The sequence below is a fragment of the Anolis carolinensis genome, chromosome 3 (genome assembly GCF_035594765.1).
Source record: "Anolis carolinensis isolate JA03-04 chromosome 3, rAnoCar3.1.pri, whole genome shotgun sequence".
NCBI lineage: Eukaryota > Metazoa > Chordata > Lepidosauria > Squamata > Dactyloidae > Anolis > Anolis carolinensis.
In genome coordinates this window covers 247678618-247813458 of record NC_085843.1, presented here as the reverse complement: position 1 = coordinate 247813458, position 134841 = coordinate 247678618, and the positions used below count along the sequence as shown (strand labels likewise).

The 134841-nt window shown below is 39.1% G+C and overlaps 1 protein-coding gene, 1 long non-coding RNA gene and 8 pseudogenes across 3 annotated transcripts; 9 read left to right on the top strand and 1 right to left on the bottom strand.

The window, feature by feature from the left end:
• The first annotated feature begins 20580 nt into the window (after nt 1–20580).
• LOC134298104 (5S ribosomal RNA) lies at nt 20581–20699 on the top strand (annotated as a pseudogene).
• A 2866-nt stretch (nt 20700–23565) lies between these two features.
• LOC134298107 (5S ribosomal RNA) lies at nt 23566–23684 on the top strand (annotated as a pseudogene).
• Nucleotides 23685–33158: 9474 nt separating this feature from the next.
• On the top strand, nt 33159–33277 carry LOC134298109 (5S ribosomal RNA; annotated as a pseudogene).
• A 2157-nt stretch (nt 33278–35434) lies between these two features.
• Nucleotides 35435–35553, top strand: LOC134298108 (5S ribosomal RNA; annotated as a pseudogene).
• Nucleotides 35554–38811: 3258 nt separating this feature from the next.
• Nucleotides 38812–38930, top strand: LOC134298111 (5S ribosomal RNA; annotated as a pseudogene).
• Nucleotides 38931–41484: 2554 nt separating this feature from the next.
• Nucleotides 41485–41603, top strand: LOC134298110 (5S ribosomal RNA; annotated as a pseudogene).
• Nucleotides 41604–43689: 2086 nt separating this feature from the next.
• On the top strand, nt 43690–43808 carry LOC134298105 (5S ribosomal RNA; annotated as a pseudogene).
• A 1874-nt stretch (nt 43809–45682) lies between these two features.
• On the top strand, nt 45683–45800 carry LOC134298113 (5S ribosomal RNA; annotated as a pseudogene).
• An 18231-nt stretch (nt 45801–64031) lies between these two features.
• On the top strand, nt 64032–109970 carry slc25a36 (solute carrier family 25 member 36). 2 transcript variants are annotated; one of them, XM_003226713.4, is made up of 7 exons: nt 64032–64187; nt 80806–80976; nt 86201–86278; nt 93627–93727; nt 102278–102344; nt 103621–103910; nt 104866–109970. In XM_003226713.4, the coding sequence occupies exons 1-7, from the start codon at nt 64147–64149 to the stop codon at nt 105057–105059; spliced, it is 942 nt and encodes a 313-aa protein (XP_003226761.2). In that variant the 5' UTR covers nt 64032–64146; the 3' UTR covers nt 105060–109970. The 2 variants fall into 2 exon arrangements, with proteins under 2 accessions (XP_003226761.2, XP_008117849.2); XM_008119642.3 differs by lacking the exon at nt 64032–64187 and adding an exon at nt 66121–66424.
• An 8733-nt stretch (nt 109971–118703) lies between these two features.
• LOC134297829 (uncharacterized) lies at nt 118704–128122 on the bottom strand. Its single transcript, XR_010004712.1, has 4 exons — nt 127951–128122; nt 126412–126555; nt 120582–120635; nt 118704–120480 (listed from the first exon to the last, which is right to left on the bottom strand). It is a non-coding gene; the product is annotated as an uncharacterized LOC134297829 (long non-coding RNA).
• Between the last annotated feature and the right edge of the window lie 6719 nt (nt 128123–134841).

Sequence of the window (134841 nt, the reverse complement as noted above, 5' to 3'; positions counted from 1 at the left end):
ATACTCTCATTGGAAATGAGGAAAGTTTTGGGTGGCTTTTTAATAGGCACTAAAGCATATCACAGTAGGTTCCTAATGAGGTTCCCCCCCCCCAAAAAAAAACACCATAAAAGTTTATCACAGTATTACTATGCATATTGTTATTGTGTGCCTTCAAGTTATTTCCAACTTATGGCAACCCTAAGGCAAACCTATCATGTTTTTGTTTTTTTCCTGGTGGTAAGGGTATGTGAGTCACCCATCATCACCCAGAGGGTCTTCATGGCAAAGCAGGGAATCAAACCCTGGTTTCCAAAGTCATTGTCCAATGCTCAAACCACAACACTGCCCTTCTGCAATACACATCTATCATAATTACCTGACCTGAAACCATGCTGTCATTTCCCTTTCTTCAGTGCCCAAAGCTTATATTTTCCCTCTCTCTCTCTCTCTCTCTCTCTCTCTCTCTCTCTCACACACACACACACACACACACACACACATTTAGTTACACTGTGCCAACAGTTTCCCTCCTGAGAAGAATCTTTGTTGAAATGTTGTATATACCTTCCAATGGATCAGCAGTAAAGAGGGCAATTGACAAACCATGGGTGACAAATGGGACTTGGAGTTTCCTGATGTAGCTCACCATGCATCCCCATTGCTACTGTCTCTCCCAAAAATCTTCACATACTATTATTACTGCAACTGCCACAATTGTGAAAAACATGAGCCTATGCTCTCTCCTAGTCATTTTCCCCAGACCTATCAAGACAGATATTTCAGTGGTCCCTGGAGCAAAAAAGGTTGTCCGTCCCTGATCTTGGATTAGTAAAAATCAGCGAAGTCCTAAGTTAGACAGAATAGATCATGGCCAACTGACTATTGCTAGCTTGTTTAACAAACTCATTCTTGGGCTTTTAGTATTCTGATTTTGAGCTGGCTGTTATCAATTCTCTTGTGACAGGTCTTCCATGTCAGTAGGGTGGTGAATGGCCTCTGGATTTATGTTCAGTTATAAAAGAGGTGTCTATACGTCCCTCTTCTCTCAAACTGGCCACTGACCATAATAAAGTGAACTTGAACTTGAGGTGTCTATACTGCTGAACCCTTTTGGGGGGTATGATTCAGCACCTTGGATAGCTTCTTTAACATATGGAGTCAAATCCAAAGGAGATTTAAGTTTGCAGTGCAGTGTTCCCTCACTTATTGCTGGGGGTTCGGTTCCAGGACCACCCGCAATAAGTGAAAATCCACGAAGTAGAGACGCTATATTTATTTTAATATTTATACATTATTTTAGTAGTTATACACTATTTTAAGTCTTTATCAACTAATTGTGTGTTGATAAATTGCCGCTTGGGTTCCCTTTCTCTCCCTTTGGCTTCTCCTTCCTCCCTTCCTTAGGCTGTAAATTGTAATTTTTTATGATTTATAATAGTCTTTTAGAGTTTATTGAAAAACTGCAAAACAGCGAATCTGCGAAAAGTGAACCACAAAGTAGTGAGAGAACACTGTAATATGGAAAATCCATGTGCCATTTAATTATTGTTACCTATCTAAAGTAATACAGTTGAGTATTTCTTATCTAAAATACTTGGGGCCAGAAATGTTTTGGATTTCAGATTTTGGCATAACTGTGAATACATAGATGTCTTGGTGATGGGACTCAAATTTAAGCAAGAAATGTATTAAAATCTCATATACACTTTATGCACATAGCCTGATTTTATATACAATATTTTAATAATTTTGTGCATTAAATAATATTTGTGTACATTAAACCATCAGAATACAAAAATGTCATTATCTCAGCCATCCATTTAGACAATTTTGGATTATGGAACATATTTGGACTTTAGATTACCAGATAAGGGATACTCAAGCTGGACTGTTTCTTTTAAATTCTTAGACTTGAAAACTCTCTATTGACAAATCTGGCTCAAAATGCTTTTAGTTTCCCAGAGCCTTTCATTTTAGATAGAACAAGCAATCATATACACACTCTCAAAGTTACCACCCACCCTTTCTTTTTCTTTCAAGCAATGTGTTTGTGGCTTCAGGAGCTAGCTATAATGTGGAATGAAATTCAACTAGTTGACTTGCTTCTCCGTGCTGATATAAGCTTCACCTGTAGATTCGTTCTTTCTCAGGCAACTGTTAAAAAGATATAGAAGCACTGAGGGTGGTAAATTTTAATGTAATGGGATTGATTGCTTTTTAAATAAAAAAACCCCTTACATTCCTAAACTGTGATTTCCTGTTGGAGATTCCTGTTAATGTAAGCAGTCTTCAATTGCTTTATTGGTTTTTACAATTTCCTGGAAAAGGTTAAAGCATTACAAGGCTTCTTTGGAAAAGCATCTAATTTAAAGAATTCTGCTGTATTCAGGTTTTTAAAAAAATCCTTAGAGTGCCTTTTGAAGTTAGAGAGTTTTCTTTAAAAAATCCCATCTCTTAGGCAGTAGAATGAGCACTATTGTATATTTAGATTAGAATATTTTACAATTATATTTTTTCTACATGAAACCTATTGTTAGGAAATTCCAAATAGACAAAAGAGTGGAATGCACTGAAGTATGCACTTTATGTAGTGGCCGTAGCTCTCTAGCTTAGATAGCTTCAAAGGGAAGTTGGACAACTTTCCCCTTTTTTTGCTGAAACCATCATGACAGAAAATATTTCTTCTGTTGTACTAACTTCCATCTACATGGCCACTGAAATTTGTTAGAATCTGGTATCTGGGTGGTTTTCCTTTTTCTTCATCACTTCCCCTGTGTATTTGCAAATTTGTGGACCAGAACTGGATTATTTCTGGTCTTTGTAAAACACCTTAGGCAGCTTTTGGATAGAAAAGCTGGGTATAAATGCTTTAAATCTTCCTTCTCCTTGTTGGTATCCTCCAGAAGTGCTGGACCACAGCTCCCAAACTCCCCAAACAACACACTTCCTGTGATGGCTGTGGGTGGTTGAGCTTATTAACGGACTCATCCTGAAAGTGTCAGTCTGGGAAAAAACTGCTTCAGATAAATTAGTCTCTTGAGGGCTATTAGTCAGAGTGGGTATATAAGGAGCAATAGTAGGAGACTGATATTGCTAATGTACCCTGTTTGTAGGCTTCCTGGAGACATCTGTATAGACACGGTAGATAAGACTTTTGGTGTGATCTAGCAGGGATCCCTCCCTCATCTTTTCACCTGATATCGGAATCAACAAAATATCTTTTTTGTGGACCTCCAAGATCCCCTTCCTCAAAGCTTCCCAAGACCCTGAGCAGCACATAAAACCACCACTGCATTTCAAGGGAGAGCAGAGATTACTTCCAGTGAGTGGGGAATTGGTCTCCCTCCCACAAACATGCACACACAAATATGAAGCCCCACACCATGCTCTTAGTGTTGAAATGGGGGATTTGAAGTTCATATACTCCCCTCGTCAGTCTGTCCAAATACAGGCAGTCCCCTAGTTACAAACATCTGACTTACAAATGAGTCTTAGTTAAAAATGGGAGTGACACAACAGGACGTGAGAGAATTTCCCCCATTTTCACCAGGAGCAGGTCTTTCACAAAGCTGATAGGTCTTGGCAATAGAAGATCAAACAAGCTCAAACCCCTTTGACAACAAGAATGACTTATTACAATGCAATGTTGCTGGAAAACTCCATTGCTCTTCCAACTACTGAGAGTATTGTGCAGACTGAACAAAGAGGTCTAAGTGTGGCAATTGCTGAAGTCATCGTCCCTGCAATTCAGAATGTTTCAACACTAAGACCTTGTGGGTCTTGGTTTCACAGAATTCTTTCCTCAGAAGAAGAGAAGAAACCACTGCTACAAAATTGATCTCAGCAATGACAATGTCTGCCTGCCATCATATCACAACATTTTCCTATCCTCCATATATTGTACGTAGCTGTCTTTGTTTTTCAATTGGTTATCAGATATTGCTAATGTGCCCTCTTTGTAGGCTTTGTTTCCAAGTGTGAAAGCTGGGGTAAACATTTCTAAGATCATCCCATTGTTGAAGGGAAAACAGGTTAATCGAGGAGAATAAACATGCTTTTTTCATGGTATCAGATAGCATCTAATCTTGTGCAATACATTCTGTGCTTGTCAAAAGAAATATAGAACCAAAAGAACAAAGATCCTTAACTTTGAAAATACATAACCTACAACCAAAACTTTCCTATATGTGGACATAACTGCATGAATCTTAAGTTTTTGAGAAAACCATAAGTAATAATTTTCCTTCTTCTAATTCTCTCTTTTCTCCCTGGGCCTTTCCACACAGTCGTATAATCCAGAATATCAAGGCAGGTAATCCACAACATATGCTTTGAACTGAGAGCCCTTCTAGACAGACCCTATATCCCAGGATCTGATCCCAGGTTTTCTGTTTATCCCAGATTATCTGGCTGTACAGACTCATTTAATCCAGTTTAAAGCAGAAAACCTGGGATCAGATCCTGGGATATAGGGCCTGTCTGGAAGGGTTCTGAGTTATCTGAGTCCACACTACCATATAATCAAGTTCAATGTGGATTATACAGCTGTGTGGAAGGGGCCTCTCTCTTCCACCAAACTGTGATGCCAAACGGGAAGGATTAACAAAACCTACATGCAGTCTTTCGGTCACATTTAATGAAAAGAACACAGGCTCCCTCTGGCAGCAAAGAGAAGTATTGCAAGAGGTTACGATTTCCTCTCAGAAAGTTGAGGAACCTGTGTGTTGCTTATGCCATCTGAAATATCTGTGAAAAGTTCAGGGACTTTCCAAAGATAGTCCTTTGTGCTGAGAAAATTATGGTGACTTATGTATGCACAAAATATTTCTTATGGAAACATACATTCCTATTTTGTACCTGGGTGACACCATATAGTCAATAGTTTCACAAGAGTTATGCACGTGATTGCATACATGAATAACAGCAGGCATGGCATAATCATTTCAGAAGTCTAAGTCTAACATTGAAATCTCCGCCAAGTTTCTGGTTTTTGCTTAGTGATATTGGACTAGGACTTTGGAGATACAGGTTCTGACTCTCACCGAGACATGAAGCTCAGTGGTTGACCATGGACTCATCATTCGCAGCCTGTCCCAACCCACACAAGTGGTGTAAGGATATAAAGTGGAGGAGAAAAGACATGGGAAGTGTCTTGATATCATTAGAGGAAAGGTAGAATAGAAATGCAATAAAGGTAAAGGTTTTCCCTTGACATTAAATCTGGTCATGTCCGACTCTGGGGGTTGGTGCTCATCTCCATTTCTAAGCCAAAGAGTTGACGTTGTCTGTAGACACGCCCAAGGTCATGTGGCCCGCATTACTACATGGAGCGCCGTTATCTTCCTGCTGGAGCGGTACCTATTGATCTACTCACATTTGCATGTTATTGAACTGCTAGGCTGGCAGAAGCTGGGGCTAACAGCGAGAGCTCTCCCCATGCCCCGGATTCAAACACTGACCTTTCAGTCAGAAAGTTCAGCAGCTCAGCGGTCTAACCTGCTGAGCCATCGGGGGCTCCAATAGAAATGAATAGAAATGCAATAAAAGTGAACAAATAAAGCATAAAACCAAAAATAAAATCATAAACTAAAAATCACTATCAATACAGCAGAAACTATAAAATGATTTGCAAAACTTAACAGGTCAAGCTAATACCTTGCTAATTTGCTAACCAAATTTAATGTCTGCTATGGAGGTCATAACATTAAAAGGTAGTGGAGACTGATAGTTCCCAGATGCCACTCAGAAATACAAATATACTAAGTGTTCAACTTTTTAAAAAATGTTCAAAGTTAAAACTTTTTTCACTATTGCAATGTCAAGATTTGATAGACAATTCAGTGTCATGACAGAAAATGCACAATGTGCTCTGCCATCCACTCACCCCACCCTAGATCCTGGTACCTTCCAAATCCATGGAAGTTGGCCATCCATTGCTTTGGAGATGGAAATATCTGTCATTTCTTTACAGGGTAAGACCACTTGTTTTGTAACTATGGTCTTCTGCAATTGGCAATATGATCACTGGTCACGGCAATTACTGACTTTTGAAATTTTAAACATGAAACATTACATTTGAAGGAGAAAAAGAAGTTGCTTAATGGTGAACTGATTAAAAGTTGCAGTAATAGCAAAGATAAAGGTATAAATGATTCACTTAATTCAAAATATTAGATGTGACTATTTCTGCAAGATTTTTTTATTTTTAAATGGCCAAGAAAACTATGAAGGGCTGGATTGAATGAGTCACCCAAAGAGAATTATATTCAATTTTATCTTCAATTTGAATTAGAATCATACCTTATAAAAATAATAATGGGTGAAACATCAGGAGAGAATGCTTCTGGAACATAGCCATACAGCCCGGAAAACTCAGAGCAACCCAATAATAATTTGAGATTGTTATTTATTCTTTGTAGACTGGGAGAAACGTGTTTTGTCTTAAAGCTGAAAAATGTTAATGGTGTGGTTTCTGTGATGTACTTTCATCCAGTCTAGACTGAAATAGCTTTGTAAGTAGCAGGCTGCAAATAACTATGACGCAGTACCATTACAATTTCAGCAGAGAACTAAAATTAAAAATAGCAGTGAATTCATCAGGAATGTCTTTACCAAAATTTTATTCCAATGACTGCACTGTTGTGAAGAAACTATTAATTATCCTAATATGCTTCCTCGTGTAATGTCAAACCACAAGCACTAGTGATCATGGGACACATGGCTCTGATAGGTTGGCATTTTATCTCCCCAATCTGATGCCTTCTAGAAGTAATGAACTACAAATCCCACTATTCCCAGTCTACATGGACAAAGCTATTTTAGAAGTCCACACAGAAGAAGGATACAACCCAATTTCATCTCAATCCTAATTTAGATTGACTAAAGAAGCTAACAGATGGAAATTTTCATCTCCCACCAAAGAGTCACAGTTGGCTGTGTGGGAGACTTGATTTTTTCCCCATGAGCTTCCATCTATTTTAATTTAAACATGCCTTAAAACCTAAATCAATAACTGGAATATTCTGTATAAAGGAACTGTGATTACATTGAATTACATCACATCACAGAATGAAGGGGGGAGGGGAAGATCTCATAATACTGCTAAAGAGAGAAACTAGAGAGACTGTAGTGGGCCCCATGCAGATTTTTTATTCTTATTCTGTACCATAAAATGAAGATGTGGGCAGACCAATGACCAACATGGTAAGAGATTTTTAAAGAATTGGTTTCTATCCAGTGAAGCCAACTGGAGAGAATTACCTAATGCCAGCTCTTGTTTGGTGTAAGGGGTTGCCCTTGAAGAGGTACAGAAGAACTACATTGTTCCTCAAAACTACCCACTTCTGTAGCCCACAACTGCTGTGGGATAATAATACAGTTGTATAGCATACAAAATGTAGGGAAATGGTAATCACAATACATTGACAGAAACAAATTTCTTGCTTGCTTCTTCCTTTCTAAGCGTTCTGGAAGGTTACATGTATATTTCTGAGGTGCACAAATATTTCTCAGCAAGCAGAGGGCAGGCTTCTACAATATAATTAGATACAGTTTTCTCCACAAAATGAGTCAAGATCGTTTGGAAGTTCCTTTGGGATAAATTTGGATGCATGAAAATCAAAGAATCAGGATAGCATTACTGACATGGAAATTAAGTCCAAGGCATCTATTTGGTTTATTCATTGAGATACCATTCTCCAGATGAAGAACATAATTACTAAAAATGTCCGTTCTAAATAAAAATTCAAATGGACAAACTAATATTTATTTACAAATTAGTCTCCTCCTTAGGTAAAGGTAAAGGTTTTCCCATGACATTGTCTAGTCATGTCCGACTCTGGGGGTTGGTCTAAGCCGAAGAGCTGGCGTTGTCTGTAGACACCTCCAAGGTCATGTGGCTGGCATGATTGCATGGAGTGCCTTTACTTTCCCCCAGAGCGGTACCTATTGATCTACTATTGATTTGCATGTTTACGAACTGCTAGGTTGATAGAGGGGCCCCTGGTGGCACAGTGTGATAAAGCGCTAAGCTGCTGAACTTGCAGACCAAAAGGTCCCAGGTTCAAATCCCGGGAGCAGAATGAGCGACCGCTCTTAGCCCCAGCTCCTGCCAACTTAGCAGTTCGAAAAAATGCAAATGTGAGTAGATCAATAGATACTGCTCCGGCGGGAAGGTAATGGTGCTCCATGCAGTCATGCCGGCCACATGACCTTGGAGGTGTCTATGGACAACGCCGGGTCTTCGGCTTAGAAATGGAGATGACCACCAACCCCCAGAGTCGGTCACGACTGGACTTAGCGTCAGGGGAAACCTTTACCTTTACCTAGGTTGATAGGAGCTGGGGCTAACAGCAAGAGCTCATCCCGCTCTCCAGATTCGAACCTTTGACTTTTTGGTTAGCGATTTCAGCAGCTCAGCGGTTTAACCCGCTGCCTTAGAAGAGGGTAAAAGGCAGGCAGGAGTATAGCAGCATCTTTAAGATGAATATGTGTATTTTTAATGTGAGTTTTCATGAAGTTCAATCTACTTAGTCAAATGCATTGAGGGATTTTGTATTAAAGTAATGATCACTGATAACATGGCCAGGAAGATTAAAATATCCTGCCACTAGTTTTGGAGTACTGCTATTTGCAATATCAAATTTGTCTCCGTTTATCCTCTTGTGTAGAGTCTCAATCTTATCACATTAACATTAAGAAACATTAAATCTGTCTGCATTTCAAGGGCTGGATGCATACTTTATTCACATGGGTTTCTACCTTTTACACCTGGTTTCCTACCTTTTTAAAAAATACTGCGCTTTGAGACATCCCTACATCACTTTTTAAAAATTGTCTTTAATATTGTGCTGTGACATAGCCTGGAAGTCTCAAACTATCATTACCATGAGATTTAAGACGATCTTATGTGTCAAGGACAGAACGCCACAAGATAAGATATAACAAAGTTTATTGGAGTTACAGAACCAAAAATGCCCGTAAAAGACAAGGGCTAGGCAAACATTGGCCTTAAAAGTAAAAAGAAACAAGGAAAACGTTCAAAAGATAAACAGGATTAAACCGGAGTTTAATCCGGGTTAAACCAAAAAGGCTTACTTCAGCCTGGGACTAAAACAAACAAAAGCTGGTGAACAAAAGGTTCAAAGGAATACAAAAAACTGGCAGCAGATGCTTCTCTGCTGCCAAAAGCTATGTTTGAGTAACTAAGAGGTTACTCCTCCACACAGCAAGCAATTTCCAGATACAAACGCAGCATTCAAGGGCAGAAGCGGTCAGCGAAGTTCCAATCCGGTCCGAAGGTCGTAAGGCAGGTACAGACGTTTGTAGTTCACCAGGTCCAACGATAATCACAGAAAGGAGAGTCCGAGGCCGTAGTCAGTCAGTCAGTCAGTCCAGAATAAACAGATGGCGTCCGTCAAGAAGACGACGGAGGTCCAAGGTAGTCAGCAAACGAATCACACCCGTCTTCAGGAATTTCCCACACAGAGCCCAAGCGTTCGTCCAGATTACCTTGCCCAACGCAATTAGCCATTGCTTCCAAACCCCATTTTATGCCAGTTTACAGCTCCTCATCACTATCAGCTGTTACCCTAATTCCAGGCGTTTCCTCATCACTTTCCTCATCAGAACTGAAACACCTTTGACTACGCCCCACAGCATCCCCAGCTGTGGATCCCGTCCCATCCCTCCAGCTTGTCCACGGGTCTAATCCTGAAGGTCCCCAATCGCCTTCCATACTATCATTGCCAGTGGCACCCAAATCCTCCCTCACACGAGTCCATTCCATGTCATCCTCCTCTGAGCTAACCATCTCTTCCTCCATTCTCTCAGTAAAACCCTCAAAGGAATCCTCGTCAGATGGTTCTGCAAAGATATCCCACAGCCGCTTCCTTTCTCGCTCCTCGAGAGTATCTGACTCCCGAGGAGTCTTACGACCACGTCTCCCAGTATCGGAGCCATAAGGCTCAACCATAACATTATGTCTGTGCAGTAGTAGGCTTGACTGATTGGTACCCTTTAGTGTGAATAGGCAAATCCAATGGAGGGAAAAAATTACACAGATTTCAGTAAAAAAAAAAGAGAAGATAAACATAAAAGGAAAATCATCTATTTCTGATTTGATAATTTCAGAAGTTTTTTTCCCAGCAACCACTGAAGGTAAAATGGTGACTGATTCCCTCACAAAAACTTCCAGAATGAGCAGAATCTTCCCTCACACACACCTCTCTAAAGGAGATGTCATATCACAACTGACAGAATGCATACAATCAAGCAGAAAAGCAGCCGCTCAGAATCGTCATTTTAAAAAACATGATTTGAATCATGTGTTCATTTACTCCGTTTCTGAGATCTTTTCCTGATGGATTTAAATGGGTTGCTGACAAAAAGGAATAAACATCATATGATCACTGAGAACCATGTGCAAAGGAGCTCAGAAATGGAGTATATCCCAATGTACTAAGGTCTTCTGTCCTGTTTGTGCAGTGTAGAACAGCATTGCTAAGAGAAGGTGGATTACATCACATTTTAAGCTGAGAAACTGAAAGCACCTCTGAAGTTGTGGGTGGTGTTATTAAGACTGTGGATTTGCTGTAGGTGACCAGTTGTTTTAGGCTGGAAGGCTGTCAGTAAGCAAATAAGGTCTGTTAGGTGATGGGTTCACATATTGGGGTAAGAAGGGTATGAATGTGTTAAAAGTGATAATTGTACAGTTATTAAAAGTTATTGTATGATTTGCATTTGATTGCTGTGTTTTGTTTTGTTAAACATTTTCTATTTCTTTTTCCCTTATAGCCAATACAGAGCTGATGTAGGAAAGCTGCTGTAACTAGCAACCTTTATGAGCCCCAGCAGCTGGAATTAATTGTAGAAAAACCAGCCCAACTAAAAGAAAGGACTGAAGTGCAGTAAAGAGTGGAAAGTTACTTAAAGGACACTAGAGCCTCCCATTTCACCCCAGAACTTACTCAAGGGGCCTGCAAGTAGCACAGGCCCCTCTCTACAATTCTCATGACGTGAGAAATTGATTGATTCGGGATGTCATATAGCCACCCCTTCCAGGAAAGCCCAGGGTTTGGGTTTGTGACTAAAATCCAAGGGGAAGTGGGATGTTTTCGCCTGCTTCCTCTCAGGTTTTAGCATAGTGTAGAAGATCCCTGAGATTGAGAGATTGTGACTTGCCAAAGGGCACCCAGTGGGTTTCTATGACCGTGTGGGGACTAAAATCCTGGTCACCAGAACTATAGTCTCACATTCAAATAACTAAACCATAATAGTGGAAATTAAAAAAAAATCATTCCTTTGTAAAGCAGATATTTAAAAAAATGAATTCATAATATGATGTGCATATGTGCAAACTCTATGTGATATCTCCTTGCTTCCCACATTCTATCTGGAAAGGACTATCCTTTGCCATTTTGTCTTCACTAGGTAGTGAGTCAGTCAGAAGAGCAGGCGGAACAGCACTACTAATGCATGCCTTTGTATTATTGAACAAAATATTTTTTGTTTAGTGAACTTTTGATTGAAACATGGGTTTCATCACAAGATACACCACAAGTATGTCACACTCATGCCCTGCTCAATTTAAAAACATAGCTTAGAATCTAAAACTCATGTAACCTTTTGACTTTGAGTCACCTGTTTACCTTGGCTTTAGGCAACATTTTCTTTTCTGCTTTTGTTCCCCAAAAACCATTGTTAAAATTGAATTAGTCACCTCTTCACTGTATATCACAAGTTTGCATTTTATTGCTATTTATACATGCACCCTGCTCATTCACAGCTATAAAGGTCTGCTTCTAGGCACTTCACTCCATGCATCTAGTGAAGCAGACATTGCTCATTGTGAAAATCACTAGATGGTTTTGGGTGACCAGCATCTCTTTCCCCCTACCCATTTCCCATGCATATTCACTCCTTTCAAATTTGTTTTAGAGATTACAGAGAAATAAAAGCATGGGTTTACTTAAATACTTGCATATGATGTGGGATGCAGAACCTGAGAGCAACCTATGCCAATTAATACATTTTGTTTGCTCTCATGATCCATTTTATCATATTTTTCCCCTTGCATGGCCTCTATGCTTTTAGTGGATATGAAATGTTGATACTCAACAAGATAGGAGCCCCTGGTGGAGCAGTGGGTTAAACCCTTGTGCCGGCAGGACTGCTGCCTTGGAGGTTGGGTTGCTGACCTGAAGGTTGCTGGTTCAAATCTGAGGAGAGCGTGGATGGGCTCCCTCTGTCAGCTCCATTTCCCCATGTGGGGACATGAAAGAAGCCTCCCAAAAGGATGGTAAAACCTCAAGCATCCAGGCATTCCCTGGGCAACTTCCTTGCAGATTACCAATTCTCTCATACCAGAGTTTCTCAAGTCACTCCTCTCTCACACTCATACACAAAACAAATAGATAAATAGATAAATGTCGTTTCTCCATCTCAGTTGACAGCATTGCAGCCTTGGAGTTGCAAACACTTATAACAGATGAGAGAAAGCTTCCAGATTAAAATTGATGTAAGATGCACTAGGGAGAAACAGAACAATGTACAAGCAGATCAGAGAAGCGTTGGAGAACATTTCAAAGTGAATGATGTAATATATATTACATCTAAAGCACTGAGCATATTTTGAGGATGATTCTTCATGCATAATCAGGATTATGGAGATGATGTTAATTCTATACATTTTATTTTTGCATCAGAATGGTGATTCGTTTAATATTTGTCTCCATAATACAAGGTTAATCAACTTTACTCAGAAGACAGACCTGTTCATTCAGTGGGATCCGAAGATCTTTATGGATAAAATGTTTTGAACTCACGAGTCTCCCATTCATTTATTACATTCAGTCATCTCCAGATTCTTGAAGCTTAACTTTTCAAATGGCACCAGATATATATCCTAATTATAATTATATGGGAGAAGCAATGAAACTTTAAATAGACTTTTGAACACATATGCTTGGCTTTTTTTTCAGCCCTTCTCAACAAGAGCTATATTTCAGAGGTAATTTGAGGACAAAGATCTGACCTACTTAACCATTTCCAAAAATTAAAATTCCTGGCAGCTCTGGTAGAAAATTGTTTCCTTGAACATGTATGTATGTCTGGAAGAAATTCAGCAGGAAAACTTTTCCAAGATGATTGCCTTTAGATAATACATTGCTGTTAAAAACACAAGAATAACTTCCAGAAAAAAATAGATACCCAACGGCAGCTCTAGTATATTTGCAGTGCCCACCCCATGTTTTTGACCTACTTGGCAAACCATGAAAATCCAGGATGGAATCCTGTTGGGGTGTTATGGTTGAGCCTTATGGCTCCAATACTGGGAGACGTGGTCGTAAGACTCCTCGAGAGTCAGACTCTATTGAGGAGCGAGAGAGGAAACGGCTGCGGGACATATTTGCAGAATCAACTGACGAAGACTCCTTTGAGGGTTTTACTGAGAGAATGGAGGAAGAGGTGGTTAGCTCAGAGGAGGATGACATGGAATGGACTCGTGTGAGGGAGGACTTGGGTGTTCCTGGTAATGATAGCATGGGAAGCGACTGGCGGGTTGCAGGATCGGACCCGTGGACGAGTTGGAGGGATGGGACGGGATCCACAGCTGGGGATGCTGTGGGGCGTAGTCAAAGATGTTTTAGCTCTGATGAGGATGATGATGATGAGGCACCTGGAATTAGGGTAACACCTGATAGCGATGAGGAGTTGTAACTGGCATAAAATGGGGTCTTGAATCCAGGGCTAATTGCGTTGGGCAAGGTAATCTGGACGAACGCTTGGGCTCTTGTTGGGAATTTCCTGAAGACGGGTGTGTTTCGTTTGCTGACTACCTTGGACCTCCGTCGTCTTCTTGATGGACATTATTTACCTACTCGGAATTGACGCTGGACTGGCTGACTGACTGACTGACTGACTGACTGGCTGACTACAACCTTGGACTACCCACTCTTTGGCTATCGGAGGATTTCGTGGAACCTAAGACGCCTGCACTTGGCCTTCGACCTCGGACCGGATTGGGACCCCGCTGACCGCTGCAACCCTGATTGATGTGTTTGGACCCGGAGTTCGCCCGCTGCACGGAGGAGTAACAACTTAGTTGCTCAACCACAGCTGTTGAGTAGCAGAGAGGAATCTGCTGCCAGTATTTATGTTCTATTGAATCTTTATTTACCAGCTTTTGTTTGTTTAAAGTCCCAGGCTGAAGTAAGCATTTTTGGTTTAACCCGGATTAAACTCCTGTTTAATCCGGTTTAGCTTTTGAACCGTTTTTGAGTGACTTTTCATATTGAAGGCGAGTGTTTGCCTAGCTCTTTGTTCTTTACGAGCATTTTTGGTTCTGTATCTTTAATAAACTGTGTTGAATCTTATCTGGTGGCGTTCTGTCCTTGACATGGGGTGTCCAGACTGGTATGAAATCTTTTCTGTGAGGGTCCTTCCACACAGCCATATAACCCAGGATATCAAGGCAGATAATTCACAATATCTGCCTTTAACTGGGTTATCTGATTCCACACTGCCCTATAATCCAGTTCAATGTGGATTTTATACAGCTGTGTGAAATGGGCCTTAGGCAGCTGGGCTGTGGTGCAGCTTGTTAGTAACCAGCTGCAATAAATCACTACTGACCGAGTGGTCATGAGTTTGACGCAGAGTGCGTGCCAGAAGATAAGGAAGTACTCCATCAAGGACTCGGCATCACAGTGGATGATGAAGCAACAGCTCCTCCTATGGCCGGAATCAAGCATACCCTCATAAAAGCCAGAAACTGGAAATGTTAAATAGACTCTGTGTGCCGTATGTCTGTGGCATTTAATGTTTGTCATGTATATGTACATTGTGATCTTCCCTGAGTCCCCTCCGGGTGAGAAGGGAAATTAGAGAGCATATTCCATGACTGCTGTCTATGAAAATAACCAACTGCCTCAATGTATGCTGATTTTAAAACATGTACAGGCATGTAATTTCAGAAAATGTTTCCTGCCTAACCCATGTCATAAGGTTGCAATCAATTGCGTTCATTAGATAAAGCTGAATAAAATATGTGTGTCAGAAAGCAGTATTGTCAGTATATGCCCCCAATAGCATTTTGTATTTCATCCCTGAAATGGAAAACATATAACTGCTAATCTTTCTTTAAATGCTAAATGAAGTTGTGCTACCCCTATATTCTGCCTTGGTCAGACCACCCCTGGAATACTGTGTCCAATTCTGAGCACCACAATTGAAGGGAGATGTTGACAAGAGGAGGGTAACTAAAATGATCAAGGGTCTGGAGAACAGATGTTATTTTCACTTTGCAGTTATTTGCTTAGATGTGCTTCCTATGTCTGTAATGGGAAGAAACAGAAAGAAATGTAGTATTTAAATTCACAATTGTGGGACAGGCCAAAAGAAAAATATAGTCAAACATGGACCTTGAGTTCTAGGAAATATTATCTTTTCAAGCTCACGGGAATTTTGTGTATAATTTTTTGACTAGAGATGCTAAAGAAAAAGAAACTAGCAAGGTTAGGAGTTTGTGAAAGATTGCAAAATCACAAATAATTCAATGGAAAAAGAAAAACGAGGAACACCTGAAAAAGCCAATGTGGCTGCACAGCAAACTGAGTAATGAAAATAAAAAAGAACATGTACTGCACTGTATAAGAATAGAAGAATGAGTCACCAAGGAAGAGCATGCATATTTAGACCAAGCTTGTCAGAATAGCATCAGAAAAGCTAAAGCTCAAAATCAGTTGAATCTCACTATTTAAGTATTTGTGTATGTCCTCCCCCTCCAAAGGACTATTTGCTTCCATACTTCACCATAGACCTTGGCACGGGATCCAGTTTATAAATCAAGACTGAAAAGAAGTAGTCAGAAGTCTCTCAGGGCCAGAAAAAGACCAGAAACCCTGAAGTGGGCCAGAAGTCTCTCCTGGCCATCTACATGATGTCCAGAAACTTCCAGCTCCTAAAGCGGGGTAAAGCCAGTTAATGTGGTTTTTTTCCCCATGTTTAAAAAAGTTAGCATAGTTAATGTGGTTTTGCCCCATGTTGGAAAACATTAAGGAAATGGTCCAGAACTTATTTGAAGCTCCAGAGGTACTCTGCTTTTTGGGATGGTGTGGACAGTTGGGCCAATTCTAGTTTGAAACAGCTCAGTTGTTCACACAACCAGCCCAATTTCCTTCACAGGGAATTACATTTACTCTTTTTCTCTCTCTTTATTTTTTCTTGTTGTCCTTCATTGCTATGGTGTTCCAAAGCTGTCGCCAGGCACCTTTGTTGATGTCATCCCAGCTGCTCCATGGCTGCTGCCATGGAGACAAAAAACAACAAATAGAGATGGCAGTTGGGCAGTTGGAACTCCACCATTTTGCTGCAGTGGGGTGGAGATGGGCACTATAGCCAATCCTGGGGTCAGCCCACATTGTAGCCAATGTAGATGGGCTCCTAGTTAGTTTAAATAAGTTAAAATCTGCAGAAGCAGATGGGCTGCATCCCAGTGTATTGATGCAGGTTGTTGATGTATACTCTCAATTGCTTGCTGCCATTTTGGAGAAATTTTGGAGAAGAGGTGAGGTGCTACCATTTCCCCTCTGAAAAGGGCAAAAAATATCTGGATTATTATATATCAGTCAGTGTGACCTCAATACCAGGAAAAATATTATAAAGAAGTCAGTTTTCAAGTGTCTAGAAGACAATGCAGGGGTACATAAAAAAGCCAATATGGATTTATAAAGAAAAAAAATCCTAGCAATCTAATTTGATGTCGTCTTTAAATCAGGTCACTAGTTCAATAGGTGAAGGGAATGTTGTAGATATCACTGATCTGGATTTCAGCAAAGCATATTTTGATTAGCAAACTGATTAAAATGAAAAGACATGGAAACACTATCAGGTCCATATTTGGTTGGAAAACTGTTCAAACTGTTAAAACCTATGCCTCTTCTATGCAGATGAAATGGAAATGAATCAGAGGTAAATTGCAAGCAGAGTGCCATAGGGTTCTAGCCTATGATGATGATGATGATGATGATGATGATGATGATGATGATGATGATGATGATGACAACGACAACGACAACAACAACATGTATACCTCGCTTTTTTCTACCAAGGGAGATTCAAAGCATCCCAGAAAGGTTATATTGAATGTCTTTTTTTTTTTGCTGCTTGACTTTAGGAGCTGCCCCTCCAATGCCCCCATGCTATTACGAAAGAAGAGTACCTCTGAGCATGTTCAGATGAATGTCTGCAAACCAACTAACTCTGACTCTCTCCATTCATGGCCATATACTTCTTATATTAAGAAGTTTAATTGGTGAGCTCTGAATTTTATGAAACACTCCCATAGAAAGATAATCACCTGCCACAATCTTATTTTGATACACAGATGGATTTATTAATATAAAATACAATTTCTGTCTCTTTCTCCCCCTCTTTTTATTTCTGTAATGATTAATTCTAGGGTTATTTTTCAAATGTTCATTTAGTTCTAAACATCTGTGTATGATGCTGAGTACAAAATATTATGGTACCTTACATTTCTCTATTTTTTATAGTTTGCATATAAAAAAAGAATAAGCTGTTGTTTAAAACAAACAAACGATGACTGCAAAAAAGAAAAATCAAACCTGGTGGTGATTTTCCATTGCTATTCATCTTAGTGCCTAAACAAAAGAGACCTCAGCATTTTCCCACAAACTCAGCTTCATAGTATTTACCTCAGCTCAGGTAAAACCAAAGATAAAAATTGTATAGGAATGAACTTGAGTAAAATGGTTGGGATTTGAACTGGTGCATTTGTGATTCAAAGGGGATTTATCTCTTAAGTACAAAGCTCCAGAAATTGTAATTCTGGAGTTATTGGAGGGGTTAGGTGTATTTGGGTGGGATGGTGGTAATCGTTTCGCCCAGCTTTCCATCAGTTTTATAAAGGCACAGAAGTGTCTTTGATTCGGAGGGTGCACTTAACTTGAAGAAAGAGAAAGTGGGTAGGCCCTACTTTCCTCAAGATGCCCAATCTTGTTTGATCTTGGAAGCTAAGCAGGGTCAGGTCTGGTTATTACTAGAATGGGGAACTGCCTGGGAATATTTGAACCTATTAGCTGCTTTGTGGTTCTGAGTTCCTTTAGAGCCTGTTCAACCAAGTGGCCAAGCTCACCCCCTTTTCTCCTGCCAGACCTTAGCTCCTGGCTCTCAAACTCAACCTCTGCAATTTAAAGAAAAAGTGCCTTCTCAGCATGTGTTGACAGCTGGCCTGCAGGCCCTGCCTGAATATCTGTCCATGGCCATTTATTTCTTGTATTAAGAGATCTGACTAAAGAACTCTGAATTTTATGCAACATTCCCATAAAATGAGACCAACAATCTCTTTTTAATAGTATTTATTAATAGAAAATAGAATACCTCTTTCTCCTTTTTCGCAAGTATTAATTTCTGCAGTTGTTATGAATATTTCCTTTAATTCTAAAAGTTTGTGCATGGTGTTGTGTGCCTATTAGTACTTTTCATTTTTCTCCATTTCAAAGTCATAAAGTGTTCAAAAGAAATTAACCTCTCATTTAAAGGAGAAAAAAAATACCCCCCAAAAAAGAAATGAAGCCTATGAGTTTTGTTGGTATATTTTCTTGAGTGCCTAGAAAGAAGAGATGCCAGGACTTCCACACCAACTTGATCTTGTTACATCAGTTCTGGAAAAACTGAAGAGAAACCTGTGCAGAAATTAACATGGATAACTTTGGGGGTGAGAACGTATGAATCTATTGGACTAAGGTAATTTGTCCTAGAGGTCAAAGTTCTAGTAATTGGCATTTATGAAGTATTATAGGGCTTAGTGTGGGGTTTTGTTTGTTTTTCTTTAGCTGCTCAGCCTTTCACATAAGATAGGGCTAGAAGTGGGATTCAGTCAATTTGTAGAAAGAGAAAACAAATAGAATGGCCCCCTTATGGGTATGCGTCTTGAACACATCCAATTTTGGAAGCTTAGGAGGGAATGCCTGGTTCACACATATCTGCCTTCCCTCAGTGCTTCTAAAACATGTAGCTTTAGTATACTGAGAAATTGGAGTTTTGTCTCTTTTGTAGGAAGCCTATTCCTTTTTGTGCATTCCCTTATTTCAAGAGAATGGGAGAAAACAAAGGGGATACTGGGTGCTGCTGAACGCTTATTGGTTCTTCAGGCATTTGGTCTCCCTATCTCTTAAAGACAGAAAAAGTAACTTCAAGCTGATTATTTATTGGATTGCAGTGACACAGGGCATTTGCATTTCTCTATTTCTCAGACAAAACTGTTTCTGGAAAAGGGAAAGGACCCTGAACTGAAATGTCATTCTATTGGATGCATTCCAGGATTAGGGGGTGGGGATATTTATTTCACAGGTAGCACTCTACATTTCATCAATTGACAGAGGTGTCTTACCAAGGACTGAAAGAGCTCCATCAACTTGAAGCCAGCAGAATTGAGCCGTGAAGCTGCTTAAATAACACCACTCTAAATACGCCAGATCTTCACTGTTCAGGGTAAGGTCTGCCAATTTATTCAATTCCATTTCATTCACTAAACATGTATGGCATGATACACCCCCACACCCACCCCTAATTCGGCTTACTTCCTGCCTCTGAAATAACAACCTGTTAGAAAGGGGGTTTCTTGTATGTGCTGGGAACTGACTAGAAGAGTCCACTCATTCTCTTATTTCCAACTTGAAGCTACGAGAACAACGGCTTAAAGCCATGCCATGCTCAAAGTACCTGATCTCGTGCAAATGGACACATCACTGTATCATTCAACTTGGGGGGGGGGGGGGGGTTGTAGGAAACAAAAGGAAAAATATTTAAATTTCCGGGTTTGTCATTTAAAAAATCAACAAAAGCAGGTTTAACCTCCAGTACTTATAGAGCTGTTTAAAGTTGGAGAGAACACTACAAACTACAAAGACAACAGTGCCATTTCTTTAATCAAGAGTCAAAGCTGACTCTCTTTTTTGCTTCCTGGCCATAGTTGCTCACACTCATTCCTTCCTAGAAGATGAATGGTGAAGGCATACTGGAGGCTGGGCTGCAGAACCCCTTCCGCTCAGTGATTTATTTTTCTATATCACATATGAAGGAACCGGACCGCTGGCTACTCCTGATCATTTGTCAGGAAACCTCCAAAGGAAATGCTTCTGCACCTTGACATTAATTCAAGACCTGGAAATTTAATCGAGATTTGGGGAACCTGGAGAAAAACTGCAGTTCAATCATATTTCAACAATTCAGGGACATTTGTCTGAGGAGTTGGTGAAAGAAAAAGAAAATCTATTGGGAAGACATCACAAATTGACATGCCACTTTATTGTGGATCTTGGGGGGAACCTGCAAAGGAATGACTTCTGCATCCTGATGGCAATTGAAAACCTGGAAATGTAGCTCAGGTTTCGGGAAGTTGTAAAAAACTTCAATGTCATAGATGGGCAAAACGGTTAAAAACCTTGATTAAAACACACTACATAAAATACACAGATTGAAATGTATTTTTATGAAATACACCTAAAACAATTCAGAGAACACAGATTAACATTAAAAATCAGCATCAAGAGGCTCAAAGCAGGGAAGCTGACAGCCTATGGCCTGACCACTCTGAATGCGCCCGATCTCATTTAATCTCGGAAGCTAAGCAGGGCCGGGCCTGGCTAGTACTTGGATGGGAGACCACCTAGGAATACTAGGTGCTGTAGGCTTTTACTTCATTTCGAGCATTCAATTTCACTGCCATTTCTTTAAGAAGAGGCAAAGTTGCCTGTCTTTTCTGCTGCCTGGACTTAGTTCCTCAAACTCCTTCCTTTCTGGAGGAAGTGGGGTGAGGCATGCTGAAGGCAGGGCTGCAGAATCCCTTTGCCTCGATGATTTATTTTTCTACCACTCGAACTATATCACATATGAAGGAATCGGAACACTGGCCACTAATACCTGCCAAGGAATGGCTTCTGCACCTTGGTGCAAATTAAAGACCTGGAAACTTCTTCCACATTGCAGAAACTTGGAAAAAACTTCAATCCAACCATATTTCAATGAATCGGGTCCTTTGCATCATGTGTTGATGAAATCAAATATGATCTATTGGGAATGCGGGAAGCAGCACATTACAACAATTCACTGTATAATGTAACTTTCTGGAGGGCACAAGAAAAATATTTCAATTTTCAGGTTTGCCGGTCATCAAATAAACTGGAGCAGGTTTCACATCCAGCACTTGCACAGCTGTTAAAATTCAGAGGGAAGGCCTGATAGCCTTCGATCTCAGAATCTAATAACTGTCGTGCCTGATTAATGCGTTTGTGAGAGCACCTGGGAACATTGATTTCTGTGGGCTTTTTACTGCTTAGAGCTCTCGAATTCAAAGCTATGTCTTTAATCAAGAGTCAAAGTTGACACTTTCTCTGGATGCCTGGCCTCAGGTCCTCACAATCCTTCCCCTTCAGAGGAAAAGCGGTGAGCGCACACTGAAGGCCAGGCTCCAGAACCCCTCCCTCGATGATATGTTTTCCTAAGACTCCATCAATATCACGTAAGAAGGAACCGTACCACTGACCACTCCTGGTCATCTGTTAGGGAACCTGCAAATGAATGGCTTCTGCACCTTGAAGCCAAGTTAACACCTGGAAACTCATTCCAGAATTCAGAAACTTGGAGAATAACTTCAATCCATCCAATTTCATGGAATTGGGACCTTTTGCGTCATACGTTTATGAAAGAAATATGATCTATTGGGAACGTGGGAAGCAGCACATTAGACAACTCACTGTACTTACATTTTCAGATGCCCTGTTCGTTAAATCAACAGGAGCAGGTTTCACATCCAGCACGTGCAGAGATGTCAAAACTCAGAAGGAACCAATGGAAACAGGACAACTGGTGATGGTCATATCATGGGAAATGCACCTAATATCGTTCTATCTTAGAACCTAAAAAAGGTCGTGCCTGATTAATGCGTGTGTGAGAATACCTGAGAACATTGAGTTCTATGGGCTTTTTTCTTCTTAAAACTCTCAAATTCAAAGCTATGGCTTCAATCAAGAGTAAAGGTTGACTCTTTTTTTTGTTGGATGCCTGGCCTCAGTTCCTCACAATCCTTCCTCTTCAGAGGAAAAGCGGTGAGAGCATACTGAAGGCTGGGCTCCAGAACCCCTTACCCTCGATGATATGTTTTCCTGCCATTCGGTCGATATCACCCACAAAAGAACCGTACCACTGGCCACTCCTGGTCATCTGTTAGGGAACCTGCAAATGAATGGCTTCTGCATCTAGAAGCCAAGTCAACACCTGGAAACTTGTTCCAGAATTCAGAAATTTGAAAATAACTGGAATCCATCCAATTTTATGGAATTGGGACCTTTTGAGTCATGCGTTTATGAAAGAAATATGATCTATTGGGAATGTGGGAAGCAGCACATTACGACAACTCACTGTACTTACATTTTCAGATGCGCTGTTCGTTAAATCAACTGGAGCAGGTTTCACATCCAGCACTTGCAGAGATGTTAAAACTCAGAGGGAACCAATGGTAACAGGACAACTGGTGATGGTCATATCATGGGAAATGCGCCTGATATCGTTCTATCTTAGAACCTAAAAAAGGTCGTGCCTGATTAATGCGTGTGTGAGAATACCTGAGAATATTGAGTTCTATGGCATTTTTTCTCCTTAGAGCTCTCAAATTCAAAGCTATGGCTTCAATCAAGACTCAAAATTGGCCCTTTCTCTGGATGCCTGGCCTCAGTTCCTCACAATCGTTCCCCTTCAGAGGAAAAGCGGTGAGGGCACACTGAAGGCCAGGCTCCAAAACCCCTTCCCCTCGATGATATGTTTTCCTACGACTCCGTCAATATCACGTAGAAAGGAACCGTACCACTGGCCACTCCTGGTCATCTGTTAGGGAACCTGCAAATGAATGGCTTCTGCACCTTGAAGCCAATTCAAGAACTGGAAACTCATTCCAGAATTCAGAAACTTGGAGAAGAACTTCAATCCATCCATATTTCATTGAAATGGGGCCTTTTGCCTCTTATGTTGAGGATAGAAATATGATCTTTTGGCAATGTGGTGAGCAGCACACATGGAACACTGACTACCGTTGACCTTGGAGGGCCTGACGGCATTTGAAAACCTGGAAATGTAGATCAGGTTTCAAGAAGTTGAAGAAAACTTTGTGCCTAATGGAATTTCATTGATTCTGGTTGTTTGGATTGATGGGATGGTGGAAGAAAATGAATCAATTGAAATGGGGGTCCTCCCCAAATTCATATGTTGAAACCTATTGCAGGTTTCAAAAGATTTTATTGGGTTGAAAGCTTTGATTATTAATACTTCCAGGTTTTCCCTTCGATGATAATGATGACGATGACGATGACAATAATAATTGTATTATGTCCCCACCTGTCATCAAAAATTACAGAGGTGCAAAACAGTTAAAAACCTAGAAGAAAGCACATTAGATAAAATACTTAGATTAAAATGTATATTTATGAAACATATACAAAACAATTTCAAGAACAAAGATTAACACTAATAATCAATTTCAGGAGACTCAAAGCAAGGAAGCCAACAGCCTACGGCCATACCACTCTGAATGCGCCCGATCTCGTTTGATCTCGGAAGCTTAGGAGAGTCGGACCTGGCTAGTACTTGGATGGGAGACCACCAAGGAATACTGGGTGCTGTAGGCGTTTTCTTCCTGTGGAGCATTCAACTTCACTGCCATTTCTTTAAATAAGAGTCAAAGTTGACTTTTCTTCTGCCTGGCTTCAGTTCCTCGAACTCCTTCCTTTCTGGAGGAAGTGCAGTGAGGGCATGTTGAAGGCAAGGCGGCAGAATCCCTTCCACTCGGTTAATATCACATATGAAGGAACCTAAAGGAATGGGCCTGATCTCGTTCAATCTCAGAACCTAAACAAGGTGGCTCCTGATTAATACGTGTTCTCTCGAGATTCAGAGCTCGTGCTCTCTAGAGCTCTCGAATTCAAAGTTATATCTTTAATCCAAAGTTGACTCTTTCTCTGGATGCCAGGCCGCAGTTCCTCACAATCCTTCCCAATCAGAGGAAAAGCGGTGAGAGCATACTGAAGGCTGGGCTCCAGAAACCCTCCCCTCGAGGATATCTTTTCCTACGACTCCGTCAATATCACGTATGAACGAACCGTACCACTGGCCACTCCTGGTCATCTGTTAGGGAAACTGCAAATGAATGGCTTCTGCACCTTGCAGCCAATTTAAGAACTGGAAACTCATTCCAGAATTCAGAAACTTGGAGAATAACTTCAATCCATCCAATTTCATGGAATTGGGACCTTTTGCGAAATGTGTTTATGAAAGAAATATGATCAATTGGGAATGTGGGAAGCAGCACATTACGACAACTCACTGTACTTACATTTTCAGATGCGCCGTTCGTTAAATCAACTGGAGCAGGTTTCACATCCAGCACTTGCAGAGCTGTTAAAACTCAGAGGGAACCAATGGTAACAGGACAACTGGTGATGGTCATATCATGGGAAATGCGCCTGAAATTGTTCTATCTTAGAACCTAAAAAAGGTCGTGCCTGATTAATGCGTGTGTTAGAATACCTGAGAACATTGAGTTCTATGGGCTTTTTTCTCCTTAGAGCTCTCAAATTCAAAGCTATGGCTTCAATCAAGAGTAAAGGTTGATTCTTTTTTTTTGTTGGATGCCTGGCCTCAGTTCCTCACAATCCTTCCTCTTCAGAGGAAAAGCGGTGAGAGCATACTGAAGGCTGGGCTCCAGAACCCCTTCCCCTCGATGATATGTTTTCCTACCATTCTGTCGATATCACCCACAAAAGAGCCTTACCACTGGCCACTCCTGGTCATCTGTTAGGGAACCTGCAAATGAATGGCTTCTGCACCTTGAAGCCAATTCAAGAACTGGAAACTTCTTCCAGAAATCAGAAACTTGGAGAAGAACTTCAATCCACCCATTTTCATTTCTTTCAGTCATTTTGCGTGTTGCGTTTATGAAAGAAATACGATCTATTAAGAATGTGGGGAGCAGCATGTATGACAACTCACTGTATCATGCAATTTGGAGGGCTTTCTGGAGTGCACAACAAAAATATTTAAATTTTCACCTTTCCCGTTCGTTAAAGTAACAGGAGAAGGTTTCACATCCAGGAATTACAGAGCTGTTAAAACTCAAAGGGAACCAATGGTAAGAGGACAACTAATGATGCCCAATGTCATGGGAAATGCGCCTGATATCCTTCAATCTCAGAATCTAAAAACGGTCGCTCCTGATTAATGCATGTGTGAGAGCACCTGGGAACATTGATTTCTGTGGGCTTTTTTCTCCTTAGAGCTCTCAAATTCAAAGCTATGTATTTAAACAAGAGTCAAAGTTGTCTTTTTCTCTGGATGCCTGGCCTCATGTCCTCACAATCCTTCCCCTTCAGAGGAAAAGCGGTGAGGGCACACTGAAGGCCGGGCTCCAGAACCCCTTCCCCTCAATGATATGTTTTCCTACGATGCCGTCAATATCCATGTAAGAAGGAACCGTACCGCTGGCTACTCCTGGTCATCTGTTAGGGAACCTGCAAATGAATGGTTTCTGCATCTTGAAGCCAAGTCAACACCTGGAAACTTGTTCCAGAATTCAAAAATTTGGAGAATAACTTCAATCCATCCAATTTCATAGAATTGGGACCTTTTGCGTCATGCGTTTATGAAAGAAATACGATCTATTGGGAATGTGGGAAGCAGCACATTACGACAACTCACTGTACTTACATTTTCAGATGCGCCGTTCATTAAATCAACTGGAGCAGGTTTCACATCCAGCACTTGCAGAGCTGTTAAAACTCAGAGGGAACCAAATGTAAGAGGACAACTGGTGATGGCCAGGTCATGGGAAATGCGCCTGATATCCTTCGATCTCAGAACCTAAAAAGGATTGCGCCTGATTAATGCGTGTGTGAGAGCACCTGGGAACATTGATTTCTGTGGGCTTTTTGCTCCTTAGAGCTCTCGAATTCAAAGCTATGTCTTTAATCAAGACTCAAAATTGGCACTTTCTCTGGATGCCTGGCCTCAGTTCCTCACAATCGTTCCCCTTCAGAGGAAAAGCGGTGAGGGCACACTGAAGGCTGGGCTCCAGAACCCCTTCCCCTCGATGATATGTTTTCCTACGACTCCGTCAATATCACGTAGAAAGGAACCGTACCGCTGGCCACTCCTGGTCATCTGTTAGGGAACCTGCAAATGAATGGCTTCTGCACCTTGAAACTAATTCAACACCTGGAAACTTCTTCCAGAATTCAGAAACGTGGAGAATAACTTCAATCCATCCAAAGAAATGGAATTAGGACCTTTTGCGTCATGCGTTTATTAAAGAAATATGATCTATTGGGAATGTGGAAAGCAGCCCATTACGACAACTCACTGTACTTATATTTTCAGATGCGCCGTTCGTTAAATCAACTGGAGCAGGTTTCACATCCAGCACTTGCAGAGCTGTTAAAACTCAGAGGGAACCAATCGTAAGAGGACAACTGGTGATGGCCATGTCATGGGAAATGCGCCTGATATCCTTCGATCTCAGAACCTAAAAAAGGTTGCGCCTGATTAATGCGTGTGTGATAGCACCTGGGAACATTGATTTCTGTGGGCTTTTTGCTCCTTAGAGCTCTCAAATTCAGAGCTATGTCTTTAATCAAGAGTCAAAGTTGACTCTTTCTCTGGATGCGTGGCCTCAATTCCTCACAATCCTTCCTCTTCAGAGGAAAAGCGGTGAGGGCACACTGAAGGCCGGGCTCCAGAACCCCTTCCCCTCGATGATATGTTTTCCTACGACACCGTCAATATCACGTACGAAGGAACTGTACCGCTGGCCACTCCTGGTCATCTGTTAGGGAACCTACAAATGAATGGCTTCTGCATCTTGAAGCCAAGTCAACACCTGGAAACTTGTTCCAGAGTTCAGAAATTTGGAAAATAACTGCAATCCATCCAATTTTATGGAATTGGGACCTTTTGAGTCATGCGTTTATGAAAGAAATATGATCTATTGGGAATGTGGGAAGCAGCACATTACGACAACTCACTGTACTTACATTTTCAGATGTGCCGTTCGTTAAATCAACTGGGGCAGGTTTCACATCCAGCACTTGCAGAAATGTTAAAACTCAGAGGGAACCAATCGTAAGAGGATAACTGGTGATGGCCATGTCATGGGAAATGCGCCTGATATTCTTCGATTTCAGAACCTAAAAAAGGTTGCACCTGATTAATGCGTGTGTGAGAATACCTAAGAACATTGAGTTCTATGGACTTTTTTCTCCTTAGAGCTCTCAAATTCAAAGCTATGGCTTCAATCAAGAGTAAAGGTTGACTCTTTTTTTATGTTGGATGCTTGGCCTCAATTCCTCACAATCCTTCCTCTTCAGAGGAAAAGCGGTGAGGGCACACTGAAGGCCGGGCTCCAGAACCCCTTCCCCTCGATGAAATTTGGAAAATAACTGCAATCCTTCAATGATAATGATGACGATGATGATGACGATAATAATAATAATTGTATAATATCCCCACCTGTCATCAAAAATTGCAGAGGTGCAAAACAGTTAAAAACCTAGAAGAAAAGAAAGGGGGGGAGCTGCGCATGCGTCAACGAGAGTAGACGTGCCTAATTGCTCTCCTAACTATAAAGGCAATTAAAGCCTCAAAAAGCCCATAAAGGGTCATAAATCTCTCCTTAACTGGAGTCCGGATCAAAGGAGAAAAGAGAGAAGGCTGGGAGGTCACAATCAAAGGTGACTGAAGCCATAAATCTCAGAATCCAAACAGAAGTTCGGACAACTGTGAGTATGGCGGACAGAAAGGAGAAGGAAGGGGAGGAAGAAAAATTGAACAAAATTATAACTACATTGGAACATCTTAAATTAAACATGGAGATTTTAAGACAGGGAAATGAGCAGACAAGAGAGCAAATCACACAAATTAATAGCAAACTCGGGCTGATAGAGAATAAAGTGGAAGAATGCCAAGAAAAGTTTAAGGAGGCAGCAGCGGAGATCAGAAGACAAAAAGGTGAATTAATCACTCTGAGAGACATTAATAGAAAACTTCTAGATAAAGTTGCTGACCTCGAGGACAGATCCCGAAGAGCCAATCTGCGTTTGAGAGCAGCAGGAGAGAGTCTTCAGATAAAGGAGAATCTGAAGGGAGTTATAGCTGAGTGGCTTGCAACAAATGCTCAGGTCCCATCGCAAGGAATCGAGAGGATACATTGGGCTTTCAGAGGAGGCAGGAAACCCAAGGATATTTTGATACGGTTCACAAGGGAGGCTGAAAGGGACATTGTTTATCGAAAATTGAGGAAAATGAAGAACCTGACCTTGGCTGGCAGTAAAGTATGGCCACTCCTGGATTTATCTTCAGAGACATTGGGAAAGAGAGCAGAAATGAGGGAAATTACAGGAACTTTGGAAAGGAAAGGACAACGTTATACCTGGGCTTTTCCAGCCACCCTAATTGTATATAAAGACAATAAATTATATAAAGCTTCCGACTTGGAAAGTGGGAGGAAAATGCTTAAACAGTTAAAACTGGATACAGACAGAAAAGAAACAGACGGTCTGGAGGAGGAATCAGATAAGACCAAGGACAAGCCGACTGGACAAGAAGCATCGAGGGAGCTGGAGACTGCAGAGAGAGGCGGACCAACAGAGACAGACTTACTTCAGAGTCTATTTGCAATGGGAGATCCAAAGGACAGGGAAGAAAAGAGAACTTTAAGGAATTTGAAGGACCTGGATTTAGAACAAATTAAATCTATAGAAAAACAATTAAGAGATCTTAAAAAACAGAAAATTAGAGAGGAGAATAGAAGAATTGAAACGAGATCTAGTACAGAGACTTAAGAATGAACAGCCTAACATTTGTGGAATAATGAAATTTGGACAAATGGGGTTAAAGGGGTAAAAGATGATGCAGGAGGGGAGAGCAGTGGATGGCAACGCAGTCACCGGTGGGAGGGAGTCTGGGAATGGAAGAGAACAAAGGGAAAACTCTTTCAGGTCTCCCTCTGATGGGAGGAGGGAGAGGTCTGGACTCTGGGGGGCATGGGGGAGGATGGGAAGACAAGCAGACAGGGGAAAGAAACTACAGGAGGGTAAATACAAATAATACCTGGTTATGGGTGAAGTAGTAATAATGTCTCATAATGTTAATGGTTTATCAACTCCACAAAGAAGGGCAAAAGTTATGAAAATGGTAAAGGATTATAAAGTTGGCATTCTGCTTTTACAAGAATGTCATAAGAGAAAGGACCATACTCCATTATTTAATGATAGGATTTGGGGACAGGTGTATGAATCGAGAGGTTCAAATAGAGCACGGGGTGTGGCAATTTTAATTAAAAATACAATAGACTTCCAAGTGGAAATGGTAAAAAGGGATTCAGATGGGAGATGGGTAATGATTAAAGGGAAAATTGAAAAAATTAGAATCACTTTAGTGTGTATATATGCCCCAAACAAAAATCAAAAAAAGTATTTAAAAAAGCTATTTGGGGAAATTGATAAGTTTGCACAAGGAGAAGTGTATTGTGCAGGAGATTATAACCTGGAATTGGTAACAACAAGGCAAAATAGTAATAGAAAGTTAAATATAAGGGAATACAACATGAATGATTTATTAGAAGGGGAACCAGAGAATAATAGATGGACATATTACTCGGGAAGACATGACACATATAGCAAAATAGATTATATTCTGGGGAAAAATACAAACCAATCAGTGATTCTAGAAGCAAAAACACTTCCAATACATTTATCGGATCATGCACCATTAAGAGTAAAAGTAAAATTAGAAATAGAAAGAAAAGAAAGAACCTGGAGATATAACACAGTTTTAAACAGTAGAGAGGAAGAATATGAAACAATTAGGAAAGAAATAAATAAGTATTTTGAGACCAATGACAATGGACAAGTAACTAAAGATATAATTTGGGATGCAAGTAAGGCAGTGATAAGGGGTCACTGTATAAGTTTAGAGGTAAATCTTAGAAGAAGATGGAGGAATGAACAGGATAAGAGAATAAAAGAAATAGAAACCCTGCAAGACAAACATAAAAGGACTAAGGATAGACAGATTTGGAGAGAGCTAAAGGAGAAAAAAAACCAATTAGAAGCATTTGAGGAAAGGAATATAATAAATAAATATCTATACGTTAAAAGCTATTCCCAAAGTTGGAATATAAAATCAATGAAGAGGATGGCTTACTATTTGAAAAAGAAAAAAGAAAAAACATGGATAAAGAGATTGAAAGACGAAAATGGGAAAGAACAAGAGGAGCAAAGTAAGATTAGGGAGATAATGGCAAAATATTATAAAAATCTATATAAGGAAGAGAGGGTAATGCAAGGGAACTTAAATATCAGAGAAAAAATTGCAGAGGAAGACAGAGAGTTATTAAACCAACCAATAACGCAAGAGGAAACAATAAGGGCAATTAAAGGGTTAAAGGGAGGCAAGTCACCAGGGCCAGATGGATTTCCAGCAGAATATTATAAAGCATTTATGGAAGAGTTGGCACCACACCTAACAGAATTGTTCAATGAAATATACACTAAGCAAAAAGTCCCCCTAACATGGAAAGTATCAGAAATTATAACTATACCCAAAAAGGGGAGAGATTTAACACAACCAGGGTCATACAGACCCATTAGTCTATGCAATCAAGATTATAAAATATTTACAAAAATTTTAGCAAAAAGATTGGAAACAATAATGCCAAAAATAATCAAAGAGGATCAATATGGATTTGTGAAGGGAAGAAAAATTGGGGATCCAATAAAAAATGTAGTAATTGCAATGAATCATGCAAATTCGAATAAGAAAAAAATGGGAATTCTCAAATTGGATGTTTACAAAGCATTTGATAAAGTCAATCACAATTATCTGTTAAGATTATGTCAACAGTTGAATATGGGGGAAAACTTTTGCAAAACGCTGCAACAATTGTACAGCAACTGTAAAGCAAAAATAAGGGTGAATAATGGAAGGACAGGAGAGATACCAATTTTAAATGGTACAAAACAAGGTTGTCCATTATCCCCCACTTTATTTGTAATAGCGATAGAAATGCTAGCTGAAAGTATCAGGAATAGCACCAATTGGACAGGGTACAAAATAGAAAAGGGAGGAGGACAAAAGGAAGAAATAAGGCTTAATTTCTTTGCCGATGATGCAATGATTATTACAAGTCAACCGTTAATTATGGTAAAAGATATTATTAAAAAACTGGAAGAATTTAAAAATATATCAGGACTATTCGTTAATATTAAAAAGTCAGAGATACTATGTCTTAATACCCCACCAAGGGAACAACTGGAGATTAGGAAAATATCAGGGTTAAGATTAGGATTAAAGAAGCTGAAATACTTAGGAGTATGGATATATAAAAACCCAAAGAGTATAGTCAAGGGGAATTATAAACAAAAATGGAAGGTAATAGAGAAACAGTTTAAGAATTGGGAAGGAAAAACATTAACAAGAGTGGACAGAATAAGGGCACTAAAAATGTTCATAATACCAAAATTGACATATTTATTTCAAACATTACCGAACACAGTAGATAGGAAGACACTAAAGACATGGGACAGGAGAATAAGAAAATGGGCAGTCGGAGGAAAAAGGCCCAGAATAAGGGACAAATGGTTAAATGCAAAAGAGGAAGAGGGAGGCTGGGGGATTCCAAGTTTAGAAGTCTATCACGATGCGTTTCAAATCCAAAGATTATTGGAAATACAGTATACTAAAAAAAAATGGGCAAATATGGAGAAGATAATAAATAATACTAAAGAAAAAGAAATAATATTTAGGGAATGGAGTAGGAGAGAAGAAGCAGAATTTAAGGAACCTTTTAAAGGAACAATAAAAGTGTGGAAAAAAAGAAAGAAGAAGCTAAGTCCAGGCAATGAGAATAAGATGGCAACTATATGGCAAATTAATTACAATAACAACGAAATTATAGGCAGAACATTGAGATCAATTGAAAGTAGAGGGAAAAGGTTAGTGGAGGATTTGTACACAATAGATGGAGACCCTGTAGAACAAAAAGAAATTCAGAATTGGATAGGATCAGGGAATTGGATTCAAAGCTGGGCTATAAGACAGGAAATTTTTAGATTGAGAGAAAAAATTAGAGAACAGGACAGTCCATTTGAGAAGGCGATTAGGAAATGTTTGAGAGAGGAAAAGAAGGTGGCAGGAGATCTGTATGAACAAATTATAACGGTAAAAGAAGAAATAGTAGAGGAAATTTTCCAAACATGGAGAATGGACATGGAAATTGAGAGGGAAGATATACAAAGGGAAATAAGTAATATAGCAAAAGAAAAGTACAATGTATTAAGGGAAGCAAGAAGGAAAATGTTACAAAAATGGTACAGAACTCCTGCACAACTTTCACGGTTTTTACCAGGGATGAAAGATAGGTGTTGGCACGGTTGTGAACAAAGAGGGGTGTTCAATCATATGATATGGGAGTGCGATCGGGTGCAAGAATACTGGAGAATGATTGAAGGAGAAATCAATAGAATGCTAAATCTACAAATAGTAATAGTTAATAGAAATGTACTACATGCAAGGATAACAGAAGTGAAGAATATACAAAAAGAAAAAATGATTGACAAATTAATAGCATGTGCACAAATTGTTTTAGTGAGCGGTTGGAAAGATAAAACAAAATGGACTCTGACGAATTGGTATAAGTATATAATTGATATGTTAAATGTAGAAATCACAAATTGCAAATGGAATAATATAGATAAAATTGAAAATATTGCAATAATCAAGGGGATGTGGGAACCAGTTAAGAACTATTTAGAGAATGTACTAAGATGTGGAGTGGAAAAATTAAGATTGAGATTGATATTTCAAATGTAACTTCTGTAGTTTGTTGTATAAAGTGTATGTACAAGGAGGGGAGGGTGGGAGGGTGGGAGTGGGATAAGATGACAAAACAACAATAAAAAAAAAAACGGGAAAAAAAAAAACCTAGAAGAAAGCACATTAGATAAAATACTTAGATTGAAATGTATATTTATGAAACATATACAAAACAATTTCGAGAACAAAGATTAACACTAATAATCAATTTCAAGAGACTCAAAGCAAGGAAGCCAACAGCCTACGGCCATACCACTCTGAATGCGCCCGATCTCGTTTGATCTCGGAAGCTTAGGAGAGTCGGACCTGGCTAGTACTTGGATGGGAGACCACCAAGGAAAACTGGATGCTGTAGGCGTTTTCTTCCTGTAGAGCATTTGACTTCACTGCCATTTCTTTAAATAAGAGTCAAAGTTGACTTTTCTTCTGCCTGGCTTCAGTTCCTCGAACTCCTTCCTTTCTGGAGGAAGTGCAGTGAGGGCATGTTGAAGGCAAGGCAGCAGAATCCCTTCCACACCATTAATATCACATATGAAGGAACCTTAAGGAATGGGCCTGATCTCGTTTGATCTCAGAACCTAAACAAGGTGGCTCCTGATTAATACGTGCTCTCTCGAGATTCAGAGCTCGTGCTCTCTAGAGCTCTCGAATTCAAAGCTATATCTTTAATCCAAAGTTGACTCTTTCTCTGGATGCCTGGCTGCAGTTCCTCACAATCCTTCCCAATCAGAGGAAAAGCGGTGAGGGCATACTGAAGGCTGGGCTCCAGAACCCCTCCCCTCGATGATATATTTTCCTACGACTCCGTCAATATCACATATGAAGGAACCGTACCGCTGGCCACTCCTGGTCATCTGTTAGGGAACCTGCAAATGAATGGCTTCTGCATCTTGAAGCCAAGTCAACACCTGGAAACTTGTTCCACAATTCAGAAATTTGTAGAATAACTTCAATCCATCCAATTTTATGGAATTGAGACCTTTTGAGTCATGCGTTTATGAAAGAAATATGATCTATTGGGAATGTGGAAAGCAGCCCATTACGACAACTCACTGTACTTATATTTTCAGATGCGCCGTTCGTTAAATCAACTGGAGCAGGTTTCACATCCAGCACTTGCAGAGCTGTTAAAACTCAGAGGGAACCAATCGTAAGAGGACAACTGGTGATGGCCATGTCATGGGAAATGCGCCTGATATCCTTCGATCTCAGAACCTAAAAAAGGTTGCGCCTGATTAATGCGTGTGTGATAGCACCTGGGAACATTGATTTCTGTGGGCTTTTTGCTCCTTAGAGCTCTCAAATTCAGAGCTATGTCTTTAATCAAGAGTCAAAGTTGACTCTTTCTCTGGATGCGTGGCCTCAATTCCTCACAATCCTTCCTCTTCAGAGGAAAAGCGGTGAGGGCACACTGAAGGCCGGGCTCCAGAACCCCTTCCCCTCGATGATATGTTTTCCTACGACACCGTCAATATCACGTACGAAGGAACTGTACCGCTGGCCACTCCTGGTCATCTGTTAGGGAACCTACAAATGAATGGCTTCTGCATCTTGAAGCCAAGTCAACACCTGGAAACTTGTTCCAGAGTTCAGAAATTTGGAAAATAACTGCAATCCATCCAATTTTATGGAATTGGGACCTTTTGAGTCATGCGTTTATGAAAGAAATATGATCTATTGGGAATGTGGGAAGCAGCACATTACGACAACTCACTGTACTTACATTTTCAGATGCGCCGTTCGTTAAATCAACTGGGGCAGGTTTCACATCCAGCACTTGCAGAAATGTTAAAACTCAGAGGGAACCAATCGTAAGAGGATAACTGGTGATGGCCATGTCATGGGAAATGCGCCTGATATTCTTCGATTTCAGAACCTAAAAAAGGTTGCACCTGATTAATGCGTGTGTGAGAATACCTAAGAACATTGAGTTCTATGGACTTTTTTCTCCTTAGAGCTCTCAAATTCAAAGCTATGGCTTCAATCAAGAGTAAAGGTTGACTCTTTTTTTATGTTGGATGCTTGGCCTCAATTCCTCACAATCCTTCCTCTTCAGAGGAAAAGCGGTGAGGGCACACTGAAGGCCGGGCTCCAGAACCCCTTCCCCTCGATGATATGTTTTCCTACGACACCGTCAATATCACGTACGAAGGAAACGTACCGCTGGCCACTCCTGGTCATCTGTTAGGGAACCTGCAAATGAATGGCTTCTGCATCTTGAAGCCAAGTCAACACCTGGAAACTTGTTCCAGAGTTCAGAAATTTGGAAAATAACTGCAATCCTTCAATGATAATGATGACGATGATGATGACGATAATAATAATAATTGTATAATATCCCCACCTGTCATCAAAAATTGCAGAGGTGCAAAACAGTTAAAAACCTAGAAGAAAGCACATTAGATAAAATACTTAGATTGAAATGTATATTTATGAAACATATACAAAACAATTTCGAGAACAAAGATTAACACTAATAATCAATTTCAAGAGACTCAAAGCAAGGAAGCCAACAGCCTACGGCCATACCACTCTGAATGCGCCCGATCTCGTTTGATCTCGGAAGCTTAGGAGAGTCGGACCTGGCTAGTACTTGGATGGGAGACCACCAAGGAAAACTGGATGCTGTAGGCGTTTTCTTCCTGTAGAGCATTTGACTTCACTGCCATTTCTTTAAATAAGAGTCAAAGTTGACTTTTCTTCTGCCTGGCTTCAGTTCCTCGAACTCCTTCCTTTCTGGAGGAAGTGCAGTGAGGGCATGTTGAAGGCAAGGCAGCAGAATCCCTTCCACACCATTAATATCACATATGAAGGAACCTTAAGGAATGGGCCTGATCTCGTTTGATCTCAGAACCTAAACAAGGTGGCTCCTGATTAATACGTGCTCTCTCGAGATTCAGAGCTCGTGCTCTCTAGAGCTCTCGAATTCAAAGCTATATCTTTAATCCAAAGTTGACTCTTTCTCTGGATGCCTGGCCGCAGTTCCTCACAATCCTTCCCAATCAGAGGAAAAGCGGTGAGGGCATACTGAAGGCTGGGCTCCAGAACCCCTCCCCTCGATGATATATTTTCCTACGACTCCGTCAATATCACATATGAAGGAACCGTACCGCTGGCCACTCCTGGTCATCTGTTAGGGAACCTGCAAATGAATGGCTTCTGCATCTTGAAGCCAAGTCAACACCTGGAAACTTGTTCCACAATTCAGAAATTTGTAGAATAACTTCAATCCATCCAATTTTATTGAATTGAGACCTTTTGAGTCATGCGTTTATGAAAGAAATATGATCTATTGGGAATGTGGGAAGCAGCACATTATGACAACTCACTGTACTTACATTTTCAGATGTGCCGTTCGTTAAATCAACTGGGGCAGGTTTCACATCCAGCACTTGCAGAGATGTTAAAACTCAGAGGGAACCAATGGTAACAGGACAACTGGTGATGGTGATATCATGGGTAATGCGCCTGATATCGTTCTATCTTAGAACCTAAAAAAGGTCGTGCCTGATTAATGCGTGTGTGAGAATACCTGAGAACATTGAGTTCTATGGGCTTTTTTCTCCTTAGAGCTCTCAAATTCAAAGCTATGGCTTCAATCAAGAGTAAAGGTTGGCTCTATTTTTTTGTTGGATGCCTGGCCTCAGTTCCTCACAATCCTTCCTCTTCAGAGGAAAAGCGGTGAGAGCATACTGAAGGCTGGGCTCCAGAACCCCTTCCCCTCGATGATATGTTTTCCTACCATTCTGTCGATATCACCCACAAAAGAGCCTTACCACTGGCCACTCCTGGTCATCTGTTAGGGAACCTGCAAATGAATGGCTTCTGCACCTTGAAGCCAATTCAAGAACTGGAAACTTCTTCCAGAAATCAGAAACTTGGAGAAGAACTTCAATCCACCCATTTTCATTTCTTTCAGTCATTTTGCGTGTTGCGTTTATGAAAGAAATACGATCTATTAAGAATGTGGGGAGCAGCATGTACGACAACTCATTGTATCATGCAATTTGGAGGGCTTTCTGGAGTGCACAACAAAAATATTTAAATTTTCACCTTTCCCGTTCGTTAAAGTAACAGGAGAAGGTTTCACATCCAGGAATTACAGAGCTGTTAAAACTCAAAGGGAACCAATGGTAAGAGGACAACTAATGATGCCCAATGTCATGGGAAATGCGCCTGATATCCTTCAATCTCAGAATCTAAAAAAGGTCGCTCCTGATTAATGCATGTGTGAGAGCACCTGGGAACATTGATTTCTGTGGGCTTTTTGCTCCTTAGAGCTCTCAAATTCAAAGCTATGTCTTTAAACAAGAGTCAAAGTTGTCTTTTTCTCTGGATGCCTGGCCTCATGTCCTCACAATCCTTCCCCTTCAGAGGAAAAGCGGTGAGGGCACACTGAAGGCCGGGCTCCAAAACCCCTTCCCCTAAATGATATGTTTTCCTACGATGCCGTCAATATCCATGTAAGAAGGAACCGTACCGCTGGCTACTCCTGGTCATCTGTTAGGGAACCTGCAAATGAATGGTTTCTGCATCATGAAGCCAAGTCAACACCTGGAAACTTGTTACAGAATTCAAAAATTTGGAGAATAACTTCAATCCATCCAATTTCATAGAATTGGGACCTTTTGCGTCATGCGTTTATGAAAGAAATACGATCTATTGGGAATGTGGGAAGCAGCACATTACGACAACTCACTGTACTTACATTTTCAGATGCGCCGTTCATTAAATCAACTGGAGCAGGTTTCACATCCAGCACTTGCAGAGCTGTTAAAACTCAGAGGGAACCAAATGTAAGAGGACAACTGGTGATGGCCAGGTCATGGGAAATGCGCCTGATATCCTTCGATCTCAGAACCTAAAAAGGATTGCGCCTGATTAATGCGTGTGTGAGAGCACCTGGGAACATTGATTTCTGTGGGCTTTTTGCTCCTTAGAGCTCTCGAATTCAAAGCTAGGTCTTTAATCAAGACTCAAAATTGGCTCTTTCTCTGGATGCCTGGCCTCAGTTCCTCACAATCGTTCCCCTTCAGAGGAAAAGCGGTGAGGGCACACTGAAGGCTGGGCTCCAGAACCCCTTCCCCTCGATGATATGTTTTCCTACGACTCCGTCAATATCACGTAGAAAGGAACCGTACCACTGGCCACTCCTGGTCATCTGTTAGGGAACCTGCAAATGAATGGCTTCTGCACCTTGAAGCCAATTCAAGAACTGGAAACTCATTCCAGAATACAGAAACTTGGAGAAGAACTTCAATCCATCCATATTTCATTGAACTGGGGCCTTTTCCCTCTTGTGTTGAGGAAAGAAATATGATCTTTTGGCAATGTGGTGAGCAGCACAAATGGAACACTGACTACCGTTGACCTTGGAGGGCCTGACGGCATTTGACAACCTGGAAATGTAGATCAGGTTTCAAAAAGTAGAAGAAAACTTTGTGCCTAATGGAATTTCATTGATTCTGGTTGTTTGGATTGATGCGATGGTGGAAGAATTCAGTCAATTGAAATGGGGGTCCTCCCCAAATTCATATGTTGAAACCTATTGCAGGTTTCAAAAGATTTTATTGGGTTGAAAGCTTTGATTATTAATACTTCCAGGTTTTCCCTTCGATGATAATGATGATGATGATGACGATGACGATGACGATGACGATGATAATAATAATAATAATAATAATAATAATAATAATAATAATAATTGTACAATGTCACCACCTGTCATCAAAAATTACAGAGGTGTAAAACAGTTAAAAACCTAGAAGAAAGCATATTAGATAAAATACTTAGCTTAAAATGTATATTTATGAAACATATACAAAACAATTTCGAGAACAAAGATTAACACTAATAATCAATTTCAAGAGACTCAAAGCAAGGAAGCCAACAGCCTACGGCCATATCACTCTGAATGCGCCCGATCTCGTTTGATCTCGGAAGCTTAGGAGAGTCAGACCTGGCTAGTACTTGGATGGGAGACCACCAAGGAATACTGGGTGCTGTAGGCGTTTTCTTCCTGTGGAGCATTCAACTTCACTGCCATTTCTTTAAATAAGAGTCAAAGTTGACTTTTCTTCTGCCTGGCTTCAGTTCCTCGAACTCCTTCCTTTCTGGAGGAAGTGCAGTGAGGGCATGTTGAAGGCAAGGCGGCAGAATCCCTTCCACTCGGTTAATATCACATATGAAGGAACCTAAAGGAATGGGACTGATCTCATTCGATCTCAGAACCTAAACAAGGTGGCTCCTGATTAATACGTGTTCTCTCGAGATTCAGAGCTCGTGCTCTCTAGAGCTCTCGAATTCAAAGTTATATCTTTAATCCAAAGTTGACTCTTTCTCTGGATGCCAGGCCGCAGTTCCTCACAATCCTTCCTCTTCAGAGGAAAAGCGGTGAGGGCATACTGAAGGCGGGGCTCCAGAACTCCTCCCCTCGATGCTATCTTTTCCTACGACTCCGGCAATATCACATACGAAGGAACCGTACCACTGGCCACTCCTGGTCATCTGTTTGGGAACCTGCAAACGAATGGTTTCTGCACAAGGAAGCCAATTCAAGACCTGGAAACTTGTTCCAAAAATCAGAAACTTGGAGAAGAACTTCAATCCATCCAATTTCATGGAATTGGGACTTTGCATCATGCGTTTATGAAAGAAATACAAACTATTGGGAATGTGGGAAGCAGCACATTACGACAACTCATTATACTTACATTTTCAGATGCGCCGTTCGTTAAATCAACTGGAGCAGGTTTCACATCCAGCACTTGCAGAGCTGTTAAAACTCAGAGGGAACCAATCGTAAGAGGACAACTGGTGATGGCCATGTCATGGGAAATGCGCCTGATATCCTTCGATCTCAGAACCTAAAAAAGGTTGCGCCTGATTAATGCGTGTGTGATAGCACCTGGGAACATTGATTTCTGTGGGCTTTTTGCTCCTTAGAGCTCTCAAATTCAGAGCTATGTCTTTAATCAAGAGTCAAAGTTGACTCTTTCTCTGGATGCGTGGCCTCAATTCCTCACAATCCTTCCTCTTCAGAGGAAAAGCGGTGAGGGCACACTGAAGGCCGGGCTCCAGAACCCCTTCCCCTCAATGATATGTTTTCCTACGATGCCGTCAATATCCATGTAAGAAGGAACCGTACCGCTGGCTACTCCTGGTCATCTGTTAGGGAACCTGCAAATGAATGGTTTCTGCATCTTGAAGCCAAGTCAACACCTGGAAACTTGTTCCAGAATTCAGAAATTTGGAGAATAACTTCAATCCATCCAATTTCATAGAATTGGGACCTTTTGCGTCATGCGTTTATGAAAGAAATACGATCTATTGGGAATGTGGGAAGCAGCACATTACGACAACTCACTGTACTTACATTTTCAGATGCGCCGTTCATTAAATCAACTGGAGCAGGTTTCACATCCAGCACTTGCAGAGCTGTTAAAACTCAGAGGGAACCAAATGTAAGAGGACAACTGGTGATGGCCAGGTCATGGGAAATGCGCCTGATATCCTTCGATCTCAGAACCTAAAAAGGATTGCGCCTGATTAATGCGTGTGTGAGAGCACCTGGGAACATTGATTTCTGTGGGCTTTTTGCTCCTTAGAGCTCTCGAATTCAAAGCTAGGTCTTTAATCAAGACTCAAAATTGGCTCTTTCTCTGGATGCCTGGCCTCAGTTCCTCACAATCGTTCCCCTTCAGAGGAAAAGCGGTGAGGGCACACTGAAGGCTGGGCTCCAGAACCCCTTCCCCTCGATGATATGTTTTCCTACGACTCCGTCAATATCACGTAGAAAGGAACCGTACCACTGGCCACTCCTGGTCATCTGTTAGGGAACCTGCAAATGAATGGCTTCTGCACCTTGAAGCCAATTCAAGAACTGGAAACTCATTCCAGAATACAGAAACTTGGAGAAGAACTTCAATCCATCCATATTTCATTGAACTGGGGCCTTTTCCCTCTTGTGTTGAGGAAAGAAATATGATCTTTTGGCAATGTGGTGAGCAGCACAAATGGAACACTGACTACCGTTGACCTTGGAGGGCCTGACGGCATTTGAAAACCTGGAAATGTAGATCAGGTTTCAAAAAGTAGAAGAAAACTTTGTGCCTAATGGAATTTCATTGATTCTGGTTGTTTGGATTGATGCGATGGTGGAAGAATTCAGTCAATTGAAATGGGGGTCCTCCCCAAATTCATATGTTGAAACCTATTGCAGGTTTCAAAAGATTTTATTGGGTTGAAAGCTTTGATTATTAATACTTCCAGGTTTTCCCTTCGATGATAATGATGATGATGATGACGATGACGATGACGATGATGATAATGATAATAATAATAATAATAATAATAATAATAATAATAATAATAATAATTGTATAATGTCCCCACCTGTCATCAAAAATTACAGAGGTGTAAAACAGTTAAAAACCTAGAAGAAAGCATATTAGATAAAATACTTAGCTTAAAATGTATATTTATGAAACATATACAAAACAATTTCGAGAACAAAGATTAACACTAATAATCAATTTCAAGAGACTCAAAGCAAGGAAGCCAACAGCCTACGGCCATATCACTCTGAATGCGCCCGATCTCGTTTGATCTCGGAAGCTTAGGAGAGTCAGACCTGGCTAGTACTTGGATGGGAGACCACCAAGGAATACTGGGTGCTGTAGGCGTTTTCTTCCTGTGGAGCATTCGACTTCACTGCCATTTCTTTAAATAAGAGTCAAAGTTGACTTTTCTTCTGCCTGGCTTCAGTTCCTCGAACTCCTTCCTTTCTGGAGGAAGTGCAGTGAGGGCATGTTGAAGGCAAGGCAGCAGAATCCCTTCCACTCGGTTAATATCACATATGAAGGAACCTAAAGGAATGGGACTGATCTCATTCGATCTCAGAACCTAAACAAGGTGGCTCCTGATTAATACGTGTTCTCTCGAGATTCAGAGCTCGTGCTCTCTAGAGCTCTCGAATTCAAAGTTATATCTTTAATCCAAAGTTGACTCTTTCTCTGGATGCCAGGCCGCAGTTCCTCACAATCCTTCCTCTTCAGAGGAAAAGCGGTGAGGGCATACTGAAGGCGGGGCTCCAGAACTCCTCCCCTCGATGCTATCTTTTCCTACGACTCCGGCAATATCACATACGAAGGAACCGTACCACTGGCCACTCCTGGTCATCTGTTAGGGAACCTGCAAACCTGCAATTCCAATTTTATGGAATTGGGACCTTTTGAGTCATGCGTTTATGAAAGAAATATGATCTATTGGGAATGTTGGAAGCAGCACATTACGACAACTCACTGTACTTACATTTTCAGATGCGCCGTTCGTTAAATCAACTGGGGCAGGTTTCACATCCAGCACTTGCAGAAATGTTAAAACTCAGAGGGAACCAATCGTAAGAGGATAACTGGTGATGGCCATGTCATGGGAAATGCGCCTGATATTCTTCGATTTCAGAACCTAAAAAAGGTTGCACCTGATTAATGCGTGTGTGAGAATACCTAAGAACATTGAGTTCTATGGACTTTTTTCTCCTTAGAGCTCTCAAATTCAAAGCTATGGCTTCAATCAAGAGTAAAGGTTGACTCTTTTTTTATGTTGGATGCCTGGCCTCAATTCCTCACAATCCTTCCTCTTCAGAGGAAAAGCGGTGAGGGCACACTGAAGGCCGGGCTCCAGAACCCCTTCCCCTCGATGATATGTTTTCCTACGACACCGTCAATATCACGTATGAAGGAACCGTACCGCTGGCCACTCCTGGTCATCTGTTAGGGAACCTACAAATGAATGGCTTCTCCATCTTGAAGCCAAGTCAACACCTGGAAACTTGTTCCAGAGTTCAGAAATTTGGAAAATAACTGCAATCCATCCAATTTTATGGAATTGGGACCTTTTGAGTCATGCGTTTATGAAAGAAATATGATCTATTGGGAATGTGGGAAGCAGCACATTACGACAACTCACTTTACTCACATTTTCAGATGCCCCGTTCGTTAAATCAACTGGAGCAGGTTTCACATCCAGCATTTGCAGAAATGTTAAAACTCAGAGGGAACCAATGGTAACAGGACAACTGGTGATGGTAATATCATGGGAAATTCGCCTGATATCGTTCGATCTTAGAACCTAATAAAGGTCGTGCCTGATTAATGCGTGTGTGAGAATACCTAAGAACATTGAGTTCTATGGACTTTTTTCTCCTTAGAGCTCTCAAATTCAAAGCTATGGCTTCAATCAAGAGTAAAGGTTGACTCTTTTTTTATGTTGGATGCCTGGCCTCAGTTCCTCACAATCCTTCCTCTTCAGAGGAAAAGCGGTGAGGGCACACTGAAGGCCGGGCTCCAGAACCCCTTCCCCTCGATGATATGTTTTCCTACGACACCGTCAATATCACGTACGAAGGAACCGTACCGCTGGCCACTCCTGGTCATCTGTTAGGGAACCTACAAATGAATGGCTTCTGCATCTTGAAGCCAAGTCAACACCTGGAAACTTGTTCCAGAGTTCAGAAATTTGGAAAATAACTGCAATCCTTCAATGATAATGATGACGATGATGATGACGATAATAATAATAATTGTATAATGTCCCCACCTGTCATCAAAAATTGCAGAGGTGCAAAACAGTTAAAAACCTAGAAGAAAGCACATTAGATAAAATACTTAGATTGAAATGTATATTTATGAAACATATACAAAACAATTTTGAGAACAAAGATTAACACTAATAATCAATTTAAAGAGACTCAAGGCAAGGAAGCCAACAGCCTACGGCCATACCACTCTGAATGCGCCCGATCTCGTTTGATCTCGGAAGCTTAGGAGAGTTGGACCTGGCTAGTACTTGGATGGGAGACCACCAAGGAATACTGGGTGCTGTAGGCGTTTTCTTCCTGTGGAGCATTCGACTTCACTGCCATTTCTTTAAATAAGAGTCAAAGTTAACTTTTTTTCTGCCTTGCTTCAGTTCCTCGAACTCCTTCCTTTCTGGAGCAAGTGCAGTGAGGGCATGTTGAAGGCAAGGCGGCAGAATCCCTTCCACTCGGTTAATATCACATATGAAGGAACCTAAAGGAATGGGCCTGATCTCGTTCGATCTCAGAACCTAAACAAGGTGGCTCCTGATTAATACGTGTTCTCTCGAGATTCAGAGCTCGTGCTCTCTAGAGCTCTCGAATTCAAAGCTATATCTTTAATCCAAAGTTGACTCTTTCTCTGGATGCCAGGCCGCACTTCCTCACAATCCTTCCCAATCAGAGGAAAAGCGGTGAGGGCATACTGAAGGCTGGGCTCCAGAACCCCTCCCTTCGATGATATGTTTTCCTACGACTCCGGCAATATCACGTAGGAAGGAACCGTACCACTGGCCACTCCTGGTCATCTGTTAGGGAACCTGCAAATAAATGGCTTCTGCACCTTGAAGCCAATTCAACACCTGGAAACTCATTCCAAAATTCAGAAACTTGGAGAAGAACTTCAATCCATCCAATTTCATGGAATTGGTACTTTGCGTCATGCGTTTATGAAAGAAATATGATCTATTGGGAATGTGGGAAGCAGCACATTACGACAACTCATTATACTTACATTTTCAGATGCGCCGTTCGTTAAATCAACTGGAGCAGGTTTCACATGCAGCACTTGCAGAGCTGTTAAAACTCAAAGGGAACCAATCGTAAGAGGATAACTGGTGATGGCCGTGTCATGGGAAATGCGCCTGATATCCTTCGATTTCAGAACCTAAAAAAGGTTGCGCCTGATAAATGCGTGTGTGAAAGCACTTGGGAACATTGATTTCTGTGGGCTTGTTGCTCCTTAGAGCTCTCAAATTCAAAGCTATGTCTTTAATCAAGAGTCAAAGTTGACTCTTTCTCTGGATGCCTGGCCTCAGTTCCTCGCAATACTTCCCCTTCAGAGGAAAAGCGGTGAGGGCACACTGAAGGCCGGGCTCCAGAACCCTTTCCCCTCGATGATATGTTTTCCTACGACTCCGGCAATATCAGGTACGAAGGGACCGTACCACTGGCCACTCCTGGTCATCTGTTAGGGAACCTGCAAATGAATGGCTTCTGCACCTTGAAGCCAATTCAACACCTGGAAACTTCTTCCAGAATTCAGAATCCTGGAGAATAACTTCTATCCAACCATTTTGATGGAATTGGGACCTTTTTCGTCATGCCTTGATGAAAGAAATACGATCTATTGGGAATGTGGTGAGCAACACAAATGGAACACTGAATACTGTTGACCTTGGAGTTCCTGACGGCATTTGAAAACCTGGAAATGTAGATCAGGTTTCAAGAAGTTGAAGAAAACTTTGTGCCTAATGGAATTTCATTGATTCTGGTTGTTTGGATTGATGCGATGGTGGAAGAAATTCAATCAATTGAAATGGGGGTCCTCCCCAAATTCATATGTTGAAACCTATTGCAGGTTTCAAAAGATTTTATTGGGATGAAAGCTTTGATTATTAATACTTCCAGGTTTTCCCTTCAATGATAATGATGACAATGACGATGACAATGACGATGACGATGACGATGATGATAATAATAATAATAATAATAATAATTGTATAATGTCCCCACCTGTCATCAAAAATTGTAGAGGGGCAAAACAGTTAAAAACCTAGAAGAAAGCACATTAGATAAAATACTTAGATTGAAATGTATATTTATGAAACGTATACAAAACAATTTCGAGAACAAAGATTAACACTAATTATCAATTTCAAGAGACTCAAAACAAGGAAGCCAGCAGCCTAAGCCATACCACTCTGAATGCGCCCGATCTCGTTTGATCTCAGAAGCTTAGGAGAGTCGGACCTGGCTAGTACTTGGATGGGAGACCACCAAGGAATACTGGGTGCTGTAGGCGTTTTCTTCCTGTGGAGCATTCGACTTCACTGCCATTTCTTTAAATAAGAGTCAAAGTTGACTTTTCTGCTGCCTGGCTTCAGTTCCTCGAACTCCTTCCTTTCTGGAGGAAGTGCAGTGAGGGCATGTTGAAGGCAAGGCGGCAGAATCCCTTCCACTCGGTTAATATCACACATGAAGGAACCTAAAGGAATGGCCCTGATCTCGTTCGATCTCAGAACCTGAACAAGGTGGCTCCTGATTAATGCGTGTGTGAGAGCACCTGAGAACATTGATTTCTGTGGCCTTTTTGCTTCATGGAATTGGAACCTTTTGCGCCATGCGTTTATGAAAGAAATATGATCTATTGGGAATGTGGGAAGCACCACATTACGACAACTCACTGTACTTACATTATCAGATGCGCCGTTCGTTAAATCAACTTGAGCAGGTTTCACATGCAGCACTTGCAGAGCTGTTAAAATTTAGAGGGAACCAATCGTAAGAGGACAGCTGGTGATGGCCATGTCATGGGAAATGCGCCTGATATCCTTCGATCTCAGAACCTAAAAAAGGTTCTGCCTGATTAATGCGATTAATGCGTGTGTGAGAGCACCTGGGAACATTGATTTCTGTGGGCTTTTTGCTCCTTAGAGCTTTCGAATTCAAAGCTATGTCTTTAATCGTTGGACCCCGAAAGCTAAGCAAGGTTGCGCCTGTTTAATGCTTGGATGTGAAATTATTGATTCCTGTCGTCTCTTTCATCCCTTGATGATCTTATCCTACCCCAGGGTTTATTTCACATATGAAGGAATTGGAATGGCGGTATTCCTAATCATTTGTCAGGGATCTTTTAAAGGAAAGACTTCTGCACCTTGACACCAACTGCAAACCTGGCAACTTACCACAAGTTTTTGGAAACTGAAGAAAATTTATCGTCCTTCCAAGTTTCATTGATTTGGGGCTTTTGAGTTAAATAAATCCTAATTCAGGAAAAGCTCAGACGCTTTTGCAATCACCATTGCGTGGTTTGGCATCTGTCTGGAAAACGTTGCAGAAACAGAGTAACTGCACATTGGATTTTAATCATGTTTTATTTACTATGATTCTTTTCTGTTGCCGAGGTACTGTTTCTACATGTGATCGAAAAACCAGTATGTATCCTGTTATCCTGTTACACTGTGCCATCTCATTTGGGGCCATGTCTGGCAGCGGATTCTCCTGATCCCAGACTTTCCACAACGAAAGGCGCCACCATTTCTCTTTTGGACATTGAAGAGGAAAGATCTCCATGATTAGCAAATCGGTAATTGTATTATTTTTAAATCCCCTCTGGAGACTGCCCTTTTTCTTCTCACCATGTTGTATCTTCATGTCAGCAACAAACCTCTCAGATAGTGAAAGATGTCATTTTAAACAAACGATTTACCTCCTGTGTATTTTGTCCTGTGGTGAGTAGTGCCACTAGACAACAGCTTCTGCTATTTCAGGAATTTTATTGTCTATGTTATGTTTAACAGTTAACAAGTGTTGTCATTTACCAATTCTAAACACAGTCTTCAAATGCAGTATATCTTATGTTGGATACATTTTATAGAACTTACATGTTGCATATCTACTTCGATAAAACCACTACTTTGTCAATTTGACTATGAATATGTAATCTTTTGTACAGTTAGGAGTACATAGAAAATTAATATGACATTTAACAAACTTTTCTTCACAGGTTCATGTGGGAAAGTAATGGATTTATTCGATGTGGAATCACACCTTGTTGTAGTGATGTTGAAGAAGAGGTACACATTGTAAAACTGATAATTTTCTTTCATTAAAAATATTTTCAAAAAACATTCTTAGCATTTTCAAAGTATAAAGCAGTAATCTTCTATGATATGTTATTGTGTTTAATTTTTATACATTACATCTTCAATTATTTATAATACCGATCCATAGAGTCAGATGGTATCTTATGTTTTTGGGTTATTTCACAATTATTATAATCTAACAGGTTTGGTAACTTGAAAAACATTAATCAAAATGTTTTAGTTATTGATTTAAAACAGGGGAAATAAATAAAAGACCATTAAATTGCACATATATGCTGTTGTAATTCCTTCTCCTGTGTTTCAGTAATAAAAATGTAAAAAGTAATTTAAAAAATTAAGATTAAATACAAAATACAGAAAAATAAATCTTTAGAATTTTTAATCCTTCGAAAATGTTTTAAAATTGTACTTTTCTACAGTAGAAATAAGAGGCAGTTGTCTATAACTAGGATATTTTATAACACTAACAAATATTGATTTTTATCGGATTTGTCCATTGGCTGTAACTTTAGAAATCGAGTCTTCCAGGTAGAACATTTTTCAGGAGACATCCTGCTGAAATCTTTCCACTGTGGGTGAAAAACGGATACATTATTAGTGTATAAATAAAATTTACATTTTTTGTAATATATTTTGGTTTATTTCTATGATTAGTAACTGAGGGCAGTGATAAATCATAGTAAAAACTGCAAAGGAGACTAATCCTATAAATGTTGATGAAGTGACTGAATGAATTTCAGACTTGCAATTTATATGCATCACTTCTGCCATCTTTCCTGCTATCACCCATCAGAATAAGCTGGTTATAACAAAAATAATTAAGATTAGCCCCCAAAGAAGAAATTCCATCAAGAATTCTGCCATGGAAGACCGATCTTCATGGTGCTCAAAAGAAAAGCAGATGCAACAAACAGTATTAGATGTTCAAACGTATTGTATGCTTCCATACAGATTAAAGATTTTGTGTTAACCACTTTTTTTCTTTTTTTATTAGGAGTCCTTATTCACCCTATGATGCTGCTTGTTTGGGACAGCTCCGCAACTGTATCCCTGAAGCTTTCTCTGTGAAAAATAAATTTAATTTTTTGTACCAGTTTTTTTTTTCATTTCCTTCCTCAAGTGATAAAACCAATAAATATTTTGATTACGATACTAGTCTTGCAATTTATATTGACCATTCGCAATTAATAAGTGTACTATGTAATTCAGGGGTCCCTTCAAACTTATTCATAGAGGGCCGGTTCACAGTACCTCAAACTGTTTGGGGGGGGGGGGCTCAGATTATAGTTTGGAGAAAACAATAGGCACACTGCATATATCTTATTTGTAGTGTTAGCAAACCCCAAAGAAACAAACCAAATAAAAGAACAATATAATGTTTAAAATGAACAATTTTAACCAACATAAACTTACCAGTTTTTCAATAGGAAGTGTGGGGTTGCCTTTGGCTGAATCAAAATAATTCGGATTCTTGTTGTTATGTGCCTTCAAGTTGTTTCTGACTCAGGGCGGCCCTGAGTCTAAAGTTTAAGGCGAGGGGTAATTGAGTTTGGAGGACTGCATCCAGCCCACGGGCCTTAGTTTAGGGACCCTGATTTAATCATTTTACTATTTTGTATTTATTTATTTATTTATTTATTTATTTATTTACAGTATTTATATTCCGCCCTTCTCACCCCGAAGGGGACTCAGGGCGGATCACATTATAACACACATAGGGCAAACATTCAATGCCCATAAACACATCAAACAGACTGAGAGAGACACGCAGAGGCAAGTTAACGTTCTTCTGAGGGGATGTTCGATTCTGGCCACAGGGGGGAGCAGCTGCTTCATCATCCACACTGACCGCACTTCCTCATTCCAGGTCATAAATTAGTTAATCTTGCCTCCCACTTTATAAGTGGTACCTTATCTCCTACTTGATAGATGCAACTATCTTTCGGGTTGCTAGGTCAGCAACGAGCAGGGGCTATTTTTATTTTTAATTGACGGGTGCTCACCCCGCCACGGGCTGGCCTCGAACTCATGACCTCATGGTCAGAGTGATTTAAGGCAGCTGCTCAACAGCTGCGCCACAGCCCGGCCACATGAAATTCAGAATATACATACCTTGTTCCTCTTTTGGATTTTCTCCGTCTCATTAGTTCTCATTATCTCCCTTACTCGAAAGGAAAAGGACAAATGTCAGCATTCATCTAAACATCCTTGAATATTACAAGTTATGTCTCAGATTAATGAGGAACTGAAAAATATAGATTTTTAGATATATATTGTATGCACATTAGAAGCAGTGAAATGTAGAAAAATCAGACTCTCTCTGTGTTAGATTCTGTGTAAATGTACAAGCTGGCAGGACAGGGAGAAGTGGGGCCTGTTTTCTATATGTACATTCCATTAGAGGGAGGGCAGACTTTTGACAGGTCAAGAGTAGCCTCTTGATGGATCTCTCTTGGTGTCTGTAACTTGCTACAGACTTTTAGAGTGCTTAGGTAGAAAAATGCTGATACATGCATATTTATGCCCATGTATGTAAGCATGTGAAGTGACATACTAATGATGAGATGTATGTAGAAGCATGTTCTTTGTCTGAATATGTATAAAAGGCAATGTCAACACCTTGATCGGGGCTCTGGTTTGCCTTTAAAAAAGATTCCACTTCCAGAGTCTTCAGCTGAATATAATAAACCGGACTTTTTGGCCTCTCAAAGGATCGCTCTTGGTGTTATCTCTCCTATCATGTATAACAAGATATCATAAATGCCATTCTGTCACTGCTTTCCCCCTCTTCCTAAGGAGAACAAGCAAAACTTTTGTTCCAGTAACATGTTTCAACCATAACAAATATTTGTTTGTAGTCACTATATTTTTGCCTCTGAATTAGTCAGACATGTCATCGCAATTCATTTACTGATCACATTTAGTCCATGTATGTCAAAGATGACATTTTTGTTGATTTGGATAGTTTTTCATTCCTTCGTCAACTCCAACATTATTGAAACTAATCTATAAAATTATGATAACATACTGTGATTGGAAGTATTCCTTGCTGTTACTTTTAAAATCTACATAGGACGAAAACTTTTGAAATCCAAGTTGGTGGAGTTTGGGACATTATTTGGATAGTGTTTTATCACTGTTGTCTCATTTGGAAATCATTTTTCCCACTTGAAATGATCCGTTAATGACTTATCCCACAATACTTAAGTAACTGTTTTATATTCAATTGTCTTGTTTGGCTTCATTGTGATATTGATAGTTTAATGGCTTCCTTGAACCACCTTTGGTGAATTCCCAGGAAACTCCAGCAAGGAAATCCCAGATTACTTCCAATATTAGATTGGGAAGATACCAGCATTCCCAAGAATTCCCAAGAGATCTATTATTCATTTGTTTTCTTCCCATCACTAAGAAAATGAAATTAAAAGGGGGTAGTGAAATAGTGCAGTTCTAATGTAATACAACTAAGGAATACTGTCCAATCAAACCATAGGATTCAGAAAAAATACCATCAAAGAGTAAACAAATGTTTAAAGGGTAGTAAACAAAAAACAGATTCAGCATGCATTAGTGTGCAAAGGAAAAGCATGGAAAAGTCATTTTGGAAGTGTAATTGTATGGGTAAATCTTATCAATTTGGGCAAGGAGCTTTCATAATAGCATAACTGTACCCTTGCACACTTATAACTTCCTATTTTAAAAAATACTAATCACCATGCAGGAGGCATAGAACAGGGAGTATAAATGATATTATTTGCTGTATGAGACAGAAATTAAGACTGAACTTTTGAGATATGTGCAACTGGAAGTGATGACACGCATATTGCGCATATATAAAGCCCATTGATCCAATAGGGCAGTGGTTCTCAACCTGTGGGTCTCCAGACATTTTGACTTTCAACTCCCAAAAATCTTAACAGCTGATAAACTGGCTTGGATTTCTGGGAGTTGTAGGCCAAAACACCTGGGGATCCACAGGTTGAGAACCACTGCAATAGGCCTATTCTAGCTGGGATAACCAATTGGATCAAAATCCTGGGAAGTAAATTTTGCCATTCTTTACCTTGCATCTTAAAGCCAGATGTTATCTTTCAGTATAGAAGCAGTATATACAGTCTGGTATATTTCTAACCAGTGATTTGCAATGTACATAGCTTACTCATGACATTAGGCCTTTAAGACAGCAAAGTACTGAAAAATCTGAAATCCCAGAACTAGATTTCCTTCTGACTCATTCAGTGGGTGTTACATAACTTTTGTTGCTAATATTAGAATTGATGAACTGTGGGATTATTAAATACACCACCCACCAAACTGGCTTCTTGCTTTGTATAAACACTAATCCCTGTCAGCAGAGCTCCGTTTATAACAAGCTTGTAAGCAAACATAATTTATCTCAGACTGGAGGTAGAAGGCTTTACCCTACATATTTGACTTGAGATAGAATGAGAAGAATGCTAATGATGCAGTGAAAGCAATTGAGCTAGAGTTAATTATTGCACTTTGAATAGCAGGTATCACTGCCTTCTGTCTGGAGCACTGTTTCAAGAATGGTATGAGGTTAGGAAAAATTTCTCAGATTCCTAAGAGCTACTTAGTGTTAGGCCATGAATTGATGTTGGACCCAGAGTTGTTGGTAGCTGGCTCTAGGGGAGAGAGAAACATTTGAAGCCAGTGAGTACTTATTTGGCAGCAAGAGAGTTTCCAGTTCCCTACATCAGATAGAGTGAGATGCACTGTTTTAAAGTACATCTCACATTTTTTCAGAAGAATTTCAGTCTCCAGCAATGTCATTAGATCTATAGACACTGAAAATCCATTCTCAAAATTCACCTTTTCCATTATGGTTTTGGAATAGCTTCACAGTCCAAGACCCTATTTTATTTATGGTAGCTTAACGTTTCTGTTACTGAAATAGCAGTTTACTCTTCCTCTGCTTCCCACAGTTTTTTCCCCTTCTGTTTTTTCCTCACATGTAGGTTCAGAAAACCACCTCTTTGGAAAGAGAGGACTTTCAAATTTTTCACTGTGAAGTGCCATGTATAGAATTTGTTAACAAATTTTAAACAATTTAATGACAGCTTCAGCATGTAAGAGAACTATCAGGAAGTGGTTTGAGAGTTGGATTGGGATTCAGAGAGATTAGCCATGGAAAATCACTGGTTCACTTTGAGTAAGACACACTTTCAGTCTCAGGCAAAGGCAATAGCAACCCCCTTTCCCAGATAAACCTTGCCAACAAAACCTATGGCAGGGTTGCCTTAAAGTAACCATAAATTGGAAACAACTTGGTTGTACAGTGATGTATCTATGTTGGAAAACAACATTGGATACACCTTGGACTCTATCGTTTCAACATTTGTTTGTTTCCTACCTTTATGAATTGGAGTAGTTTCACATTCTGTCTGGAAGCATGCCTACCTTCATTCATAAATTATATTTAAGATGTGCTCCCAACTTCAAGAATCTTCCAGTTAGCAACTTGCAAGTGCCCATAGAATACACCATGCCTTAGCAGGATTCATAATTAACCAAGGGCTCAGAAATAAATATGATTTCTCCTTTTTAAATATTTTCTCGACTTTTATAAGTTTGAGACATTGGGAGATATGATAGAGTCTTTAGGGGCAACTTTATCCCCCTAAAGACTCTGTTGTATCTAACCCTTCAGCAAACTGTATTTTTCATGATTTTCTGTGTAACTTGTAATTTTGACTATTCTATTTAGACTGTACCTATTTCTTACATAAACTGTATGAACTGCTTTATAAGATATACCAAGATGTAGCCCAGAAACAGTCAACTTTCCATGACCCTGGTGAGATAATCCTCTAGGAGCAGGAAGGTTGGGCAAAACTCTCTGGCAATCATCAAGCCCATTGTTTTAATATGTAAAGAGAAGTGACTTTTGTGACAGCAAAGATTAACCCAAGACTGTATGGTTATATGGTTTACTGGAGGCTGGGAGTTAACTGTCCGCAGAAACAGAGAATTAAAAGCACGTACATTTGTTAACTCTTTTATTTAACAATAAAGCCCCTGATGGCCCGGGATCGTCACCTTTGTTCCAGGAGTTTCGCACCTTTATTTCCCAAAAATGCATATCTTTGTTCAACACGGAACTGGACAGTTGAGCTCATCAAAGCTCATTAACATTTCTTTCACACTGTCCAGATTATGCCTCCTCCTAAGGGGGGCATTGCACCAGCTGATTGGTCACTTGCCTGGTCAATCTTTAGCTGTCATTTCTCCCAACAAGGGAATCCCCACCTGGAGGCAGCAACATCAGTGAGGTTTCCAACCAATCAGGGTGCAGATCCTGACCAGCCCCTTGTATAGCCCTTCAGGGAAGGGAGTGAGAGTTTTGAAAAGCTGCCAAATTGTATAAGAAGTCTTGATTTTTCTGTGTATGTCTTTGCTTGTACATTATGAAGCATATTGCTTGTACTTGCATCCCTTTTGGCCAAATTGTATTAAACCTTTGTGGCCTGTCCTCAACCTGATGAGTTGTTTTTCTGTCCTCGCCCTTTTGCTTTAGCATACACCTGCCAGGCGCGGATCTTCTTGTTGTGGTCCTAGCTAAATCACTACAAATGAATAAAAGAAAGAAAAAAACACATCTATAGATGGATGTTTGCACCCCCCTAATCTTTTTGAGATCCGACATCAAGCACTAAGGAAACAAAGAACATCTTCACAAGAAGTTGAGTATTACATGCTGTCAATAGATTACTGGTCTCATAGATAATCTATGTTGGATTTTACTCTATAAATGGTTAATAAATTAGCTGAACATTTTTTTCTAAAAGTATTTCACAACACATAAAATCAATAAATGAAATAGTATTTTGTGGGCAGCAATAAACCAATCTGAGAGCTAATAGATACCATTTTCTTCTCTGTTCAAACAATTATATTTCTTCAGGTTCACTCTACCTCCTTCCAGGTTTCTGTATAAATTGCCTGCTAAACTATAATCTTCACATCTTCTGTGTTCTGTTTTGTGCTTCAGGGATTGCAGACAGGTACCACTTAGCTGAAATGTTTTGTTTACAGCCAGTAGGTTGCATGCACAAGGGCAACCTGAACACAAGACAGAACAAAGGTGCATTAAGACGACAGTGAAATTGGGAAGCAAATGCAATTAAGAATCATAACCTTTCAGAAATCAGATACAATGTCATTCTTGAGACAAGAAAGTAGAAAAAATACAGGTACTCAGATCATCACTCAAGCTAGTTGGCAAGCAAATAACACCAGAAAGGATAGGGCAGGCTGTGTAAAGCTGCATACAGTTGCAGAATGAATAAGCATAGACAATCTAAAATAAATACATTTTGTACCAGAGTTGTGATAGCAGGGCACCTCTGAGTTTTTTTAAAGATCAGAACACCATTCTAAAATGTAATCTGACAGATTTTTTTTTCAAATCAAATGATAATGTGTATGTAGGATTCCCATGTCAGGAGTATGCCTGTTCAGTTCCAAAAACTGAGCTACAAGGTCAATCCTTTCTGATTTTACAAGGGGCAACCCCATGTGATTTAAGTAAACAACATGGTAGATGAAGTATGGGTCACTTGCACAAAGTATACTAATTAAATAAAACCAGTATATGCGCACACACAAAAAGCCCACACATTTTTCGAGGCAGTGTTCTTGCCCTGAGATTCCTCCCCTTCAGAATGATTACTGGAGAAAAGGATAGAGTCCAGGCTCTGATCTCTGGAAAGCCTTTACTCATACACAGACTTTTTTTTTTTTTAAAAAAACTACAGTTATGTGTTTTATCTTGAAATTAGTTCTTGCATTTTCTCTTATGAATGATGCTCTGTGAAGAGAGAAAATAATTGAGTCAGTTGGCAGCTGAGTATTTTATATATCAAATGCACATGTTCTGATTACTTGGTTGCAATCATCTATAAAGAAAAATGTCCTCTCATTCATAACAGATTAATGGCACGAGGAAAAATACTGGTGGAGTAATAATGTATTTAGATGGCATGTCTAAAATATAATCAAATTTCATTCTCATGTCCCACACGAGTTTCTGGTTTTCTCTTATCAATTTTTGTTTAAAGTAAAACTGGGTTGAAGAAAAGAAAGAAACATATTTGTGAGGGAGTTATAAATTTACTACATTTTCTTCTCAGTTGTGTTACTAGAAACATTAGTGCTTGCTACTGAGAACAGTGTGATAAAGGGGAAAATGAGAAATGTTTGAAGTTATTCCAGCTATGTAAGAGGCTATGTAACTTTCTATCCAGTTTCCTTTCTTATTCCCCTCTCATCTCATCTGGTTTCTGTGAACAGATATCAGCATGAAGCTAAAATATAAAAAACCTAGTACATTTAATATGCTTAATCAGATTCTAGAAGGAAATTTAAAACTGCTTGCTCCAACATTGGTCCAAAAACATTTGGCCAATCAGCTGGTTCCATGGCAAACAAATAAAATGACCTCAAGCCAAATGTCCAAAGGTGAAAGAGACCTAACTTCCTTTTCATATATATTTGAATTAGCAGGAATTAGACACACTACATACTCATGCATAAGTTTAGAAATTTCAATCAAAAATTGATCCAAAATTGGTTGATTTATCCACATATCAGTTTAAATACCGCACCTTAACTTTTATCAATTAAGGAACCACACCTCTCTCTGAGTACAGTGGCAAAAAGTGAGAGATTAGTCTGTCCCAGGAGAACCTAAAAGAAGCGCCAACCCCTTCAACCCTTTCCAAATTGGAACTGCTTTCTAATATGGATATTTGATAACTCTTTGGCACTTTACCTCAAAGGAGTGCCAAGACTGGTGCTTCTCTTATGTTCTCCCTGGATGAACTAAGATTTTTATTTTGTAAGAGAAAATACTGTACTTTAACTTTTATTTTTAAAAAAGGAAGCATCCCATCCCACGTTGACTTTCCCATAGTGAAAGGCAACACACTGAGACAGCATGGCACTTTCTCCTCTACATGGAACCCTCAACCTATCCATGGGTCATACCAAAATCCAGAATTTTGGGCCCAAACTTTCCATCCACTTATATATGAGGTCAGCATAGGCCCCTTCCACACAGCTTTATAAAATCCACATTAAATTGGATTATATGGCAGTGTGGACTCAGATAACGCAGTTCAAAGCAGATACTGTGGATTATCTGCCTTGCTATTCTGGGTTATATGGCTGTATGGAAGGGCCCTTAGACACGAGTAGAGTATATATGGTACTAATCAAGAGAACTAGTCTGAAGTAGAACAGAACAATTTGCCTCAATTCAAGCCCTTCTCTAATTTAGGGGAAATAAAGTTCACGAGAAACAGAAGGGGTATCACATGATAGTATAGTATACTAGTGCTTAGGGTTTTGCTATATTGGACACAAAGCTGCACTTGAAACATTTGAAATCAATTTAAGAAATATTTGAGGCGCATGCAATGCCAACAATCAGTCTTGTTCAAACTCTGTAATTGGTTGCTGCTTGTGCTCACATGGAGAAACAGAAGTAAAATCATTTGCGAAGAGGAATGAACACACTCTTTAAAGAGGACAAAAGGTGAATTTTGATCAGGAAGTTTTAGGACCCTTCTTCTAAGAGACTAGGGACAACAAACTACAGATTTCACACTACATGTAGAAAGACACTGACGTTTTACTTTGCTTTTTTATGGAAAAACAGCATAGAAGGTTCAAACAAAATAATACTTCAGAAGCATCTCTTGATTGGTGTGTTCTTTCTCATTAAATACTTTTGTCATCTTGACAAGATTATAATACTGCTTGGCCTCACTTGTTCTGTTTTCAGTTGTGACATGAAATTGGATGGCATAAAATTCTTACCTGCATCTTCTTCCCACAGCTCTGATGACTGAACATGTTGTGCTTTCAAACATGTTTTTGGAGTACAAATACCATCAACCTTTACCATCGGCTATTCTGGCATGGGGATGGGAGTTAGAGGCTAATACAAAACTGGGAAGGTCACAGGTTCCTCAGCACATAAAGCATATTGCATCTGTATCATCATCATCACAGTCATCTTCTCCTCTTTTTGGTTTTACAGTCTCTACCAGGTCGTATTGACTGTAGTTTTGGAGAATCATTCAGATTTTATTCAAATATCTAAGGATGAGTGATGTATTGTCAGCTGATGATTTTTCAAAGCAGTTCCCCTTTTTTATTTCTAAGATGTTTGATTGAAAAGTCTAGATTCTTTCGCTAATTCTCTTCACATAGTTTTTGAGAAATCTCAAAGACCTTACTTAGCCCCTCTGCCTCCTTCTTTCAAAACTTGCAGTGTTAGATGCCTTCAAGTCGACTCCAACCTATGATTTTATCATAGGGTTTTCCTGGCAAGATTTACTCTTTTGCTTTCCTCTAAAACTGTGGTCCCCAACCTTTGGGCTTCCAGGTGTTTTGGACTTTAGCTCCCACACTTCTTAACAGCTGGTAAACTGGCTGGGATTTCTGGGAGTTGAAGTCCAAAACACCTGGAAGCCCAAAGGTTGGGAACCACTGCTCTAAAATCTAAAGGCCAATTGGTGTAATTTCCTTTCAATGAGTTTCCATGATTAAATTGTAAGTTCAGATCATGGTCTTCCAAAGTCCTTGTCCTGCACATGACACCATGCTAATTCATTTTTCACTTTTCAAAAAATCCAACCCTTGAAATATTTTTGTTGCTGAGTAGAGGTGAAAGGCATAAAGCTAAGAACCTGAGTTTTACACCTCTTTGTATATTAGGAAAAATATGGTACTGCTTCCTAAAGTTATTTTCTGAGATAAAGAACTGAGGTTGCAACACGTAATACAATTTGTAATATAGAAAGATGAACATAGCCTTCAGAAATGTGACTTATCAGAGGTTCTCAGAAGCAAAACCATAAACCAGATGAAGAGTACTGCCTTTGCATCAGAAGGTGGCAGTTCCAGTTTTAAAGGGATTAGGCAAAGGTGTTTGTGTGTCTTCAAGCCATTTCCAACATGGTAATTCAGAAGCAAACCTATTACGGTATTTTCTTGGCAGTCCTATAAAAAGTGCTGCTCAAAATAGTTTCCCCTGAACTAGTGCATGACTCCAAAGCTTTTAAGTGCTGCTGTTTGGAAAATTAGAAATTGGCATAAATATGGTGCCAATCTCTAACACATAAGTGACCAAACATGGTGTGGTGCAGGCATGGTCAAAATTGGGCCCTCCAGATATTTTGGACTTCAGCTCCCACAATTCCTAACAGCTTGTAGGCTGTTAGGAATTGCAGGAGTTGCAGTCCAAACACCTGGAGGGCCCAAGTTTGCCCATGCCTAGTATAGCAGTTTGAGTATTGGACTGCAACCCTGGAAGCATTATTATAAAACCCTGGAATATTATTATTATTATTTATATCCTGGCCTATCTCCCCAAGGGGACCCAAGGATTTGAAACCCACTGAGTAGACTGGGACAAGTCACAATCTCTCAACCTCTGTTAAGGCAAAGACATTTTTTTCAGGCTCCCTCTGAAGAAATTTTGCTAAGGAAACTGATAGGTTTGCTGTAAATCACTAGAAGGCACATGTCATAACCCTGGCACACTGGGGCTGGGGGGGGGGGGGGCTGCTTTTCCTCAATATCAGACAGCTTGAGAAACATTGGCATAAGGAATTTATGCAGTTGGAATATTTGCTTTAAAAATGTTGCAGAAAATCCCTATAAGGAGATCAAGTTATGAATCTTCCAGTGCCCCATCGTTTTGTTCTGGTATCTGTCTCTGATCTCCTGCTTCCTTAGGGAAACCATGTGAAGGCTGCCATTCATAATTATCTTTCTGGATGTGCTCCACGACCTCTGTCCACGTGAAAAGGGCCTGATCAGAGATGAAGGCAAGAGCACACTCAAGGGGTGGCATAATCCCAGAAGACACTTCCCCATTCTTCGTAGTTTAAGGCCTCCGGAGCTGGCTGCTTTCTCTAGAGCTCTTGAAACATAACACATCTGAGTTGCCTTTGGCCTAAGGGAGGAGTAACAGCAGCAGCTGCAAAGCTTTCAGTTGGATAGGGAAGCTGTGCCCAGCTGCCTCCCAGCTTTTAATAGTAGAAGAATCATAGAGGTGCCATGCAGGAACACACAATCAAAGCACTCCCAACACATGCCCATCCAGCCTCAGAGAAGAGGACTCTGAGGCAACATACTCAACAGCTGTTACTGTCAGTAAATTCTTCCTAATGTTTTAGTGGCATCTCTTTTCCTGTAATTTGGATCCATTGCTCTATAGAGCAGCAGAAAAGGAGCCTGCCCCTTCCTCAATGCGACATCCTTTCAAATATTTAAACATGCTCCCTCCCGACCTTGTCTTCTCCAAATTAAACATACCCAGCTTCCTAAATAGAAAGGTCAGAGAAAGGAGTTGAGCTGCTCAACACGTTTGGAAAATAGAATAGCAGAAGGAAAAGTACTTTTGGATCAGCCAATGGAGAATGTGGAATATTTAGGGAGAGGGCAACAGAGACATAGAGCCCTTCTACACAGCCATATTACCCAGAATATATTTTTTTCACTCTAAAATGTCATAGCACTATAAAATCCCACTTTTAACTGCCATGGCAACATCCTGTGCATTTGCAATTTAGTGAGGCCCAAAAGCAATTATAAGCAACTTTCTCTACAAATCCCAAGCTTCTATTGGATGTTGCAAATTCCAAGATAGCACAATAAAACTACAACTCTGGGTGTGATTCTACACTGTAAAATTAATACAAGGTTGCTATGAATTTTCCAGGTTGTATGGCCATGTTCCAGAAGCATCCTTTCCAGATGTTTCACCCACATCTATGGCAGGCATTCTCAGAGGTTGTGAGGTGTGTTGGAAACTAGGCAAATGGGGTTTATGTCCAGGGTGGGAGAAAGAACCCTTGTCTGCCTGAGGTAAGTGTGAATTTTGCAATTGGCCACCTTGATTAGAATTGAATAGCCTTGCAGCTTTAAGGACTGTCTGCTTACTGCCTGGGGGAATCCTTTGTTGAGAGGTGATTTCTCCCACCCTGGACATTCCACGGACATGCAAACCTCACTTGCCTAGTTTCCAACAGACTTCACGACTTCTGAGGATGCCTGTCATAGATGCAGGCAAAACGTCAGGAAAACAAACAGCAATACTGTGATTCCAACCATGAAAGCCTTCAACAGCACAAAATGAATACAGTTTGACACCATTTTGATTGTGATTCTAGATCAGGCATGGGTCAACTTCGGCCCTCCAGGTGTTTGGACTTCAACTCCCACAATTCCTAACAGCCAGTAGGCTGTTAGGAATTGTGGGAGTTGCAGTCCAAAACACCCAGAGGGCCCAAGTTTGCTGATGTCTGGCGTAGTGGTTTGAGCATTGCACTGCAATCCTGGAAGCCAGGATTTCACCATCATCATCATCATCATCATCATCATCATCTTTATTTTTATCCTGTCTTATCTCCCCAAGGGGATCCAAGGATTTGAATGCTTGCTCGGCACTGAAACACACTGGGTAGCATCGGACAAGTCACACTCTCTCAGCCATAGGCTGTTAGGAATTGTGGGAGTTGAAGTCCAAAACACCCAGAGGGCCAAAGTTGGCCCACGCCTGGTGTAGACCATATAATGCAGTTCAATGAGACATGCCACATTATCACAGGATGTCTACACTGCACACCACTGGAAAAATTATACTGTTTAGCCAGCACTGCACCACCTGACATCCGCCGGGAAGTAGCAGGCAGTAATGAAAGGATCAAGGCAATGACATCTGCAGCCCATCCCCTGTTCGGATATCAGTCAGCATGCCAATACCTTAAATCAAGAAATAGCTTCCTAAGATCTACAGAGATACTTGCAGGAACACCTCAGCAAGCGAGAGTCCAAAAGTGGCAGGCTAAAACTCAAAACCTCAAACAGTGGCTGATGCCAGATGAGAGACTTCCTCCTTGGCACACGGAAGACTGGGTGACTTGGAAGGCACTGAACAGACTGCACTCTGGCAGAGCCGACCTTGGGCTACAAAGTGGAGCCCACGACATGCGAGTGTGGAGAAGAGCAAACCACAGACCACCTACTACAATGCAGTCTGAGCCCTGCCACATGCACTACAGAGGATCTTCTCACAACCACACCAGAGACACTCCAAGTAGCCAGCTACTGGTCAAAGGACATTTAGTATCATGCCAAGTTTTTTAAAAATTTCAAATACATTACAACTTATACCCTCGGTTTGTTTCTGACACGATAAATAAGTTCAATGCAGTTTCAAAGTGCATTATATGGCAGTGTGAGTGGGACCTCTCTTTGTGCCCAAAAGATGGGGGGAAACAAGGCATGTTTGGGCAAATTGACAGGGGCAGAATCTCAAGGAGCCAAATACAGTAGAGTCTCACTTATCCAACATTCTGGATTATCCAACACAGTCTGCCTTTTAGTAGTCAATGTTTTTGTAGTCAACGTTTTCAATACATTGTGAAGTTTTGGTGCTAAATTCATAAATACAGTAATTACTACATAGCATTACTACATACTGAACTGGCGTTTCTGTTAAATTTGTTGTAAAACATGATGTTTTTGTGCTTTATTTGTAAAATCATAATGTAATTTGATGTTTAATAGTCTTTTCCTTAATCCCTTCTTATTAACCAACATATTCGCTTATCCAACGTTCTGCCAGCCCGTGTATGTTGGATAAGTGAGACTCTACTGCAGGGGTCCTCAAACTTTTTAAGTGGAGGGCCAATTCACAGTCCCTCAGACTGTTGGGGGGCCGGACTATGATGAAATAGTCCAAAATTAGGGTTGTTGTTGTTGTTGTGTGCCTTCAAGTCGTTTCAGACTTAGGTCAACCCTAAGTCTAAAATTTAGGACAGAGGCCAGGTCATCCAGCCCATGGACCTTAGTTTGGGGACCCCTGATCTAGACGATTTCATAAGACCATAGGTAAGCAAAGAGATCACCAAAGACCATCTAGATGGTCTCATAAGACCATAGATAAGGGATCCTCAAAGACCATCTAGATGGTCTCATAAGACCATAGATAAGGAAAGGGATCCTCACAGACCATCTAGATGGTCTCATAAGACCATACATAAGGAAAGGGATCCTCAAAGACCATCTAGATGGTCTCATAAGACCATAGATAAGGAAAGGGATCCTCAAAGACCATTTAGATGGTCTCATAAGACCATAGATAAGAAAAGGGATCCTCAAAGACCATCTAGATCAGGGGTCCCCAAACTAAGGCCCGGGGGCCGGATGCGGCCCTCCAAGGTCATTTACCTGGCCCCCGCCCTCAGTTTTATAATATTTTATATCAGTTTTAATAATATAATATATTGTATATACATATAATATTGATAATAATCTTATGTTATACAATATAATACTAATAGTAATACCATATAATAATATTAATTGTATGTTATATATTACATATTATATAATATTATAGTGGTATAGTTCAATACAGTAATATATAATGCTAATATTGCGTTATGCTAATAATATAATATATTGTATGTACATACAGCTGCTCTGAGTCCCCTTCGGGGTGAGAAGGGTGGGATATAAATGTAGCAAATAAATGCAGTAAATAAATAATTAATTTTAGACTTAGGCTCAGCCAAAGTCTGACATGACTTGAAGGCACACAACAACAACAACAACAACAACAATCCTAATTAACTTGACTATCTCATTGGCCAGTAGCAAGCCCACACTTTCCATTAAAATCCTAATAGGTTTATGTTGGTTAAAATTATTTTCATTTTTAAATATTGTATTGTTCTTTCGTTGTTGTTGTTGTTGTTGCACTACAAATAAGACATGTGCAGTATGCATAGGAATTTGTTTGTATTTTTTTTTCAAATGATAATTCGGCCCCTCAACAGTCTGAAGGATTGTGGACCGGCCCTCTGCTTAAAAAGTTTGGGGACCCCTGATCTAGATGATCTCATAGGACCATAGGTAAGGAAAGTGACTTCCAAAAGCCATCTAGATGGTCTCATAAGACCATAGATAAGGAAAGGGATCCTCAAAGGCCATGACGATGATCTCATAAAACCACAGGTAAGTAAAGGGGCCCCCAAAGGCCATCTAGACGGTCTCATATGACCATAAGTAATGAAAGTGACCTCCAAAAACCATCTAGATGGTCTCATACGACCGTAGCTAAGCAAAGAGACCTCCAAAGACCATCTAGACGATCTCACAAGGCTATAAGTAAGCAAAGAGACCTCCAAAGACCAGGTAGACTTAGGTCAACCCTACGTCTAAAGTTTAGGACAGGGGCCAGGTCAATGATCTTGGAGGGCCGCATCTGGCCCCCGGGCCTTAGTTTGGGGACCCCTGCTCTACTGTATGTGATTTTTTTCCCCTTCTTCTTCTGGCTGCCTCCATTTCCACATTTTACAACGCCCTGCGTAGTACGTCTCCTTGGCCACTAGGTGGCGCCCGCGGAAGCCTCTCCCGGCGGTGCTGCGCCATTAAGCCACAGCGGAGAAAAGGAGGCGCCCTCTTGCTCTCTTCTGCTGGGGACAAGAATGAGAGAGAATGAGCCAGAGAGACACCTTGGTGCATCTGTTTGCTGGAGGGTAGGTTTCCCCACGAGAGGCAGGTGGGATCGGGGGAAGGAACGTGTGAATCCGCGTCAATGCTTTGGAGAGACAGGGAGGGGAGAGGTCTCACTCTGGATCCGCACCACCAGGCCTATCAGGCATGGAAGCGCCTTAGGGGTAGATCTGGAGGAACCGAGTTGCAGCAAAGAGAAGAATAGTCATTTTTTCCCCTTAGCTTCCCTGCAAATGGCTCCCGGAGTTTGGGCGTGTTCGCTTTTGGGCATATAGAGTGCATCTATACTGTAGGATTAACGCAGTTTGACACAACTTCTAATTTAACGCTATGGAACGCTGGGAGTTATAGGCCTCATCTACATAGAATGCAGGTTGACAGCATTGAACCGAGATTATATGGCAGTGTGGAGTCATATACTGCCTCATGGGCAAACTTGGGCTTTCCATGTGTTTTGGACTACAACTCCCACAATTCCTAACAGCCTACTGGCCAGTAGGCTGTTAGGAATTGTGGGAGTTGTAGTCAAAAACACCAGGAGGGCCCAAGTTTGCCCATGCCTGCTCTAGTGTGATGAGGTCCAATAGGCCAGTTCAAAGCATTTAATCTGCATTCAGAAACTGGATTATATATATGTGTGTGTGTGTGTGTGTCAGTGTGGAATATATAAATATATGTACAGTATATATGTGTGTGTGTATATATACAGTAGAGTCTCACTTATCCAAGCTAAACAGGCCAGCAGAACCTTGGATAATAAGGAGGGATTAAGGAAAAGCCTATTAAACATCAAATTAGGTTATGATTTTACAAATTACACACCAACACATCCTGTTATACAACAAATTTGACAGAAAAAGTAGTTCAATACGCAGCAATGTTATGTTGTAATTACTGTATTTACAAATTTAGCACCAAAATATCATGAAAACATTATATATATTGAAAACATTGACTACAAAAATGGCTTGGATAATCCAGAAGCTTGGATAAGTGAGGCTCTACTTTGTATATATAATCCACACTTCTATCTATAGCATTGTGGATCCAGCAGTGGTTTGGTAGATCCATCTGTAGTTTGGTAGTCTTCTGTAGTCTTGGGTAAAGAAGTCTGTTAGACCTTGCAAAAACTGCAATTCCCAGGCCATAGCAGTGTAAAGTGGTGTCAAACTGCCTTTATTCTCCAGTGTGGATGCAGCTACTGGCTGATAAGAAAAAGGCAAGGCGAGAGCTAGGAGTGTGTTGCCCAATATCCATCTGTAGTTTGGTGGAACTCTCTCCCCTGGGCTGTGGTGGAGGCTCCTTCTTTGGAGGCTTTTAAGCAGGGGCTGGATGGCCATCTGTCGGGGGTGCTTTGAATGCGATTTCCTGCTTCTTAGCAGGGGGTTGGACTGGATGGCCCATGAGGTCTCTTCCAACTCTACTATTCTATGAGGCACCAGCATTCTTGGGCAGGGAAGTCTATAAAGACCTTGCAAAAACTGCAGCTCCCAGGCCATGGCAGTGTAAAGTGGTGTCAAACTGCCTTAATTCTTGCAGCTACTGGCTGATAAGAAAAAGCCAAGGCAGGGCGAGAGCTGGAAGGAGAGAGTTGCTCAATCTTTTGAGCTGCTTTCCCTTTTTTCCCTTCCAGGCTTAAATGCAGGGAAAGGAAGCAAATTCCAGCCTCAAGAGCCAAAGGTGGAGAGATAAACGCCTTCTCGCTTTTCCGATAACGCTGCTTGCCCCTGAAGGTGCATCTACACGGCTGAATTGGTGCAGTTTAATGACCCCAATGCTGTGTCGCTCTAGGAGTTGTGCTTTGACGAGGCCTGTCTCCTTCCTTTTCCTCCCTCCCTTTGGCTCCCATTGATGCGCTTTCCCTTTGCGTCGCTGCGTTACTCGCCGTCACGTGCCCGGAGCCTGATAAGCCTCGCGCCGGGGACGTCACAGCCCCGCTCCAGCCAATGGCGGCCTCTGTTTATCTTGGGCCTCGTTTCGCCTTGAGAAAGGGGAAGAAGGCCTCCGTGGAGGCCGTCTCAGTTGCTCCCTTGCCGCTGAGGGAGGAGGAGGGAAGGTTGGATGTCTCTGAGGGAGGAATCATCATAGTTTGGGAGTGGGGTTCTGTGGGGAAGAATGGTAAGGCGTTGCCTTCCTTAAGCAAGAGGGAAATACCTGGTCCTCTCCTGGAAAGGGAAGGAGACGTTAGGTAGAGAAGCCTACCTTTGGAGAATGAGAGGATGATCCAGAAGGACACTTGTGTGCACCTTTTTGCTGGAGGGTGAGTGGAAAGTAGCAGTGGTTGTCCTTTTCCTCTCTCTGTTTCTCATGCGTTTCCCTTTCTGTTTAAACTAAGCAGGGGCAAACTTCAGCCCTCCAGGTGTTTTGGACTTCAACCCCCACAATCCTTTCCTCAAATCACCACTGAGTGTATTTTCTTGTCTGTCTGCCTCTGAGCATATAATAATACAATAGAGTCTTGCTTATCCAACATAAACAGGCCGGCAGAACATTGGATAAGTGAAAATGTTGAATAATAAAGAGGGATTAAGGAAAAACTTTTTTAAACAGTTTTTATTAACAGGCTATTTTCCATAAAATACAGTATAACAACGATAGAAATAACACACACAAAAAGAAGAAAGAAAGGATAAAAACGAATGGATGAGAAAAAAACAAACATACAATAGTAGAATCTCACTTATCCAAGCTAAACAGGGCGGCAGAAGCTTGGATAAGCGAATATCTTGGATAATAAGGAGGGATTAAGGAAAGGCCTATTAAACATCAAATTAAGTTATGATTTTACAAATTACGCACCAAAACATCATGTTGTACAACAAATTTGACAGAAAAAGCAGTTCAATACGCAGTAATGTTATGTTGTAGTTACTGTATTTATGAATTTAGCACCAAAATATCATGATATATTGAAAACATTGACTACAAAAATGGCTTGGATAATCCAGAAACTTGGACAAGTGAGGCTCTACTGTATATACATTTTGATTTCCATCTACTCCATGGTGTTATATTTTAAAAATTTCACCTAAACCTAATGTAATTATTGCTTCAAGCATCCCTTTTTCTTTGTGGCTAACACTTCAGGAACAACCATTTTCCTCCGATCACTTTTATTTGTTCAGATTAATACCTTAATTTTTTCATTTTTTAAATATTCTTTGAACAGATACCAGTCAGTTTGTGTTCTTGCTTTTCCCTGGTTTAATGATATCAAATATGTCAGTCTGTCCATATTCATAATATCCATCATTTTCGAAATCCAATGCTCCATTGTTGGTGTCTCTTTGTCTCTCCACAATTTAGCATAAATTATCCTTGCCGCCGTTATAATTGAATAATATTTCTTTGTGTTTTTCCTTTTCTATATTTAACATCCTTAAAAGAAAAAAAAAATAGATTTCATTTTAATCCTTATTTGCCAATTTTTTTGGATCCTCTGATGCATTTCCCTCCAATATGCTTTCGCCTTCTCATCTTATTAAACATCAAATTACATTATGATTTTACAAATTAAGCACCAAAACATCATGATTTACAACAATTGGACAGAAAAAGCAGTTCAATACACGGTAATGTTATGTAGTAATTACTGTATTTATGAATTTAGCACCCAAACATTGCAATGTATTGAAAACATTGACTGCAAAAACATTGACTACTAAAAAGGCAGACTGCATTGAATAATACAGAACATTGGATGAGTGAAGGTTGGATAAGTGAGACTCTACTGTAATCCTCTTGGCATCTTAAGACACTCTCTCAGTGTGAATATACAATAACATAGGTAAAGGTTTTCCCCCGACGTTAAGTCTAGTCGTGTCTGACTCTGGGACTTGGTGCTCGTCTCCATTTTTAAGCCGAAGAGCCAGTGTTGTGTGTAGATGTCTCCAAGGTCATGTAGCTGGCATGACTGCATGGAGCACCGTTACCTTCCCGCAGAAGTGGTACCTATTGATCTACTCACATTTGCATGTTTTCGAACTGCTAGGTTGGCAGAAGCTGGGGCCAACAGCAGGAGCTCACTTTGCACCCCGGATTCAAACCGCCGACATTTCAGTCAGCAAGTTCAGCAGCTCAGCGGTTTAACCCACTGTGCTACTGGGAGCCCCACAATAACATAACCATCATTATTATCTCTCAAGGCTCGAGATGGACTACAACATAAGATGCATTTACACTGTAGAGTGAATGCAGTTTGATGCCAGGTTACCTGCCATGGCACAGCGCTATGGAATCCTGGAATTGGAATTTGGTGAGGTGCCAGTGCTCTTTGTCAGAGATGGCTGTAAAACTTGTAAAATTACAACTTCCATAATTCTATAACATTGATCCATGACCAATAAAGTTTTATCAAAAATGCATTAATTCTAAAGTGCAGATGCACCCTGAGTTCGTGTATGAAACAAAGTTTGTGTATATTGTACTGTCATAAAGCAAAGGTGTCACTATCTTGGCAACCCGTGTGCATAATTTCAAATTTCAGATTTTGGCATTCCAGAAAAGGGATACCCAACATGTACTCTAAACTGGTATTTTCCAAACTGTTCTGCGGAACCCTAGTGCTCCACAAAAGCATCATAGGCATTCTGCAAAATAAATAAATAAATAAATAAATAAAAACAATTTAAAAATAAAACTACATATGACCAATTATTTGATTTACAGCCTCCATAATAGCTATTTTGTACTACAGTTATTGCTATCAGGAATGTAATTATATGGCTTCATATTTTATATCCCATTTTATTTGCCGTGGGATTTTTATTCATAAAACACTGAGTAAAATTTACTCCATAACTGGACGCTATATAGGGAATTGGAAATTGTATGTCAATTAGTGTAAATTGATCCAGAACATACATTTTGATTAAACAAATTAGGGATAGAGTTAGGGTTCCATGGCTGAAAAGGTTTGGGAACACAAAAATGTTTACACCCTTTAACAGCTGACAGTAGCTTTGGTGATTAGAGGCTCAGTAAATTCATTAATGTTGAAGAATAAATGTTATAATGATTATTTAATCAGCTATTCTATATTAAATTACGATGTTATGGAAGCAGTTCAAAGTTACACCCCCATGCAGCGATGCACTGTATTTTGTCAAAGCAGAGTTGTAAACTCTCATACTTGTGATTTCACAACACTTCTCTACCCTTGAAAACTTTGCTCCTGTTAAGGCTGGATACATTTTGGGGAAATGTATCAATTGTGAGGGGAAATGGCAAAAATAAAAAATTAAGGATGCTAAGGTGTTATAAGTGTATACATTTTGGGGGCGGAATACCCTATATTTATACAGTAGAGTCTCACTTATCCAAGCTAAACGGGCCGGCAGAAGCTTGGATAAGCGAATATGTTGGATAATAAGAAGGGATTAAGGAAAAGCCTATTAAACATCAAATTAGGTTATGATTTTACAAATTAAGCACCAAAACGTCATGTTATACAACAAATTTGACAGAAAAGGTAGTTCAATATGCAGGAATGTTATGTTGTAATTACTGTATTTGCAAATTTAGCACCAAAATATCACAATATATTGAAAACATTGACTACAAAAATGGCTTGGATTATCCAGAGGCTTGGATAAGCGAGGCTTGGATAAGTGAGACTCTACTGTATATGAGAACCAGCATGGTGCATTTACACAGGCATTCCCTGAATTACAGGCATATGACTTACAAATGTCTCATATTTAAGAATGGAGGTGAGACAATAATGATCACAGGGACAGAAATGGAAGGGAAATATGAACAGGGGCACAAACAGCAAATCAAAAACCACAGAGCTGTTGCCCCTTCCCTTTGCTTATCTGTCTATATTTGGCTGGAGAGACACTTAAAAATGTACCTGTTGCAATTTGCAAATTCAGCTGAAGAACTAACCTACAGAACCTATCTTGTTTGTAACTTGCGACTGCCTGTACTAGCTGTGCCCAGCCACACGTTGCTGTGACGAAGTATGGTGGTATGGGAAATAAAGTATTGAGGAATTGGTGGTAGTTAAGGTAAAGGGTAAAGCTTTTCCCCTGACATTAAGTCCAGCCGTGTCCGACTCTGGGGGTTGGTGCTCATCTCCATTTCTAAGCCGAAGAGCTGGCGTTGTCCGTAGACTCCTCCAAGGTCATGTGGCCATAGGCATGACTGCATGGAGTGCCGTTACCTTCCCGCCGGAGCCGTACCTATTCATCTACTCTCATTTGCATGTTTTCAAACTTCTGGGTTGGCAGAAGCTGGGGCTTTAGATAATCTGTGGAAGAGACCTAAGTGAAGCCTAGTGTAACTTTGCCTGTCCCCTGGGCTGAGTCGGTTGCTAGGAGACCAAGTGGGCGGAGCTTAGACTTCTAACGGGCAGCAATTGGATAAAAACAATTATTCCTCTCCCTCTAATTAGGACTTTATTTTTCTTTTCTTTTTGTTGTATTAACCTAGAGGTGTGGATAATGGGTTATGTTGTTAAATTTCGAGGTTGGGGGGCCTGTAGTTTTGTTGTTTTGTCCGTTGCCCTGATGCCATCACTCTTTTATATATACAGTAGAGTCTCACTTATCCAAGCCTCGCTTATCCAAGCCTCTGGATAATCCAAGCCATTTTTGTAGTCAATGTTTTAAATATATCGTGATATTTTGGTGCTAAATTCGTAAATACAGTAATTACAACATAACATTACTGCCCATTGAACTACTTTTTCTGTCAAATTTGTTGTATAGATAACATTTTTTTTATTCTGTGCATACTAGGTGCTATTTACGCTGCACCTTAGACAATTCATAGGGTTTGTCACCTGGATTTTATGTGCAAGAGATTATAAAATGCATCAAGGGTTTGTTAATAGACCCAGTCTGGTGTAATGGATTAAATGTTGGGCTCTGATTGAGTATTGTAGACCAGGGTACAAATTGTCAGATTGCTAGAGGAAACCACTGGGGCCCTTTCTACACTTCCATATAATCCAGATTATCAGAACAGATACTCCACATTCTTTGAACTGGGTTGTGTGAGTCTACACTACCATATAATCCAATTCAGAGCAGATAATTTGGATTTTATATGGCAGTGTCAAAGGGGCCTGGGTGTCCTTGAAGAAGTCACATTATCTCAGCCTCAGAGGAAGGTAAAGGCAAATCCCCTTTTAACAATTCTCACAGAGAATTGCACCTGGTGGCGTAATGGGTTAAACCCTTGTGCTGGCAGACTGCTGACTTGAAGGTTGGGTTGTTGACCTGAAGGTTGCCGGTTCGAATCCAACCCGGAGACAGTGAGGATGAGCTCCCTCTGTCAGCTGCACGCGGGGACATGAGAGAAGCCTCCCACAAGGATGGTAAAACATCAAACATCCGGGTGTCCCCTGGACAACTTCCTTGCAGATGGCCAATTCTCTCACACCAGAAGTGGCTTGAAGTTTCTCAATTCACTCTTGACACACAACCCCCTCCCTGAGAAAACACTGATAAGTTTGCCAGTCATCATAACTTAAAATGTATTGATGGCACTCAAAAATAACCACATACACATACAAGCACACTTGCATGCCAGTGACCTACAGTGTTGTCTCGCTATTTCGCGGTTCACTTTTTGCTCCCTTGCTGTTTCGCGGGGGGGGGGGGGGGGGGTGGTCCAAGGGACTCTCAGAATGCCTTTGACCTTAATGCTATCCAGTCAAAAGTGGTATCTATCAAACTAACTATTAAACGATACAAAGTAACTCACGGAGGACTAGGCTGCCGCGGTGCCTGCCTTTTGCATATGCGTTCTCACCCCGCCCCCTCTTCCAGGAAGGCTTCACTGGCTTCCCGGGAATCCTGGGAGTTGCAGGTTTACAGCCTTTTCCTCCAAATTGCTACCAGCCTCACCAAACTAAAACAAGTACAGTGCAAAATGGGCTTGCGAAGGAAAGAAAGGCAACCTAACTACTAAAATAAGGTATAAATATTAAAATAAATATAGTGTCCCTACTTCACAGATTTTCACTTATTGCGGGTGGTCTTGAAATGTAATCTACGCGATAAGTGAGGGAACACATGTATACCACATAGATATCATATTTAAAATGCAGCTACATGTGCTTAATTTGGCATGATTTGTAGGCTGTAGCAAGAGAAAAGGGGGTAATGTGCTTGTCTCACATAAGAACTTGTTTGTGGAATGTTTGTTTGATTCTAACATTTTCAGCATTTTAGTAACTTAAAACATTAGTTGAACATTCAGAAATATAGTTTAGTCATCCAAAGGAAAAGGGGATGCCAGCAGAACCAATATAAAGGTTCTAGATGTGACTATACTTAGATTTTCTGGCATGCTGTAAATTTGGAGACCAAAGCAAAATTTTATTGGGGGATAGAATTTTAGTTTGGAGGGCATTGCACATATTTTGCCTTTCCCTCATGGTTGGAGACTCGGGTCCTTTCTACACTGTTATATAAAATCCGGATTATCTGCTTTGAACTGAATTGTATGGCATATATATGGCGTATATATAATCCAGTTCAATGCAGATAATGTAGATTATCTGTTTTGATAATCTTTATTATATAGCAGTGTAGAAGGGGCCTCGGATACTTGCACAGTGTATATTGTTGGATTTTGTGTGTAGATATAAGGCAAGCATTCTTTTCCCCCAAAAAAGTATAGGTATTTAGAAGTGATGAGACTGAATTATTGGCTGCAGCTTTTAATGCATAAAGGATATCTGTGCCCAATTCAAGCCCAATTCAAAGTGCTGGTTTTGACCTATAAAGCCCTAAATGGTTCTGGCCCAATCTACTTGTCCGAACATATCTCCTCCTATGAGCCAGCAAGATCTTTAAGGTCATCTGGTGAGGCCCTGCTCTTGGTCCCACCTGTCTCACAAGCGTGGCTGGTGGGGACGAGGGTCAGGGCCTTCTCGGTGGTGGCTCCCCTGCTGTGGAACACCCTTCCCAAAGATATTCAACAAGTCCCAACCCAATCCCAAGATGTTTACTATATTGCCAGAATATGTTTTTCTGTGGAACTTGGAGGCAAATCTTGAACCTAATTTATCTTCCTCTATCTAACTGTTATAGTTTGTTTTGTTTTTTAGATGTAGTTGTCAGGTTGAGTTGTTTTCATTTTTTTAAAAGCCTAAAAATGTATAGCTTTGAACCTAGGGCACTCCCAAATCTGTAGAACCCCCCTGCTCTTTGATGGTCGTGATTTGATTTCAGATTGATGTTGATATTAATTTGAAGCCTCAGTTAGACAGAACAGGAATTGTATGTCTGTTATAAGTAACATAAATACTGAATGGACCATGTCCTGGAGAACTTGGTGTTGAAGCCAAATACACTACAGTGAGCCTCATTTAATACTTTTGGGGTTTTTTGTTGGGAAGGTATATATGGATCTGCTCAGATAGAAATCCTCAACGTATATATGAATGAATACGCTCCTCTGAATACAGGCTTTATTTTAAAAGAACCAGCAGGATATGTACTTGATACACTTAATTTGCCAAAGTGTGGCAATGTGTTTATTTTGCAGTACTAAACAGTTAACAAATGACACATTAATAGTGCAGTCCTGTACATGTTTACTCAGATGTTGAATTCAGTGTACTCTTATGTGTGGGAGCACAGGTTTGCAGCCTAAGTAACTTATAAAAGGTAGTTATGTCTGAATTCTTACATAACTTTAGTAGTAGACAATGTTAGAACCAACAGAAATATTATGCTTATAGAAGAAGGAAATGTGAAAGTAGTGTTTTACCTAGATATAGACAGTTTTCCCCCAAAATTCACTCCATATCTTTATTGAACAACAGCTCAATGATTTTTTTTCTTAGTAAGAGAGGATTTTGCAAGGACCTGAAGATTTTTAAAGATGCAATTTTCTGTTGTGCCACCATCAGGGTGACTACAGTGTTCCCTCACTACTTCGCTTTTTGCGGATTTGCTGTTTCGCGGTTTTTCAATAAACTTGAAAAATATTATAAATCATAAAAAATTACAATTTACAGCCTAATGAAGGGAGGAAGGAGAAGCCGAAGGGAGAGAAAAGGAGCTCAAGCGGCAACAGGAGGAGAAGGAGGCGATTTATCAACACACAATTGGTTGATAAAGACTTAAAATAGTGTAAAACTACTAAAATAATGTATAAAAAATAAATATAGTGTCCCTACTTCACAGATTTTCACTTATTGCGGGTGGTCCTGGAACGTAATTCCCGTGATAAGTGAGAGAACACTGTATACCCACAATAATTCACTGGTTCCTTCCAAATTGAAAAGATTAAAATGCTCATTTTATTTAATTTTATTTTATTTATTTCTTTCCCAAAACAATTTTTCCCAGAAATATCCAACAGATTTTGGTCAGGATATTTTGGTATGGCATTAAATAGGGTTACTGTAATTTGAAAATCATCTTGAAGGAATTTTTAGGAAAATGCAGGCTGCAGGCTGATTTTTCAGTTTTCACTTGATGATGAATGCAAATATTTCCTGCTGGAATGCATTGGGGTTTTTCTTCAAATAAAATCCTTTTTAGTACATTATGAGACTTATTCTCATGGGTTTTCAATGGATGTTTCATTTTATACTCCCTTCATAGAGACATACCTATTTATAAATTATTGGGCCCTTTGCACATTTTATAACTATCACTTTGCTTTTTATTGTTGTGCTTCAGGCAACCAGACAGTAACTATTTATTTCAAATCCCCCTTTCAAATACTGTTTTTGTCTTGGTTACCTATATCTCTTACATTAGTAGGTTTTTCTTTGTGGATGAAACAGACTGTGCTTAATGTGCATGGTGGGGGTGGTCCTACAATGACTTGATTCTGAGCACATGACTTGACTCTGAGCTAGTAATTTTCCTTTGTCTCTCTCTTGTGGAAGTGCTCTGAGCTAGAATTTTTGTTGTCAGCTCAAAGGTCCCTTGAAAATGGCCAAAGTTCATGTTGTGCAGAAGATACTTGACCAGACCTTGGGTAGCTTGGTTTTAAACTAATAGCTGAAAGCTTGTACCAAATTTCTCACTCTGCAAAGCTAGATATTCAGGCAGAACAAAGTGAAAGTAATTTGGGGTCACCAATCTCAACTATTTTTGTTACTCAGCTTCTAGGGAATGCCCTTTGGCTTCTTTCCTCTTACAGCATGCCAGTCTTGTTCCATCTACAGTAGAGTCTCACTTATCCAACATAAACGGGTCGGCAGAACGTTGGATAAGCAAATATGTTGGATAATAAGGAGAGATTAAGAAAAAGCCTATTAAACATCAAAATAGGTTATGATTTTACAAATTAAGCACCAAAACATCATGTTATACAACCAATTTGACAGAAAAAGTAGTTCATTACACATTAATGCTATGTAGTAATTACTGTATTTACGAATTTAGCACCAAAATATCACAATGTATTGAAAACATTGACTACAAAAATGCATTGGATAATCCAGAACGTTGGTTAAGTGAGATTCTACTGTATTTCTGGCTCCTCTGTTTTGGATGCATATTTACATTGAATAGCTTTCTTGCTTAATATGTATTGAGTATCATGTCAATTTTTTAATATTGGAAAGTGCAAAATTCTGAAGGTTTTTGCCCTGTTACAGAATTGATTAATGTGTTTAATTTAATAGAAGCCACATATCAAAATGTGAGAACAATTGTAACAATTGATTCTAACCTTCAAAGATTAACAACACAAAGATTGCATTAACCCATTTTGATAATTCTTGATGAAATTCAGTACTGGTTAGTAAAACTATTATAGACATGGTTCACCGTTTGTGAGTTGAATTCTCCCAGTAGTCCACAAGGGGAAAAGAGGTTTTGAGGATGATATTTCAGGCAACAGTAACACCAACAATAGTGGGGTAATTGCAGGGCGGTGGTGGTGGTGGTGGTGATGGGGGTTAGAAACATCACCTGGCTAGTGAGGATTGCTGGGGAATGAATTATTTCTCTTGTTACTTCATAAGAGAACAGGAAGATATTCATACCTGAACTTAGATTTTCAGAAAAGAAACAGAAATTGAATCAAATAGAGTATCTCTCTGGAGGACCTAGAAATTCCTAGAGAAGTATATTGTCTAGGAATTTGCTAGGTCCTCAAACACAACTCTGTGATAACTTCAGGGGAAACATACTGCAAAATTCATCTAGAGGACCTAGCATACTCCTAGAGAGTCGATTCTCCACTGGTGTGAGTAAGTGAAAACGTGGATATAAATTACAGAGATTGTACTGTAGTTTTACAAGCAACAACATATAGAAAATAAACAAATCATTTGGCCTACATGGTGTTTATCCTAAGGTTTGCAAAGATGTAAAGTGAAATTGCTGACTTCCTTACAAAAACATGTACTCTTTTGAAGATAAGAAACTACAGGCTAGTCAGTTTAACTGTATTCCAAGTGGATTGGCAACAAGACCTTCTTAAAGATGAAATTATCAGGTACATGGGTTAGATCTTTTTTCATGGGAATAGCTGCTATATGGATATAAGTTGACCAGTAAATACTTTTTTTCTTGGATTTTCGGATAACTGTCAAATGCTTTTTATGAAGTCATACCAGACATTCCTGACCAAATATGTTAGTCATTATAAATGAATTGAAATCTGATGAAGGTAGATATTAAGAATGAATGCTCTGTTTTTATAGTGGGAAGATGTGAATGGAGGAATCGCCTCAAAATTTACATTGGAATTAGTATTTTTTAAAAGTTGTTCATAAATATCAGGGTTTTTAAAAGTCATACTTTTCACCTAATATGAGACCAAGAACAAAGCAGCCAGCAATCTCCCAAAGCGGACAAGAGCATGAGGCACAGAGGCTTCTCTCTTGAATCCCTAAGGCCTGGTACTCTTGCTTGAATGCTCTCTAGCTATTAACTCAAAATGCTGCTCTTATGTGAAAGCAAAACCCGAACTGAGCAACAGTCCTTAACTCGAAGTACTCTTAAGTTGGGATGCTCTTAAGTAGAGTTGGCATTTGTTTAGCTGTCTGTGCCCCTGTTCAGAAGATTTCACCCCACTTTCTGTCCCTGTGATAATTTAAACACCTGAAAAAGGATAGTCTACAGCTGGAAAAGGTATTGGAAGAACTGTGTATAAGGGAAAGGCTTCTTTATCTTCCGTTGTGGTTTAGGAGTTTTAACCACTGACATTCTCCAAAAGTCTCTAGAAACTTGTGCTTCCTAGTGCCTATTGTTTCATTATGGACCAGATTTCTCCCAAGGGGCAGGATTTTTAAAATCCTGGAATGTTTGTTAGGTTCTGAGCTGGTGGCGGACTAAATGGAGAATTTGAACCTGGTTTTCTCTCATTCTGGTCTAGTTACGTTGCTCTTCCCCTTTATTTACATTCCTTTTTTCCGTATAAAAACTATTCATTTCTTTTCTACAGGTCCTTCTGTGTTATTATAAAATGACGTATTTTAAACTTTAGGTTGCCAGTCCAAGTGCATTTTTTTCTGGAAGGGACGTGCAGTAAAATCAGTCCTAGAGCAAATATAGATTAAGGCTGTCTCTGTGGAAATAACTTCAGACTTTGTTTCTGGTAGGTAGATAAGAACCTAATTATGAATAGATAGTTAAGTAAGGACTACGGAAATTACTTTTGTAAGTGACACAACTACGGTATGTTGTAAAAAATCTGATTCTTAGCAACAGTATACCTTTCTCCTGAGTTGCTGATTGCAAAGACCATGTATATCTGGGCTTTCAGTAAGCTACTGTAACTAATCATTTACTTAGAAACTTCAGTAGTCTTCTTTGTTTCTATATAACTTTGTATTGTATGATACTCATTTTGCTATAATAACGGTCCAGGTGTATTATACAACCCATTCCTGTGGTCTGCTATCAAAGTTAGAATAAATAGGACTGGGTATAAGAATTTCCCATCAAATCAAGTTACAAGCATGGTATTTCACCACTATAACCATACATTGTCAATGTCACAGGGAAAGTCACATGTGAATACAAAGGAGGTTCTCGTGATGATATTTCTTTACACATTCTGTAAATTATAATCCTACCTGGACATTAATAGGACTTACTTATCCTTCTACCTCCATTCACATTTGCAACCACAAAATATGATTATTGTTTCAACAAACTGAGCACTGAGTTCTGGGATTTAAAGTTTCATCAATTTCCCTGGCTATTCTATATATTGATTATTGGCCAGTTTAAGCATTTTAAGTTTTGCATAGAAACATTATGCAATTAAATAAATATTAATGATGCATTGGTTATAGTTATGAATTGGTTTTCCTAATAAATGGTAATTAAGCAAAGCTGATGTTTAGATAATTTTCATGTGTATTTTATCAAAGCTTAGGTGCTTAATACAATGCACATAGAAATTATCTAAACATCTTAAACAAGACATGTCTTTTTACACTGCTCATTAGGTGAACCTTTCTGGTTAGCACTGTTAAAACTAATGTATTAATTGCAGTATCTGATTAGGGCTATCTTTGTCACTTATGTTTTAATAAAATATTCCCACAGATTAATTGGTTAAATGTTGCAGCCTTACATCAATCTGTCTGTTAACATTATAGTACATACTGTGACTACTTTAATGGAGACAGTGTAACTTCTGTTGGTGTATATCTTCAGGAGATCAAGGTGTTCTGGCGAGTGCATTTGAGGTTGATGAAGACCTAAAAAAGTCTAAAAGCTAGACAGTGTTTGATTACTGTTAGTGTTCACTCAAATTATTTTAATAGTCACAACACCCGAGTTCTCAGAAAAACAGAGTTTATTTGAAAACAGAAATAATACTAAAAGCTGGAGTGCTTCTTGTTTATGAATTTATTTCTGATCTCATTTCCCCTGTCAAAATATCAACAAATACTTCAATATTTGTTCTTAGTGGGTGAAAGCAAGTATTTTTGATGCAGGTCACCCAAGAAAACAGTCTCAGTGATCCTGAAGAGTGAAAGAGTTTTTATATAACTCTAGAAGTGAAAAGCTTGGGTGGGGTTAGTCCTAGAGTATTTAAAATGCCTGTTTCACAGCAGTTGTATGAAATAAGCCCAAAAGGCTTCATAGTGTTGTGCAGTGTAACTTACAGGCATGTGTATTTAAATGAGCTCTCACAGTTCAGAAGTTACACTGAATTTGGAAGGGGGAAAATAGAATAATGTACTTATTTGCAAGGGTTTAGTTCCAGGACCCCCATGTGAATACCAAAATATAAGTGGCATAGTAATAGTGTCTCTTGTATAAAATGGCAAAATTGCCATTTCCTTTTTGGATTTTGGATGTGATTTAACTTGATTTTTTTTGTAGGAGGGGGAATACTTTCAGGCCTGGAATGGTTGAATTTGAGGGTATGGAGGGGTGACTATACAGAAAAATAGCATTATGTGTCATGTAACAGAGTACATCTTTGAAAAACCCTGCATATGATAAAAATACTTGGTTAAATATATGTTTAATATTTTTAGTATAGAAATTACTAGCTTTCTGTTAATGACTTTCCAGGATGATTCAGATAAAGTTTTGTTTTACTTCACACATTAATGGTAACAAGTTTAGTAAATAAACAAAGGGACACACTTTTACAGTATTTTGAACAGAAATCAGGCATGTTCTTTATTTTTTACTTTTTTTAAGCTTTGGTTTTATCTGCCCCACCTGTTAAATTTGTACTAACATAACATTTCTTGCTTATTTTAAGGGCACTGTTGATATATTTAACAAGACACTGTTATTTTTATGTGCTGACCCAGCCTGAACTTTATTTAGGGACAGCACAAGAAGAACCAGGCTCTTGGTTCTTGAAGTTAAAACTGCAGTTGGGCAATAGGTGTTGCGCGTGCTTTTCAAATTAACCCAGTTTCTTCTCTGAAATTAATTGTTTTGATGCAGTATTTTCATGAAACAGGAGCACCAGTAATTAGCATTCTGTGCAGCTTGAGAAATCATGTTCTTTGAGATGAATATCTATGAAAAACCTTAATGAAGGAAAATTAGATTTTAGACAGCTCTCTATTTGTACAGTGAAAAAGATATTCTGTATAGGATGTGCAAACTGATATTAAGAAAAGCATCTAAAAGTCAACTACAACTTTGATAAAAACTTTCACTTCACAAGTTATTTGCTATAATTGTGTCATTTCAACAATGGGAAATCGGGATGCTGAAACTGGAAATTCACATTGATGGCACTTCATATCTATTTTAAAGACTTGGAGGTTTACTCATTGCTAATTTGGTGTTGGTGTAAAGCCATAGAGAAGGGCTGGTAAATTGGTACTTCTAGGTCATTGTCATTAAAAGTGATCCAGATGAGATTTGATTGTTGTCCTTATGCCCTAGTTAACTGTGGTTCACTATTTGCCTATAGAAGTTACCTAGAACTAGTCTAGTTCTCTACACTTTTGTTCACCAATCATAATATTGTGTCTCCCTTAAAAGGTAAATCCCTTGTCTTCATGTCAAAACACACTCCAATTAGAGCTCTGACATCCCAGTTTCCATACTACATGCAATATAAATGATAGGTAACAGAGATAATCAAGATAGATCATCTGCTATTAATTGAACTGGAGGAAAATATTTATCAGATATACGTAAGCTCGTTGTGTGTTCTCTTATTATTTCTGTAATTCCTTGCTAATTTGAAAGTCTTATCTGCATGTTTTTCTCTTTGCAGATGTGGGGGCACTGTAGGTGCAATTCTAACATGTCCACTAGAAGTTGTGAAAACACGGCTGCAGTCTTCTTCTGTTACCCTCTATATCTCCGAAGTTCATCTGAATACTGTGAATGGTGCCAGTGTTAATCGTGTAACTAGAGTTTCCCCAGGGCCTCTCCATTGCTTAAAGTGAGTACCTGTTTCTTTCCCCTTCTAGATATACAACTCTCCTATGTTTTTTTTTTCTTGTTGCCTTCCAGTAGTGTACGGTGTAATTCTATCAGGAAACAAAATCTGAAATAAGTGTCAGAAAATAAAGCACATCATCTTGTTATTTATATGAAGTTTTCTTATAAGTTAGCTTTACCTTTGCCTAAATCAACACTTCTGGAAAATACAATATAAATCACCATTTGTATATAACAACCTATAGTCAAAGGAAAATACAATTGAAACAGTGGACCACATGTGTGCTGCTCGTCAACATCATCCAGTCCAACCTCCTGCCTGATTTCTTTTCAGAGGTGTTTTAAGGGCCCTGATGGCTTTCACTCTTAATTTTTCTACACAAAATGCCATACTATACAGGAGTGCTAGAGAGATTATTTCATTTCATGGGAATGGTCAATTTATAAGAAAATGTCATACAAACACACTGTATTTCTTTCTCAGACTCTCCAACTTTCTTAGCCTTGCATTTTGTACAAATAAGAAGTAATAGGCAAATGAAACGTGAGGCTGGAGAGACTGAGGATCTGAGACATGAGGAGCACTGCAGACTACCTCAAAGGTGGAAGCATGTGGATGATGACAAAAATGAGAGACTGGGGATATGAGCAATGAATCCAACTAGAAGGGCTCCGTTCATTCAGCCTAAATTTGTTCTGGACTCCATACTTGTTCGGCTGCTTATGATGATTTGTAGTTGGCAATTGCAGGATAGGAATTGAGGGGAAAATGTCTACAGTATAGTGAGAAAATAGCTTTAGACAACAGACAGGATTAACTGCAACATCTTTTATGCCTCATTTGGTTAACTATATTTCACACTACCATTCTCTTAACTCAATGTTTAGAATAATGAAATAGTAACCAACTGTTTAGACTGTAGAGCTCTGAAATATGTTGTATAGTTGCATTCCTGAATGGCAATGAATCTCAGATACATTATCATTCAGGAATGCAATTGAACAGCATATTTCAGGGCTCTGGAGATTGATTATACACAGTATTAAGCAGTTGGAGGACAGGTTTGTTTATAAATACATATCTTTAAATAATGCACTTTGAGATCAAATTTGTTGTATGGCTGGATTAAAAATGAGGGAGAACAAGGCATGTACAACCAAAAAAAACCCCAACCAATTCAGCCTTTGAACCACTGTTTTGAATTGGGTATGTATACTGAAAATGATCACTTCAAACAGTTGAAAGCAGAAGTCTTTTATGACATTGTTTGCAGATTACTCAACTTTCATGTCATTAACCTGCTTTTCTGTTTGAACAAGAAATGCTTTGAAGAAGTATTGAAGTATTTCTAACATTATTTAGCACATCATCAAATTGATAAGCTAGGATGGTGTATATTGCAACATACTGATTAGATAATAAGTTTGTTTTGGAACCTAAACAGTCCTAAACTGACTGTGTAAATAATCCATCTGTGGATATTGTAGTTTAAGACAGAATTGACTATTTTCCTACATTATGGATAGTCAGCATGTTACTTGCTTTACATATACAGTAGTCTTGCTTATCCAACTTTTGCTTATCCAGTGTTCTGTATTATCCAGCGCAGTCTGCCTTTTAGTAGTCAATGTTTTTGTAGTAAACGTTGCGATATTTTGGTTCTAAATTCGTAAATACAGTCATTACTGCATAACGTTATTGTGTATTCAACTGCTTTTTCTGTCGGTTTGTTGTAAAACATGATGTTTTGGTGCTTAATTTGTAAAATCATAATGTAATTTTATGTTTAATAGGCTTTTCCTTAATCTCTCCTTATTCAACATTTTTGCTTCTCCAATGTGCTGCTGGCCTGTTTATATTGGATAAGTGAAATTCTACTGTACCTGTTAACATATTATGGGTTGAATTTCCAAAAAGTTTTGTTTACTTTTAAAACTGCTTCTGATATGATTATTTGATTATACAGAAGTGTGGTAATCTTGATATAATAATTTAAATCAGGTAAAAAAATACCCCAGTCTTGCAAGAAACACGGTGAATCTACTCCCCAGCATTATCTCTGATGTGTGAGTTAGATGTATCACAAATGCCTGTGACTGAGATAATGTCTGGAGATTATTTTATTTTTATTTAACATGCCAACAAAAGCCGTTCTGATATTGTCAGGGAAAACACCGTATTTACTTGAATCTAGTGCACCATCAAATCTAACCTACACTTCAATTTTCAAGACCCTGAACCAAAAAAAGGATTTGCTGGTGAATGTAATGTGCAACAGCAAAAAGTGCCCTCTTTGTAATTTAAACAGTGTTTAAATTTGTAATTTAACAGTGTTACATCACCAAATCTTCCAGCAATTAAGAGTAACACCATAGAATCAGGTAACCCTTCCCTCAAGGAGCTTTGAAAGAAAAGGCAGAGAGATGGAAAGAAGGTACAAGAAGGAAAGGTGGAATGAAAAGGCAGAGAGAAGGAAGGGTGGAGGGAGAAAATGAAAGGGAGAAAGAAAAGGCAAAGAGAAGGAAGGGTGGAGAGAGAAAATGAAGGGGAGAAAGAAAAAGCAGAGAGACTGAAAGGGAATGGAAGGAAGGTACAAAAAGGAAAGGGAGAATGAAAAGGCAGAGAGAAGGAAGGGTGGAGGGAGAGAAAGAAGGAAAGGGAAAAAGATCAGGCAGAGAGAAAGAAGAGTGGAGAGGGAGAATGAATGAAAGAGAGAAACTAAAGGCAGAGAAAAAAAGGGGCGGAGGGAGAGAGAATGAAAGGGAGAAAGGAAAGGCAGAGAGAAGTAAGGGTGGAAGGAAGAGAAAAATGGAAAGGAGCTCTGTGGCGGCCTTTCCCATTGTGCCTTGGGGCCGGGTGGACTGAGTCTGATGGACGGGAGGTGAGGCGAGGACGCCAGAGAGCATGGAGCCCCACCCCTCCTTCCTTCCTCGCTCTTATTTTTCATGGAGCCTGAAGAGAAGGCTAGGGAGGGATGGGCGTCCTGCGGAGGAGCCCAGGGCCTTGATACCTCCTTCTGCTGCTCCTCCGCCGCTCTGGAGGCCTGTAACGAGGTAGCCAGCCCTGGCAAGGCAGCAAACCGAGGAGGCTGCCCCTCTTCCATCTTTGCTATCTCACCAGAGTGGGCTCCCTTGCCAGCTGCTTGCTGCAGGCTCTAGGAGCAGAGGAGAAAAAAATGAAGACAGCTGTGTCTGTAAAGATAGAGGATGAGTAGCCCCCTTGGCTTTCTGGGGTTGCCACCTTGCCAGAGTTAGCTCCATTGCCGCAGGCCCCGAAGCAGTGGGTCCAGAAAGCCAAAGAGGCTGCTCTTTCTCCTCAGCTCCTGGGGCCTGCAGCAAGCAGCTGGCAAGGTAGCCAGCCCTGGTGAGGCTGTGGCCCTGGCAAGCCAAGGATGCCATGGATTGCGGCAAGCAGGGGAGGTCCATTACCGCATTACGCAAATCTAATGCACACCAATTTTGGCAAGGCCATTTAGCCAAAAAAGGTGTCCATTAGAATTGTGTAAATACAGTAATTACTGCTCCCTCCTGTGGTCATAACTTGCCTCATTTTTCCATTTCCCTGCAGTTAATGTTTCCCTGTATTCTGTAATGCAAATACAATTGCTTATTGAATTTCTTTGAGGATTTTGAAGTTGCAAGTAAAAAGCCTACAATCAGAACATGAGACAAACAACTTCCTCACACTTGTTCTTCTCAGCAAGTTATATGCAGAGACACATTGCCTCTGATAATGGGAATAATATGGCTGCCAAAGTAACCATGGACCCTGCCATAAACTTATGTCACCTTGTTCTACAGTTGTCTTGGGTTTCTGACCATCACTACATTCTACAATTCATGCCATGTATTATTTCTGTCTGTTCTTAGTCTCTCAGTTTTCAGCATCATTATGTGACCTGAGATTCTAAGAGTACATATGTGAAAGAAACTTCTCTCCACATTTCCACACCATGCATAATCATATATACTTCTAAACTAAAAGAGCCCAAGCTTTGCTCTAGACTCTCTGAGATGTTTTAGGCTATACTACCTTGACTTTCATGTGGAATGATACTACCTCAGGAATGTTGCTTATGTTTTTATTGTTTACTTATATAGTGTATTTTAACATCTTGGAAGCCGATTTGAGTCTCCATTGTGGGAGAAAAGTGGCATAGAAATAAAGATGTATTATTATTATTATTATTATTATTATTATTATTATTATTATTTAAAACACAACAAGATGAGTCCTTCAGCAGACACTCTGCTGGCTGTTGTATTGGATCCCACATCGGACACTTCCCAAGTGTCTAGGACTGTGTGATGTATCAGCAAATAATGCATGATGATGATGATGATGATGATGATGATGATGATGATGATGATTATTATTATTATTATTGATGGTACAAAAATAATCTCCGAGGCCTCTTTTTTTGGGTGGGCAAATTTAGACAAACCGAAGTTGTCTTCCAGAGGCACTGTCTGAGTAAAGTCCTTAATAGAATTATCTTTGGGTCTTCCAAGGCATAAAAAGAGAACAGCTTGTCATAACAGAACAAGTTTCATGCTGAGGGCATCCTAGTCCTATTTGGATCATAAGGAAAAAGTGTTGAATGAACAGTGTAATCGGGGGAGAGAATACTGTCTCTAGTTTAATTTTCCACATGGAAGATTACAACATGAATGCAAGAGTTTCCACTGAAAGCCTGATTTCCCTGGCTTCCCTGGAGATCTTCCATAGATAGTGGCAGTTTCCCACTATCACCCTACACATGAAGAAGGCAATTGAAATTATGATAAAGGTGGTGTGGCTAGCATGTTTCTTGTCATGTTTTTTTCACCATACTTTCCTTTCAATTGAATAGGTATAGCTATTATTCTATACAGAATTTGTAGTGGCCTTTTCTCTGACAGTCTAGGTCAGACTTGGAATATTGAATTCTACATTTATGCACACTGCCATAGGAAAAATGCTTTGCTTAATCCACCCACATCAGTAGCCTGCCATATGGCTTTATCTTCCTCCGTTTCCTTTATGGGACTAATTGTATTCAGATTGGAGGAGGACTTTGGACTGTTCCTGATCAATCCTGAATCCTTTTCTTCGTTTTCTTGAGTTGTCCATAGACAGGTTCTCCATTCTTTATATGTTGAAGACAAAAGGATATGTAGCCTGATTTGATGATGTGATTTATGCTTCATTTGTTAAATATATATTATATTTGGTTCTTTTTCAGGATGATTTTGCAAAAGGAGGGGCCTCGCTCGCTCTTCCGAGGACTAGGTCCTAACTTGGTAGGCGTGGCTCCATCCAGGTAATGTCCTCTTAGTAATTGGTGCAGGTTTTCAAAAGGAATATTGTTTTATCTGCTAGTAGAAGTTTGTACCGTGTTTCCCCTAAAATAGGACATCCCCATAAAGTAAGACCTAGTAGAGATTTTGGTGACTGGCCAAATATAAGACCTCCCCCGAAAGTAAGACCTAGCAGGAAGGAGCCGCCGCCGAGGAAGGAGCACTTCCCCCCTTCCCTTTCCTCTCACTCTAGCCTGGGCCAGCCACCGAGGGGCTCAAAGGAAGAGAAAGACTCGGACCATCCAGCTCCTTCCCTCCCCGGGAGGCCCAGTCCAGCCCCACACACTCAACTCGCCCTTGCTGGATTTATCCATCAGCAGGGAGCGCGTCCCCGCTGCCATCTTCCCTCTCTGGTGCGGGAAGTGCAAACGACAGACAGGCAAGCAAGGAGCCCTCCGTGCCTTCCTCGTCAAGGGCTCCTCCTTGCTTGCCTGTCTGCCTGCAGTTTGAACATACAGGCTGCTGCTTCTGCTGCTCCTTTTTCTTCTGCGGGGCTGCTTCTGCAGGCTGTTGCCATTTTGCAAGAGAAGAGAAGAGAGGAAAAACGGGAGAGCGAGCGGGCTCCTACAGTCCCTCATCCACCCACTGCTTTGATAGAAGGAGACGAAAAGGACGAGCTGGGTCCTAAAGTCCCTCACTTGCCCGCTGCTTCAGTAATAAAGACAAACATTGTTTTTGAAGGCTTTCATGCCTGGAATCACTGGGTTGCTGTGGGTTTTCCGGGCTGTATGGCTATGTTCCAGAAGCATTCTCTCCTGACATTTCACACACATCTATGGCAGGCATCCTCAGAGGCTGTGAGGTCTGTCGGAAACTAGGCAAGTGGGGTTTATATATCTGTGGAATAATGTCCAGGTGGGAGAAAGAACTCTTGTCTGCTTAAGGCAAGTGTGAATGTTGCAATTAATCACCTTGATTAGTATTGAAAAGCCTTGCAGCTTCAAGGCCTGGCTGCTTCCTGCCTGGGGGAACAAATATGGAACCAGACATTGAGCATCCCATTAGCCAGCTCATAAGATATGTGCAGTGTGCCTAGGAATTTGTTCATAGTTTTTTTAACTATAGTCAGCCCTCCAGTGGTATGAGGGACACTGAACTGACACCTGGTTTAAAAAGTTTGGGAACCCCTGGTTTAGACTCATATCATCCACTCCAAAGCAGATAATCTGGATTAAGAAACCTGGATTTTGTGACAGTTTGGACTCATATCACCCACTTCAAAACAGATAATCTGAATTCAGAAACCTGTTTCCTAGGACAGTTTAGACTCATATCATCAATTTCAAAGCAAATATATGGTTATGCTGTTTTGTGATGACAACTCTGTACAGTATATAATAAATGTTATCCTTTTTTGTCCAACAGTAAATGTGAATTCTTCTTTATGAAAAAATAAGACATCCCCTGAAAATAAGACCTAGCACATCTTTGGGAGTAAAAATTAATATAAGACACTGTCTTATTTTAGGGGAAACAGGGTAGTATTTTCCTTTCAGTTATAGTCAATGGATATGGAAATGGGGTGGGTTTTTTTTGTGGGGGGGAATTGTGTAGTATACTGTATACATACCACTCAGACATGAATATGTAGTATGTGTGTACTTGCACATAGCCTATACCTTTAGGTTATATAATTTGGTTCTTAATTTAATTTGTTTTTTACCAAAGTTGTCGACCATGTTTTGTTGGCAGATAGAAGTTCCACTATAATTGCTAGGTCATGCTGTTAATGGGTGAGAGAGCCAACATGGTATAATTGCTTGAACATTGAACTATGACTCTGGAGACCAGGGTTCGAATCTCTCCTCAGCCATGGATACTAGTGGGGTGACTTTGGGCAAGTCAAATGGTATTAGCCTCTCAGGAAAGAAAAGGAAATCCCCCTCTCAACATCTGTTGTCACAAAAACCATTATATGTTCACTTTAATGTTGCCATAAGTTGAAAACTAAAGTCACACAGCAACAACTATAAACAGTTAACATATCTGTCAGTGGTGTGACAATTGCTATGAATTATCACTTTTTTCACCTTTGCCACTGAAGTTTATAAATTTATATGAGAACCCTTATTGCACACAGAAAGATACACACAGAAGGTATCTTGAAAACTAACACTTTTTTTTCGGTGTGTATTTTTGTGAACTAAATTTCATGACATGAGCTACAGTCTATATGAGTTATGCTAAATAAAACTTGAAGATGCCACTAGGCACTATTTTGCTCCAGAATTAGATGGCACGCATGTTTACAAATGTAACTTTTTATATAACTTTTTATAGAAGCAGGTCTAATTTGTAATGGTTAGACTTCTAGCATAAAAACTGCTTAGCTTTTTATCAAAGACAGCTGAGCTGAAGTGTTTTCACTAACCCAGTAAAGCAGTAAATAATAAATTTAAAAGATTATAAGGATCTCAAGCAGTACAGGAAAAAATCTATAGAATTCTAGAATGGAATACACTTTGGCACAGATAGCAAATTTCCTTCCTTTCCTGTAAGAGACAATTAATGTGTTGAATGAACTGTGAAAAATAATATTTAGGTTGTAATAACAAAAATGGAGATATGCCAAAAAAAAATCCCAACCCTCCTGTTCTCTGGATAAGATGGCTGCATGCCCAGTTCTGGATACTCACCAGGCATGCTATAATCGGTTATCCTGTAAATTATCTCAGGCCACCTTTGAGTAAAGAAGGAGGCTTGATTCATCCTGACAGATCTCACCTACAGTCCCTGGTAAAGCATTTAGGCAACATTTTCTTCACTTCTGGTGTGAGAGAATGGCCTTCTACAGATACGTTGCCCAGGGGGTGCCCAGAGGTGTTACCATCCTGCTGAGAGGCTTCTATCATGTCCCCGCAAGCTAGAGCTGACAGACAGGAGCTCACCCTGTCTCACGGATTCAAACCAGCAACCTTCAGGTCAGCAACCCAATCTTCAGTTGAGTAGTTCAGCCGGTACTAGAGTTTAACCCATTATGCCACCGCAGTGTGTTCTCAAGTCACTTCTGACACAATAAAAATATATTATCCTTGTGGATAGCTTTCTTCATAGTATGGAACAAAATACTGTTACAGTACTTTCCCTGTAGAGAACGAATACGGTGTTGTGCTGTGAATGTGGAACTATAACTCTGGAAATCAGGATTCAAATCCCTGTTTGCCCATGGAAATCCATCGAGTGACATTTGGCAAGTCACAATATCTTCAGAGGAAGGCAATGGCAAATCTTCTTTGAACAAATCTTGTCAAGAAAACCTGTGATAGGCTCATCTTAGTGTCTGTAGAAGTAAAAAAAAATGTGAAGGTGTACCACAACAATTGTCTCTGTACCTTTGCAGATGGTGGTCTGCTCATAATTCTCATATTCCTACAGAATGTTGCTTTCTCTCCCCTCATCTCTTTTCTCTCACTTTGGTATTATGCTGCATCTGTTGTATGTTGATAAATACTGTGTATGCTTCGTAACAAACTGAAGAATCAATTACAGTGTTCTGTAAATAACAGATAGGTTGCAGTAGAAATCCCTGCTGTCCAGAGGTGAACAGCTGCAGGGCTATCAATTATGGTTGGCTTATACCTCATATGAAATCATATTTTGATATGCATCATAACAAAAATATAAAAATATATTGGATTCATATCTAGTTTTTGCTATAATAGACAGTTAAGAATTTTAAAAAATGTTATGGTCCAAAAAGGATTGAATATTGATAACATAATAAAAAACAGTATAATAAAGCAAAACAAATAGCTGGTTAAAGAAACAAAAGAACGGTCACTTCCATGTATATTTTCAGTTTTATAGTTTTCCCTGAAATAATCTGTCTTTCCTTTCTGCAGGTAAAATGTAATGATGAACTTTTCCATAGTTTTCATGCTAGACTTGTCCATGAATGAATATATCGTGATTTTTCCAGTCATCGAGCTTGGACAAATACTTTTTTATTTAATTTAAACATTTGCTAAGTAGCTTTAACAGCACCTGTCTGTTTGAATAAGCAGTGAGGAAACTTGTTTTGTAACATGTGTAGTATACTTCAGTGATTTTGAATTCCATTTTTCTAATTACACCACATAAAATGATCACTTTATCATATCCTTGTGAAAGGCCACATGTTTGCAGAGCTAATGACTTTAACTTAATGATCTGTTTCATGCAGACCTGGATACCATTTGTATTATAAACTTTGCTGAATGCATTTTTTAAACTACTAGTTAAAAGCTAATGTACATCTAATTAAACTACACATTGTGATAAAATTGTTCATTTGGCATGCTCGTAAGTACTATTCATTAAAGTTATTTTAAAGGTCGTTAAGAAAAACAGAAAAGTACTAAATAGGAACAAACCTTGATAGCATAATAAAAAAACATAAAGAAAACTCTTTCCTGCCCCCTTGTGGAAAAAATATCGATATTAAAATACAGGCAGTCTCCAAGTTACCAGCTAGATAGGTTTTTGTTTGTAAGTTGAAACAGATGCATTTTAAGTGTAACTCCAACCAAAAAATATATATGTGTTTTAGTATAAGGAAGAGTTAACACCCCTATTGTGTTTGTTTTGCTGTCTCTGTGCCCTTCTCAGAAGATTTCACCTCACTTTTTGTCCCTGTGATAATTGAATTTTGAAAAAATGACTTGTGGAAACAAGGATTGGTGATACAGCTTCAGTGGAGACACCTTTTCCCCATGATAACTCTTACAGGAATTGATTTCCCTTCTGAAGGGTTGATTTCTCTCTCTTCCTGTTGCCTCACCCCAGTTTGTAACTCTGTGTTGTTTCTGATCTTTGTAACTCGGGGACTGCCTGTATACTGAAGCCAGTGTGGAGTAGTGGCTTCAACATTGGATTACAATTCTGAGGAGCAAAGTTCAAATTCCTGCTTGTCCATGAAACCCACTGGATGTCCTTGGGCAAGTCATACTCTTTCATCTCCAGAGAAAGACACAATGGCAACCCTTTTCTAAACAAATCTTACCAAGAAATCCCCATGATAAATTCATCTTACGATCACCATAGATTAAAAAAATGATTTGAAGTCATACAGAAAGAATACCTCAGTTAACTGTAGTTATGTACCTGGGCTTTATTCCTGTTACAGATATTATTTTTTTACCAGAGATAGAAATAACATGAAAAAATAGGAATGGTTTCCTACATCACTAAAAAAAAAGATTTCAACCTGTTTCACCTATTATTTAATACAAAACTAGCATCATACACACGTGAAATCAAACAACCAGGACCCACAAGCCTTGCAAACAAAATATTTCAAATCTTCTAGAGACCACTTGAAAGCTTCCTCCAAAATGCATCCTGGGTGATTTTTCTTTCTTTCAACAGCCTCCACATTTGTTATAATTTCCATTTTGGCAATGGAATTTAACAATCTGTTTTTTTCCAGCATGGGGATATGGGCTACTCTGCTTTCCTCTTTGTGTTCTGTTCTTCATACATATTCAGCAAGTGATTTTGGAGGCAGCTCTCTATCTTGCCTGTTACACACACAGTTACAACTGGTTCATGTAGAGCAGAATCTCATTCAGAGGCCAAGCTTTATTGTTTTGGAAACACACTGTTGCAACCCAGACGGAAGTCTGCCTTTTCCCAGTCGTCCCTCACTATCTTTCTAATGCCAGTGCTTCCAAAAACAAACTCTCAAACATTTTCAGCTAGATGAAAGACAAGAAAAGGGAAACTGAAGTGGGCTCCAATAAAAAGACTTTGAAATAGGGAGCTTCTTTATTTGGGGCTTTGTTAACTAAGGTATGCCTATACTTGATTATGGCAATTTGTATGTTTTTCAGAACATGAAATTATCAGGCAGTTTTGCATATGATAAGCAGAAAGACTAATGAATTAATAGCCAGTTGATGTCATATGTAAATGTGCATTATGCCAGTGTAATATGATCCCCACACCAATGGTTTCACCTACCCACATCCGATGGACTAGGTCATCTATAGGGATTTCCTTGATCCGCCAAGGCAAGTCCGTAGCCAAGGGGGTGGTTTAGGGGTTTTCAGGTTAAAAAAAATACCTGGTTTACTTGTGAATTTTAATTGGTCAACCAAACCCCCATAAGAAGCACAATGGGACAAGAAAGACTGACTGGACTTGCTCTCTTAAATGTTTATCAATGTAGCCTGATTTCTGTCAAAGTGTATTGACACAGTTTTCAAGTGCTTTCAACATCATTGTGGTGTTCGTTTGTAACCACTAAATTACCAATTAAGAGTCATTTTTGTTTTCTTTAGACTTGAAGCTTTGAAGCTAAAATATAAATTTGATTTAATTAAGTCTATATAAAATATAGAATGAGTAATACAATTTAAATGGTTTTGTGTTATGGACCTACTCTTCATGATTCGCTAAAAGAAAAGTTTCAACCCCTCCCAATTTTTTTTCTGGCTATGTTCCTGCACCAAGATGACTGTGGTAACCTCTGGCAGAAGTCATTTCAGTAGGGGTCACTATGAGCCGCAGTTTTCTGTTTCCACGATATGTTCAAGAATGCATACGGGGGCTGTACTATATATAGAAATTGCTTGTTCAGGTTTTTTTAAAAGAGTTGGAATCCATTTGAAATGTTTCTTTATACTGAGTTACCACAGCACACTACTGCTAAATGTAACCCTCATCTTCTGCTCTTGAATAGGAGAGAAAACCCCTGAAGACTATCTAGCAGCCACTAGCACTATTTTACCCCATTCAACTCAGAGGAGTAAAGTAATGGGTTAAAAACATCCAGTAATTTCAATTATTGAGGGGTTTAGCTTCCACTGTTTCCACCTCTGTCTTTGAAGAGTTTCCTTTTCCCTCTCATGGGAGATCAGAATCCCATAAATAAATGCATGCACACACACTGAACAAAAGCACACGGAGTGTGTAAAGGGAGATTTTAAATAAAAACGTATATTCTACATTAGTAATTTCACATTAGCCAAAAAGACTTGTATAAATAAATGCAACCTCTTTTAGGTGTTACCTAGGAGTAGTTACAAACTTACAAAGCCATCTAGTTTGTATTCAGGTTAAAAGAAACATAAGCCCTAACATGACTAGATCAAAATTCCCTTTCTACAAAAAAATAAAAAGTTTCCAAAAAGACCTCACAACCCTCTGAGGATGCCTGCCATAGATGTGGGTAAAACATCAGAAGAGAATGCTTCTGGAACATGGGCCATACAGCTTGGAAAACTCACAGCACCCAGTGATTCCGGCCCTGAAAGCCTTCGGCAACACAATAAAAAATGTTCTGTATTTGTTAATTCATAGATAATCCTATTTAAATTGTTTTGATTTTAGAGCAATGTATTTTGCTGCTTATTCCAACTGCAAAGAAGCACTGAATAATATCCTCGAGCCAGACTCGACCCAAGTGCACATGACCTCAGCTGGAGTGGCAGGTAAGGATCTGTAACTTTTCTGTAGCTTGACTTACCTGAAAACCCTCTTAGCAGTTGAGTGGCTATTGTGAATTTAAAAGTAACAGAAATGGGGAAATGGCTAGTTTAGAGTTCAATAACAAGATGGCTGTGCCAACAGTCCTCAGTATGACAGTCTGTGATTTGAAAATGAATATTACTAAGTAGATACTCATGGGGGTCTATGTGAGATAGCAAAATATATCAGAATTCTTCATTTCATCTATATCTAAGCAAATATGATTTGCAAAAAAGGCTCTAGAAATAAAGAAGCATACCCTGGTACCCCTTTGTTGCACTCAACTTTGTATGTGAAGCCACTTGCTTTGGCTTCTTTGAAATAGGTTTGGCAGTCATTTTCTGCCTATACATTTCATGCTGAAAAAGTATTCAACATTTGCTATAAAATTAAATCATCTTAATTTGATAGCTTTGATTGTTAATTTTTAGCTTGTTGCAGGGAGTGGGGGGAGAACAAGCCCTTAGAAAAGAATGAGGTTAAATGTAGTCAAGTTCTTTTCTGTGCATGTTTATTAAGAAGTCCTGCTGAATTTGTTGAGTTTCCTTCAAAGTAATTGTGCATGGAATTAATAGCCTGCCACGTTAATCCTATACCTATTTATATGGTAGCAAGCCCTGTTAAACTCAGTTATCTTTCTGAATACATATGTATAATATATTGTGCTGTTATTTTTAATAGATAAATATCTAAGATGGTTGTATAACCATAGTTCCTTTCTGTATATTTCAAATAACAAAATCCTAATATACTTTGAAGGATTTCTCTTCATCAATCAAAAAGAATGTGATTAAGAAGGTACAGAGTGTTGCTTAATACTTTCTGTGTTTTTGGCTATTTTAGTTTCCACTGCAGATCTTGTATATACCCACATTTAGATATTCAAAGATTAACCGAATCATTATTAAAACAGTTTTGATAAAAACTGTGAATTGATTCAACCATTCTTATCCACAAAAAGTCTGCTTTATTTTTAAAAAATTAAGAATATTAGATCTGACAAATAAACAGGGAAGAAGCAAGCTGATAGATGTTTGTCATTCTTTGATCTGTGCTTCTGATATGGGAGGATAGATGTAAAGCAGGGGTCCCCAAACTAAGGCCCGGGGGCCGGATGTGGCCCTCCAAGGTCATTTACCTGGCCCCTGCCCTCAGTTTTATAATATAATATTTTTATATCAGTTTTAATAATATAATATATTGTATATACATATAATATTGATAATAATCTTACGTTATACAATATAATAGTAATACCATATAATAATATTAATTATATGTTATATATTACATATTATATAATAGTATAGTGGTATAGTTCAATATAGTAATATATAATGCTAATATTGTGTTATGCTAATAATATAATATATTGTATGTACATACAGCTGCTCTGAGTCCCCTTCAGGGTGAGAAGGGTGGGATATAAATGTAGTAAATAAATGCAGTAAATAAATAATTAATTTTAGACTTAGGCTCGGCTAAAGTCTGACATGACTTGAAGGCACACAACAACAACAATCCTAATTAACTTGACTATCTCATTGGCCAGGAGCAGGCCCACACTCTCCATTGAAATCCTAATAGGTTTATGTTGGTTACAATTGTTTTCATTTTTAAATATTGTATTGTTCTTTCGTTGTTGTTGTTGTTGTTGCACTACAAATAAGACATGTGCAATATGCATAGGAATTTGTTTTGTTTTTTTTCTCCAAATGATAATTTGGCCCCTCAACAGTCTGAAAGATTGTGGACCGGCCCTCTGCTTAAAAAGTTTGGGGACCCCTGATGTAAAGTATCAGTAGCTTTAACATTCCACTGAAGAAGTTCATGGGGTATGGAAATGGGAGGAGGAGGAAAACTGCAAGGGGAAATCATTTGAATGCATCTCAGTCAATCAGATGCTTCAGAGACTTTGTTGATGTAAAGGCTCTTCTGTTACCTGTGTTTTTTTTCCTCAGAAGTTTAAAGGACTATTATTTCTCTTGACAAAGAGCGGAACAGAAGATATGCACATGGATTAGTAATCTTTTTTAAAAGAAGGTTATTTTCATAATTTATGCAATGTATATTGCACAGAAATGGCTGTTCAGAATTAAAAACTGTGTACCCTTTTTATGATAGTCTGTATGTAGATGTGCAACTGTTTCCAGTCAAAGAAAAATGTAAGGAACAACTTTATTAGCAAGCTCCATATCTACATGCAGACTCAGTTTACTCATCAAGTTATCTTATCCAGTGGTTTGACCTCTTACTGTGTTTTTAAAACTTAAATTTTTAGATAATGTAGCAGATTTTCCTGGTTCAGTTATTTATTGCATTTATTTATATAGTTGCCACTTTGTGATATGCATGTTTTATTCTCATTTTATAATGGAAAGCTACCCTTTTTGCACTTCTGTTGCTCTGTTCTTATTACTTGAAATTATCATGCTCAGGTGCTTCTGCAATACTGATAGGCATTAATGTTCAGCTTTGCAGTTATGCACCTAAACTACATGATTGGTGAAAAAGGCTATTCCATGCCAATTGGCTGTGAAGGTAGCTATGTTTTTTCATGAACTAGAATAGCTTTAGGATACTAAAAATCCCACAGATTAAAATTTAAAATATCTGCTTCAGTATGCACAAAATACTGCCTCATACCGTTGGCTTAGTCAGCCATGCAACTAATCTAATGGGCTGTTAACAAAGTAGCTTTTGAAAAAAATGCTAACCTTGTCATTTTTGTAATTGCTTCTTAAAATTTACATATGCTAAATTAACCAGTTTGCCAACAAGATCTGTTTGGGCTTAAAAATCAGTTACTTTAACAGCTAAGAATATGATAAACTCTTTATAATTGGGGAATTTGGTTATTAAAAGATATTTAGTTGTTTCACATTTTAACAGACAATTTAGGCTGGAATCCTGTTTACCATTCCCCAAGCAGCCTATTTCCTTGCAGTGTAGCTTCTAGGTAGGCCCTTAAAGCTTTCCAAGTACCTGTTTTGTTTTGGAAAATCACCGGTCACACGTTTTTTGCATTCTTCCTGCTGCTCCTGCATGGTCCTTAAGGTACATGGTATAACAAATACTGAACAATTATACCAGTACGGTGCACCAACAAGATCCCAGTGTTCATGCCAGATGTATTCAGTACCTCTAGTAATTGTTAAAACAAGACTCCTGCTCTCTGTTTGTATCATTTAAAAAGAACTTACATTTGAACTAGTGAGTCATATAGTTCTTTGCTTATATGAAACATAACCTTACAGAGCCTGACATGTCTATTATGCCTGCAATTTTGATACCTCATATGTTTTATTTTTTTCTGTCCTTTATGGGACAGCTACTTTGCCAGAATTGGTTGTTACCAATGACCCTTATATTTTGGGTTCCATTTTCAATTTTGTTTTTATGGATTAACAAAGCTACCTTGATTTCTATGTGAAATATTCTGGACAAGGTTATACTTAAACTTTGTACATAGTCTTAATGTAACCTCTCATATTTGTGATATCAATGGGAGTCATATGACTACTGGATATAGTTGTCTGCACAACTGGATATCCAGTCACCAAGGCAATTATGTGCTCAGAAGATCTTTATATCCTGTCTTCTTTGTATGGGACCCAGGTAGTAATATTTCATTACCAATTTTGTGACCTACTGTTTTAGTTAGATGTAAATAACAAAAACAACAGCAACCAAATCAAAACGCTAATTGTAAGGGAAAGTTTTGTGTCCAATTATCTCATTCATAATCTGAGGGCTGCCTGTACTGGAATGACAAGGAAAGCCATCTGAAGTTAATGTTTTTAGTTGAAAGCCGTACACACATTCCACTGGCCTAACAGAGCTATTCCGTATGGTGAATTGTGCCTTAGATTTGCCTTCTTTTTTGAGGCAGATGTTGTTCTGCAGCAATGCTGTGTACATTAATAAATCATACCTACAAAAATATTGTTTCCTATGTTGCATTAATGGTGAATGATGTGCACATTTGGAAACTCTTGTGTTCTGACAGAGCATTTCTCTTATATTATACTGTAAAATGAAGAATAGAAAGATCATTTGATGTCAGCGCGTTGTAGTTATTGCAACCTTGCAGCCTTTGCAGATAGTAGTTGGGCTCACATATTTGGTGCAATACCAGCATATTTCTTAACAAGGTCTGTCAGGTTACACTGTTTTGAACAAAAAAGATAATTGTCTTGTTGAACTTCGTTTTTTGTTCTTATTCTGTCAGTTTTCCTCTTACATGTTCCTAAAATTACACAAAATTAGCTTGATCTATTGCAAAACTAGGTGCAAAAATAGATATTCAGTTCCATTTTAAATTACACTTGTCTCCGTGTGGTATCAAATCATTTTTTTCTGCTCGATGTGACAAGGTTAGCATTTTTTATTTTTAAAAAACCCAAAGCTTTACTTTTGGATTTAACAAATATAGGTAAGTATTTTTCATGGTTAAACTGCTGCAGATGGCAGAAATTTCAGTACTCAGAACATTTTGCAAAACCTTTTTAAAAATACCTGTGGCCTTGTACTACATTTTTTATTGTTCTACACTTTTAAAAGTTAGATCTCACCATTTAATAATTTACAAATCCTTCCATTGGGATTCAGTTTTGTCACATGTTTCTGATGAGGTCACTGCTTGTTGTTATGATACAGAAAAGCCTGTGTCTATTTTAGGCATTTACTGTACATTTCTCCCGTGAAAAGAGTGAGATCGTGTCATCTCATGCTCCCCATCCGCAGGTCACTTCCTGCAGAAATATGGACTAACTTAAACCTCGTGAGTACTGAACTGGGCATCTCTTGCAGCCTCTAGCGTAAGAACCACACTTTGGGTTTGTAACCACTCAAACAAAAAACGTAAGGGGAATCTTTATATCTGAATTCAAGTTGTATTCGCTGTTTTAAAACATCGTTCAGCTATTTCTTCCAGTGGAATTTGGGAAGAGGTGGAAACATTTTATTTATCACTGTTGTGTACTTTAGCCACCTTGGTGAAGTTTAATCTGATGTCAACAGTATGCAGAATTTCTTTTCTTTAAAAAAAAATCAAAGATTGTTTTAGAACTGTAAATAACAGCATTGCTGTTAACATCTTTTGTTGCTCCCCCTTTACATGACATTATATGTATTCACATTAATTTAACAAGTATATTATGACTTGCAAATAAAGTCAGTATAAATTCATTCCTAGGAACTTAATAGTTTTATATGGAAATATCTTCTTTTGCCTCAAAAAAACCCCTTTTGTAAATAACTAAGAGTTTAAAATTAAATGAACTGTTATTGGGAATAAATAGATAGAGAATATAGGTGGACTGGTACAACATCTACTGAAACAGAACTTCTATTTAGTAGAACACATAGTCTTCACTGAATTTATCCTATGTTAACTTCTGCCAAGTCCGCTCAGTGCGGCTGGAATACTGTAATTAATGTTAAATGATTACATCACACCAATAAATCAAGACAGACAAAAATTATAGGACTCATTGGGTCTATTCAGATATTAAAGTAAGTATTTTAGAAATATGCCTTTTTGTAACAAGCAAACTTTGTTTTTGCTCCTCTAGCCATCAAGAGTAGTTAAATAAGTCAGATGTTGTCTGTAATTTGTTTAGCATGAAATCTTGTTTGTTTTTTCTGAGTAAGCCAGATGAACCAGAGTTTCTGGTCCAGATGTCATGCAAAGCAAACTATAGTATGAGTTCCTAGCTTATTTTCTTGCTCCCACTGACTTGAGGAGCAAAGTGTAATACATCGAGCAAGCTGCATTAGAACTTTTGCTCATTCATATCAACACTAAGTATTTTTGAGTTTGGAACAGGAGTTGTACAACAACCTGTTCTTCAATTCTGAGGCTCCTTTCCAAGCTTATATAGATTTTACAGATAGTGAGCTAAACATTTATGACATATTTGTCCCCTTGTTACCTGAAGTAGATTATCTTTATACCCAGTCTCCTCTAAGCTTCAATTTTGTTCTAGTTTGAAAACTGAAAATATGATAAGGCTGAAAAAGCTATACATACTTTTGGAGGATGTCCCATTGATTTCAGTGCAGCTTACTTCTAAATACAATATGCATAGGATCTCATAACAGATTAGCTTTTGATAAAACTGCTTTCTGGTGATTATTCTAGGTAATCCCAAAATGTAGCTCCTTTGTTTCTTGCATTTTGCATTCTTGCATTAGCTATTTCTAGAGAATCTACAGAAACAATATGTGTCCAGATCTTCCAGTTATGGACCCATTCCCCCTTTCCTTCCAAGTGCTAAATAAATCTAACTGCTCTTTGTGCACACATGTGACCATATTATAGATAAAAACCTTGTGTTGCCTAAGAAGGCAAGGTTTTTTAAATTTTTGTCAGAAAGTTTGGGAGAGGAAGCACAAAAATAAGCCCTATCTCAATCTAGTAAGATATGCTTTATGATTAAATCAGAGCTAGGGAGTGTTGCATGTCCAGATGCTTGAAACCTGCAACTCCCACAAGCCCTAGGTAACATAGTTAAGGCTGAGATGCTCATCCTTGGTTTAAATCAGGCTTGCACGATAATATGTCCCGTGGGCAGGATGTGGCCCATAAAGGATTTCTTTGCAACCCGCACAGAGCAGGTAGGGGAAGGGCTGACCAGCAGGAGAATGTCCACCCCCTTCACCAGCCTCACACCATTTCCAACAGTAAGGCTGGCAATGGGTAGAAAGGGCAGGGCTTCCTCTTGTCTTTGGGTATTTTTGTTTTTTGGTTTTTTTGCTGCCTGCCTCATGTAGACAGGTAGAAAAAAGGCCAGTCAGTGAGGGGAAGCTAAGCCTCTTCACCAGCCTCGCACTGGGAAAGTGAGGTGTTAAAAACCTATCTGCAGCCCAAAGAGATTTTTCCTAATTTAATTTCGGTCCCTTACTATTGTGTCGGGCTGGTTTCAATAAAGGTTATATTCAAGAAAAATGCACTACTTTTTAAAAAATAGATTCTTAACACAAATAATGTACTTCTTACAATTCCGTATAGTACTGTCACCCTGAATTGTCAAATGCTAAAGTGGGTTTTATGAGATCTAAATGAAAATAAAGAGAGCACCAAAGTTTTAGGCTTATTTCTTTTTAAATTGAAAAGGACGCTTTACATGGGAAAGGTGCGAAATTTTAACAGAGGTTTATGACACAGAGAGTGAAAGTCATATTACTGATTAACTTGGACCACTTTGGTCAGCAGTTTAAATATTATAAACAGAGTTTAAACTTTAAAACAGTTGAATTCCTTTGGTATTTCTGTTTCTGAACCTTTAGACTGTAATTCTGTGCATGCTTACTTGGGAGTAAGCTGCACTGAACTCACTGGAGCTGAATTTGTTGTCTCAGCTGTTAAATTCCAGTTTTTCCAAGTTAACAGAGATGGTCCCAAAAGCCACAATAGTCTTTGTGTAGTTTTCAAGCAAGTTATGTAGCTGAAATATGTATGAGAGATGCATTCAGCAAGATGCTCCTGAACACTCACCCTAAAATCCCCGTTTCCCTTTTCTGCAGGAAGAGAACAGAATTTGCATAGTGAGAATGTTTTCTACATATGCTGATAAAATAAAAGCTACAGCAATAAATTGGATACCCTGGGCCTAGCACAATTTGTAGTTGTCCACTACAGATGTATTATCTAATAAATATTTTGTTGTTTAGTCTTAGACTAATAACTTAGATTGGCTGTTGAAAGCAGCCATCCCAAACTGCTTTTTTAGTGAGAGGAGTTTTTTTTATCTATCCACAAGATAGATAATGGAGCAGTGTTGTCTCTTAACCCTATAAAAACTTTGAATAGTTAACTGTCTTGCTTCTAAGGAATTCATAATATGTATGCAAATAGTATTGCTTTAACTTTTCAGTGTTTGTACAAGTAAAATATTACTGGGTCCCGCCAACAATCTATGCTTTTGAATGCTAAGTAGAACTCACTGGCATAGTCCATAGAATATCTCATTTAATTAATACTGTGTAACTCAGTATTAAAATGTATATGTACAGATGTGCGTCTGAGCCATACAACATTAAGTACATACTCAGTAAATGTGATATACTTTGCATTATATTTTTGATATATAAATTAAATTTACCGAGAATATATTATGCTCTGTTTATGCTCTTTTTGATCTGCTTTAGTTTCATTTGTGATTTATTTTTATTTGGAGTGCATTTAAATTCAGTTAGCTTAATCTGTCATTCTGCTAACAATATATCAAAAAGGGATTTGTGTGAGCATACTGGCACAAATTGCGTTTATATTTATAATTAAAACTAACAGTAAGATACTTATTTTTCAAGTAATTGTGCAAAAGATTATTGGCTTTGTGGACTTGCAAAAGTAATAAAATGTCGTTACAGACATTCTGGTTAACAACTAGTGTAGTGCATGTCAGTTCACGTCAACTTGTACTTCTTGTTGTGCATATTTTAGCTTATAACAAACCATTTTATTGATGTTAGCAAACCTAATTTGTTGTTTTAAAACATTTATTTAGGTTTTACTGCAATTACAGCAACCAATCCAATTTGGTTAATAAAAACACGATTACAACTCGATGCAAGGTAAAAAAAATCTATTAATTTGCATTTCTGGTTTATTTGCTGTTTGTTTATGTATTGTTCAGTTTTTAATTTTTATTGGAAGGTCTAGGAAGACCCCCCCCCTTTTTTTTTTTTTTTTTGGAGTGATTTAGTCAACAGGACATTTCATATTGTTAGCAAACATGGACGGGAATATCACTCATAACTTCTGCTGAGCATGCTCATTTTCATGAGCACATGAATGTCAGGCATGAAAACACTGGGCGTGGACAAGATAGCCTTTCCCCTTCATCATACCTAAACAATGTAACAACTGCTGTAAGAAAGTTTCTTGTAATTGTCATTCCCAATAATAATAATAACAACAACAACAACAATAATAACAATAACTTTATTCTTATAGCCCGCCTCCATCTCCCCGAAGGGACTTGAGGTAGCTCACATGAGGACCAAGCCCGGATGACAAGTATATAAGATATAAAAAGTAAAATGCATAACAATATAATTAAAAGCAATTAAACCACAGAATAAAAGCATCAAAATATATCAATAAGCATCAAAGAACCAAAAAGTGGGACAAATACAATTGCAAGGAAAAGGGCAGGGCTTGTCTAAAATGCAAGACAATAGGATCAGGAATGGGAATAAAGTGCTGGAAGCCAGAACAGTAAACAGATTTGTCAATCTCATAATATTTTAGACTAAGGCAGTGGTTCTCAACCTGGGGTCCCAGATGTTTTTGACCTATAACTCCTAGAAATCCCAGTCAGTTTACCAGCTGTCAGGATTTCTGGGAGTTGAAGGCCAAAAACATCTGGGGACCCCAGGCTGAGAACCACCGGATTAAAGCAAGCATCATGCACCAAGAGAGCAAAGAGGCACTGCATCTATAGGATTTTCTTTCATTTGTTTCCTTATAGCAGTGATTCCCAACCTTTGAGCCTCCAGGTGTTTTGGACTTCAACTTCCACACGTCCTAACAACTGGTAAGCTTGCTAGGATTTCTGGGAGTTGAAGTCCAAAACACCTGGAGGCCCAAAGTTTGGGAACCACTGCCTTATAGGGAAGGGTTATTTTCTTGTAACTGTATTAAATTTAAATGTCATGCAGTCAGATTTCTGCCAAAATTTCCATATGCTCACATGGAAATTCATAACCTTCCTTACCAGTAAGTAAGTGAGGTAGATTTCTGAAATTTATTCTTTGGAAACTTCATCTTACGAGCACATGATGTCTGCACCTGGAAAATTTTTAACAACCTGTTTAAGATATTGGATATTTTTTAATCCTCTTTCAGAAATCGTGGGGAAAAGCGGATGAGTGCTTTTGAATGTGTTCGCAAAGTCTATCATGCAGACGGAATTAAAGGTTTTTACCGAGGAATGTCTGCATCTTATGCAGGCATATCAGAGACTGTTATTCACTTCGTTATATATGAGAGTATTAAGCGAAGACTACTGGAATATAAATCTGCTTCTGCTATGGATGAGGAAGATGAATCTGTCAAGGAAGCATCTGACTTTGTTGGCATGATGATGGCTGCAGCCACTTCCAAAACATGTGCCACATCAATAGCCTATCCACACGGTAAGGATGCATTGCTTCTGGATTCATTATGTCTTTTTATAAAAATAGAAGTCTTTTCCCATTTATTGCAAAAAAAAATACTGTATAGTTCTGTGTTAATATATCTTGGCTTAAGTAATGAACATGATTTGTTTAAAATGTCTAGATTCTGGTATTTATGGTATTTGGAGGTAAGATAAAAATGATCTAAATAGGCATGTAATACGACCCTTCAAGTAAACTTCTATTCTTCAAACAAAAGAGAAAAGTTAAAACAACATATAGAGATGGCCTCCCCAGAAAAATGGAGTCCACAAACTTGTGCTTTTTGATTGGTGATGACAGTGATGACGTGATATTGATGACAAAATCATTTTGTTTTGTATTGATGGTTCCAGAATTTCTGTGTCCTTTTTAATCAAATCTGTTGAGAAAGCATGTGTTAAATTGGTTCCATATTTAGTCCAGCTTAGAGAAAATATATTGAAATTGATAGATCTCTTTTCCTACTGTATTTGTAAACAACCCAGCTTGTGTATTCCAGTAGGCAAAAAATGAATAGAGAGGTGCCAAGCTTGTTTATAAGTATCTGGTGGGACAGGTTTGTGCAAAATGTGGACTGCATTTTGCAAGCAGTCCTCTGGGGCCAGGGAGGGGAGGCTTCCAAAGGTGATACATGTATGTATTTGCAGACCTATTTTTCCTCTAGAATGTTGCCAATTGCACTATAAGGTATGGGGAGGGTATTTCCACCATATTTTGAGCTCCCCTCTGCTACCACTTACAAAGTCTGAAATAATATGTAAAGCAACTTCTATATTTCTATCAAGAAATTGTTACTTTAAAAGCAGTGGTAGCTCATAGCTCTCTATACTTTCCTCTTATTTAATTCCTATAAGTGATGTTATTCTTCGTATATTCGAAATGTATATTTGTATATTTGAAAAATCAATGTTTTATCTTTCTGTTTATACAGAGGTTGTACGAACAAGGCTACGAGAAGAAGGAACAAAGTACAGATCTTTTTTCCAAACACTCTCTTTGCTGGTGCGAGAAGAAGGCTATGGCTCTCTCTATCGTGGCCTAACAACACACTTGTTTAGACAGATACCAAACACAGCTATAATGATGGCTACATATGAAGTGGTAGTCTACTTACTCAATGGATAGCAGTGCTACCACATGTCCTTCGGAAATTGGGAGACCAAAAGCTTGCAGTGGACCATGAACTCTCAGTATGGTAGGCAACAGAAAAATCTATCAAGGATCTGCGGACAAAATAGAAGACTGACAGGCAATCATGCTCACTCATGCTGCCTTATCATATGGCATATTTTGCAATGTGATAGCCTGAAGCTGCTCCTGGGGGATTGCCTTTAAACGCCTCATATTTCAATTGCAAACTTCTCCTATTGTGTCAGCTGTTCTAATGCTATGCAGTAAGCACCAGGGACTTGGTGAGACAAGAGGAACATAATGTGTGTCCATATTGCGAAGCATTTGTTTTCATTTCTATGCCAGTTCATTGCTGCATTCAGATTCATTTTCTATTACTGCACAGTAACCAGTTGGAAGGAAAAGTGGGCCTGTCTCGTTTCAGCAGATTCATAATTGGTCATGTCTGGGACTCCGTTTTGTAATGTGTAATAAAGTGAGAGGTAACTATACCCATAAGCTCCCCATTTTACTACCTCAGGGGGTCTTACAGGGAAGCTTAATTTTCTCAGTACAGAAATGTGGCCTTTGTTTGTGGAACTGAAGGAGACTGCAGGTGGTAAAATATTCGGTGGAGTTCTGACTACTTTGATACCTGACATTCATAATGCCACTAGGCATGTTAATTACGCTAAGTATTTTCCGCCATGAAATGGAGAAGAGCCTTTGGAAGGATCCACCTGAGGCAGAGTTCTCTTTTCTTGGACTAAATACATTCTGTGACCAAAACGCCCACTGGGACTCTTGATTAAGACAGTTCCACCCAGAAAGAACTGAATGTTGGGTCTAGGTGCTAGAAGAGCTCTTGTGTATTGCTTTACAATCTCTGAAAAGCAACAACTACAGGGCAGTGTTCTGTCATTCAAAAATTTTGTTTGCTTTTATTTATGGACTAATCCCAAACCAACCAGAAACATTATCAGAGTATCAGAACTTAGATTTGATGATCATTAAAGTGCATCAATATTATGCCAAAAACACTAATATTGAAGTTTGGTATTAACAAAAAATTATTAAATTCTTTGGTTTAAACATTCCCTTCTGACATATTCCTTACTTCATCTTGAAATGCTTTGCAGAAGATCTTATAAAGTGAAAGCTTCTGCATTTTTTAGAATGCCCAGCCTTCAAAATCTATGTTAACAGCTCCTATGCAGCATTATTTGTTACATTTTAAGAATGGTTCTTTGCTTTGCTCTAGCTACATATTGCAAATAACCCTTTTTAATGTTCTAACAATAAATATATGCATTTTACTTTTGCCAACTATTCTGTGGTTATAGTACAGCTGCTTTAAAGAGACTTCCATTCTCAGCGGGCTTTCTAACCAAGTATTACTTCACTGGCATAACTGGTAATGACTCTTAAGGAGAGAAGATTGTGAATTCATTAGTGTGTACTTAGCACAATTAATTTACCTTTAAATTGTAACTTGCACTTTTATGCCTTTATTGGCTTGTGACCTTCATGCCTTTATAAATTTCCTGCCCTTTTTTAATGTTTTGAAGCCATGTCCCGAATTAAGCAATTGTATACATGTCTACTCAGAAATGAGCCCCTTTGAGTTCTCTGGGACTTATTTCTAGGTTAGTGTTTATAGAATTGCAGCCCAAGACCCATGTATGTTATATCCTAAATATTGCACTCTTTTACCAATAGCATTTAAAATGGCATCTGACCTTCCGGATTTGTTTGTGTGTCTCTGAAAGTAAGGTTAAAATAAGGTCTGAACAGAAATGTAAAAATTGATCTTTCTCTGTGAGATCTACAGAAACGGAGTTACTGTGTGCTCGATTTGAAAATGAGGCTACAACATTTGTATAGACAGCTTGCCGGGGGGAGAGGGGGAATCATCCAACTGATCCTGTGCATTCTCTGTTTTGTGGCAAAATATTTCACTTGCAACTTTTACCTATGAGGATAAATGTTTAGTTAGGGTACTTTCTGGTACCGTTTTTGACCCTCGGTGCAATTTTTCTGCACCCTTTTAACACGGAGCTTACAAAATGGCTTGCTCTCAATGTTGTAAGCAACCTCATTATAAAAACATATCATAAGGATGTGATTCCTCTATTTTAAACAACTTTGATTCTAAATTTTGTTAACAGTAACAAGAGGCAAATTCTCTACTGTAACCATATTATGAAGCCTTGGTACAAGACCAGTATTTTTTTTCTTCCATCAGGTGAAATCAGTATTGTAAGTTTCAGTAGAAACTATCCAGAGGGTTTCAATGACCGAAGCTCGTTCTGGACAAGTTTAATTTACAGTTTATTAAAATTGCAGTGACTCCCCAAGTCTATAATATGTTTGTGCTTTTGGGAAACAAGCTTTATGGTTCAGCTTCTCTTTGGAGACTTTTATATTAGTGAGCTTCCATACTATATCAGTTGCACAAATAAATAGATTTGAACATCTATGTCAACCACACTGCTAATAAATGAAGCTTCCTTGACTTAACTGAGCCATTATTCTGTCAGTGAGAATTTCTAATCACTTAAGTACACAAGTTCATTTTTGCTTGATGAAAAAATAAATGCCTTCAGTTTCACAGAATTGTTCACAGTTATTCAGTTTCTTCTGCATCATAATGCACCCTCTTCATCTGTGTAACATTATCAGGATGCTGGAGGAGTTTTTCCATTGGAAAAGGGAGCAGGGAAGTCTATTTCTGCCATCCCATGCACTTTCATTTGGATCCAAGCCTTAGAAAGCCAGTCCCTTGATACTGCCATTAGATCTATATTAATAGTATAATTATTACAAATAATTGGGACATCTGTGAGTAAGGGAACAATTTATCTTGAGACCTCTCTGCTTCCATCATTGCATTTCACTGAATGGTTAAATTAGAACCCACAGAAAACTTACTGTTCTGATGTTAGGGTGTTTAAATGTGTAGTTTTAGATTTATCTGCCTTGGGGAACAATTCTCTAACATTAATTGGGAGCTACTTGGGAGCCCATAGCAAGTGGTATAATCGCTATTCCACTGTAAAAAATGGAGGTGCACTACTCTTCTGAAGCTCCTTCAGAAGAGATGTTCTTCCCATGGAGTGGTGGGGAAAATGGAATATAAGGCTGGGTATAAAGATCCTAAATGTTTTTTGCAACATGTTCTCAGCTCTGGGGCTGGTAAAAATAGTTTAATTTCATTACTGCAATGGGAAGGATGCTACCTCCACACTAAATTTTACCTGTGGTGATAGCTTGGTAATATTATAGCATGGAATCTTTCAATTGTGAAGATGGAGAGATTAAAGATTTCCTCATCATTTATATTGTGGCTTTGAGTCTTCATGTCTATAGCTTCTTGTTTCTCACAACAAAAACATTTTTCTATAGCAATTACTTCACCAAATAGTTTTTTAAATCCTTTGGATACCTCTGAATTGTTTTCCAAAGAGACTTTTGGTTTTGGGGATGGATTTTTTTTTAGTATATCAGATCACAGTTATTCTTGAAATATTGTCACTGATAGAGGAGATAGAGAAGATATGAAATTAATACATTTTGCATTAATACAAATATAATTTGATTTGGCTGTATCCTATATAATACATGGATTTTGTCATATTAGTATGTAAAGTAATAAATTCCTTGTAAAATATGTGTTTGAGAACCACCACTAGGACTAGCCTTTTTTGTAGTAATGGAAACCTTGCTGCCTTCCCATTTTAAGAAATAACTTTTAAATAGCACTATATACATAAAATAAGGTTGACCACAAGGTGGCACTAAAGTACATGCCAATGTAGGAAAAATACATATTTGAAGTGATAGGTGGTGGTGTGCCAAATTGTTTGCTTCAATCTTTTGCTGTTAAGAATACTTGATTTAATGCCATACGCATCTAGGAAAAAGCCATAGTAGATTCTTCAACAAATAGTTCTGAGACTCCCCCCCCCCCCATTTTAGTTCCTGTATTTAATATTCAGTCTGAAAAAGAGCATTAAATTATGGAGAAAACATTCATATTGCTCTACTTCAAAGACAACTGTAAAGTTAGCTGAAATTTTCAATTACTACTGTGTTTTTGAAAATCGTGTGATATGACTGAGAGTTTTAGTTTTAAATGATGTACAAGTAACACATCACCAGGACAAAATATTATTTGGAGAAAGTTTATTATAAAAAGGATTTTGTTACATACAAGACTCTAGGATAGTAGCCTGCCATTGGCAGCAAATTCAGACTTAGCCAATGGAATTTTTCTCCTCTTTCCCTTCCAACAAAAGCAGAGACAGCTCAATCAAGTTGCTTTTAAGATTCCCTATAGTGTGAAATGTGGTTTCCCATGTAATACAGGAAGCTGCTACCTGGGAGGCACAAAACAAACCCGTTAGGGCTTATATTAGTAATATCTATTGGGATCACACCCTAATAATAGATTTTATAATATACTATCCATTCTTTGTCTTGAATCTAAAATGTTCTCACTTGTTTCCATTGTTTGTGTGTTCCTCCTGCTGGTTGAACTGTATGATTCAGACCTACAAATTGGAGAATGTTTCCTGTTATCAAGTCTCTTTTTAAATTCTGCAAATAAGCAGAGCACTGATGTGTGCCTACTTCAAAGGAAATACTTATCTATTTCTACAAGGACCCTGAAGTTTAACCCAATTAGTTTTATTTCAGAAAGTCTGTAGGCCCTGTATATGTGAACATAGCTCGCCCCTAGGAGTCATTACCGTTATTCACCAAGTCCCGTTTTCTGCTGCTCCTGTGAGGTTTGCTGTAGTTCTTGCATACCATGTAGCTGGTTGTCAGTGATGTGCTTTAAATACTTTTTGTATTTATGTTATATTGATGAATTTTTGTTTGGATTGCTTAAAACTCAAAATAAAATGTGTTTATTCAAACTTGTTAGGCTTGCACAGGCTTCATTCTTTGGAATCTAAAGAGCTTCTTAATGTTTAAACCAGACACAATATAAGTGTTATAGCATATCAGAAAGCAGAATCTATTCAGAATTATGTTGGCTGGTGGAATAAAATACTAACAACCACAACAGAAAGCTTTATGCGATATATTTGGTCTGAACACTAGCTAAGAAATATCCTTTCCATAAAATGCTTTGTGTTCCTGCATACTTCAACCTCTTGGGTTCTGAGCTCTGACAAGTATCAATATTTATTTATTTACAGCATTTTTACCCTGCCTTTCTCCCGCAAGGGGACTCAAGGCGGCTTACAATAAATAGGCAAAAATTCAGTGCCAGAAAACAATACACTAAAACAACAGTTAATATAAAAACCTATAACATTACAGAGTAAAAACACATTATACAAAATTTAAAACATATCCGAGTAAAATCCATTCATCCAAAAGCCTCATACATAAGTCTTAGTCCAGACCATGTGAAATCGATGTTCTCATTCATTAAATGCTTGCATACACAACCATGTCTTTAAAGCTTTTCTGAAAAGTTGGAATCTGCCGAATGTTGCTGGGGAGGACATTCTACAGCCAAGGAGCCACCACCGAGAAGGCCATGTCCCTCGTTCCCACCAGCCGTGTCTGCAAGGCTGGCGGGACCGAGAGCAGGGCCTCCCCAGATGATCTAAGGGTTCTAGAAGGCTCATAGGAGGAGATATGTTCGGACAGGTAAGATGGGCCAGAACCGTTTAGGGCTTTGTAGGTCAAAACCATTACTTTGAATTGGGCTCGGTAGCATATCGGCAGCCAGTGGAGCTGTCTTAACAAGGGAATAGTACCCTCCCTGTATGCCGCTTTAGTTATTAATCTGGCTGTCGCCTATTGTACTAGTTGGAGCTTCCGGGCCGTCTTCAAAGGCAGCCCCACGTAGAGCATGTTGCAGTAATCCAAATGGGATGTAACCAGAGCATGGACCACTGTGGCCAAGTCAGACTTTCCAAGGTATGGGTGCAGGTGGCACACAAGTCTTAGTTGTGCGAATGCTCCCCTGGCCACCGCCAAGACCTGGGGCTCCAGGCTCAGCGATGAGTCCAGGAGAACACCCAGACTGCAAACCTGTGTCTTCAGGGGGGAGTGCAACCCCATCCAACACAGGCTGTAACTATACCCTGTTCGGCCCTACAACTGACCAGGAGGACATCTGTCTTGTCTGGATTCAATTTCATTTTGTTCGCCCTCATCCAGTCCGACACAGCGGCCAGACACCAGTTCAGGACCTGAACAGCCTCCTTAATGACAGGTGGGAAGGAGTGACAGAGCTGGACATCATCTGCGTACAGATGACACCACACCCCAAAACTCCTGATGGTCTCTCCCAGCAGCTTCATGTATATGTTAAACAACATGGGGGACAGTACTGAACCCTGCGAGGCCCCACAAGTCAATGGTTGTGGGGCCGAGCAGGTGTCCCCCAGTGACACCATCTGGGAAGGACCCTCCAGAAAGAACCGGAGCCACTGTAAAACAGTACCTCCACGCCCCATTCCAGCAAGGTGTCCCAGAAGGATACCATGATCAATGGTATCGAAGGCCGCTGAGAGGTCCAGCAGAACCAGCAGGGACTCACTCCCCTTGTCCAGCTCCCGGCGAAGATCATCGATTAAGGCAACCAAGGCTGTCTCGGTACCATGCCCCGGCCTGAAGCCAAACTGCGCCAGATCCAGAAAATCAGTGTCTACCAAGAATGCCTGGAGTTGTGCGGCCACCACACATTCCACGACCTTGCCAAAAGGGGGAGATTGGAAATAGACCGATAGTTATCCAATTGAGTGGGGTCCAGTGATGGCTTTTTCAACAGTGGTTTGATTACAGCCAATTTCAGGCTCGCTGGAACAGTGCCTTCCCGAATGGAGGCATTCACCACCACCTTCACCCACTCAGCCAATCCCCCTCTGGCTTCTCTCACCAGACAGGATGGGCAGGGGTCTAGGATGCATGTGGTTGCCCTCACCTCTCCAAGCACCTTGTCCACATCCTCAGGCTGAACCAATTGAAACGAATACATCAAAATGGGACAAGCAGGTGCTCTTGCTACATCCTCGGAAGCTGCCGTTAATATGGTGTCAAAGCCAGAGCAGATCAAAGCGACTTTGTCCGCAAAGAACTGAGCAAATGCTTCACAGTGGGCTGCCGAGTTGTCACTTTCTTGATGGTTCCACAGATGTTTTGCAATGCATTCCAAACTTTCATTGTAATTGATACACATCCCATTATGCCTGTCCACCATTCTTGCATCTACAAGTTCTATATTGAATCTTGCTGCAGGTTGTCTCCATATTACACATGAACTTCAATCATACAGACGAATGAGTGTCTCTCTACTGTAGCAGACTGCTGCAAGTAGTGTTGGATTCATGGGAACATGAATGTTTGCTTCTTGCCCAAAAGTCAAGTCATGCATCCACTATCACTGCAGCTATAAAATCACATAATGGTTTCATTTTATTGGACTCAGTAGCCAGCCTTACTGAACAAGTTGGTTCAGTAAGGTGTTTCTTTTGTGGTGTTCCCTGTGGTGTTTCTTTTGCTGTCTGTGCCCATGTTCAAAAGATTTTAATATTATTGTGTATATTGACTTTTATGACTGTTTTTAATCATGTTGAAGTTTTACTGCTCGTTTTAATGTTTTATCTGATTTGTGCTGTCGTGTCTGGGCATGGCCCCATGTAAGCCGCCCCGAGTCCCTCCGGGGAGATGGGGCGGGATATAAGAATAAAATTATTATTATTATTATTATTATTATTATTATTATTATTATTATTATTATTATTATTATTATTATTATTAAGTTGTCAAACTATGGTAACTTGAATCTTAGGTTCCCTTCCCTTTTTGGCGCTATTAGCTGTTTTCTCATTTTGAAATGTAAAATTATCCAAAGACTTTTTGCCTTACATTCTCATTTCCCCACTGAACTGAATTGTTTTAAGCCACATGTTTAATAGGATAAAAAAACCACATTTCTGTTGACCTGCCTCTCTGTATGTCTTCTATCCTGCCCAGTTTTGGCTCGTGTTGGCTTATAACCATTAAAACAAACATTGTTAAAATACATGCCATACAAAAGTTTATTGTTCTATGTGGTTTGTGTTATTTTACAATTTTGTGTGACTATTTTTATTAATTGTTTTTGGAAGCCACATTGGGCCAAGCTCTGGAAGAATGGTAGCATATAAATGCAATAAATAATAATAAGATAGTAAATAGTCTTGAGTCCTATTTCCAGGACATTTCAGTATTTATTTCATTATTTATAGGCAAGTATTTCAAAATCTGAAAAGATCCAAAATACAGAATACTTTGAGCCCCAAGTCTTTTGATTAAAGGATACCAACCTGTACAGGCAGTCCCCAAGTGATGAACAAGACAGGTTCAGCACATTTGTTTTTATGTTGAATTTGTTTGTAGGTTGGAACAGGTACATTTTAAAGTATAATTTCAGCCAAAAATATCTATTGTTTAGCATAGGGAATGGTTAACACCCCTGTGGTGTTTCTTTTGCTGTCTGTGCCCATGTTCAAAAGATTTCACCTCACTTTCTGTCCCTATAATGTCTGGATTTTGAAAAAAAAATGGCTTGTTGTGGAAAAAAGGATTGATGAGAAAGCTTCAGTTGATACAACTTTTCTCCATGATAACCCTTTCCGGAGTGAATTTCCCTTCCGAGGGGGTAGGTTTCTCTCACTTCCTGTTGTTTCACCCCTGTTCTTAACCATGAGTCATTTGCAAGTTGGATGTTTATAACTTGGATGTTTGTAACTTGGGGACTGCCTGTATTTGGATGATACTCAACCATTTCCCCAAAATATGAAGGTGTGGATCACCTAAGACTGCCAAATGAGTTCATAGCAGATGTGAGACTCAAACTAGATGCACAATTCTTTATTCGGTTTTCTTAAAGACTATTTCCTGATTCATAGTGCTCTCTCTATCCGTTAGGCTACAGCCGTTCTTCTCTCATATGCAAATTAAGTTCCTGACAAACATGTTAAAAACTTTGCTAGAAAAAAAATGAAGTCAGAATTGCATATTTGTAAGTGAGTAAATTTCCTTCAAGAATGTTAATGATGCAAATAGTGGAATGGTCAGTAATTTTCATAAAAGGCTTACTTGATTCTGTCAGCACTCTTCCCTCTGCAAACAAAACTCATCTGGTCTTTTGTGTGGTATTCCCAAAGCATATGATTTGTGCTGACTCAGAAGATAATTAATGACTCAAAGACAGAATCACCATCAAATGAACAGCAAGGGCAGAGCAGGAAAAACAGGCTCATAATCTGGTCATAATACACGGTTCAAACAAAATAAGCTTCCAAATGGATGAATGAGTGAAAAGCATAAAATAGAGACAAGACATGGGAAAATGCCCCCATATTCCTGTGATGTTTCTGTATTTGGGGGGTTTTTTTCTCAAAAAAAGTAATGTTTACAATGGAAATGGTGAGATGGAGAAGACTGTTTTTCATCTTCTCTATTGATTCATCCAGTTAAACAGATGATACATAAACATATTTTTCTTCTTACATTTCTACATAATATATGGTTACAATTTAAATTGACGAAATCTTTTTCTTTCCTTTTAAAAGTAGCAGGGGTGTGTGTATATGTGTGAACCAAGGGGTATCAGAAATACAGTAAATGGAGCAGGAGAGAGGCACATTGTAGCTGTGAAAATAAATAAAAATTAGAAAGGACAGTAATGCTTCTGATAGGGAAGTGAATAGAGATAAACTATCCCTCCCCCTCTCCTTAATCCTCTTTCACCCATGGCCATTTCTGTTGAAGGAGGGAAAGTAAGTTGCAGTGTGACAAGGGGGATCTTACCATTGAAGGATATGACAGAGGGGCCTTTGTACAATTATGTGACTATACTTCCACTTCAACAGTCATGGCAACATCTTATGGAAACATAAAGTTTGTAGTTTGATAAGGCACTGAAGCTCTCTATCTGATAATACTTAAAAAACCTCTTCCTGAAATGCAGATCCCAGGATTCCCTAAGATGTTGCCATGTCAGTGTTAGAAGTACAGTTTAGACACCTACAGTTGCTGCATTGCTGATATTGAGAATTGCTGCTCATGGTGGACTTTGGGAGACTAAAATTAGGCCCTAGATCCAATAAGTTCCTCATTCCTGCATTAAGTAGTATGAAGTGCCAGCTTGTCCCTCTATACAGGTATATGTGTGAACATGCATGTGAGATGATGTCATGAAAAGGCATTGCAGTCTTAATTCATTATTGCTGTATTTTATATAATGGAGGCAAGATGTTTGTGAGATCCTCTACCTTTACTTTCCACATTGCTTTGCCTGTCTTCGATAAGTGCATCTTGGCTTGGAGGGTATTTTGCCATAGGTAGCAAAATGACTTGGCCTGACATTGAGGATGAAGTGGGTAGGGAAGTGGTAAGAGTAGAGAAGGGAAGCAAAAGCCAGACTATTTTTCAGAGCTATCTGAGTGGGTCAAGAAATGAAATAAAATATGAAATGTTTCCTGTTGGAGAGCACCTGTGCGTCAAAATAGACATTAATGTCATTAAAATCTTAGGAGAGTGTTGGAACACTTTGTTCCAACATCCCCTCCATGATTCCTGTTTTGAAATGTCAGGGATGTGGCTTGGCGATAGATTAATTACCTTATCACATGGGAGACTCCCTCCGTGGCGAAATGGCAGGGATGAGGAGCGACTGTCAGCCTGCATACCACTTTGTTGTGGCAATGCTTCCCCCATCACACAGGAGAAGCATCACCAAAGTGGTGCAGAGGGAAGGCTCCTGTGTTACGAGGGAACTGTTGTATGACACTTCTACTCCAGTTGTGGACGGGGCCTCTGCTGGAAGTACAGCAACGTCATGTAATGGGCAGCATACTCATCAGTTGCTGGACTGACAAGGATGTGTCCTAGGACGCTAAAAAGGGTGCCATGTCATAAGAAGATATAGCACAACACATGATTATGAATTGACTGCTAAAAATAGTGACTGTCTTAGACGCCATTCAAAGGAAATCACACAGATTCACAAATTTTAGTAATGGGCACTAAATGAATCCTTCATGGTTGGGAACACTGCTACCGAAGACGATAGCTGGGAAGAAACAGCAAGAGAAAGAAACTGACCTCATGTCCTAGCTGTAGACCTCCCAGAGGAAGCATCTGGTTGGCCACTGTGAACAAAAGCATACTTCCCACACAAAGACAGAAGACCAATTTTACTACTTTCTGCCCATCCATGTATGTCACCAGCAGCATTGTTCTCTCTTAATTTGCTTCAGATTCTGCAGCGTGTACATTTCCCTTTCAGAATAGAGTGCCTGAACTTACACACAGCTCTTAATGAGGTTTTAATAGTGAGGCATCTAGTGTCTTGTTTGTTTTGCAAACTCTGTAATCAAATCAGATTAATCCCTGGTGGAACACTATTCAACTGACAGTGCAGAGGAAAGTTTGCCAATAAGCTGTGAAAGATCCTGAGATGCAACTTTGCCCTTGGAGATGATAATTTTATATTGATTAAAGGTCATTTTATCAAGGGTTACAAACTTGTGACATATTCTAATTGTATATAGTTCCAATTAAACAATATAAGCCATTCCTAAATATGTCATAGTGTCACAGAAATCATTGAATATGTAAATTACAATAGTTATGAATACAAAACTAATAGGTACTCCAGTCTGTGCTCTCTCCATTTGGGTGATTATAAGTAAAACGCAAACCACAGCCTGTTTACCATGGCTACCCAACTGGCCAGTATCGTTTTCAAGGATTCCTGTGATGGAGAGTGTATATATGTGCAGTGTATAGCAATTCTGATTAAGTATTAAAGAAACAAGATGTTATTGCAAAAATACCACTAAAGAAAGGAAACTCTCTAAAAGGGATAATCTTTAGCACAAGCGAGAAAATAAGGCAGAGCTTTCCAAACTCTGTGTCATAACACGTTAATGTTTTGGCTGCAGTGTGTTGGTGTATCATGCAAATGTAACAAGAAATCACTGAGTCTATGAAATAAGCAATAAATCATATATAAATATTTATAAAGTATATAAATGAAACATTTTCATGAGATATGTTATGTCCCCACACATTTTGTTATTACAATTTATGTATGTTCCCTTATCTCTTATAAAGGGTTGGTTTAACCTCTGACTTGCTAATAAACTGAATTATTGTGTTGTGAAATGACGTATGTCTAAAATGTATTTCACCAACATGAAATGTTTGGAAAGCTTGAAATAAGGTAGGAAGAGCAGAGTTGGATAGATTTGTACAATTATTGGTTTAAATCTCAGACAGTTTAGGACAGGTGGCTAAGAGATGACGAGACTAGGTTACTGGAAGCTACTTAAATCTATCCCTGATATTAAGGTATCTTTAAGTCAGGCCTCTTCCACCTGCGGTCCTCCAGGTGTTTTACACTTCAGCTCCTGGTATTTCTGAGCATTCAACAAGCTGGCTACGGCTTCTGAGAGTTGGAGACCCAAACACCTGGAGAGCCACAGGTTTAAGAGGCTTGCAGTTTAAGTGTTGATTGTTGCCATCTTTTCAACACCTTAAACCTTGCTAGAAACGTACTCTTTTTCTTTGTACAGAAAGAGCCTGAAACATACATATAAAATCTTTATCAGTCTTCCTTGAAGGCTCAGTTATTTGGCCCACTCGCAAGGCTACAGTGTATTATCAGGGTATTTTTTTTCCTTTCTAATTCCCAGGTGCCAATAACTCTTCCTGAGAACTTGCTACATTGTGGGAGTTTGCCTACTCTCCATCACTCCATCCCCTTTTCAGGATGACCAAATATAGAGGTGGGGAAGGGGAGGGAAACCTCTCAGGCCCTATCTACACTGCCATACAAAGCAGTTTGAACTGCATTATATGATCAATGTAGACTCATATAATGCAGATTGAACTGCATTGAATTGGATTACAGAAGTTTACACTACCATATAATCGAGTTCAATCTGCATTATATTGGTAGTGTAGATGGAGCCTCAAGGGTGCTTTCCTCCCCTCCAGCAGCCCATCAAAATATGGTATGTAAGCATCTCTGTGGGAGATTTTCTATGTCAAATAGAAGAGTTCTGATGCGCACAAAAAGTGACAGGAGACAGATCGGTAAAGACAGGAGACAGTGAAAGCCCAGCTCAATAACAGTTGCTGGAAGGACACAGTGTTCGCTTTCTTCCCTCAGAAAGACTTTGACTTGCTTGCTCACACAATCTGACAGGATTTCAGAGCCTGATAGGTGTCAGCAGAATTATCCAAATCAAAGGCAAAAAGAGAAATGTCAATTCACTGAACAGAATAAGACACAGTAATTCCTGGAGAAGGAAAATGGTGATACCAAAATTGTATCCAAGAGCATTTTAAGACTCTGCTAGACTGTTTGAAGTTCATTTTTTTACAGTTATAGTGATAATTCTTGTACCTCTTTCTATTTAGTATGCAATGTCATACAGGTAAATGGCAGATAATGAAATCATTCTCAGGGCAAAAATTATGAACAGTTCATGATGAACTGTGAACTGGTTTACACGTTGCCTTGGCAATGGATTAACTTGGCAAGCCTCCCTCTGTCTCCTTCACTCTGCCTGTATAATGTGAGAAAAGATGGACATTTTTATCATTCTTGTAATGCCCACAGGCATTCTGAAACAGTTTGGTTTTTAAAATAAAAATAAAAAATCTACTTGAAAATTCATAGGCACTCTCATAAATGGCTTTTTTCACGTACTGTAATAAACACACTTGGATATACAGTTCTCCCCAATATGTGTTTTTGAAAGCAAGTTATCCCACTGTACACATTTTGTGTGTATTTTCCATCAGAACCCCCATGAAGCCCTGGTGTTACAAAAGCTTATCATTCCTTTCCTGTCATTGCTATACATCTGCATCCCATTGGTTATCTCTATTCTATAAAACTGGTCCCATGCTTATCCTATCTATGCTTTTTCTCAAAGCCAAACACTCTCAACTCTTCTATTTAGTCTTAATTTTATTCCCATACTAGCTTGGAGACCCGGCGATGCCCGGGTCATTTGAGAAAGACATTGTTTGCCTGTGTTCCAAGTGTAGCCTATATCCAATGTCAGCTGGGTTCAGTGGGTGCGGGTGAGCTCCAACTCCCATATGCAAGTCCCATCGTCCAGTGTCCATCCCCCTCCAAACAGAGCCAGTATGTAGAATAGGTCATGAGGGCTCCATGTACCATGTTTGGTCTTGATCAGTCATTTGTGTGGGTCGCGGTGCTCTCAGGAAGTGAGTGAAGGTATTGGAAGTCCCATCGTCCATGGTCCATCATCCTCCAAACTGCACCTGGGTGTAGAGTGAGTCATGGGTGTTCTCTGTTTGAAGTTTGGTCTTGATGAGACATTGATGGGGGTGACAGTGGTCTCAGGAAGTGAATGAATATACTGCAAGTCCCATCATCCAAGGTCCAAGCTCTTTCAAATCTCACCAAGATGTAGAGTGGGCCATGGTGGCTCTATGTGCTAAGTTTGGTCTTGATCAGTCATTGGTGGGGGTCACAGTAGTCCCAGGAAGTGACTGAAGATATTGTAAGTCCCCTCATCCATGGTCCCTCTTCCCCCAAACTGCACCAGGATGTAAAGTGGGCTACCCTGCACCTGCGTGTCAAGTTTGATACAGTTTTGTCATTCATGGGCATCACAGTGGTTTGTGGGAGGTGAATTGGATGAATGTACTGCAAATCCCATAATCCTTGGTCCACCTTCCGTCAAACTGCTGCAGCATGTGAAGTGTGTCATTTGGGATATGTGTGCCTGGTTTGGTTCAGTTGTGTGATTTGTGGCAGTTGCTGTGGTCTCAAGAAGTGAGGGAAGGTACTGCAAATTCCATCATCCTTGGTCCATCCTGCCCCAATATACATCAGGATGTAAAGGGGTCGACAGGAGTTCTGTGTGCCAAGTTTGGTCCATTTCTATCATTGGTGGGCATTGCAGTAGTCTGTGGGAGTTAAAGTGTTTGAAAGTACTGCAAATCCCATCATCTGTGGTCCATCCTCCCCCCAATGGCAGCAGGCCATAAAGTGCATCGTGGGGATGAAGTGTGCCAAGTTTGGTGCAGATTCGTCATTCCTGTTGGTCTCAGTGGCCTGGGATAGTGGCGGCCAATCAAAACGCGAGCACATATTCCGCCAGGCCAATCAAAACGCTGATACATACTCCGATTTCACTTTTATTATATATATAGATGTTTCTGGCATGCATATTTTCTACTTGGGCCTTTTAGTCTCTTTTGACTGCTTAACTGTTGATTGCTCATTCTCATTTGGGCAATCAGACATTGTTGCTTTCTTTCCCTTGGGATGTTTCAGGTTGAATTGGATGGTTCTCAGTTCTTGTAGACTTCTCTATAAATGCAATTTAAAATCCAATTTGGGGAGACAGGAATTGGTGTAGTAGTAGTAGTGCTGGTGGTAGTAGTAGAAATAATAACAAGAAATGATGATGTAGTAGTAGTAACAACAACAATGATAATATAGTTTATTTCTTACCTTATTTTATTTCTTACCTTCCTCTCCCCAAGACTGGAGATAGATTCCAACACAATAGATAATAGCATAATCTGTTTAAAACACATAGATTAAAAACACATAAGCAAAAGATTAAAACACATGTTAAAATAAATACACATTTATATGCATATACTATCAATTTAAAATTAGTAGATTAAAAGGGACTGAGTGAAGTCCATCTCAGATTTTCTATCATTCAGCTAGATATAGTTACAATATATTTAGAGTTATATATTTATTTATTACGGTCGATGACCAGCAACATAAAATGTACAAGCATCAGAATAGCATAGAAACATGCAATTAGATATTAAGAAACACAGTGAAGAACAAGGTTAAAACACAGTATTGAATGTGGTAGTTAAAATACAACAGGGATCCTATCTGGAGCATGAAGCTTTGTCAGATGGAATTCCATCCATTTTTTCTACTAAGGGAACTCATCATTCTCCTGTACCAAAGCCCAGGATGCCCACCAAGTGAGCTGGCCTTTGTTCTGCTTTATATGCCTTCCCCCTAACCCCACTAATCTCACGGGTGTTAAGGAAGATCAGAGAAGGAAGACTAATAAAAGTTCTTGTAGCTCCTTATTGGCCTTGCAAGCCTTGGTTCTACCATTGGTTAATGTTCACAACCCCAGTAACTTCTTCAATGTCTGGTTCTTTCCAACATTTCCATCTATTTCAAATTAATGGTTCACACTCTTTTAACCTCCAAGTGGAGTTCTACTCATGGGATAAATGAGGCCTTTTGAAAAGGATTTCTCAAATAAGCTCAGAGGAAGTCCATTTCTCCTAAGGCCTCATCTACACGGACCATTTAGTGCACTTAGAAGCTAGCTTCAAACTGCAGTGGCCAGGCAACAAATTCTCACAAAAGCACGTGAAAGAAAGCCCTTCATGTGCATCGGTGCTCTGTGGTTTGTGTAATCACCAACTGGGCCTCATACTGGTTTCTTGTGTAATCATCTGCACAGCATAACCATTTTCTTCAATACCAGTTCAAAACTGCATGAAATACTCAATGTAGATGGGGTGAAAGGAGGTCTAGATTTCTTAACAAACAGGCCTCAACCTAAGCCTCAAACCCAACACCTTACAACAACAACAACAACAACAACAACCTGCAGCTATAGCCTCTATTTTATCAATCAACCAGAACTCCTCTGTCTTTTTCTATCCTCATATGAAGGGTTTTTACAAGGAGCTTTGCTTCTCAGTGAATCAGTGTAATTTAATCTTCATTCAGTCTCTCTCAGACTTGATCCAGGGTTCTTACCTTATACTTCACTATTAACAGCTCATAAAGTTACAGTTCCTCTATTCTCACCTGGTCCATCCACTAAAAAAAGCAATTGCAAAAAATAGACCACCCCTGCAACTGAATAATGCATTCTATGTAAATTGCCCAAGGTTCAGCTGGAACCTTGGATATTTTGAGTTTTAAGGGTCCCAGTCATGATGGCTCAGTGGTTTGACAATATAAGGAGGTCTAGCGTTCTATGTTCATTCTTCCTGCAATTTTATATTTAAAAAAATCTTACAATAGAAATTATACTACAATGTTTAATCCTCTTTTAGAAAAACAAGTGTGTGACTTCAGAACTTTTATATTGTTGGCCAATAGCCTCAGCCTTTTTTTATCAACCATCTTATAAATACTTTTATAGGGAATTGCAGATCTATGGGACTCTCTTTCCCCTTTGCAACTGGTGCTCTTTTCTTCTTCTTCTTGTCCAATTTACAAGCTATATGATTCTTAACTAAATAAAGCTTTGTACTTGGTCTCTTGTCCTGAAGGGAGTTGCTTTGATGAATGTTCAAGTAAAATATAATCACTATTATTTTTTTCACTTTCATCATCTGGTAAGGGTAGCTCTGTAAGTTTTGTTTCTCTGGAAGTAAATTTTCATGACAATTTCACTCAGCTGTTTTCACAGGTATTGGCATGAACTACAAATTCATCTTTCCCTGAGGTCTCTCTTCCAAGATTATAAAAATGTGTAATAATAAAATGTTGTAAGGGATTTATTTCCTAGTAGAAATGCTTCCAATCCTTTTTTAGTGATTGAATGACTCACAAGTTGCTTAGGGGATTTCCAGTCAGATAGACACTGGATATGCTTGAAGGCTTGGGAATATGGCTTAAATTACTCTCAACAAAAATGATCTATTATGATTACCAGGGAGGTTAGGTAGGCTGAAGGATGACAGCCATCTAGTTATACTGTTAGGGTGGTCTAAAAGCTTGAAATTCTTCCAGGGAATGGATTAAAAATTTAAGTGCCATTCTTGGCAACAGCAAAATATTGGACATGTGTAAAAATATTGAACTTTTAACTTGAGAAAGGAAAATAATGATTCAGTGACTGAGCTAATATTCAGTACAATGAGAATATGGTTTCAACTCTGATTATGGCATATCAGGCATTGTAGGAAAACTATGTGAAAGAATTTATTCCAGCCAGTTCTAGAGTACTGAGATTCAACATATGTAGAGATTGAGAAATAGAAATGAAATGTGGATATGCACATCCATGGGTATTCAAGCAAACAAATGATTTCTCCATTTGGCATTGTAAAAGAGAACACTCACTCACTTATACTATGCTGATTGCTTGTATGTACTTTCCATTCAGATAGAGAATATTGGTTAATAAGTCGTTTCAATGTGCAGGAAATATACATCTAAGGAAAATAGAACTGAATATCTATATTGAGCAAGGGTCTGATATTACCATGTAGGAGAGCCAGCAAAGTATCAATTTGCATAATAGAGCCTACTGCACATCAAGACACCAGTTAGAGGGTGCCAATGTACACAGGCAGAGCTCGATCACATTGGCACACACTTGCCCTGATATGCATCTTCCCAATCTTCTAGGACAGTGGTTCTTAACCTGTGGGTCCCTAGGTGTTTTGGCCTTCAACTCCCAGAAATCCTAACAGCTGGTAAACTGGTTGGGATTTCTGGGAGCTGTAGGCCAAAACACCTGGTAACCACAGGTTGAGAACCACTGTTCTAGGACGATTCCATAGTACCTCCACTATTTAGGACAGTGGTTCTCAACCTGTGGGTCCCCAGGTGTTTTGGCCTACAACTTCCAGAAATCCCAGCCAGTTTACCAGCTTTTAGGATTTCTGGGAGTTGTAGGCCAAACATCTGGGGACCACAGGTTGAGAACCACTGATTTAGGACCTCATTAGATGCAAGTTCTCCCCCATTTACATACACTTCTAAGACATTTCAGGAATGAAGTGCCACGGAGTTCTTCACGTGATGTAAAACAACTTCTGGTTGTCATTCCTTGCACTTCGTCCCTGAAATATAGAAGTGTTGGGGGGAGGGGGGCAGATGGTGAAAAACTGTCTTCTGAGCTTCTGATTTGCCTGGAAATGATATAAAGTAATTAAAAACACATGGAATGGGATCTGTCAGAATCACCCATGTTTAGTCATTTCAGTGATGTCGAGGAATGGACGTTCCTATGGGCGGTCTCCTATGCTTCTCTTCTTTTGCAAAATCCTTCTGCATGAGCCTGGTAGAGTAATCTTTTCCATTAATGCAATCCTAAGGAATAGTGCTATTGTAAGATATCACCACTTTGCTTTCGCTGCATTTTCTCCTTCATAGTAATGTTGGCTTTTGTTGTGACTCAGTCTGGTTCTAGGATTGACTCTGATGAGGAAAGACAGGTTCAAGCTCAGAGTCGGCCTGAAAGGCCTGCTGTTTGGGAAGAGGAGCGACAGAGGATGCAAGTTCAGTTTCCCACAGATAGGGTTGGACTGGATGGCCCTGAACCCACGGAAGCCAGCCAGGTGCATACTGACATGGGAATGGGAGAAGGGAGGTTGGAAGATTCCCAGATGAATAATGAGCCTCAGAGAAATAACGAGCAAGCTGACCTTGATAGCATGGGCTCTTTAGATAGGGCTGAGCGTTTGAATTAAGGGTTTGGCATTGTGCTAGGATTGCAAACAGACAGGGGGAGGTGCAGGGACAGAGAAATGCTTTCATGTTTTGCAGAGATTGTTAAAAGGGATGCTTTGGGGAAAAGCGGTTGTCAAAGCAACTTTCTTGCTACAGGAGAAGCAGCTCCAGTGTTCCTTGCTGTGCTTTGGATTACCCTGATGCCATGTGTTCATGTCTTTGGGATTTTTGTCATGCTCTTCTTGGATATTGTTTATTCCTGGCAAGCTCTGGACTTATACTTCAAGACTATATTTTTAACTGACTCTTTGTGCCTTACTTTGCTTTTTGAAGAACTTTCTTCTATCTATTTTTAATAAACTATAAAGACTTAAACCTGTTGTGGGGTTTGTGTGCTGTAGCAAGGTGAACTCAAGGCTGAGGTGCGACAGCTTTAGAAATAGTGCTATTGCTAGCTTTTTAACTTTTTGTTCCTTTTTTTAACCCACTATAGGAAGTTCTAATGCCTATGAAAGTTCAGGAACAATTTATAGTAACCTTATAATTTTGCCTTAAATTTGAATATACCTTCAAATTTAAGGAAGAGTTTGTGATAAAGTGGTCTATGATAACACTGGTATAATGGAGGGAAAGCTACAAAAAGATGAAAAGAGCCTAAATCCTTGTTCAGTTCTCGTTTTCTTAATTTGGCAAACTCTATATTGATAAACCATAGTTGGTCAAGTTTAGAAAAACCTGGTTTTTAGGAAACTGTGATTTTAGGAAACTGTGCAATGGTAAATGGTTTTCTTACCAAACTATACTCTGCAAACATGCATAAAATTAAAGAGCAGATGTAGGATTGATAAGATGTCTTATACATAACACTACTGAATACTAAATTGAACCAATCTGATATGCAGGTGTTGAGACTGAGAAAAGCAAAACGGCACACAGTTATCCCAGAATGTTTTGACTGATGCAGTGTTTTTTTAAAGTCTAAAATAGCTGTAGTTTTCAGCCAGCTTACACTGATTGCAGCTACACTGCCATAGGTAATGACCAGCCATATTCATGCAAATAGTGCATGCTCAAATAAGCCTAGAATACATTTTTTTTCCTGGTAAGCTTTTTGAGGCCTATGTGAAGCATGCCAAAAACCAATCCAGATAAATTTCAGATTATCTCATTAGGGCATGTCATCTAGTTCCAAACAGTGACCTTAACATTTTTTCTGGCTTCAGAAATACCAAAATACTGTGTTCTTCCTGCATTAAATTAGTGGTAGTTTGCCATTGATTTCAAGGGGATAACACTGCATGTTAATTTGTCTGTTCCTTTATCTGAAAAGAATCTGCATGGTATTTTTCTCCAGCTTTAATTATTTTTCAGTATTTCAGAAGTGGCTTCTCATACTCTCTCATCAGTTATGGCACAAAAATAAAAACTAGATATATTTGGGATATATATATATTTTGTCCTATAGGCAGTAATGTTTTTGACCATCTTGGCTGAAGAAAGCAATCAAAAGGAAGCAGTACATTTTTCACACAACCAATAAAAATGTAGAAAGAAGTTAAATATTCTTGTAATAGTATATTGTTAGCTTTGGGCACAGGCTTTGCTGTAGCCATTAAAAACTCTACATTGAGGACAAAATGTAAGTAAAGAAAAGATAACGATCTCTTTCCTTCATGAAAAAAAACTGGGTGATTGTGGTTGTTTTTAATTTCCTTCCTTCTTCCTTTTACTGCTAACCTATTTCTTTGCCAGGTGAATGATGAACATTATATACCTCTGGCAACACTGTGCATTTGTTCAGGCACAAAAATACCCTCCTGTCCAAAAGGTGTATCTATTCAATAAAAAAGAAGCAGCTTTTATGTAATAACCTATATTTTAAGTATTTTTTTCTACCTGAATTCTAAATTTTTCTCAGCAAAGCAACCATGCAAGTCTTTGGAGAAAAAGGTAAAAATGTTACATTCCAAGCTTCTCACAGAACTCTTTCCTTCTTTGGTGCTTCATGGATGTGTCACTGAGCTTAGGCAGCAGGTTTGCCTAAAATTAAATATTTTAACCATTCATTAAAATATTTTCTTGTTTCTATTAAAGCATTTTTAAGTCAGGTCAACAAAAGCGTCTTACTGAAATGCAGATACTACCTTTCATGGATGCAAGTCTTAGAGTCCTATGCCTACTTATCTGGGATTGCAACTGCTTTGGGTTTCCAAGCAAGGAAGTGCATTCTGGTTTTCAAAGTCACAATCCAATGCTCTAATCACACCTCCATGCTATCTCTCCCAAGAATCAGGACAATCCCTTTTTATGTTATTGGCACATAACAGATTTTCCAGTTTTCCCTTTCTTTCTTTCTCATAAGAAACCTAGGATGCATTCATATAACTGTCAGTAGAAACTGAGAATTTATTGTTCCAAAGAGGTAACTCATACTGAATGCTCTTACATGAACACATTTTAGTATGTATCTATGGAACTGCATGTTTGCAGTTGAGTTGATATTGTGGGCCCTTGTTATCTATCTGCAGGAGTTTGGTTCCAGGACTTTCCCCTCCAATGGATACCAACTCCCATGGATACTCGGGATACAATACAATAGCACCATAGAATGGTGTCCCTTATATAAAATCAAGGTTTGTTATTTGGAATTTTCTAAAATATTTGCATCCATGTCTGGTTGAATCCAAGGATACAGAATCTGACTACAGAGGGCTGGAAGTATTTCTCTGTGGTGGTTGGCGACTCCTATGTCAGTAGAGGGATAAATATACTTTAGGGTCCCATCTACATTGCCTTATAATGCAGTTTAAAATTGCATATTATGGTCAGTATAGACCCAATTAATCAATGTAGTTAAACAGCATTATATGAATCTACTGTGTTCATATAATGCAGTTTCAAACTGCATTGTATGGCAGTGTAGATAGGGTTTAGGTAATACAGTAGAGTCTCACTTATCCAACATAAACGGGCCGGCAGAACGTTGGATAAGCAAATATGTTGGATAATAAGAAGAGATTAAGGAGAAACCTATTAAACGTCAAATTAGGTTATGATTTTACAAATTAAGCACCAAAACATCATGTTATACAACAAATTTGACAGAAAAAGTAGTTCAATATGCAGTAATGCTACGTAGTAATTACTGTATTTACGAATTTAGCACCAAAATATTATGATGTATTGAAAACATTGACTACAAAAATGTATTGGATAATCCAGAACGTTGGATAAGCGAATGTTGGATAAGTGAGACTCTACTGTAGTATGAAGCTTAAGTGCTTCACACTAAAGTGCTGAATACACCGGAGATGGGGTTCAGTACTTTGGATAGCTCCTTTAAAGTTACAATTAAAATAAAATTGGGGTTGGGCTTTATTTTTTAGTCATTCTTTTGTTACTGTGTTTGTTGTGTAGCTTCATGTCATTTCTCACCTAAGGCAAACGTATCCCAAAGTTTTCCTGGCAAGATTTGTTCAGAAGATGTTTTCAAATGTCTTCTGAGACTTAGCGAGACTTGTCAGCAGGTTTCATGGCCAATAAGGGATGTGAACCCTGGTCTCCAGAGTTGTTGTCCAATGCTCAAACCACTGGAAATATGGGTTCCTTTGTCAGAATCAGTTATGAATAAAATAATGACAGTCACAGTTATGAGGAAGAGAATCAATATAAGACAACAAAAGCATTAGAAAAACCTTACAAGTCCTGTTTCAATAAGCTAAACCAAAATAATCTGAGAAGTGTTTATTTATAATCTGAGGTTTTTTGTTTTTTTTTTTGACACATAAAACTTTATACATATACAGCATGGCAGTGTGTGATTCAAAATTTGCATAGTAAAAATCATAACATCTCTAGGGTATTGTTTGTAGAAATGCAATGAATTATTTGAAAACAATTTAAATAATCAGCCATCTAGTTTATCAGAGAGTTATCAAACAGCACAGATGGCCAAGCTTTTATGCACCCACAGCAATTAACTTGGATTGTCTCTGCTGTACATTTCATCAAATTTCTGGCTGTTGTGAATGACATACACTTCTTCAAAAGCTTGCCTTAAAAAGAGAAAAGAAAAAGATTTCTTATTTGTGCTTCTGTTTGTTCAACAGACTGCACAATGCAATTAAATGATAAGCATACTATTCATTTTCAGGATATGCAGATTTGCATCACTACTACTTTCTAGAATCACTCTTTTTTAATACAGCAATTCTGCTTGTTCGGTGTCATCAAAAAGTCTGGGTTCATATCAATAGTCCATAACATTTTTTCTTTAAGGTATTAAAAATGGCTCCCTATAGCCATAGATTCAGTATTAATGGATTCAAACATCCATAGGTTGAAAATACTTTTTAAAATTCAAAAGCAAATTTTGTTTTTGCAATGTTATATAATATTTTTCTGCACCATTGTAAATAAGGGGAAGAGCATCCATGGATTTTGGTATCCACAGCAGGTCCTGGAACCAAACCAAGAACTCACTGTACATTAAAATATTACATTAAATATCTTAGTGTTATTTGTTATTTGTGTGGACAAAGTTTCACAGCTGTTACTTACTCAGTTTATCATGTCTGTCTCAGCTACTTAATTCAATACACTGTCCTCTATTGTAATTTTTTTCTTAGCTGAATCATTAAGAAGCATTGCCATTTGCTTAACTTGGCTTGCTCACAATTACTGGCTGTACATTATCATAGAACTACATCCTTTAAAGTTTCACTAATCTGATATGAACAACAGTATTCCTGGGATGTTATGAGACTATGTACACACATCCACTGTGGCTATTGCTAACAAATTATTCAGTGACAAGAATGTATACATTCCAAAGATGGAAAATACTTTTGACTGAAACACATATCCTTACTCACTTTACTTACTTACTTAAAACTGTATGAGCACTCATGTAATTAATGTCATACAATGAAACTCTGAGTGTTACTTTGAAGGTCAGACTTTGGAAATATCATGGTCATTTCAAGAATAGATTTGATGTTAAAAAGAAATTAAAAACATGGCTGTTCTGTTGTGCTTTTGAGTAGACAAGTCCGTTATAACCTGGTCCATATCTACATTGAAACTTGCCCTGTTTACTTTTTTGTTTGATTCCCGTTCAGATTTATCTTCCTTACCTTTTTATCTATTTGATGTATGTCATATTTGTAATAGACACTCCCTAAATCAGTTTTGATTATCGCCCGGATGTTATCCTATATTGGACCTTTAATGCCTGGATGATTGTTTAACATTTTCACTATGCTGATTTTAACTATGACCTGAGTAAATTGTTTTTAAATTGTGTTGTCTGATATTTAAATTGTTATTCTATGATTTTTTTATGATTATATTGGGCTTGTTCCCCGTGTGAGCTGCCCCGAATCCCTTCTGGGGAGATGGAGGCGGCATACAAAAATAAATTTATTTTAATATTATTATTGTGTGCCTTCAAGTCATTTCTAACTTATCACAACTGTAAGACAAATCTATCATGAGATTTCCTGGGGCAGAGAAAGTGCAACTCCTTTGGGTTTCCTTGGCCAAGCAAGGAATTGGATTATGGTCTTCAGAGTCACAGTCCAATGCTTAAATCACACCTCCATGCTACCTCTCCCAAGAATGGGACAATCCCTTTGTTATGTTATTGGCACACAACAGATTTTCCCATTTCCCCTTTCTTTCTTTTACATAAGAAACCTAGGATGCAGTCATAAAACTGACAGTAGAAACTGACAGTTTATTGTTCCAAAGCAGGAACTCAGACTGAAAGCTCTTACATGAACAGGTCTAAAGCAGGAAATTAACTGGTCTTAATATAGGAATCACAATGCAGCGTGCCTTTACATTTGGAACTGCTAATCCACACATGAACACATAGAAATGATTATACTATGAAAGCAAAGACTGTTGATTGGCAAAAAAGCGCTTGTTAAGTGGTTGGTTGGTTCCAATACCTTTAGCGAGAAAATTTTCTGTTTGTGTGAATTTTAGTTTGCGAATGTTGCTTTTTAAAGATAACTTACGTAAGTGGTGGGTTTCCTGGTTTCACTCTAATGCAGTACTTTGTTCCATAAACTGAATAAAGTATCTCATAGTGATCCCAGATTGTTATTACTGATATTTTGACTGTTCCTGCTCATACTTTAGTATATTTGTGTTTTTGATTTTGTCCTTGAAAAACAGAAATATTAAAATGGAACTTTATCAGAAAACCATTGGATTATTTTATTTGAAAATATGTATTTCATTGACACAATATTGTTGTTATGTTTATATGCTTTCAAAACTGATAACCATCTTACCATACAGGGTTTTTTTTGACAAGATTTTTTCAAAGAGATTTGCCACTGGGATAATGTGCTTTGTTAGTTTTCATGGTTGAGCAGTGATTCAAAACCTGATTTCCCTGAATACTAGTTGAACACTGAAATAACTGCCTCATACTAGCCAACAATACTGTTATATTGCTGTTTATATGTACCTGTCAAACAATCTATATAATACTTTCTATTATAAATGTGCTATTCGCAGCTTCTTCTCCTTTTGATTCATTGTACTAGTTGTGCTTTCCATTATTTTGCTATCTGGGACCAATCTAATTTTTCATACCATTTGAATCCAGATGGTGTCTTTTACAACAGAAGTGTTTCTTCCACCTATGTAAAGCTTTTGATCTAGCACAACTTTGATGTGAGCAGAATAGGAAGAAGAGGAAGAGGAGGAAGATATATTTTCTCATCCTCCTTCCCCTTGCAGGTATCTATCTATGTTCCTGAGGCAGGTGCAATTGAGGGAATGGCCCCGATGGCAGAAGAAAAATCAGGATTCCTTCCAATATTTTGAGAGCCACCCCCCCCCCCCCCACACACACACACACTCCACGATCTAAGGATTTGTTTATGTACATGTATGTAATACACACACACACACACTCATATAGGTATACATACATGTATACTCTCTATGTGTATATATATAGTATACATACACACATACTAATTTTAAATTGTTACATTGTTCAATATACTTTTAGACCATTTTTCATAATTGTTTAATTTTGTTCAAAATTATTTAAAATTTATTTTATGTGTATATTATCCTAAGATCATGCAATATAGAGTGAAGAACGAGGGGACCAGGAAGACATCATACCAACCTGTCTCTTGTGTCATCAGTTGGGACCCCATCAAGGAATAACTGCCACTCTGGGGCCAGAGTGAAGAACGGGGGGGGGGGGGGGGGTAGGAAGACATCATACCAACCTGAGAACCAGGAAGATAGTTCCATCTTGTCTCCTGTGCCATAGCAACATGCTATGCTAATACATACAAACTATATATTATATATTAAACTAGCTGTGCCCGGCCACGCGTTGCTGTGGCAAAGTATGGTGCTATGGGAGATAAAGTATTGAGGAATTGGTGGTAGTTAAGGTAAAGGTAAAGGTTTTCCCCTGACATTAAGCCCAGTCATGTATGATTCTGAGGGTTGGTGCTCATCTCAATTTCTAAGCCGAAGAGCCGGCGTTGTCCGTAGACTCCTCCAAGGTCATGTGGCATGACTGCATGGAGCGGTGTTACCTTCCCGCCGGAGCAGTACCTATTGATGCACTCACATTTGGATGTTTTTGAACTTCTGGGTTGGCAGAAGCTGGGGCTAACAGTGGGGGCTCTCTCCGCTCCACCAATTCAAACCTGCGGCCTTTCGGTCCAGAAGTTCAGCAGCTCAGCGCTTTAACATGCTGCGCCATCAGGGGATATTATTTCCTAAAGGTTGTGAATATACAATATTTCTGATTGGTTTTTTTTTTGTCTGTTGGAGGCAAAATGATTAGGATGTAATGGCTTGCAGCTTTAAAGCCTGGTTGTTTCCTCCCTGAGTGAATTTTTTGTTGGGAGGTGTTAGCTGGCCCTGATTGTTTCCTGTCTGGAATTCCCTTGTTTTCAGAGTGGTGTTGTTTGCAATATTTTATGTGTTTCTACTGTCTGTGGCCCTGAGAAAACAGAGGATTTGCCAGACTTTGATGATGGGAATACTTTGTTGGGAGGTGTTAGCTGGCCCTGATTGTTTCCTGTGTGGAATTCCCCTGTTTATTTACTGTCCTGGTTTTAGAGATTATATTGTTCTGCATTATTCTATCCCAGTAATTATTTCATATTAAAGTAGAATCTCACTTATCCAAGATTCGCTTATACAATGTTCTGGATTATCCAATGCAGTCTGCCTTTTCATAATCAATGTTTTTGTAGTCAGTGTTTTAAATTCATTGTGATATTTTTGTGGTAAATTTGAAAATACAGTACAGTAGAGTCTCACTTATCCAACATAAACAGGCCGGCAGAACGTTGGATAAGCGAATATGTTGGATAATAAGGAGGGATTAAGGATATCCCTATTAAACATCAAATTAAGTTATGATTTTACAAATTAAGCACAAAACATCATGTTAGACAACAAATTTGGCAGAAAAAGTGGTTCAATACACAGTAATGCTATGTAGTAATTACTGTATTTATGAATTTAGCACCAAAATATTAATGAAAGCATTGACTACAAAAATGCGTTGGATAATCCAGATAGTTGGATAAGCGAGTGTTGGATAAGTGAGACTCTACTGTAATTACTACATAGCATTACTGCGCATGGAACTACTTTTTCTGTCAAATTTGTTGTATAATATGATGTTTTGGTGCTTAATTTGTTTAATCGGCTTTTCCTGAATCCCTTCTTATTATCCAACATATTCACTTATCCTGCCGGCCTGTTTATGTTGGATAAGTGAGAGTCTACTGTATATTGATAATCTTATATTATCTGCTTAGAAGTGGATTATATGAGGCCCCTTCTTCACAGCTGTATAAAATGCACACTGAAGCGGATTATATGGCAGTGTGGAGTCAAGATAATCCAGTGCAAAGCAGATAATATAAGATTATAAATGGGTTATATAGCTGTGTGGAAGGGCCTTGAGTCTACACTGCCATATAATCCAGTGCAAATTAGATAATCTGTGGAAGAAGCCTAAATTAGGCCTAAATCTGCCTGTTCCCTAACTGAACCCTGGCTGTCCCTTTGCTAACAGGCTGGTTGCTAGGAGACCAAGTGGGCAGAGATTAGCCCTCTAAAACTGGCAGCAATTGGATAAAAAACAATTATTGCTCTCCCTCTAATTAGGACTTTATTTTTCTTTTCTTTTTGTTGTATCAACCTTGAGGCATGGATGATGGGTTGTGTTGTCAAATTTTGAGGTTGGGGGGCCTGTACTTTTGTTGTTTTGTGAGTCGCCGTGATGCCATCACTCTTTTATATATATAGATGTAATATTACTAATAATATTACCATATAATGATATAGTACAATATAGTAATTTAATGCTTATATTGTGCTATGCTAATAATATATTGTATGTTCATTTGATTTGTAAGCCGCTCTGAGTCCCCTTCGGGGTGAGACGAGCAGGATATAAATATAGTAAATAAATAAATAAATAAATAAAATATATAACAGGATGTAAATATATTATTAAATGTATGCAGAATGTTGTAGTTGAGTCAACAGGCAATGTTACAAGCGGTAGTAGGAGTACCAGTAGGAGGAAAAGGGTTAATCATGAGCAGGTATCAGATGAAGAACAACAAAGGAAACGGACCCAGGAGACACTTATGGCACCTTCTGATGAAGACACGTTTGAAGGGTTTTCAAGTGGCGAGGAGTCAATGAGTGAGGAAGGAGATGGGCTGGGTGTAAATAGAGGCACTAAGAGGGTTACTCGGGAGCAGGAATCAGATGAGGAATGGGAGAGGAAGAAGCTCCGGGATATACTTACTGCTCCCACAAATGATGAGTTGTTTTTGGGTTTCTCTGGGGATGATGGGTCTGGGAGTTATGAGGATGAGGAGGACACGTTGGACTGGACTAAGGTACAAGAGATAAGGGATAGCCAACTTCTAGTGATACGTTTGTGGGGTTTTCAGGATAGGAGGATTGGCAAACAGGTGATACATCCGGGTCATGGGGAAACCTAAGTCTTGATAGGACATGGAGGAACTGGAGGAATGGTAACTGGGGTTCACGTGTAATGACTAGAACAGCTGTAAGAGATGATGAGGTGGAGGCCAGCTCATCTTCGGATAATGATGTGTAAGTTAAAAGTAGGGTCAGAAATTGGGATTCTTCGCAGAAGGCAAAGTGTCGTTATTGCGTAGGTTTGTCGCTGCCTGTTTTCCTGTTGGGTTTTGGGCCCGGGCTCTACAGCTTGGTGTTCCTGGTTCCTGTGATTCTTCGACTTGGATTGGCTTATCGTGAGTGTGATTTCTCCCTTCCTGG

Coding starts and splice junctions, on each gene's coding strand:
- slc25a36 (XM_003226713.4), top strand. CDS start 64,147: ATGAGCCAGAGAGACACCTTGGTGCATCTGTTTGCTGGAGG. Junction 80,977..86,200: donor GGGCCTCTCCATTGCTTAAA/GTGAGTACCTGT, acceptor GTTCTTTTTCAG/GATGATTTTGCAAAAGGAGG. Junction 103,911..104,865: donor ATCAATAGCCTATCCACACG/GTAAGGATGCAT, acceptor CTGTTTATACAG/AGGTTGTACGAACAAGGCTA.